Here is a 108083-nt window from a genome sequence, read left to right on the forward strand (position 1 = left end):
CTAGGTACATACAAGGGGCTCAAAAGTTACACTAGTCAAGACTTTTGTGAATAAATGAAACACTTGGTTGTATGATTATACTTCTATCACTTTTCCATATATATATATATATATATATATATATATATATATATATATATATATTGTGTGTATATATATATATATATATATACTGTATATATACACACATATCACCAGTTTTTAAAATTCTGTTTCAATTTACGATATATTGTCATGTGGTAATGAAAACACTCGCTGGCTTTATGCGCTTTTTAAAAAGGATTGAAAAAACTTTTTTTTTGTACAATTGTATTAAACTGATGAACCTCTAACAGATATCGACTGTTGAGATCTCTCTAACAAAGTTTGAAGATTATCTATTAAAATGTTTATGTCAGGAAGGGTTTCATGAGCCTGAAATAAGTCTGCAGAGGCAAGGACATATAACATGTATTTTGTCTGTTTCTCCTCCGACAGGCGCCGACACTGATCTGCAACAACAAGGCCAATCCCATCACTGCCGTCCAAAACTCTATCTCTCGCACTATGAAAACCTAACTGGTTTGTAGGCCTGCGGAAGGAACCACGCAGCCTCCTTCTATACGATGTGGTCGGCCTTGTAGGTGTAGACTGGTGTTCTCTTGTACATTCGGACTGTACCGATCCTGTTGTTGCTGCCTCTTCCAGCAGTGCATCTTCTATTAAATGATTTGCCGTTGGTTCCTCAGGGATCTCTGGCCGTTCAGGTAATTTGTCTTCTGTTCTAAAGGTAAGAAGGAGGATTAGTTCCTTTAAGTCTCAGACATATTCGTTTGCTCTTATTAAGTCTGGGGGGTGGAAGGTACTGAGCAAGCTGTGATCTTGCTGTGATGCTTAGCAGCCACAAAGCATGCACTTCATGCACTCTTAGCTAATATGCTTAACGCCTTTTTTACATCTATGCCGGTAATCCGCATGAGGACCCCCCAAATGGACTACTGAATGCATTTGCAAGTGGTGTGCAGTAAAAGCACATGGATCCCCATAGACTATAATGGGGTCCGTGTGTTCTCCGCCCCCTGCCCGCACGAATCATGCAGACAGGAAAGTACTTTACAATCTACTTTTCTATCCGCATGACTCCTGCGGAGATCTTGCGGCAAGCACATGGACCCCATTATAGTCTATAGGTCACTGCACAGCGCTTGCAAATGCGTTCGGTAGTCCGTTCATGGAAACAAGAAGTGTCAGACTATACTGACAGTTTCAGAAGTAGAACAGAATGGAGAACGCAGCCTACATTCAGTTAATATTTCATTCAGTCAGAAATGAGTGATACGGTACTTACTGCTGGGGTTGTGCATTAGCAATGGATTTGCTTTCTTCATCACACGCCACTTTTTGGTTGGAGACATCTGTGAAAGCTTTAAATGCAATATTAGGAAAATATGAGCAAAGTCTTACAGTACAGTAGTACTCCCACAAACTTTATTTGCTGGTCCAGTACAATATATTATGTACATTTTAGTGCAGGTAACCTTCTTATCCTCTCCTTTCTGGTCCTCAGCCATGGCGTATGACTAAGCCTGACACACTAGGACAGATATAGGGTGTAGGGTCCATGAGCATGACTGTTTAAGGGAGCCTTCACACGGAGTTTACGCTCGCTCATTCTGAACATAAAACTCGTTCAGAGTGAGCGGCGTAAAAAACAGATCCCATTGACTTGAATGAGTGCCGGCATATGCAATGGGAGGCTTTTTTACCTATTGCTTTCAATGTGATACGCGTGTATGACAGCACCCATTCAAGTCAATGGGATCTGTTTTTTACGCCGCTCACTCTGAACGAGTTTTACGTTCAGAATGAGCGAGCGTAAACTCCATGTGAAGGCTCCCTAAGTCATCTTAGTACCTTCCTTATATATATTTTTTTAATGGATGGCATTTGGATAGCATTACAATCAATGCTTTCCTATCGACTCATGTACAAGTCATTGGCATCTCTAATCAATGTATCTGTCCCATAATATATATATATATATATATATATATATATATATATATTTTTTTTTTAAAGCATGGTCTATTCAGGCCCCTTTTTACTGACCCAAGTTGCCCGTTGAAGTCTATGGGTCGGTGAAAAAAAAGCAACAGCACTCCAAATGCCATTCATTTACCACTGTTCCATTTACCTCTGTGCCAAGAGATGGATCTGAAGAAATGTGCATCAGTGAAGATCATGAGCCCTTATTATACAACAGTGATCTGTCCAAGAAACATGATCCATGTGCCAGCCGCATTTCCCGGACCGACCACCGCCATGTAGGGGGAGCTCACTGCATTACAAAGTGCAGAAAGTGTCTAAACAGTTAATGTGGTGTAAAACAGGTGTGACAGTTTTTGGTGCAAATCGCATCACAATTCTGGCACATTTTCAAGAGTAAATCTGTCCCAGTATGTTATGTGTGGCCAGGCATTCAGGTTTACTGTTTATTCCTAATAGATTCACATCAAGGCTCTTATAGGAATAAAAAGAGTAAGTGACTTCCAGTTCATACATAAGATGCGGTAATAAGAGTCTTATTGCTAGTCATGTGACACTGTTGAGGACCAGAAGGGAGTGAATAACTCACAAGCACAGCAACCACCAGGGAGAATACAAATTGTTGTAGGAGCGCTACATGAAACAAGCTATCCTTATTTTACTCCAATAGTGTTTTCACATTAAAAGGGTTGTCGAGGAATTAGACAAATCCCAGAGGCAGCTGTGTAAGGGTTGGTTCACACTAGCGCTTATATTACATCCAGAAGGAGTCCGCATGGAGACCCCCCCAGACGGAATACAATTGCAATTGCAAGTGTTTCTGCTCTCAAAGCACACGGACCCCATAGACTATAATGGGTTCTGTGTGCTTGCTGCATACTGCCAGCATGAATGATTTGTGTGTGCAGTGCGCACCAAGCATATGGAGCCCATTATAATCTATGGGGTCCATGTGCTTTGACAGCACAAACGCTTGCAATTGCAATTGTATTCTGTCCGGGGGATGCGGACTCCTTCCGGACAGAATACAAGCACTAGTGTGAACCAACCGTAAAATGTAACATAAAAAAATTAATCATACATGTCTCTAGTTATTCGGTGTCCTCCACCACTGTCTGTTTGGGCGCACACTGTGCCTTCACCACTTGAAGTTCTGCACCGCATGTATACACTGAGATTAATCAGTGCCTCAGCAGTGGCTGGAAAGGACCCAGTGATGTCACTCAAATATGTAACCAGGTCCCTTCCTGTGGCCACTGACTGGCCTTATTGGTCATGTACGGTGCAGGACTCCCAGCAATAAAGGCACGGTGTGAACCAGAATGGATTTTCTGCACAGATTCCCATGGAGCCCATATACACAGGTGGGCTGTCTTTGTTAAACTCTGCCTTGGGTGAACTTTATGATGTCATAAGATTGTTTTAGTTAGGTAGTAGTGAGCAGTGACCTCGCAACCATATTTCTGTCAAGTGTTCATCCAAATATTACAACTGGATTTTGGTCAGGTAAGCTATGAAAGCTAGGAAAGTTATGGTAAGACAACATTTAACACCACAAGAAGAAATTACCTGAACTTTCTTGATTTTGCAAATGTTCATGTGGATTATTCTCAACCTGAAAAAATAAAATAAGGTAGTCCATAAGTAAATCTTCTTGTAGGCTTAACAAATGTTCTCGGTACATGGAGAAATTATCTGGACTGTGTGTGCCAAAAAAAACCCAGTGCGATCATTTGTATATACAGTTTCCTTATAGTTGTAAGACAAGATGGGCTGATAAGCATGGCCTGACGATGTTCTGCTGGCAAACTTATTCCGCTCCTCTGCCGCCCCCCCCCCCCCCCTCTGGAATAGCAGCATCGCTCCTGCCGCTGCTGGCTTCATGCATGGCAGGAGCGTAGCGATGTCGCAGGATCTGGCACCTGTGCTGGCACCTAACCCTCCCCGGCATCCGCCTCTCTATTACAGCGGATGCCGGGTCTGTATTGGCGGACCCTTCCCCCCAAAGTGTAAACTACCCCTCCCGGGGCCAGTCCCCACCAGCCCCATACCTGTAAAGTTGCAGGCCGGCTCCTGAGTGGCGATATCGCAGGAGCCGACCTGTTCCGGTGACAGCCGGGAGCCTACTGAAGGCTCCCAGGCCTGTCATCACTATATTACTATTGCGGCTGGGTCTATGACCAGCCGCAATAGTAATATACAGAAAGTCCCATAGACGGCAATACAGTTGTATTGCCGTCTATGGGAATTGCAATCAAATGACTGCAGGTTCAAGCCCCCTGGGGGGGACTAATAAAATAGTTAAAAAAAAAAAATATATATATATATATATATATATATATATATATATATATATATATATATATAATAAAAAAATAAAATAAATAAAAGTTCTAAATCACCTTCTTTCCCTGGGAGAACAGAAGATGAGTTCAGAAATGAAAGCAGCTCCAGCACTCATTTCCCCCCTCCTTTATCTGATAACAGGACCTAGGTCACGTAGTGTAGACACAGGAATAGCTAGAAACACAGGCTCGCTCCCGTGCACTTAGCCCCTCCTCCCTCCCCCCTGAGAGCAGCAGATACATCACTTGACTTTTGAGCAAATAAGGCAAGGGCTGTGTTAACAATGAATTGAATAAAGTAAGATAGTGGACAAACAAAGCAGTTTTGCTGAAGCAATGTGTTTAGGAAAAGTCTTACATTCACATTAACAAGCAGTATAGATACGATCCTTGTGATGGGACAACCCCTTTTATCCCTCAGACGGTCCAATATGATCATGGCATTTGCACAGTCAATTTCAATTTTAAATAGGGGTGTTGAAGGAATTCCGCAAAGTGAAATCACAGGAGCCGTGATCAGTTGTACATCTATATGTTATTTCAGTCTGTTCATTTGTAACACTAGTGTATGGCTCAGATCTTCAAACTTAACTATTACGTTGATGGATAGCAATATGTGGCCACATTTTCTAGCACTTACTGGTTGATCTTCTGTACGGGGGTTAGTTGATCCTTCAGGAATGGCTTCATCTGCAAATGTACAGCAAATACAATATTAGCCAGCAGGGTACATCTACACATTCATTGCGGAATTTCTGGAACTGTCCCATTCATTTGAATGGAGCTTAAAGAAAACATGTACACACTGCAGAATTCATAATACATATATTTTTGCACTCGTTTGATCACTGAAATCATTTGGGGTCCTTTTAAAAGACCCACTCAATAGTTAAACAATAAAAAGAAGACACCAAAGTGGATCCCGCAACAGACTGAGTCTAATAAGATTTTATCAAACAAGAAAATAACATAAAGAAGGTATGACCACCAGAGCTCAAAACTCTAGGCATACCTGTCATTCATTGATCCTCACAACTATTTTTTAATTAAGTTGGTTTTCTTGATATACTAATTACTCTTCATGGAGCACTGGGGGTGTTATCCCTGTTCCCCAAGCACCCCTACGTCATCAGCCGCCTCTGTTTCTCACTGCCCCCTTCTTTACAGACGATCCCTCCTTCTACACCTCCTCACTGCTTCCTACAGAGCAGCTAGTCACGTACAGCGGGATTAAAATCTCGCACATGGGCTGCCTCTATGGACCAAAATATACTACTTCTTTGTAAGACATAAATGCAGTTTCTTCTTGTTTTTTTTTTGAAGATTTTGCTGAGTTTTTATGAGCCAAAGTGAAGAGTGGATTGAGCAGAAGGGAGAAGTGTAAGTATTCCTATATAGCTCCCATTGCTTTTGTAGCCATTCTCGACTTTGGCTCAAAAAAGGCAGCAAAATCTGCAACAAAAAAAGCTGCGTTTCCGCAATGTGAGGCCTAAGGCCAAGGCCCCACGGGCCGGAAACGCCGCGCTAAAGCGCTGCGGGAACAACCTCAAAGTGAACGCATTGCGGTTCTTCCCGCAGCGCTTTGAACAGAAAGTTCACAGTTTTCCTCCGCGGACTTTCTGTTACAATTATATCTATGGGAAATCCGCCAGCGTTTCTGTAGATATAATTGACATGCTATGATTTTCAAAACCGCAACAGTTTTGGAAATCGCAGCGTGTCCGCGCTGCGATTTTTTCTGCAAAGTGGGCATGGGATTCGCACGAATCCCATCCACTTTGCAAGTACTGTAAAACAACGCAATTTTTCACATGGCAGGCAAATCGCAGCATTTCTGGCCTGTGGGGCCCGGCTTAAGGGTGCATTGACACGGAGGAAAATGGTGAGGAATCCAAGACACCAATAATATTTAATACACACATATTATTTTTTAAAGCATGTTGTAAGATTTCTGTACTTATAGACGACCTCAGAATTATTTACCGTCTCTGCTTTGTTCTGCGTCCTCGGTTGGGTTTACAATTTTATCTTTTAGCTAAAAGATAAAACACCGGTGTTAACAAAAAAGGAACAAAACGATTTCCATAGCCGTAATATCAGCTACATCTATCAGATAACCGAATGTTTTTACTATGGTGGACTGGCAAAACTCAAAAAGACTATGAACACCTCTAGCAAAAAAAATCCTGATTTTTATGAATGCGGATGTCCTGCTAACCATATTCCAGTCCTGAAAAACTCCTTAACCCTTTCACTGCCAGGCACGTAGCTATACGTGCTCCCAAGGTGGCCCTTCAGTAGCCAAGGACATAGTTACTACGTCCTCCCTACTAATGCCGATGTCTCTGGACTGCATCAACATATTTTGATGCTTTAAAATGCATTTTAAAGAAGAGAATCTCATCTTTAAAATGATACCAGGAACTTGATGATTGAACTTACAGTTTTGGAGCAATTCACTGTTGAAAACGCTACTTGGCATTGAGATCCAACTGCAGATCTCAATTCCCGACAGCCTTTCAACAGTGAATCGCTCCAAAACTGTAAGTTCAATCATCAAGTTCTTGGTATCTGTCAGGATACGGAGTCGCCGTGGTCTCCTTGCTGCGCGGCGTCTCCCTGGGAGACGTGTTAGGAGTTCTATTGGGTGTGCTTAGGTCATTAAGGGTTAATCTTTTCCTTGCCTTCAGTCTCCATGTCATTAGCCATCAGGTGTGTTCTCTGCTGCTATTTAAACCCCACCCAAGCATGGATCCTTGCCAGCCATTCACTTTGGGCTTCCTGGTCCCCCTGTTTGTATTCATATGTTTCTTTGTTTTTTTTGACCCAGCTTGTATTTTTGACTATCCCTTGTCTTTTGATTCGGTACCTTTTATTATATCTCCTGGCTCGACCTCTTGCTCGTCTGACCTCGCCTTCTCTTCTGTGTCTTGCTGGGACTTGTGGTCCTCCCTGGTTCCATGCTGTTTAGTCTTTTGTTTTGCATTGCAGTTACACTGTGCTTTCTGTTTAGGTGTGACCCCTGTGACTCCAGTCCCTAGGACTTTCAGGGCCTCCTCTCCCCTTATCCTAGCCGCCGGGATAGAAGCGTAAGGAGTCGTGGTAGGCACACTTCAATTAGGAAGTGCATGGGTCTGCCTCATCTCAGATACTACAGCATAGTCATAGCCGCAGGGCCTACGACCCCTTTTGTCATTAGTTGCACAGTGTTGCTTTCCCAGCTGTGTCACTTTGCACTGCCTGACCCTGACTCCAATCCTTACAGTATCATTTTAAAGATGAGATTCTCCTCTTTAAAATGCAATTGAAAGCATCAAGAGTTGTTGATGCAGTCCAAAGATATAGAGCTCTAAAGCGCCCCCCCCTGTTTCATCAAGCAATTTGCGAACTGTAACAGGAAAGGGAGAGGGGCACAAGCAGCCCAGCAGACAGAGAGAGACATAGAAACTATCTGACTCTGTACATAACCTGTATGTGACACAAGGAGGGGGTGGCAAGGACTCTTCTGTCCCTATTAACCCTTCTCCTGCCAATCAGAGAGCATACTATACATTTGTCTCTGATTGTCACATACAGGTATAATGTAATTCCCCCCGAGCTTTACTAGTGTGGTATTCTTTTGTTATACCCCCTGAACATAACCAGGAAGTTTATTGGTGCTGTGACCCAGGCATTTCCCATTGTCCAGGTCGCAGCGCCTAAAAAAAAAAGTCGCACCAAACACTTACACAACATATACACAAAGTCGCAAATAAAGTTTACATTTCACCCAATCCCTGTCCTGTCTATACCTGAGCTTTCTACTGTAAGATACGTCTATAGTGAAGTCTGTTACACGCTAAAATAATAGTAATAACGATTATCATTAGAGATGAATGTATAGATTGCTAAAATTTTTATAGGGGGGTGGAAAATAACATTTTTATGTAAAGTCCTATTTAATTTGCATGCACAAAATGGGATGGCGCACTTCTGCGATTTTGGCGATTCTTTAACACCCGCCCCTGTAAATATATACATGTGTGGTATGTATGAACTCCTCACATATTGCAGTTTTATGGACAGTACATTATGTTTGCAGAAAGGGATTTCTTGAGCCGCACTTTAGTGGCAAATTAGAATTTTTGCGCAATTTTTGCTAGCAATCTCTGTTTGTGGCAAAGTTGAATGAAGGTGGTTGTATATATAAACTATTAAATTGTGTTTTTATATACGGTATGCTGTGTACTCTGAAAAAAGTTAGATTTTGGTATCACAGTTTGGTAGGTGCAGTATAAATTTTTAACATATTAGTGAATAACAGCAAAATCCTGCTTGTCTTCTGTATTCATGTTTTTGGGAGTCTGAGCTCTTGTTGTAGTTGATGTTTGCGGTACATATGGTATATATACACATTGTATACACCATAAGCTATTATTTTAAATGTATTTTGTATATGAATCTGAGATTGAACATGAGTTTTAGGTGCAAATATGTGTTTTAGCGTATTTTTTCAAAAAATTATTTGTGTTGGTCGCAAAGTTGCATGAAGGTGGATGTGGCTATCGATGACCCATTAAGACATTTGTAATCTTCAGGTTGTCTACTTTCAAAAAAAATATAGGGTTTAGGGGTTCACTTACTTTTCATGGTGTGTAATCCCTACATTTTATAGGATGATATTTTTGTAACATTTCCAGCTTCAAAGCAGATTTTTGTTCCTTCCAGTTGTAGCGATTTTCTGAAGTCATGTGCATGCGGGTGCAGGCCATAGTGATATGTATGAACTCTGCACATGTTGAACTCTTATTTTTAGGAGGTATGGTGCATTTATTTTTTTGTTTGGTTTCCGCTTTTAACAACTAATATACATTTATTTGAATTTTTTCATAAAACATTCACTTTAAATCAAAATTGCATGAAGGTGCCTGTTCGTATACAGTACCAAGTGGCATTCTGACAATGCTGCAGGTGTCTACTTTAGGAAAATATATAGGTATGGGGGGGGGTGCTTTTTTAATGTTGCAATTTAGGTTTGATTTGTCCATCTCAAAACTGTGAAAATTGCTCTGGCTACCGGAGGTACAAAATTTCCAGAGACCCTTGGCAGCGAAAAGGTTAAACAGCGTAATCCTTACCTTTTGGACAATAGGCTCAATCTTTTTAGAAGAAACCCCTTGAATAAAAGCAAATGCAAATTATGATTTTTTAAAAGAGATAACATTTCAATAAAGTGACAAATTTTTGCACAGTAAATATTCAGTATAAGAAAGCCATCATCTGGGACCCTGAATGGTGATACTGGTTGGGCATAATTTTTAGAAAGGCTAAGTTCATATCTGTGTTGGAGCCTCTGTAGGAATCCCCTGCAGAATCCCCCGAAAATCATCAGAAAGAAAATTCCTGCAGGGAGGAATGGGATCAATGGGAGCGTTTACGGCGCGCAAACTCTCACAGGCCGTATACGTGCCATATCACGCGGCACGTTACATCGTGTGAACTCATCCTCACGTGTTCATAGTTTTCAACAATCAACCGTATGCTTTTTGACGTATTGTTGTCCAATATATTTGGATATTACTTCCCCAATTTGAAAAAAAAAAAAATACATTTATCATGCAGTGTGCAATTTTTACAGTAGTTAATGAATGGTGTGAATATAAGCACACAGCGGCTGAAGTGGAAGTTGTCAGTATGTAGCCTCATCCCTAAACCTACTTTCACCAAAAAAGCAAAGGTAGAAAGAAACATTAAGAATACTCACTGGGAGAGGACACGTGATTCTCTCTTTGTATCAGTGTAGACTCAGTTTCTTTTGGACTTGATCCTAAGCTGGATGTAAAGCAATTGATATGATATTTGTCAATGTAACTATGTCATTATAGGATTTTGCTTTCCACAATATCAGGCGCACAAATACTATAATGGCTTTGCGAATTTCAGAAATGTAGCTTCTGTATTAGCTCAAGTGGCTGGACAATTATTTCTGCAATTTACATGCAGGGGTGGGATGCAGCCGGTTCTCCCAATCCGGTTGGTAAAAATTACAACTGGATCCCAGAACCTGGTACAGAAGTGGATCCCTGACCCAATTCTGATACTGGTAGAACATGGTTTCCTGCTCTACCACTCTTTGACATGTAGGCCTGTGGCTGCGTGGTATAAATGGACCCACTCACTCATCCTGCTCTCGGTGCACATGGCGTCACAGCAGGACACCCGGAGCAGGGAGACAGAGCAGACGGGTAAGTAATGAGCTAATACCGCTGTATGGGAGACCAGTGAAGGAACCATTGTATGGCCCCAAGTCGTCTTTTACATGGTTTTTTTTTTAAATCGTTTTATTGAAAAGTACATAACAGAGCAAATAATACAGGTAAAGAACATAGGATGGAAGCACAAAAACTTACTTTTGTCCAGATGTAGACGGGAGAATGTCCTATAAATATAAAACATAGGTTAATTTTTCCCTCAGAATTGAGTGATCCCATCATTTATTCCCTGTGTTTGTTCTAACTGTTACTGGCTGTTTTTAGTGTTTCTTAATAGAGATGAGCGAACACTAAAATGTTCGAGGTTCGAAATTCGATTCGAACAGCCGCTCACTGTTCGAGTGTTCGAATGGGTTTTGAACCCCATTATAGTCTATGGGGAACATATACTCGTTAAGGGGGAAACCCAAATCCGTGTCTGGAGGGTCACCAAGTCCACTATGACACCCCAGGAAATGATACCAACACCCTGGAATGACACTGGGACAGCAGGGGAAGCATGTCTGGGGGCATAAAAGTCACTTTATTTCATGGAAATCCCTGTCAGTTTGCGATTTTCGCAAGCTAACTTTTCCCCATAGAAATTCATTGGCCAGTGCTGATTGGACAGAGTACGGAACTCGACCAATCAGCGCTGGCTCTGCTGGAGGAGGCGGAGTCTAAGATCGCTCCACACCAGTCTCCATTCAGGTCCGACCTTAGACTCCGCCTCCTCCGGCAGAGCCAGCGCTGATTGGCCGAAGGCTGGCCAATGCATTCCTATGCGAATGCAGAGACTTAGCAGTGCTGAGCCAGTTCTGCTCAACTACACATCTGATGCACACTCGGCTCTGCTACATCTGATGATGCTGCTGCATCAGATGTAGCAGAGCCGAGGGTGCACTAGAACCCCTGTGCAAACTCAGTTCACGCTAATAGAATGCATTGGCCAGCGCTGATTGGCCAATGCATTCTATTAGCCCGATGAAGTAGAGCTGAATGTGTGTGCTAAGAACTAAAAGTTCAAATCACTCCACTTTCACTGCTTTACAAACTTAAAAAAAATATATTTTCTTCCATATGGTGAACGTCATAGCAGACAAAAAAAAAAATCAAAAGAGCCAAACTGCTGTTTTGCATCCAATAAAAAAAATTGCTAAAAAGTAATCAAAACAATAGATAGCCACCAAAATGATATACCGTATATACTCGAGTATAAGCCGAGTTTTTCAGCACAGTTTTTGTGCTGAAAAAGTCTGCCTCGGCTTATACTCGGGTCATTACAGTAATTCAGCAATATCATAGTTACAGACCCGGCATCCGGACCTGGCATACAGACACACAGGCGATGCTGTTCATTTCAAATGGCAAAAGTACTTACGGTACTTCTGTTAGCACGCCCGCAACCCCCCCCCAGTCTATCACACGCGGGGTGACATGGCCACGTAGGCTCAGGCCCGCACCCGGCGTGTATCTGTGTTCCGGGCCTGCAATTTGAAATGAACAGCACCGCCACGCTCCTGTCAGGAGCGTGGCGATGCTGCGGCCCGGCACCCGCCCTGGTGTCTGGATGCCGGGTCTGGAGCTATAATGGTGCCGCTCTGCTCCAGAGAGGTTGCCATGGCAACCACCACCTCTGCTGTAAGAGTTACAGCAGAGATGTCCTCCGCGGGTAGTAGTGGAAGCCTCCGAGGGGAACAGCTTTAGGGGAGGAGAGGAGGGGAACCGCTGGAGAGAGGAGGAGGTTTAAATATAAAAAAAAAACAAAAAAAAACCAACACACTCACCTGTCCCCAGCACCCTGCTGTCCTCCGTCTCTGACTGTTCGGTCTCATGGCAACACCTCATTTCTGGAAATCCTGTACCCAATTCCTCTTAGCGGTCACATGAGGTGCAGGACTCCCAGCAAGAAGGTGCCAGCACGAGACTGAATGGACACTGGCGGAGGACAACGGGGTGCTGAGGACAGGCGAGTATGCTTTTTTATTTTACACCTCCAGCCCGGCACATGAGTTGCTCCAATTCCTGGACAAGCACTTTAAAGGACTTATCAATGTTTCTAATATTGATGTCCTGTCCTTAGGATAACCATCAATATTACATCTGTGATGATACAACAGCCAGGACCTTGCAGATGAGTTTTTCTATTACAGTGCGGCTACAGGTAATGGTGACAATTCTAGGAGCCACGCTGCTCTCTTGCCATACAGGATGTAGCAGTGGGTTTAGGTAGTGCAGTGGTGCACATTGTATGGCAGGCGAGCAGCCGGCTCCTGATATGTTATTACCTTTAGCCACCCTGTCTCCGTACAGTTCATCTGCAGGGTCCTGGCGGTGGGCCCCTAAAAACAATTCCACTGGTGGGCCCTAGACACCCCAGTCCGACCCTGTGTACAGTATGCCAGTCTGAATAAACCTGCCCCAATGTCTGCACAATATAGCAATCTCCTTGGAAGGACTCTCCCATTGCTGTTTTAAGCCATGAACAAAATAATTATTTCTGTTCAAGGGTCCCCTGATCTTCAGCTTTCAGACTCAGACCTGGTTCTGCGTTCGGTATTCCGTTCGGGGAGTCCGCTTGAGATATTCTGTCCCCCTCCCAGACAGAATACCAAACGTATTAAAAAGTAGTGTTGAGCGAATAGTAGATACAAATACCTCGCTCCCATAGGAATGCATGTTAGCAGCCGGCAAATCTTCACAGTGCTTAACCCCTTGGAGCTCGACCGCTTACACGCATTCTTATGGGAGCGAGGTATTTGACAAATAGTTTCGAATACTATTCGCTCAACGCTATTAAAAAGCGGTGAGCAATGAAAGCACGCAGACCCCATAGACTATAATAGGGTGCGTGTGCTTTCATTTCTCACTGCTTTTTAATGCGTTCGGATGATTGGCGGATCTTGAGTTTCGACCCTCACATATCTAATATTTATGGCCTTTTCTAAGGATCAATCAGATAATCCCTTTGACTCTAACATACAAAAGCTCACTCATAAAATGACCGACCTCATTGTGGTCTACTTCAACAGTTAAATGAATGGGTAGAAGTAAGGTAACTTCTGAATGTGCATTCAGTTCTCCAGTCTCCATGTTGCCTGAATAATAGAAAATAGAACTAATTTAATGACATAGAAAGTGTTCTGAACACAGTAATATGCAGATTCTGGGTCTGGGCATAGACAGGAACATAACACTACACACTTGGTCATGAAGCCTAAGGCAATCCTATTAGAAACATGAAATCCTTCTTAGACTATAACTCACCATCAGAATACTGAGGTTCATCTCTTGCTTTCTTCCTATAAGATAACAGTCAGTTATTGTAGGAATTGTTATCACTTGTCAGAAACTTTATTCTATTCCCTTAACCTTTGAAAGCAGACAGTGGTTAAAGCACAGAAAATCAGATGTTTTCTTTCCATCCAAGCAAAAGTAACTCCCCATTCACACGACTGAGATTCAGCCGCAAAACTCGGTGTATGTGTCAAACAGTCTAACTGGTCTGAATAGGACGCCAGGAGGGGGATTGCCAATGACATACTGTCCCCTACCGATTAAAGTACAGGACAGTATGTTGCTGGGAGGCAGAGACTCCTAGTATCATAGATGACTACATTGCTATGAGTCCCTTTCCTGGCATACTGTTCAGGATGGTAAATCTGTTCATGGCTGAAACTCAGTCCTGTGAATGCGGGTTAAATCTCCTTTCACACAGCCTGATAGACAAGTGTCAATCAACAACATAACAGGAGAAGGACCGACCGACCGGATAGGACAAGGACAGCGCTCACCCAATTATTAGGAACCTTCTTTATTGAACAACATTCAAAGGGAATGGCACAACGCGTTTTGGACCCATAGGTCCTTTATCAAGTGCAAATGTACTTTGTTATGAATTTTATAGCAGATGCATTTTATATCACAATTTTTACATCACATGTATGTCTTTGTTTTTTTAAGTACATTTGCACTTGATAAAGGACTGAAACGCGTCGTGCCATTCCCTTTGAATGTTGTTCAATAAAGAAGGTTCCTAACAATTGGGTGAGCGCTGTCCTTGACCTGTCCGGTCAGTTGGTCCTTCTCCTGTTGCTACATGATATGTCCCTGTGACGTCCATCAGCTGCTGCCCTCCATCTGGTTTACCTTCCCAGGATCAGATATTGATTGCACTTTGGGTTGTTGTGACGCTCTCACAGCCCCGTCAGGTGAGCAGACAATTGTCTGTCTATAATATTTCACTCTCAGCCTGATTTACTACAAGAGTATCGGCTCAGTGTCCCCCTCTTTTGTCAATCAACAATATAAGACTTTGGTCTGCGCTTACTTGCATCAGTCTCTTTATATAGTGCAAAGTGTTGCTGATAAACAGTTACTTTGTGTCCACTGAAAGATGTGATCACCTGAAGAAGTGAACATTTGCTCATTTGTCCGGTGATCGCTGACATATTTGCATGGACAACTATTCAGTATTACTGTTCCTAGGAATGGTAGTCAGTGAGAATTGGTCTGTCAGCCAGGAAAATGGAGATGCAAGCCTCAGTACATAGTAGTGGACCATCTCACAAATACTCTCATACGTTTATTTTTGTGAATCTTTCCTTTATTTTCACAAAAAAAAAACAAAAACACATTTTTCCTAATATGCAAATTAGAATAAATTGCTTTTGGGGCAGAACAGAACCTTAGGCTGCTTCAGGTTCCAATCCAAAAACTGGGTAGCCGTGTCTGAAAGCCAACATCCAGCCGCACACTCCGCTCCGGATTAGACCCAATGAATGGGCCTAGACGGGAGTGTCTTCAAGCAAGGCGACTCGGCCTGAAGAATGAGCACCTCGTTTCTTTTTTCCGGGAGCCGGAAGAAACGGCTCCCGGAAAAAAGACCTGAGCGGCTCCCATTGATTTCAATGGGAGACATATTTTTGGTCAGGATTTTGAAGTGGATACTGCCTCAAAATCCTGACCAAAAAACCCCGTGTGAACTTACCCTTATAGGTTCTCTCCCCAAGGCACATTATCAAATGAATTTGGTTTAAAAAAAAAAAAAAAAAAAAGACAAATCAGATAATAATGGAAAATAAATTAACTTAATCATGAAATTTTACCTCGGTATTACTTTCATTCTCTGCTTTTTTCTTCTCTTTCTCTTCTTCTGGAAAAGAAAATAAAAAAAAAAATTAAGAGAAACTAAAGAACTGGAAACTGATATTAACATGCCATCCACATCCTTGGTATTGAGTGGTTACAAAATAAACCTTAAAGGGATTGTCGTTTTTTGTTTTTGTTTTTATACCAATGGTCTATTATTAAGTTAAGCCATGGGAAGAATTTGCAAATCTGTCTCCAAAGATGTAAACAGGGAGACAGTGCCTCTGTTATGCTGCCCTCTATGGGAAGCACCCTGAACATCATTTTCCCTTGCAGTGGAGCAACTATGGCTGTATAAGTCTCCACACACCTGAAAAGGTGGTCTCTCCTTAAGGAGTGACATTATCCCCATAATCTGGCCTCTCACTTCTACCAAATCAATTCTCTCTAGGCTGCGCTGATGAAGTCCAACCAGACAGAAACGGTGCCATCCGTAGCTGAGAAACTGATTTGGTTATAACCTCGCATCATGCAGCAAAGGCTTCTGGGAAAGTCAGGCATGTTGTTCAGGGTGCTTCCCATAGAGAGCAGCATAACAGAGGCACTGTCTCCCTGTTTACATCTTGGGAGACAGATTTGCATATTCTTCCCATGTTCCCTTGCAGTGGAGCGACTATGGCTGTATAAGTCTCCACACACCTGAATAGGTGGTCTCTCTTTAAGGAGTGGCATTATCCCCATAATCTAAATTAAGCCATTAATTTTGGACTAATGCTGTAATAATTTACCCCCTGCTTCACTATCACCACTTTGGCGATTTCAGTTGGTCTCTGTTCACTTTCCTGGACCTAAAACGTGCCATACACATGACCATTGTAGCCAATCCCCGACTTCAGTCGTGCCTCTAAGTGTAGCATTAGTCTAGAGCTATCTGGTGATTTTGAGCACAACTACTAGCGGCAACCAAAGACGGCCAGTTTTCCTGGCGGCTCTTTCATTAACAGTAGTGAATGGAGTTGCATTGAGACTCCAAGCGTGTTGTGACCGTGACTTCTAGACGCAAAAAAGTTGAGCGATTTTCAATTTGAAGTCGCAATAGCTACATACTAGGGGTTGCAATGCAACTCCTATTAAGTAACATTAGTGAAGGGGCCACAGGGTGACCCTGCAATCTTCGGTCACATGATGGGGTTCGTGGCTAAAATCACTGAATAGCTCTGGCTTTAGACCACCGACGCCAGTGATTGCTGCAGTGGTCACATGCATGTACTTTACTACAAGACAAGATCGGAAACACTGTATCACCACAGCTTCAAGAGGATTTATCAGGTGAGTTTTTGTAATTTTTAGATTTTATTGGATTCTTCGCTTTTAGTGATTTTCAACCACCCTAAACTTTAAATATCCAGCTTTGAACAGTTTTGCAAGAATTGATATATTCCATCCATTTCTGCTGAGCCGTCCTCTTTATGAATTTACTTTGTTATAGGAAATTACATACTGGCTTATATTTACGATAAGTTGTGTTTATGATTAATTGACCAATAATCCCGGGTAACTGTCCTTGTCCTAATTAATTTGGCTGAGTGCCAGGCAGTATAGACGTCACACTACTCGCGATGTTGGTATTAGTTCCGCTTGGTATTAGCCGAGAAGAAAACTTTAACGCACTTTTATTAAACCAACGTGGGGTTAAATAGCAGCAGAGAAAGGAAGAGAGATAACAACAATGTAAATTTTCATATTCATTCCTGATTGGTATGGTACATTACAATCAAACAGAAAGAGAAAGTTTAAGCAGTTCCATATATAGTCAGCTGCTCCCGGTCCTGCGCGCTGTCCCAAGGGAGCTGTCTTCTGGCAGCAAGCCAAGCATTTGTTTTTCTTGCACTCTGAAGTGCAGGTGCCATCTTGTCAACGTATCACTATATCTCAGTTTCAAGCATAAGCAACTATATCTAGCAATCAGCTTTTAAGGATAACAATGTTTTTCCTATGTAACATGATTATAACCTTCACATTTACATATCAGGCGATCCCTCTGCTAGATCATCAAAACAGATAAACCAGAACATAACAAACTTATAGCTAAGTACAGACGGCAGAATTAACCTATTTATGAAGTTTTTGGAAATCTACTTGGGGTCTAATTTTTATCATTTAGCAATTTAATTAAAAATGGCAACCTTTTATTCATCTAAAAAACCCAAATGTAAGTGTAGCTATGTTTGGGGCCGCTATACCGAGTGGAGTGTTAGGAAGAGTCGGAGGCTTTTCTAGACATCCATCCACGCATGCTTCTTTTCACCTCGAAAGCTTTTTTTTTTTTCCAAGCTGAAATGCCACATTTTTGCAGCCTCTCCAGGCTCATTTTTTAATGGCCTATCGTCAGGGTGAATATATGATCAATAGGGGGCGACATCTGTACAGAGCCAGAGAACAGGCCATAAAAAACAAAAAAAACAAAAACATTTTAATAATTGAAATGTCTGCCTCTTCACCTCTCCTACATCCATTTTTAGATATGGAACCCAAAATTGAATTCCATAATCTTGATGTGATTTTGCATGGGTTTTATAGAGCGTTAATATTACATTGGGATCTCCTAATGCTCCTAAAATTCTTAGTTGCTTTTGACACTAAGCACTGCTGCTTAGCTCACTTGTAACCCCCAAGTCCTTCCCTTCTATGGTTGTCTCCAATACTGTTTTACTTATGGTACATTCACATCTGATCCATCCATTGGAGGACCAAAAGAAAAATGGAAAAATGGACAAATCCTAACAAAGATGGACACAAATGGAGCCCGGATGACCCCACTGACTATAATACTATTTTTTTTTAAAGCAGGCTTGCTGCACTTTTTCGACCGGCCGTATTTGAGCATTTATCTGGACCAAAAAAAACCCCTTCTCCTCCACCAAACTCCTTGTGTGTGATCTTCACATAAATACAGTCCAAGTTACCTTTGAATGGGTGAGGTCGGCCACAGCTTTATTACATATATATATGGCATATGTATATATATATATATATATATATATATATATATATCTGACATAAGCAGTAACCCTGTTCCCCTCCTCCTCAGCGAACGTTGTGGTGTGTGCCCCCCCGGAGTGCCCCGCCTCCTCGTGGGCACGCGTTGGACTTGTTTCCGGTGGGGCACGTCGCTGGTACTCTTCATCGCTGAGAAAGGGGGCCATGGTCCTGCTACTATGCCACCGGATCTCGGTGTAAGTCTATAACGAGGTCCGACCCCCCCCCCAGCAGGAACAGCGCCCTCTCTATGCCACCTTGAATCCCCGAAAGAAAAAGTCCAACCCAATATCATTCAGGTGTACACCATCCTTTCGCAGTAGCATCCGATTGTCCCCTTCAAGCTGGTAGTGCCTGACCACTACTCCGCCCAGTGTCTGTATGTGGTGTGACATTACTCTGTTGAGGGCTTTCCTTGTTCTCTCAAGTGCGGGCGGACTAATAGCGCCGTGCCACTGTGATCTCGGAATCATCTCAGACCATACAGGGACTAGGGCTGGGAAAAGTGTTGGAAACCTGCAGAAATTCGCTCGCATCCTAGCAATCAGTTCTGGCCGCCGGATGGAGACCATGTCGTTGCCACCTGCATGGATTACTAACAACACCGGGACCTAGGTGGCTCTACTAGCGTTGAGGACCTCCAGGAAGACTTGTTCCCACTTCATGCCCCGTATGCTGAGCCACCGCACCTGGACGTCTCTGAAACCCAGCTGGAGGCCCATCGGCCGGACTGCTGCCCGCTCTGCGGCCCAAAAGACATAGGAGTTTTGACAGCTCTGTGCAGGATGGACACCTGGCACAGATGTGAATATAGCCTTAGTGTATATGCAGTAATACAAGTTCTGTAGCCTAGGAGCATTACTTTGAATATGCCAGATTTTTGCCCACAATGCCAGTTTATCAGGGTCTCTTTGTAATATACAATAATCTAGCTCAGTTTTAACAATTCTACAATGTTGATCAACTATAAGGTAAAATTGATATGGAAAAGATGACGGTGATATTACCTGCTGCCGCTGCTGTGTGCTAGTCCCAGGTGAGTCATGTGAATTACTACCTGTGTAAGTATAATGACATAAGACAAGAGGACGATTCACTAAAATACTTTTAGAGCTTAAAGGGAATCTGTCAGGTTGTTTTTCCACTCTATACTGGTGCCGGCATGTGCAGCGTAAAGTAATGGCCTTAGGCTGCATGCACACGCAGTTACGCCGGGCTTGTAAAAATACTCATTCACATCCGTACACGCGAGCGCTGCGGACAGCTCCCAAACACTTCCCATTCACTTCAATAGGAGGGCTCGTAACGCCAGCATTACGAGTGCTCCCATTGAAGTGAATGGGAAGTGTTCGGAAGCCGTCCGCAGCGTGTACGGCTGTGAAAGAGTATTTTTACAAGCCCGGCGTAACTCCGTGTGCATGCAGCCTTATGGTGCCTCTCACTAAGATTTCTTTTGCTTATAAGTCACGTTATAAGTTTTTAAAAACTTCTGTAAATTTGCCTTAACTAAAAACAGGGGCGGGGAGCAGCTTCATCTAGTTATGTAGTCACTGAGCTAAATCACAGCCTGTGCGGTATGACTGACATGTCCCTCACTGTCAGACATCAGCCTGATACCCTACCTAACAGCCCCCCTCACAGGGTGTGACGTGATGACCACGACGTGCTGAAGCTGCTCCCTGCATCCCAGGACGAGGTATGATGAATCTGTGTAAGGTTTAAAAAGTTTATAACATGAATTTTCAACCATGTGCAGTCTCTGGGTCAATAGAAACGACAGGGATGACACACAGTGTCCGTGTTCTGGATTGAAGAGAGAGTTGTTACAGCTAATAATAATTTTTTTGTGACTATCATGTTTAGTTCCTGTACAGGAGGGAAAAACCACCTGACAGGATCCCTTTAATATGATAAGAGAAATCCAAATAAGAAAAGTGAAACATTGGTCCATAGCAAACAATTAGATTCCCGAAGCAGGGTGTAGCAGAAGGGGGTGCAGAGGCAGCAGTGGCTACCAGGCCTTGGATGCCCCAAAGATTCCTGTGTCACATAAAATATACCAATATTCTACATGACACAAGCTGGTGGCCTATTATAAATTTTGCATTCAAGCTACACTTCTATTGAGAGGCCCTTTATAAATGAAAGCAGTAACTTGATTGATTGTTTTGTCCGTGTACTAAAAGTGATCCATGTCATCTGTCCTGACACCTCCCACTTGGCTATCTCCATAGACTGCCAGTATACATGTTGCACGCAGCCCGTGTGCTAACTGGCTGCTGTTATTACCATGGTCGTTCTTCCCTTTCATTTAATGAATAGGAGCCATGGAAGCAGGGCTGTAAAATCAGACAGGAATAGGACTTGTTCCATATTTTGCAGCCCAAACTGTCAGCCTGCACGTGTGACCTTGGTATTCATGGTTATGTGTACGGGCCCATAGAAATGAATGGGTCAGTGTGGTGTCCAGCAAAACTGTTGTTTGCAAGGGGGCTTAGGCCGGGTTCACACAGGGTTTTTTGGTCTGGAACCTGAGGCAGAGGCCGCCTCAGGTTCCGGACCAAAATATGGGTAGCTGTGATTGGATGCTGGTGCAATGCACCAGCATCCAGTCGCGCACTAAGCTCCGGATTAAGCCCAAATAAAAGGGGCTAGTCAGGAGAGAGTGTCTTCAAGCAGATCTGCCTGAAAGAATGAGCATGTCGCTTCTTTTTTCTGGGAGCCAGAACAAACCTACCTCCAACTGATAGGAGAACCTGTGGATATAGTCAGAGGGATATATGTTTTCTTACAGGGAAGCCTATGGACAACTTAAAGAGTATCTTTCATCACATCCACCAAGTCCAGCTCTTTGCATCCTCTAATACAGGAGTAGGGAACCTTTGGCTCTCCAGCTGCTGTGAAACTACAACTCCCAACATGCTCCACTCACTTCCATGTGAGTTCCAAGAACAGCAGAGCCAATATGCATGCTGGGAGTTGTAGTTTTGCAACAGCTGGAGAGCCGTACGTCCCTACCCCTCCTCTAATAGGTGCTATTCTGTAGCCTCCATCATTCCTGAGCATTAAAAGCTGTTAGTTTTGGTGCCTGATATCTTAATCTCTATACTTTCAGGTGGGCGGTGTCAGGTAGGAGAAGGCAAGAGGGTGTGACTCTGAGCTCTGGCCCTGGCTGCCTCTGCAGCTCTGAATCACACCCCCTGCCTGACACCACCCACCTGACAGTACAGAGTATCATATGAGGCAACAAAACTGACAGCTCTGATAGCTTGGGAACAGCAGAAACTAAGTGAAAAATTCCACATGAGTCTATTAACAGATGCTAAGAAATGGAGTTAAGAAATGGAGTTGGTGGCGGTGGTGGAAGGTCCTCTTTAAGGAACAACCTGGCATACAGTTACACATCTTAAGGGGTTATGTTCAGTGCATAGGTCAGTTTTTCCCAACCCACTGTAGGAGCTAAATGTAAATATTGTACATGATGTGAATACATTCTTATATTCAACTACCAGATACACAAAGAGACAATAGCACATAAGAAGAGAAATTGCAACAGAACATCTTACCATTATCAGGTTTGTGATCTTTACAATATACACTGTAAAAGAGATTTATAGAGTATCATTTAGTGCAATGTGAATGGACATCAGACAGTTTACTTTTAAAGGGATCCTATCATTCAGATGGAATTTTTTTTGACTAACACGTCGGAATAGCCTTAAGAAAGGCTATTTGTCTCCTACCTTTAGATGTCTTCTCCGCGTCGCCATTCCGTAGAAATCCCAGTTTTCGCCGGTATGCTAATGAGTTCTTTCACAGCACTGGGGGCAGGCCCCAGCACTCAAACAGCACTGGGGTGTTCCCAATGCTGCGGGAGAACTCTCCAGCGCCGCCTCCATCTTCTTCAGGAACGACCTCTTCCTGTGTCTTCCAGCGCAGGTGGTGAAATTTGTAGGTGTCGGGCCGAGCCTACTGTGCATGCCCGCGGCCACAAGAAAAATGGCCACTTACACAGTAAGTAAGCGGCCATTTTCTTGTGGCCTGTGGGCATGCGCAGTCAGCTGTGCCTGAGGCCTACAAGTTTCACCTCCTGCGCTGGAAGAAGACACAGGAAGAGGCCGTTCCTGAAAAAGATGGAGACATCGCTGGAGAGTTCTCTCGCAGCATTGGGGACACCCCCAGTGCTGTTTGAGTGCTGGGGCCTGCCCCCAGTGCTGCGAAAGAACTCATTTGCATACCGGCAAAAACTGGGATTTCTACGGAACGGCGGCGCGGAAAAGACATCTAAAGGTAGGAGATGAATAGCCTTTCTTAAGGTTATTCCAACGTGTTAGTCACAAAAAATTCCATCTGAATGATAGGATCCCTTTAAGAATTAAAACCTTGGTTATATAGATCGGTGTGTGTGGCTTTATAGACTTCTTGTATGTGGTAAAACCATGTACACAAGCCTTGGGTAGTAGGGCTGAGTAGGGTGCGCTCCACAGTACTCAAATGCTACAGAAATTTTGTATTTAATATTTAAGAAATTTCATCTATACATTGCAGAGAAAAAAAACATAAAATCTATGCAGATTTCTAGCAGAAGTCCTGCAGATATTCTGCTGCACAAAATCTGCAGCATTATAATCCTGTGGGAACAATGGGACAGGTTTATATCATATACCAGAAGTAATATACAAAAAGAAAGCCCTATGACTAAGAGCTCTCAAAAACAAAAGGGAATATAGACACCGAGCAGACCGTAGTGTAGTATTTTTTAAGAACGTTTAGAGCGTTAAACAGAGGAATGACGCTCACCTTGTAGGGTTGTGAGCCCAAGTCACAACTCTGAAATCGCAGTACAAGGAGACCGAAGGGTTAATCTTCGGGTTGAGGCAGCATGTTCCTAACACCACATGGGTGTATAAGCGTATACACAGAGGACCAATCTGGATAAATCCGGCAAAAAAGGAACTGCGCTCTTCTTATTGGCAAATACAGATTTATTGGCATCAAACTCACACACAACGCGTTTCGGGCGTATACCACGCCCTTCTTCAGGTGTAATAGTTTCTTCACCGCTGGGAGAGAGGAACCCTCTCTCCCAGCGGTGAAGAAACTATTACACCTGAAGAAGGGCGTGGTATACGCCCGAAACGCGTTGTGTGTGAGTTTGATGCCAATAAATCTGTATTTGCCAATAAGAAGAGCGCAGTTCCTTTTTTGCCGGATTTATCCGGATTGGTCCTATGACTAAGAGCTTCATTCGAAAGGCATAAGTGTCGTGGACACCGATTGTAGTGTTGTAGTGAGGATGTAGGTCTTCTGGAATCAGTCCACCATGCAATAGTTACTTTTGTAGATCAGAACACTTTATTCCATGCTTCCATCATGGCTCCCTGTCTAACAACTCCTCCCCCTAAGCTCAGCTCCTCCTCCATTACTACCTCACTGTTCCTAAGCAGACAAAACAAAATAAGTAATACTGGGTTCACACTTGCGCCCAATGTCTGTTCATGCAGGTTTCCTGCATAAAACTGAGCAGGAGACGGAAACCTGCAGGACTCTTTCATACTCATTCATTTGAATGGGTTAGAAAGATGTCCGGCTGTGAGCGCTGGTGAGCGTTTTATGCTCTCCGCGGCGAAACCGTTTTTTTTTTTAAAAAATCGGACACAGAGTCGGACATGCAATACTCTGTGTCTGGTTTTAAAAAAACGGTTTCGCGGCGGAGAGCATAAAACACTCACCGGCGCTCACGGCCGGACCCGGTCTGACAGTTTTCCGTCTTCTGCATGTAATTTTGTTAGTAGGGCTCTAATTATGTGCATATGGCCTTTACTGTACCTCCATACATCTCCAATTTCATATGGAGGCAGGGAGAATAGATTCATACATAGGACACCCTATAGGTGTAAATCTCCCTATATTATAAAAATGAATTTCTGTCTGTCTGTCTGTCTGTCTGTGCTCTAATGCGAACCAAACGACTGGACTGATCTTCACCAAATTTGGCACAGAGATACTTCAGGTATCCAGGAAGGTTTAAGACGACACTCCAACTCGCTCGGACGTACCGTTGCTGAGATACAGCATTCCAAACACAATGCCCCCCCCCCCTTAGCCAATACAAACCTGCAAGTCTTTCACTCATATTCCAACTGCAATACACAGTCACTCCACATATACAACCCAACACTGATATCCAAACTGAGATACATGCATCAGAGGATTAGATACACAGATCAGCACACAGTATCACACGGCAGAGGATTAGATACACGCGTCTGCACACAGTCCCAGAAACCAGAGGATTAAATACGCGCTTCTGCACACAGTTCCACATGCCGAAGGATTAGATACACGCGTCTGCACAAAGTACCACACGCCAGGGGATTGGATACATGCGTCTGCACACAGTACCACATGCCAAAGGATTGGATACACGCATCTGCACACAGTTCCACACACCAGAGCATAAGATATGCACATCTGCACACAGTACCACATGCCGTAGGATTAGATACGTGCATCTACACACAGTTCCACATGCCGTAGGATTAGATACTGCCCTCTTCACACAATACCATACAGGGGAGGATTAGATACTCGCATCTGCACACAGTACCACATGTCAGAGGATTAGATACGCGCGTCTGCACACAGTACCACATGCCGTAGGATTAGATATATGCCTCTTCACACAATACCACACAGGGGAGGATTAGATACATGTGTTTGCATACAGTACCACACTTTGGAGGATTAGATACATGCCTCTGCACACAGTACCACAAGCCAGAGAATTATATACACGTCTCAGCACACAGTACCACACAGAGAGGATTAGATACACGCGTCTGCACACAGTACCACATGCTGTAGGATTAGATACGCGCATCTACACACAGTTCCACATGCCGTAGGATTAGATACACACCTCTTTACACAGTACCACACAGGGGAGGATTAGATACGTGTGTCTGCATACAGTACCACACTTTGGAGGATTAGATACATGCCTCTGCACACAGTACCACAAGCCAGAGAATTAGATACGCGCATCAGCACACAGTACCACACAGGGAAGAATTAGATACACGCATCTGCACACAGTACCACACGCCAAAGGATTAGATACGTGCGTCTACACACAGTTCCACACGCCGTAGGATTAGATATGCGACTCTTCACACAATACCACACAGGGAAGGATTAGATACGTGTGTCTGCATACAGTACCACACTTTGGAGGATTAGATACAAGCCTCTGCACACAGTACCACAAGCCAGAGAATTAGATACGCGTCTCAATACACAGTACCACACACAAGAGGATTAGATACGCGCATCTGCACACAGTACCACATGCCGTAGGATTAGATACGCGCGTCTACACACAGTTCCACTCACCGTAGGATTAGATACACGTCTCATCACACAATACCACACAGGGGAGGATTAGATACGCGCCTCTGCACACAGTTCCACACACCAGAGGATTAGATAAGCATGTCTGCACACAGTACCACATGCCGTAGGATTAGATACGCGCATCTGATTACAGTTCCACATGTCAGACGATTAGATACGCACATCTTCACACAGTTGTACACGCCATTAGATTAGATACACGCGTCTGCATACAGTACCACATGCTGTAGGATTAGATACATGCGTCTACACACAGTTCCACATGCCGTAGGATTATATACGCGCCTCTTCACACAATACCACACAGGGGAGGATTAGATACGTGCGTCTGAACACAGTACCACACTTTGGAGGATTAGATACATGCCTCTGCACACAGTACCACATGCCAGATAATTAGATATGCGTCTCAGCACACAGTACCACACGAGGGAGGATTAGATACGTGCATCTGCACACAGTACCTCACACCAGAGGATTAGATACACCTGTCTGCACACAGTACCACACGCCAGAGGATTAGATACGCGCGTCTGCACATAGTACCACATGCCGTAAGATTAGATATGCACGTCTGCACACAGTTTCACTTACCGGATGATTAGATACGTGCCTCTTCACACAATGCCACACGGGGGAGGATTAGATACACACATCTGCACACAGTACCACACGCCGGAGGATTAGATATGTGCATCTGCACACAGTACCACACCAACAAGGATTAGATACTTGCGTCTAAACACAGTACTACACGGGGAAGGATTAGATACAGCTTTACTCCAGGTATCCATAACAACTGATCACAGGTTTTTCACTGATATCCAAAATGAGATACACATAATCACATGACACTTATGGACATACACACAAACCACATACAAAATACACCAGGGCAAAATTGGACATTTCTTATGGGGCCACTACACAAACATAAAATGTAATATACCCGTGCGAAGCCGGGTCCTCCCTCTAGTATATAAATAAATGTCATTTCAATATTATTTCCCACATGTTCAAAAATCATTCCTCCTCTTGCACACAATACAGTGTGAGAAGGTGCCAGGCAGAGTGCCGGAGTCTAGATATATCAGCCCGGGGTTTCTAACATATGTGTGGTCCAGGGTGGGTCTAGAGTAGGCCTCAGCTCCAGGTGTAGATCTTTGGCTCATTACTGGTCCAGAAAAAGGCTGCAGATCCATGGAGTGAGAAGAAGTGTATGGTTCTGTCCTGTAACCCTGAGTCCAGTGAGACTATATTGCTCCTGTTTTGTTCTTGTGGCTGGAAGTAAGCCACACGTATAGTTAGGTTATCCGTTCTGTTTAGTTAGTTGCTCAGACGAGCAGGTTTTTTTTTGCCTGAAGTTAAGGCTGTATTTTGTTTTGCTCATTTTGTGCCTGAAGTCAAGGTTTATTTATTTCCCTGTTTTTTTCTAAATAAACCAGTTTGCTGCACACTTTGTGTCCCTGTCTTGACTGTTTGGGTCCGCACCACTGCTTCTACTGAGCTAACTTCTCCACAATGTCTATTTCCATGTTAAGACGTTCCTATGCAATAATTGTAATTGGCCAAAGTGTAAGAATTATAGAAGTGTATAAAGCATCTTTAGTCTGCCATATTGTACATGCATCTGTTATTATTAGAGATGAGCGAGTAGTATTCGATCAAATACCTCGCCGCCATAGGTATGCGTGTAAGCGGCCGAACACCAAGGGGTTAAGCACCTAAAAATATCAGGATGGATGACCAAAAAATTACATAACCTGCTAAAAAGGAAAAAGGAAACATACAAAAAGTGGAAGATGGGAACTATACCTAAGGAAGAGTACACAGCAGTCTGCAGACTCTGCAAGACAAGCATCAAAGGAGCTAAGGCTGAACACGAATTGAAGCTTGCAAAAGAGGCAAAGAGTAAGGTAAAAGGATTTTGGGGATATGTTAAAAGCAAAAGAAAAGTGAAGGAGACCATTGGAGTCCTGAAGAATGACAAAGGAGAAACAGTTAACATGGTGGAACAGCAGGTGGAGTTACTAAATTCATATTTTGTATCCGTCTTCTCCCAAGAAACTAATGGAAATATCGACATTAATGGTGATGGAGATGAGGGGAAGGAGGACTCCAAGATGACTATAAGCAAAGGTCTGGTAAGAGAGCACTTAGCCAAGTTACAGGAAACCAAGTCCCCAGGACCAGATGATTTACACCCTAGAGTCCTGAAAGAGATAGCAGAGGAAATAACAGAACCCCTTGCTATAATCTTCGGTAAGTCATGGGAAACAGGAGTGGTCCCTTTAGATTGGAAAAGGGCAAATGTTGTCCCCATCTACAAAAAGGGGAAAAGGGACGATCCAGGAAATTACAGGCCGGTAAGTCTGACCTCGATAGCAGGAAAAATCTTTGAGCAAATTGTCAAGGAACATTTACTTCGGTACCTGGATGGGAAGGCATTATTTAACCAGAGCCAGCACGGCTTTATGACCAATAAATCTTGTCAGACTAACCTGATTTCCTTCTACAACAAAATCACTGAATGGTTGGACCAAGGGAATGCCGTGGACATAGTATATCTTGACTTCAGTAAGGCATTTGATAAAGTATCACATAACCTTCTTATTGAAAAAATGATTAAGTATGGCTTTGACAAAAAATCAGTTCGGTGGATTCACAACTGGCTTAATGATCGGGCACAACGAGTAATACTAAATGGCTACACATCGAACTGGAAGAAAGTCAAAAGCGGGGTGCCGCAGGGCTCTGTTCTGGGCCCAGTACTTTTTAATATCTTTATAAATGATCTGGACGATGGAATTATTGGGGAACTCATAAAATTTGCAGATGATACGAAGATAGGAGGAATAGCCAACACTAGAGAGGAGAGAGAGTGTATTCAAAAGGACTTAGACACACTGGAACAATGGGCTGAGGCGAACAAAATGGTATTTAACAGGGACAAATGCAAAGTTCTACATCTGGGTAACAGAAATGTAAAAAACATATATAGTATGGGAGGAATAGAACTAAGTGATAGCATAGGGGAAAAGGACTTGGGCATAATAGTAGATCACAAATTCAACATGAGCCAACAGTGCGGTGCTGCTGCAAAAAAGGCTAATAAAATTCTGGGATGTATTAAGACAAGCATTGAATCTAGATCAAGAGAGGTCATTATTCCGCTGTACTCTTCCCTGGTCAGACCACACCTGGAATACTGTGTACAGTTCTGGGCACCTCAATTCAAGAAAGACATCGATATATTGGAGCAAGTCCAGAGAAGAGCAACCAAAATGGTGGAAGGTCTGCAAACCATGTCCTATGAGGAGCGGCTAAAAGAACTGGGATTGTTTAGTTTGCAGAAGAGAAGGCTGAGGGGAGATTTAATAGCAGTCTACAAATATCTGAAAGGTAGTCACAGTGCAGAGGGATCTCCCCTATTCTCATTAGCACAAGGAAGTACAAGAAGCAATGGGATGAAACTAAAGGGAAAGAGATACAGATTAGACATTAGGAAAAACTTTCTGACAGTGAGGGTAGTGAGAGAGTGGAATAGGCTGCCACGGGAGGTGGTGGGCGCTCCATCAATGGAAATCTTCAAGCGGAATCTGGATAAACATATAGCTGGGATGATTTAGGAAAACCTGCACTCGCAGGGGGTTGGACCCGATGGCCCTTGAGGTCCCTTCCAACTCTACCATAAGAAGAAGAATAAGAATAAGTGCATCGAATATTCAATGCATTTAACCCTTGGTGTTCGGCCGCTTACACGCATACCTATGGCAGCGAGGTATTCGATAGAATACTACTCGCTCATCTCTAGACATTATGCTAACACAGTTGGAAAAAGGTAACTTACACATAATTTTTTGGATCAGGAAAACCCTTAGCTTTTACTAAACATGCATAGTGATAGGTTTTCGTGCAGGATTTAATGTCACAGCCGACTGTTGCTCCTCGTCTCTTACAAATACCGCATGACTGAAAACAAAAATTATATATATTTTTTAATAGAAGTTTTGATTACTGTAATTACAAAATTATGAAAAACTGAACACTTATGCATAAAAAGGTTTGACCCTATAATTCTCTTTTGAGTAAAAGCAGCCACAAGGTTGAAAGCATAAGGCCTGGATGCTACATGTGAATTGGGAGAGGAAGTGCATGTGCGGCCATTGTATAGGGCTGCCAGGACAGCGATTACATGGCGCACTCAAGGGAACTTTCACGCCCCTGTTCTCCCAATCACTGGGGGTCCAGTAGCACAATCTATTTAATACGTACATATTCACTTTAATGAGAGCGCCAGAGATAGCCAAAGTACAGAACTCAACTATCACCAGAGCTCCCATTGACAAGGATGCGTCCATTTCAGCAGAGATACACCTAAATTAAGCCTGGCTATGGTAAGGGGGTCTTAGGCCGGGTTCACACGGGGTATTTTGGACCGGAACCTGAGGCTTCGGATTAGACCCAAATGAATGGGCCTAGTCGGGAGGGAGTGTCTTCAGGCAGAGTTGTGAGGCAACTCCGCCTGAAGAATAAGTATGTCCGTTCTTTTTTCCGGTAGCCAGAACAAACAGCACCCGGAAAAAAGAACTGACCGACTCCCATTTATTTCAATGGGAGTCGTCTTTTGGTCAGGGTTTTGAGGCGGATACAGCTTCAAAATCCTGACCAAAATACCCCGCGTGAACTCAGCTTTAGCATTCAAACCGCTACTAATAAGCAATATATTCTCTATCCATATTATTGCTTCATTTTATTCTATAGTCTGATACATTTGAAGATGTCACTTATTGCAAGTCTTTAATGAACTTACCAGTTTTTTCCCTCTTTTTATTTCAGCTTTCAGATCTTTAATATCAAATTCAAATCCTTGTATACCAATTAGTGACTTCTTTGGTACTAACGAAGGGCAATACACCTGAAAAAAACAAAGGAAAATTACTCAAAATTAAACAATTATGTTGTATTATTTAGCAGGCCAACTCTGTTATCTAAGGACCTGGATACTAGCAGACCCGTTACATGGCCCGGAGGCGCACATAGCACATTATTTACACATAGCCACTCTAGAGAACCTACACTTATTTAGAAGGAGATTACTGCCCATTCTCAAACTGGGAAGACAGGTCTGGCAACAAGCTAAGCGAAAGACGGCTGACGCTAGTTTCACACATGCATTCGGGTTTCCTCTTGGGAAGTTCGGAACTATGTCTTTGGATGTTATCAGGGCACGTTCCGTTTTTTGATTCCCTGAGCAAACTATTCAATATTCCCCATGGAGGTGCGCATTTCTACCTATCGTTAGAGATGAGCGAACTGTTCGGATCAGCCGATCCGAACAGCAAGCTCCCATAGAAATGAATGGAAGCATTTCTATAGGAGCGTGCTGTGAGCATGCTGTTCGGAACGGCTGTTCCGAACAGTGTTCGCTCATCTCTACCTATCGTCTTATTGGTGTACTTAGGTCCCGATGTTCATGAGTAGAGATGAGTGAGTAGTATTCGATCAAATACCTCGCCGCCATAGGAATGTGTGTAAGCGGCCGAACACTAAGCGGTTAAGCGCATCAAATATTCGATGCGCTTAACCCCTTGGTGTTCGGCCGCTTACACTCATTCCTATGACGCCGCCTCCTTCTTCATCCGCTGCATCATCTTCAATGTCTTCCGGCACAGGCTCGTAACTTCTAGCAGAGCAGACTGTGCAGGCGCACAGGTCACGGGAAAATGACCGCTTGCACAGTATTGTTAGCAGCCATTTTCCCGTGGCCTGTGCGCCTGCGTAGTCTGCTCTGCTCTGCTAGGTTACGAGCCTGCGCCGGAAGAAGACATTGAACATGATGCAGCGGATGAAAAAGGAGGCGGCGCTTGGAGACACTTCTCTGGCAACAGAGGGGATGCCCCCTTTGCTCTGACAGAACTCATTTGCATACCGGTAAAAAACAGTATTTCTGAGGAATGGCGCGGCGGAGACCACGTCTAAAGGTAAGAGACGAATAGCCTTTCTAAAGGCTATTCTGAGGTCTTATCCACAAAAAAAAAAGTTTTAATGGTAGAATCCCTTTAAGAGTCCATTCACAAGGAGGAAAATGGTGCGGAATTTCAGCCCTGAAAAAAAGCATCCCATTGACTTCAATGGGTTCCTTTTTCTGTTTGTAAAGGTGACCACTGGTGTCCGTCTGCTGCCTGTCGGAGAGGAAATCATTTTTTTTAGGACACAAAGTCGGATATGCAGGACTCCTGAAATGCGTACTGTTGTTTTGCTAAATAAAGCCGTTACAAATTCTATTGTGGTGGAGGCGCAATTCCTGTGACTTGATTTTTTTATTGTCAGAAGGGCGTTTCTGACACTTAGCCAGGGACGCCCTTCTGCCCAGCAGTGCCTATCGCGCTGTACTGTGGAGCGGGGAGGAACACCCCCCTCCCCTCCTGAAAATACTCGTCTATGGACGAGCTGTGTGAGCAGAGGAAGGGGGCGTTCCTCCCCGCTCACACTGTACAGCGCAATAGGTGCTGCTGGGCAGAAGGGCGTCCCTGGCTAAGTGTCAGAAACGCCCTTCTGACACTAAAGCGCTACAGTCCCGGGACAGATAACGCTTTACACTGGGCACAGATCGGGAAAGCCGACAGTGCGCTGAATTCAGCGCACTGTCAGCTTTGCAGCAGTATATAGAACTGCCTGTGCCCAATCTGATGAAAGGTCCTCTTTAAATCACCACTGGAGTTTAGAATGACTACACTATTGGCCGCTCGGTGTTTTCTCTTGTTCTTTGAGTATGCAGGACTTTGTGTCCAGCTTAAAAAAAAACGGTTTCCCCGCGGACAGGCAGCAGGCGGACACCTTTACAAATCCATTCAAGTGAATGGTTTATAAGGTTCACCACCGGGTTTCCGTCCCCTGTCCAGTTTATCCGGGGTTAAAGATGGAATGCACACACCGGACAACAAGCACAAGTGTGAACGAACCCTGAACAGTAAAATGGCAGTGAATGGGAAATAAAACAAAAAAAAAAAAACCACGTTATGGCTTTTGGAATAGGAGTACAAGACAACTATGAAATGGATGAGATGGGAAGGGGTTAAAAGCACAGATAAGGGCTAGGCTAGGCTCCTGTTCACATGCCCTGGAGTTATCCATCCTACAATGGAGGCTTCAGTATGTCTGCCCCTGCTCATCCCTGTATGACAGTATAGCAAGGGAGTCTGTAACCCATAGCAAAAACTCATTCAACTGGAGCAACTGGAGAATTCACCAAAATCACCTGAATGAAGTATCTCCAGGCCTATCACTGGGCACAAGGAGGCGTCTACACATGGAACAGCCCTGCAAATCCTCTACCCCCTTCACACAGGTATGTCACATGACGTGCCCCCCCACAGAGGACCCAGTGACACCAGACCGCCATAGTCATGCGATTCCCAGCCCACAATGAGCCCTGTTCTCACCATGCAGTTGTAGTGCGCCACTATTTTCCCGTCAGGCGTTTTCTGCAGTTTCCCGGTCACTTCATTTTCCTCAGACTTTTTGCAGAAGACGCAGAAGTCCGGCGGAGACATGATGGAGGAAACGGCTCTGTCTCGGCGGCTCCTTCTGGACATGGCTGTACAGCCGAGGCTCCTTCTCATAGACCTGGCGGGGAAGTCCGGGCTCTTCACACTTTCGTTTCTCTGAGCTGCCGGTTACGCAATGTTGTTTAGTTGTTAGTTTTGGTTCCTATCCCTGGAGGAAGTACTGTGTGTACTGGTACCAATGTCTGCGTTATTCCTGCACTGTGTCCTCACTGCGCGTTATTTCTCTAACGTGACATCACTGTGTGTATTATCCCTGTACTGTGACATCACTGTGTGTATTATTCCTGTACTGTGACATCACTGTGTGTATTATCTCTGTACTGTGACATCACTGTGTGTATTATCCCCGTACTGTGACATCACTGTGTGTATTATTCCTGTACTGTGACATCACTGTGTGTATTATCTCTGTACTGTGACATCACTGTGTGTATTATCCCTGTACAATGACATCACTGTGTGTATTATCCCTGTACTGTGACATCACTGTGTGCAGTATCTCTGTATTGTGACATCACTGTGTGTATTATCTCTGTATTGTGACATCACTGTGTGTATTATTCCTGTACTGTGACATCACTGTGTGTATTATCCCTGTACTGTGACATCGCTGTGTGTATTATCCCTGGACTGTGATATCACTGTGTGTATTATCCTGTACTGTGACATCACTGTGTGTATTATCCTGTACTGTGACATCACTGTGTGTATTATCCCTGTACTGTGACATCACTGTGTGTATTATCCCTGTACTGTGACATCACTGTGTGTATTATCCCTATACTGTGACATCACTGTGTGTATTATCCCTGTACTGTGACATCACTGTGTGTTTTATCCCTGTACTGTGACATCACTGTGTGTATTATCCCTGTACTGTGACATCACTGTGTGTATTATCCCTGTACTGTGACATCACTGTGTGTATTATCTCTGTACTGTGATATCACTGTGTGTATTATCCCTGTACTGTGACATCACTGTGTGTATTATCTCTGTACTGTGACATCGCTGTGTATATTATCCCTGTACTGTGACATCACTGTGTGTATTATCTCTGTACTGTGATATCACTGTGTATTATCCCTGTACTGTGACATCACTGTGTGTATTATCTCTGTACTGTGACATCACTGTGTGTATTATCTCTGTACTGTGATATCACTGTGTGTATTATTCCTGTACTGTGACATCACTGTGTGTATTATCCCTGTACTGTGACATCACTGTGTGTATTATCTCTGTACTGTGATATCACTGTGTATTATCCCTGTACTGTGACATCACTGTGTGTATTATCCCTGTACTGTGACATCGCTGTGTGTATTATCTCTGTACTGTGATATCACTGTGTGTATTATTCCTGTACTGTGACATCACTGTGTGTATTATCCCTGTACTGTGACATCACTGTGTGTATTATCTCTGTACTGTGATATCACAGTGTGTATTATCCTGTACTGTGACATCACTGTGTGTATTATCCCTGTACTGTGACATCACTGTGTGTATTATCTCTGTACTGTGACATCACAGTGTGTATTATCCTGTACTGTGACATCACTGTGTGTATTATCCCTGTACTGTGACATCACTGTGTGTATTATCTCTGTACTGTGACATCACTGTGTGTATTATCCCTGTACTGTGACATCACTGTGTGTATTATCTCTGTACTGTGATATCACAGTGTGTATTATCCCTGTACTGTGACATCACTGTGTGTATTATTCCTGTGCTGTGACATCGCTGTGTGTATTATCCCTGTACTGTGACATCACTGTGTGTATTATCTCTGTACTGTGACATCACTGTGTGTATTATCTCTGTACTGTGACATCACTGTGTGTATTATCTCTGTACTGTGACATCACTGTGTGTATTATCCCTGTACTGTGACATCACTGTGTGTATTATCCCTATATTGTGACATCACTGTGTATTATTCCTGTGCTGTGATATCGCTGTGTGTATTATCCCTGTACTGTGACATCACTGTGTGTATAATCAATGCTATAACTCAATGCTGGACACTTCCCCGAAGACTGGAACAAAGGGCTCATAACCCCCATCTACAAGAATGGGGACCAATATGACCCCAACAACTATAGAGGGATCTGCGTCAGCAGAACGCTGGGGAAACTGTTCAACAGCATCATCTATAACAGAATCCTCACCTTCCTCACACAACACGGGGTCCTCAGCAAGAGCCAAGCAGGGTTCATGCCAAACCACCGCACCACAGACCATATCTACACCCTGCACAGCCTCATCAAGACGCACGTCCACAACACCAGAAGAGGCAAGATATTCGCCTGCTTCGTGGACTTTAAGAAGGCGTTCGACTCAGTATGGCACCCAGGCCTACTCCTAAAACTCCTAGAGAGTGGAATAGGAGGAAGAACGTACGACGTCATCAAGAGCTCCTAAACCAGTGCAGTGTGAAGGTGAATGGGAAAAGGACAACATACTTCCAACAGGCCCGAGGGGTCAGACAAGGCTGTAGCCTGAGCCCAACGCTCTTCAACATCTACATCAATGAACTGGCTACAGCCCTGGAGGCCTCACCAGCCCCAGGCCTCACCCTGAACGACCGGGAAGTGAAGTTCCTGCTGTATGCCGATGACCTCCTTCTCCTGGCCCCCACTGAGAAAGACCTCCAAGAAAGCCTGTCCGTGCTGGAAAAATTCAGCACCACATGGGCCCTACCCATCAACCAGAAGAAGACCAAAGTCATGGTATTTCAGAAGAAGGGCCACAATAAAGCCTCCACCACCCCACAATTCACACTGAACGGCTCCACACTGGAGAAAACCAGCAGCTACACCTACCTGGGGCTGGAGCTCAGCCAATCAGGAAGCTTCAAAGCAGCAATAGAAACCCTGAAAGCAAAAGCCTGCAGAACCTTCTACGCCATCAGAAGACAACTGTACCACCTCAAACCACCGGTGAGGGTCTGGATGAAGATATTTGACGCCGTCATCTCCCCGATCCTTCTCTATGGCAGTGAGGTTTGGGGCCCAGCCACCTACCCAGACCAGTCAAAGTGGGATTCCAGCCCAACAGAGAACTTCCACCTGGAGTTCTGCAAATACCTGCTCCATGTCCATCGCAACACCACCAACATGGCCTGCAGGGCAGAGCTAGGCAGACTCCCCCTATGGCTCACCATACAGAAGAGGGCGCTAGCTTTCCAGGCACACATCCAGGGGAGCAAGCCCGACTCCTACCACTACCAAACCTGGCTAAGCCACCCGAGCAAACTAGACATTCACCAACCAAACAACAGCCAACCACCAAACCAAAACCACCAACAGATGATAACCAAGGCCGAAATAAAGGCGGCCACAGAGGCAAACAGAGAGCGGTACATTGAAGAATGGAGAAACGAAATAAATAACTCCAAGAAACTCACCATGTACCAATCCCTACAAAGGGACTACACCATGGCCACCTACCTGGAGAGAATACCCCACCCCAAGCACAGACAGACCCTGAGCCGGTACAAACTGAGCGCCCACAACCTAGAGATAGAGACGGGGCGATACAGGCAGACGTACAAGCCACGGGAGAACAGACTGTGCCAGCACTGTGACCAGGGGGCCCTAGAAGACGAGACCCACTTCCTGCTACACTGCACCAAATACTCAGCTGTGAGGGCCGTCTACTACCAAAGACTCTCTGCCCACATCCCAGACTTCATATCTGCAGACGAGAAGAGGAAACTCTACATCCTACTGGGAGAAGAAGAGGCCACTGTGGAGATCGCTGCCCAATACGTGGCAAGCTGTCACCAAACAAGAGGAAGATCAGACTCCACGGACTATTATATTTATCCCAATACACCCGCCCCACCACACCCCACCCGCACCTCCAACCCCCCCATATAGCAGTCGCCAACGAAGAGGAAGATGAGACTCCATGGACTGTTATAACCCAAACCACCCCCCATACCCACCACCCACCCAACCCAACTCCCCCCGCCCACTTTACTAGCTTTGGCAATGCCAAATACCTATTCGGACGTGCCAATAAAGCATTTTTTGATTTGATTTGATCCCTGTACTGTGATATCACAGTGTGTATTATCCCTGTACTGTGACATCACTGTGTGTATTATCCCTGTACAATGACATCACTGTGTGCAGTATCTCTGTATTGTGATATCACTGTGTGTATTATCCCTGTACTGTGACATCACTGTGTTTATTATCCCTGTACTGTGACATCACTGTGTGTATTGTCCTGTACTGTGACATCACTGTGTGTATTATCCCTGTACTGTGACATCACTGTGTGTATTATCCCTGTACTGTGACATCACTGTGTGTATTATCCCTGTATTGTGACATCACTGTGTGTATTATCCCTGTACTGTGACATCACTGTGTGTATTATCCCTGTACAATGACATCACTGTGTGCAGTATCTCTGTATTGTGACATCACTGTGTTTATTATCCCTGTACTGTGACATCGCTGTGTTTATTATCCCTGTACTGTGACATCACTGTGTGTATTATCTCTGTACTGTGACATCACTGTGTTTATTATCCCTGTACTGTGACATCATTGTGTGTATTATCCTGTACTGTGACATCACTGTGTGTATTATCCCTGTACTGTGACATCACTGTGTTTATTATCCCTGTACTGTGACATCACTGTGTTTATTATCCCTGTACTGTGACATCACTGTGTGTATTATCTCTGTACTGTGACATCACTGTGTTTATTATCCCTGTACTGTGACATCACTGTGTGTATTGTCCTGTACTGTGACATCACTGTGTGTATTATCCCTGTACTGTGACATCACTGTGTGTATTATCCCTGTACTGTGACATCACTGTGTGTATTATTCCTGTACTGTGACATCACTGTGTGTATTATCTCTGTACTGTGACATCACTGTGTGTATTATCCCTGTACTGTGACATCACTGTGTGTATTATTCCTGTACTGTGACATCATTGTGTGTATTATCTTTGTACTGTGACATCACTGTGTGTATTATCCCTGTACTGTGACATCACTGTTTATTATCCCTGTACTGTGACATCACTTTATATATTATCCCTGTACTGTGACATCACTGTGTTTATTATCCCTGTACTGTGACATCACTGTGTTTATTATCCCTGTACTGTGACATCACTGTGTGTATTATCTCTGTACTGTGACATCATTGTGTGTATTATCTCTGTACTGTGACATCACTGTGTTTATTATCCCTGTACTGTGACATCACTGTGTTTATTATCCCTGTACTGTGACATCACTGTGTGTATTGTCCTGTACTGTGACATCACTGTGTGTATTATCCCTGTACTGTGACATCACTGTGTTTATTATCCCTGTACTGTGACATCACTGTGTGTATTGTCCTGTACTGTGACATCACTGTGTGTATTATCCCTGTACTGTGACATCACTGTGTGTATTATCCCTGTACTGTGACATCACTGTGTGTATTATCCCTGTACTGTGACATCACTGTGTGTATTATCCCTGTACTGTGACATTGCTGTGTGCATTATCCTGCACATTACACTGCATCAGTAGCAATTGCTACCAGGCCCTGGACCTTAAGGGTTCCCAAATGTCCCTCTGACATATAAAATATAGCACTATGGCACACGGTAGGTAAGGGCCCCATTACAAATTTTGCATTGGGACCCTGAAGCTTCATGTTATGCCTGTGGTACACAGTTATGTCACAGTACAGGAATAATGCACACAGAGATGTCATAGTACCAGGATAATGCACACAGCGGTGTCACCATATATAATAATAATAAACACAGTGATGTCACAAACTCAATACAGAGATATACTTAGTCATGTCACAGTGCAGGGATAAGGCAGACTATGACATCATAGCACAGGAATAATGCGCACACACAAAAACATCGCTGTGCTGTTACCTATGAATAGCAAAGTGTAGCGAATCCCATCTCCACACAGTGGTAATGCTTTGTTCACATAAGGGCACTTGCACACCTGCGCTCGTTGCCCAGTTTCCGTCTTCTGTCCCAGGAAACTGGACAGGAGATGGAAACCCTGCGGTCAGTTTTTAAACCCATCCCCTTGAAGTGAATGGGTTTTAAAACAAACCGTCTACAAACCGTTTTTCTGAAATTAACCACTTGCAGACCGCCCATAGAGTATATACGTCCGGATATTGGTTGCCTAGTTCTGACTGGACGTAATGGTACGTCCAGTCAGAACACAGCAGCTGCACGGAGATCGTGCAGCTGCTTTCACTGGGAGCCGGCTGTAACTTCAGCCGGAGCTCCCAGAGAGATGGCAGGGAAGATTTATTCCCTTCCCTGCCTTCTCGATCACTGTGTATACAGCGCTCAATGAGTGCTGTATACACGGCTATGGGCGCCGCCATGATGTGGCCGCCCTCTGACCCGGTGGTCACGTAATTCGCCGGGAGCCGCAACTTGCAAGAGCTGCTGGGTCCTACAGGACCCCAGATCAGCTCTGTATACTATACTACTATAGCATCTTACAGCTAAGGGGCCACATAGGGACCACAACAAAAGAGCGCTGCAGGAAATCCTTGGCGGACTTTCTGCATCAGTTATACCTATGGGGAAACTGCCAGCGTTTCTGTAGGTGTAATTGACATGTTGCGATTTACAAAAATGCAACGTTTTTGGAAACCGCAACAATTCTGCTGCAGATATTTTTCTGCAATGTGTGGATGGGATTTCCATCCATTTTGCAGGGACTATGTGGGGTCCCAGCCTACGTAGGCCTCATATACACATTTCAATATACATCCCAAATTACTCTGGTGTAGATCTTCGTGCACCTTTTCCTATTCTTGCACTTCCCTCCGCACTAGGACATTTCTTGGTGTCATGAACCTAAAATTGTTGCAACATATAAGAGTGGGAGGGAATATGTCGGGTTTGTCAGGGCCGGTTTAACCACAGGGCAAACTAGCCTAGCCCATCCCAACCTGCCTGTCTCACTAAGCAGGTATTTTTCCACTCTCACTGACTAGCGATCCCGCCCATTACTAGCCCCTCCCACTCTCCCCATCTCCCTAGCTAAGCTATTCTGCCCACTACTAGAGGACAGGAAGAGAAGGAGGCTTGGAAAGTATTGATGGGGATAGGGGAGGTGGAATAGTGATAGAGACGTTCCATTTCGGAAGTGGTGAAATGGAACGTCACCGGATTAGCAGAAAGTGTCCCTGGAATGGTCACATATGGGTAATTATAGATTTTTTTAATTGATGTAAATTAGAAGTTAAGTGGGAGAGGGAGTTTAATTTAGGTGCTAATTATCAGTTTATCTTGGACAATCCCTTTAAGGAGAGCAATTATAAGGGAGGAACTATTAATTATAAGGGGGCTATTATAATGAAGAAGTATTATAAATAAAAGCCCCCTTTATACTAGCCGCCCTTAAAAATAAAAGTTTTCCCCTTATAGACAATAGCTCCCCCTTAAAAAAGCCACTCTTAAAAATACACTATGTGATCAAAAGTATTCGGACACCTGGCTGAAAATGACTTACAAGTTGGTGGCACCCTCCATCGGTAATGCTGGATACAATATGGTGTTGGCCCCACCCTTAGCCTTGATGACGGCTTCCACTCTCGCAGGCAGACGTTCAATCAGGTGCTGGAAGGTTTCTTGGGGAATGGCAGCCCATTCTTCACGGAGTGCTGCACTGAGGAGAGGTATCAATGTAGGTCGGTGAGGCCTGGCACGAAGTCGGCGTTCCAAAACATCACAAAGGTGCTCTATAGGATTCACATCAGGACTCTGTGCAGGCCAGTCCATTACAGAGATGTTATTGTCATGTAACCACTCTTATAATATATATAATATAATGACCGCCTTATAAATATTATTGATGAGAGAGCAGTTACCTGTGAACAAGAACTATTTATACGGGGGACTACTATTCATAAGTGCAGGGGCATGGACACTTATATTGTATGAAATATATTCTGTGGGGGCCATTTTAATTTGAGTGAGTGGGATAAGTGTGTGGTGTCTGGTAGTAGTGACGGAGGGGGGCCATTTATGAAATATTTGCACTGGGCACACCAATGTGTTAAAACAGCCATGGGGTACTTCGGAGACTTTCCAGCTTTTCCGGGAATCCTCTGATCATTCCTCAGCGAGTTGGCATGTATTCGTCTTCTTTAAAGGGTGTGTATATATCAAGCTCAAGTATTGTGTTATTTAGACACACTTATGTGGAGCAGAGAAAGGCGCTGAAGGCTCCCCCTGCTGTAATTTCCAAAAAGCAGGTCCCTTGGTCTGCATTGGATTCAAATCTATCTTTCCTATACAATATCAGAATATAGCACTAGGTCAATTCACTAGAGCAGAGAAGCCACCGCTGTTCTTCAACAGAACAAAGACTTCTTTATATTCATACTGCCCTTATATCTGATAAATACAGACTTGGCCAACCAACTATTTGTGAACTCTTCAGTAGCTGCTCCTTGCCAGACTGGTTTCATGTCTGTAATATTGATGTTCTGCAATCTCAGGAGAACCTTCACAAACATTCAGTATAGGAAAGATTATGGGGATCTCCTGTCATAAGAGGGTGGAGCGAGGGATTTCTGAGGTGTGCTACAGATTTCAAAGACAGTTTCATTTTATGGAGTCTGTAACCAGGAAGCTCAATACCAAACCAGCCATAGTACATACAGTCCTATGAAAAAGTTTGGGCCCCCCTATTAATCTTAATCATTTTTAGTTCTAAATATTTTGGTATTTGCAACAGCCATTTCAGTTTGATATATCTAATAACTGATGGACACAGTAATATTTCAGGATTGAAATGAGGTTTATTGTACTAATAGAAAATGCGCAATATGCATTAAACCAAAATTTGACCGGTGCAAAAGTATGGGCACCTCAACAGAAAAGTGACATTAATATTTAGTAGATCCTCCTTTTGCAAAGATAACAGCCTCTAGTCGCTTCCTGTAGCTTTTAATCAGTTCCTGGATCCTGGATAAAGGTATTTTGGACAAACAATTCAAGTTCAGTTAAGTTAGATGGTCGCCGAGCATGGACAGCCCGCTTCAAATCATCCCACAGATGTTCAATGATATTCAGGTCTGGGGACTGGGATGGCCATTCCAGAACATTGTAATTGTTCCTCTGCATGAATGCCTGAGTTGATTTGGAGCAGTGTTTTGGATCATTGTCTTGCTGAAATATCCATCCCCGGCGTAACTTCAACTTCGTCACTGATTCTTGAACATTATTCTCAAGAATCTGCTGATACTGAGTGGAATCCATGCGACCCTCAACTTTAACAAGATTCCCGGTGCCGGCATTGGCCACACAGCCCCAAAGCATGATGGAACCTCCACCAAATTTTACAGTGGGTAGCATGTGTTTTTCTTGGAATGCTGTTTCTTTTTGGACGCCATGCATAACGCCTTTTTTTACAACCAAACAACTCAATCTTTGTTTCCAAAATGAAGTTGGCTTCTCCAAATGTGCTTTTGCATACCTCAGGCAACTCTATTTGTGGCGTACGTGCAGAAACGGCTTCTTTCTCATCACTCTCCCTGACAGCTTCTCCTTGTGCAAAGTGCGCTGTATTGTTACCGATGCACAGTGACACCATCTGCAGCAAGATGATGCTGCAGCTCTTTGGAGGTGGTCTGTGGATTGTCCTTGACTGTTCTCACCATTCTTCTTCTCTGCCTTTCTGATATTTTTCTTGGCCTGCCACTTCTGGGCTTATCAAGAACTGTCCCTGTGGTCTTCCATTTCCTTACTATGTTCCTCACAGTGGAAACTGACAGGTTAAATCTCTGAGACAACTTTTTGTATCCTTCCCCTGAACAACTATGTTGAACAATCTTTGTTTTCAGATCATTTGAGAGCGGGCTGTCCATGCTCGGCGACCATCAAACTTAACTGAACTTGAATTGTTTTGTAGAAAGAAATGGTCCAAAATACCTTCATCCAGGATCCAGGAACTGATTAAAAGCTACAGGAAGCAACTAGAGGCTGTTATCTCTGCAAAAGGAGGATCTACTAAATATTAATGTCACTTTTCTGTTGAGGTGCCCATACTTTTGCACCGGTCAAATTTTGGTTTAATGCATATTGCGCATTTTCTGCTAGTACAATAAACCTCATTTCAATCCTGAAATATTACTGTGTCCATCAGTTATTAGATATATCAAACTGAAATGGCTGTTGCAAATACCAAAATATTTAGAACTAAAAATGATTAAGATTAATAGGGGTGCCCAAACTTTTTCATAGGACTGTAATTCCGCTATACACTCTAGTTTAAACTGGCTTTGTTGCGAAAACATCTTATGACAGAATAAAAGAATATTTCAGGAACCAAAATGTGCTAATGTTTCTAATCGAGGCTACATCCTGTCAGCACTTTCTGGACATATTGTTAACCCTTACACCTATGGGGCCACATGAGAAATTGTAACGGTTCTAGAGGGCTATGCGCGCTGTGGCAAATTTAGCTCCACCCACTTATATGATGACTCCGCCCATTCTCAATCATCTTTCCATGTGCCCCCACAAAGTATAATCCTCCTACAGTTACCCTAACATTATACACCCCCACATTATAACGTTTCCCTCCAAATGCCCCACAGTATTAGGTCCCTCTCCTGGTGCCCCAGTATAAACCAGCAGAAACTACAGGGGACAATAAACTGGGGCAGCTGGAGAGGGACATTAAACAGTGGGGATAGTTGGAGGGGGACATTAAACTGGAGCAGCTGGAGGGGGACATTAAACTGGGGGCAACTAGAGGCAGACATGTCCCCCTCCAGCTATCCCCCATGGTTTAATATTCTCCTCCATCTGTCCCTTAGTTTAATGTCCCCCCTCCATGTGCATTCAGTTTAACTCCACCCCCTACATCTGCCCCTAGTTCCCCCCTCTTGCTCACACATGCTGTCTCTTCTCTCTTTATCATCCAGCAGGCCCCATTGCCGGCAGCTTGCAGTCCCGAGTGGCTCCGCCCACTAACGAGTCATAGCCTATCCTGGTGATAGGCTGTAATGACGTCATCACAGGTCCTTGAACAAACTTCCAAAAGCTATGCGGACCGGACAGAAGCAGTCAGAGGGTCGGATGTGGCCGTGCATTGCCCAGGTCTGCTTTAGATGGCTGAATAGATGCACCGTGTTCTTCAGAAATATGTTTTTATAAATATTTAAATGAGGCTTGAGTGCAATAGCTGAATACAGAGCTCTTAGGTCCGGTTCTGTGTTCAGTATTCCGCTCGGGGAGTCTTTATGGGGCCCCAACTGAACGGCATACCGAATGCATTGGCAAGTGGTAAGCTGTGAAAGCACACAGACTCCATAGATTATAATGGGGTCCGTGTGTTTTCCACACGAATTATGCAGAGAGAAAAGTGCTGCTTGCAGGATTTTTCTCTCCACAATTCATGCAAACATCGTGTGGAAAACACACGCTCCCCATTAGTATTAGTCTATGAGGTCCATGTGGTTTCTTAGCTCATCGCTTTTTAATGTTTTTGGTATTCTGTTCGGGGATCCCCAAGCAGACTCCCCAAACGGAATATCGAACGCAAATGTGAACTGGGCCTAACTGTACTTACTGGATATATTGTATACTAGCATCTTCCCGCGACTTTGTCTGCGGGTTGGTGTTGGCGCTGAGCCACTTATATTTAGCCAATTGCTGTTGTGGATGATCAGCCTGCTCCCGCGTCTCAGCTCTGCTACATTGCACCATATGCGCACCATACTCAGTTGTATGTACATCTCTGCATATTGAGAGCGTACTCAGCTGTGCCACAGCGCTTTCCTAAGCTCTGCTACATCTGGCCATTTGTATTAGAGGGGTCTTCTTATGTCAGTGTCTGAGCAGCTTCTGTGTTGGAAACGGATGTTGCAGAAATTTTCCACAGTTCGATCAGCCTGCTCTCACGTCTCGGCTCTGCTACATCGCTGCATATGCATAGGATATCCAGCTGTATGTACATATTTGCATATGGAGAGCCTATAGAGGTGTGCTACAACGCTGCCTAAACTCTGCCACATTGGGCAATTGTGATTACAGGGGTTTGGTTAAGTGACTGTCTGAGCAGCTTCTGTGTTACAAAGGGCTGAACGGACGTTGCTGAAAAGTTCTCCTCCATCCGAGGCAGAACACATTCCCTGTAGTACTCATTGAAACTCTACACCCAATATAGTCCTCTTGCCCACACACAGACTGCATGTTCTGTAGTCTCCTGATCTTCTATGAAACTCCATTTTCTTCAGCTTTCACACTGTCCACCTTAATCCTATAGAGCTCCGCCCACTGCCTAGCATGATCCTATCTGAGAATGGCTCAAGGACCTGTGATGACGTCATCACAGGTCCTTTAGTGTTGTGTTAACCTAAATTCTTTCACTGCAGTCGTGTAGTGACGTCATTTCCCGGGATAAAAAGTAGCCTATGTTTTAATCAGGGTTCCTGTCTATGTATGTGGCAAATTTCATGCAAATCCGTTCAGCCGTTTTTGCGTGATTGAGGAACAAACATCCAGGATAGTAGGATAGGATGACAAGAGACCTTTCCCAACAGAGCACTGACTCATTATTTACAATCTAATCTCTTTACTTTGTGTTTATTACAAGTTTGTTCTACTTGAAGCTTAATAAAAACTTAAAAATGCTTTATTTTGTAAATAAAAAATTATTACAAATGATTAGTATTTAGTACAGCAAAGAACACCTATATACATTGTATATGGCTGTAATTACACTTCTCCACAGAATATAATGATTACATATTATTTATGTCAGACAGTAAAGTCATTGAAAAATGCAACTTATCCTGCAAAACATGAGCCCTCATGAAGTCACTTGGGAACATTCAGCTATGTTGGCGCACAAAGGGGGAGGGCAGAGTCAAAAGGGCACAAAGGCAGGATTAGGGGCATGGCTCAATATAAATATTTTGGCTCACTAATTATCACTAATGACATACATGACTGTTCGGGTCTGTGAGAAAACTGCACGTGGATGACATCCATTTGTGGTCTGGGACCTTCATAGAGCCATACATTTCATTAACCCTTTGAAGACACAAGGTAGTTTGTATGTTAATGCACAGAAACATTTTTTCATATTTTCCTTCCAAAATTCACAACCTTTTTATTTTTCTGTTGGGAGGGCTTATTATTTACGTGACAAGATGTACTTTCATTTGGCACCATTTGGGTACATATAATGCTTCTACTAGCTTTGATGAATTTTTTAGGGGGTCCATGTGAGAGAAAAAAAACAAAAACAAAACACAATTCTATCATCTTATTTTTTAACCACATTCACCTTGCATTAAAAACGACATGGCAACTTTATTCAGCGGGTCATTACGATTTTGGCAATACCATATTTATATTGGTTTTATTATGTTTTACCACTTTTACAAGTAAAATGTTAAGTTTCAAAAAAGTGCCATAGGCAGTGTGTAATAGAAGTCAATGAAATGTATTATAAACTGCAATATATTAGTAGTGTATTGTAAGAGTGATCAAAACCACTAGGGGGTCTGAAAATAAAAGTAAAATAAAATACCGTATATACTCGAGTATAAGCCGACTTTTTCAGCACAGTTTTTATGCTGAAAAAACCCCCTCAGCTTATACACGAGTCAGGGTCCACAGAGAACTGAAGGACCTGCACAAATTAAACGAAGGGGGAGGTCCTTTAGTGCTACTGCTATGTGATTGGCTTGTCATGTAGGTCACATGACTGATGTCATCAAGGGTCCTGTAGCCACTAGAATGTAACATCTGCAGATAAGTCAGTGGCCATTATGTGCAGGATTCATTGTGTCTTATTGAAGATTAGCTTTTACCCGCGACTTCGTCTGCGGTGAGTTGAGTATTGGGCGTACACAGACGTGTGAAACTGTAAAAGTGCTTTAAAAAGTTTGGTGGGCTAGCAAATGTGATTTGATGTGTTATATTGTGTATGTTGTGATACAGACAATGTGATGTGTTATACAGCCTGTGTACAGGAGTATATATGTATCAGGCACTGTATATAGCAGTGATAGGTAATACATGTAATTATATAGTATATACAGCCTGTGTACAGGAGTATATATGTATCAGGCACTGTATATAGCAGTGATAGGTAATACATGTAATATATAGTATATACAGCCTGTGTACAGGAGTATATATGTATCAGGTACTGTATATAGCAGTGATAGGAGATACATGTAATTATATAGTATATACAGCCTGTGTACAGGAGTATATATGTATCAGGCACTGTATATAGCAGTGATAGGTAATATATGTAATTATATAGTATATACAGCCTGTGTACAGGAGTATATATGTATCAGGTACTGTATATAGCAGTGATAGGAGATACATGTAATTATATAGTATATACAGCCTGTGTACAGGAGTATATATGTATCAGGTACTGTATATAGCAGTGATAGGAGATACATGTAATTACAATGTGATGTGTTGTATTGTGTATGTATAGTGGAAAGCTATATGTAAATGTGAGTGAGTAGAGTGAGGGCTACTCCTGAGGTGACAGTAAGGAGTGTGCAGGCAGGTTGAGGCAGGAAATGCCAGGCAGTGTGTGTGAGTCTATAGCTGGGGCTAGGAGTCCTGCTTTTGTGAGCCTCCTGCTAGGAAGCCATGTTGTTTAGTGGCACCAAAAGTAGCCTGTGACTCAATCCTGAGGGAAAACTATGTTTGTGGAAAATTGCATGCAAATCCGTCCAGGCGTTTTAGCGTGATTGAGGAACAAACATCCAAACTCACAAACATCCAAACACACAAACTTTCACATTTATAATATTAGTAGGATGTCTGTCGTATTGAGGAGAGGAAGCTACAGTAACGTGACAGTAACACAGGTACCTGCTGGGGTTACTATTCCTAGTAATGTCAGGCATTTGGGGTTATTAATTTAGTTTCAGTAACTCCATATGCCTCACATTAATAACAGTTACCCCCATCATGTCCTTCATATTAACCCCTGTGGGCTCCATATAAGGTTACTAATATGTGAGACACATGAGGGTACTACTGAAGGACCTTAATTACAAATATACCTAATTATTACCTCCATATGTCCCACATATCAGTAACTCTTATGTGAGGCACACAGGGGCTTAATGTGAGAGACATGATGGGGTTAACTGCTATTACTATGAGGCACATAGAGTTACTAAGCTGCAATGCACATGACCAGACTTTTTATCTGCAATGGTGGAATCCCCCCCACCCCCACCCCGGCTTATACTCGAGTCAATACGTTTTCCCAGTTTTTTGTGGTAAAATTAGGGGCCTCGGCTTATATTTGGGTCGGCTTATACTCGAGTATATATGGTAAATAATTTTTCAAAGTATAAATAAAATTACATATATATTATTTAAAAAATCACCCCCCTATCCCTAGATCACATAAAAATAAATTAAAAGCAAACCCTTTAGGTATCCCCGTGCTCCAAAAAGCTTTAACTATTAAAATATTTGCGTACATATAATGCAAAACACTAAAAACGCTAAGTAAATTTGGTATCACCACGACCCACAGAATACAGGTGACTTTTTTAACACATTGTGAATGCCGTACAAATTAAACCCATAAGAAATTGGTGCAAATACTTTCCACCCCTCCTCCAATTTCACCTCATTCTGAATTTTTTTCCAGCTCCCAGTACATTGCAGAGGATATTGTAAGCTGCCATTACAAAGTACAATTTTTCTTTCGCAAACAATAAGCCATCATGTGACTGTGAACTGAAAAATAAAAATATTTTGTATAAAAAAATAAAATAAAAATGACGGTTTCTGAAACGTGGGGAGGGAAAAATGGAAATATAAAAACAAAAATTGGCTCGGTCCCGAATGGGTTAAACTGATGAACCATTACCGGGTGCTGACTGCTGAGATTTCTGTAACGTAGTCCGAAGGTTAGTTATTAAAGTTTCGAGTTCAGGAAGGGTTGCATGTGCATGAAATAAGTCTGCAGAGGCGAGGACATATGACATGTATTTGGCTTGTTTCTCCACCGAAAGGCGCCGACACTGTCCTGCAACTGCATGGCCAAACCCATTAATGCCGTCCAAACCTCCAAGTCCCTCATGTTGAAAATGTAGCTGGTTTGTAGGCCTGCGTAAGGAACCAAACAGCCGCCTCCTGGGCCGTGTGCTCAATCTTGAAGGTCCAGACTGGTGTTCTGTTGCACGTTTAGATTTTACGGATGCCGGTGTTGCTGCCTCTTCTAGCGGTGCATTTTCTCTACTATTATATTCCCTCGGGTCCTCGTTGATCATTGGCTGTTCGGGCAAGTTTTCTTCAGTCCTATAAAGGTAAAAATAGGATTAGTTAGGTAGATTGGTTTGCACTTTGTGCAAGGTGTTGTTGCACCCTCTGCTTGTGCATTGCAGCTGCATACGTTGCTTTCTTTGGATGTAATGTCTGTGTTTATTGCTCAGTTCTGAGATCAATTTAAATAAAACAGGTTAAATTGCCTCTCCCCTCCACTGTGCCTCTAGTGGCAGCCAAATGTATTGCAAGTCTTTTCTTACATAAGCCTTAAACTGGAAGAAATAAGAGTGCAATAAGTAGAGTTGTGCTAGCAGTAGAAGTAGTGGGTTTAAGCTGTTTCACAGAGCGGACAACCTGTAGCAATGCCCGTGTGTGGTAAAAAGACTGACCGTGCCGTTTAACCCCTGAGATGCTGCAGTCAATGGTTACAGTTGGTGCTGATGTGCTTTCATGGTGGCGAGGGCCCCACTTAGTATCTGAGGTTGAACAATTTTTCCAACACTTATTTCTAACAGAACACATTTCTCCTTATTGGGGACCCCAGCCATACTGTTTCATAATCCACCTGAACGGTGTTGTATGATGTCAAGTGAAAAAAGTAGAGCAGAATAGAAATCCTGCTTCGCTAAAAAATCTTGCCCACTAAAAGTTTCTAATGCAAGACTGGCAGTAAGTTTTTCAAAAGATACCAGTAGTATTTTGTTATAAAAGTGAATTTCTTCCAGAAAGAACTGTCCTTCTATGGGGTCTCTTTGCCATTTATAATGTGGAGGGGTCACGTACCATAACATCTTAAAAGCAGTAAGTAGCCAAATGCTAAGAGAACTCTCCCTAGACTAGGATTAGTGTAGGGGACAGACTAGGGCTTGTCCATGTTTTATGTTTTTATGCCTGTCCTTAGGACAGGCCACAAGTACCTGGCCCCCAAGCAGATCGGCTGTACGGTGCAGTTTCTATTCTCTGTCCTATACACACTGTCTTCTGTACAGTAGCCAGACACAGTCGCTTTAGCTCAGCTGCAGTGACAATGCCTGGTTGCTATACAGGGGATGGAGCTTTTTGCTCCCAAACCTGTATGGTGCATAGGATGGGCATGTCCAGACAGCTGATCCGTATGAGGTCCAGGTGCAAAGGACATAAAAACCTCAACAACCCCTTTAATAAAGGCACAGTATTGGTTTGCAACACTGAGGCAGCAGCTGACTTCCTAATTACATCATGGAAGACAGATTTGCATATTCTTCCCATGGTCCTTTGCGAAGTGGAGTGCTAAAGGCTTAATAAGTCTCCACACACCTATATGGTGGTCTCTCCCTAAGGAGTGACAATATCCCCTTAACCCTGTCTAAGCCTCCCACCTCTACCAGGTTATAGTCCTCTCTACATCGAGCTGATGAGATGCAAGTACATCGAAACGGCCATCCTTGATTGAGAGAATATACCTGGTAATAATCCCAGCATCATTGCAAAACAAAGGCCTCTTGGAAGGTCGAGCATGATGCAAAAGGGAGCAGCCTTTATTGGGTTATTTCACTGGAATTCTGTCTTCCCAACTACATCAGGGAAGACAGGCTTGCACATTCCAGTGAGCGCCCTCTATTGGTTTGCAACACTGAGGCAGCAGCTGACTTCCTAATTACATCATGGAAGACAGATTTGCATATTCTTCCCATGGTCCTTTGCGAAGTGGAGTGCTAAAGGCTTAATAAGTCTCCACACACCTATATGGTGGTCTCTCCCCAAGGAGTGACAATATCCCCTTAATAAAAGGCACAGTAGGGAGACAGCACCCAGGAAGACAACCTGGGCCGCAGTAAGGAAATCATGTCTAGGTCACTGACAAGTGTCAGACAATAGTGAGAGTTTTAGAAAGCTGGGTATTTTGTACAGAACAGAAGCAGAGGCGCGTACATTTTATTATTATTCAATCAATTGAAACCTTGGAAATGAGTGATACTGTACTTACTGCTGGAGCGGTGCATTTCCTAAGAGTTCCTGGAATAGCTTTTCCTTTGAGGCCATGGATTTGCTTTCTTCATCACACACCAGGTTACTTTTTTTGAAGGGATCATCTGTCAGAAAGTTACATGAAATATCAGGAAAGTAAGAAATCCCACAAGTTCTTAATTCCTTGGTCCAATAGAAAAAGTTATGTAAATTGTAGTTAAGGTGTCCTTACCGATGGCCGTAATTATGAGCTATCCACTCCCTTCTGGTCCTAAATGGTGTCATGTGACCAACCCTGAATCTCTAACACACTAGGGCATATTTAGAGCATAAGGTCCGTGCACATGACACTTTGCTATGGGCTCATCTACACATCAGGTTGGTAACTGATCATTGAATTTTCCCCCCCCCCCCAAGAGTAAATTTGTCCCAACGTCTTACATGTTGACAGGAATTCAGTTGTTCTATTCATTCTTATGAGATTGACATCAAGGGTCTTATAGGAATAAATGGAGAAAAGGACTTCCTGTCCATATATAAAGATGCTGTATTGGCTGTAGAGTCTTCTGACTGGTCATGTGACAATGCTGAGGACCGGAAGAGTGGATAAGGGCTCGTTCACATCTGCGCCCGGTCTCCGTTCTGCAGGTTTCCATTTCCTGCACAAAACAGAGGCAGGAGACGAAAACCTGCAGGACTCTCTCTCACCCATTCATTTGAATGGGTTTGAAAGATGTCCGGCCGTGGGCGGCGGTGAGCGTTTTATGCTCTCCGCTGCGAAACCGGTTTCGCGGTGGAGAGCATAAAACGCTCACAGCCGCTCACGGCCGGACCTGGTCTGTGGTTTCCGTCTTCTTGCATGCAGATGACGCAAACCACAGAACGGAGTGCCAAACGATAATGTGAACCTAGGGTTACTCACAAATACAACTTTAGTAAAGTTTACATCATGCAACTTCTAGGGCAGAGAATATAAACTTTGAGGTCATGTTACTTCGAACAAGCTTCATTTTTAATCTTATTACAATACAAAAGTGTTTCACACTAAGGGACACTGTTTAAATGGCCTCAGCATTGCAGTTGTTCATCGGGTGCTTTCAGTATGAACAGCGGTGGAAGATTTGCTGAACAGTCGAAAATCAAGAAGCTCATATAGAGGTCCCTGTCTTTTTTAACATCTTCCCCGATGTAAGCTGTAGTGATGTCACCAGACAGTTTTAGGGCGGGTTCACACCAGTGCCCGGTCTCCGCTTCAGCCAATGCGGCGGGTTTCCGTCTTCTGCCCGGAGAAACTGAACAGGGGACAGAAACTCGGCGGTCATTTTTCAAACCCATTCACTCGAGTGCATCTTCTGCCTCTCCGTGACGACACAGTTTGTTTTTGTTTTTTTAACCCGACACAAAGTCAGACATGCAGGATTGTGTCCAGTTTAAAATAAAAAAAATAAAAAAAATCGGTTTCGCCACAGACAGGCAGAGGACACACATGGGCGGTCACTTTGCAAATCCATTCAAGTGAATGGGTTTGAAAACTGACCATCGGGTTTCCGTCCCCTGTCCAGTTTCTCGAGGGCAGAAGTCAGAAACCCACCGGATTGGCTGAAGCGCAGACCGGGCGCAGGTGTGAACAGGTAAGTTACTATGAGCACATAACTGTGTTTCCGACAGGACGCATCACAACTGATGTTGTGACATCAGTCAGGTAACAGGTGCGACATCACAACTATTTTAGTCAAGTACACATGGTGACATCATATGTGGGTGTACTTCAGGTTAACTGTCGTGATGTCACAGAAATAAAGCTGTGATTTCACGAGTTGGTTTCAGACACAAAACTACTATATCACAAGACGTGTTCAGTCAGGTAACTTCTGTGACATCACAAGTGTTTCAGTCAGTGAAGATATGGAGACATCCCAAGTGGGTCTTAATCAGATAAATGAGCATGACATCACAGCTCAGTTTCTGTGGGGTAGGTGACATCAGTAGGTAAGTTACCGAAATATCACACTTGAGTTACAGAGAAGTACTGTACAGCTCTGACTTCATAACCGTCTCAGTCAAGTAAGCTATAGCAAGACAAAATTCTTCACAATAAATACCTGAACTTTCTTGATTTTGCAAATTTTCATGTGGATAATTCTCCACCTGAGAGCAGAATATAAGAAGGTGAGGAAGGAAATCTGATTATTGTAGGTTTATGCAGAACAGCAGCAGAAAATAGAATGTCCATTGGAGATTTTTTAGCTCCAGGTACATGGAGAAGCTTTTCGGAAAGAGTTGTGGGACTTATTTTAGGTGAAGACTGACTCAGAATCTTTTTTTACCTACACTGGCTTCAAAATAAAACAGTTATTTTAATTGCATTGTGCAATTTTTAATATTATATAATTAACACATTTGTCAGTATTGTATACTTACATGTACAGTTTGTTACCAGAGATGAGTGAACACTATTCGAAACTCCCGTTTCAAATAGCACGCACCCATAGGAATGAATGGACGTGGTCGGCCGCTGGCAAAGTCTGCGTGCCGGCTGCTTCCATTCATTCCAATGGGTGCTTACTGTTCGAAATGGGAGTTTCGAATAGTGTTCACTCATCTCTACTTGTTACATATTTACCTTCATGGAAATTCAATTAGGGTGGGTTCATGCCTGCACTCGGTCTCCGCTTTGCAGGTTTCCTGCCTGAGAAACTGGACAGGAAACAGAAACCGGCAGTCAGTTTTCAAACCCATTCACTTGAAGGGGTTTGCAAAGTGTCCGCCCGTGAGCGTCTTCTGCTCTCCGCGGCGAAACCAGTCGGATTTGCAGGACTTTGTGTCTGGTTAAAAAAAAAAAAAACGGTTTCGCCGCAGAGACCAGAAGACGCTCACGGGCGGACACTAACTGCTGGGTTTCCGTCTTCTGTGCAGTTTCTTGGGCAGAAGATGGAAACCCACAAAGCAGAGACCGGGCGCAGGTGTGAACCCGCCCATACTAGCATCTAATGAGTTTCTGGCTCTTTTCTGCTCCTGGTTGACCAGGACTGTCAGCCTTTTAATAGAGTCAGAATTGAAGTCGGAAATGTGGAAAAATAGAAGAGTCGTGGTCTGGCTACCGGGATGGTATGTGCCCCCCAAAAAATATAGTTAGTGATCATTCAAGCATACACCGTTATATTATTGCAGAAAGAGAATACAGCCGGTCAGCTGACAAAGTGTCTTGCTCTGCAGCTTCTCATAAAAAACACAGCAAAAAAACAAATGTATATAGTTTTATTTTCATTTTAAACCCTTAACAAAAATCCAACACTTTGCAAAAAAAAAAAAAATTCTGATACTCAACTTTTTTATATTTCTGTGTTTGGGGATGCAGAGGGAGTCTTTTTTTTTCTTCTGCAGGGCCAGGTGTACATTTTAGTTACTCCATCCAGCCTCAGCAATAATATTCCAATGACAGGCCTGGGAGCCTTCATAAGGCAACAGGATGGCTCCTATAATCTCATCACAGTAAAGGCACGGGGCCAGTATGGACCTTTTATTTATTTTACTTTGAGGGGCCCTGTCTTGTAATGCCTGCGATCAGAGTTAACTCTGATCTCGGGTATTAGCTCCAGGTCTCCACTCCACATTACAGCAGAGACACGGTAGCTATGGTGCCCACCATCTTTAAAGACCCGGCATCCACTGGACTATTACAACGGATGTCTGGAAGGGGTTAAAGAGGGCCTTTCGCCACTTCTACCAACTCCAGGTTTTTGTATCCTTTAACAGACGATGCTCAACGGATTCTGTCAGAATTTTTATTCTCCTCTCCATTTCTAAGCAATGAGGGCAGTTAGTTTTGGTGTCTGATAGGCTAATTAAAAGAGGAACTTTCACCGTCTGGGGCACATGCGGTTTTATATACTGCGAGAAAGACGACAGTGCGCTGAATTCAGCGCACTGTCTGCTTTCCCAATCTGTGCCTCAGGTGAAGAGTTATCAGTGCCTGTACCGTAGCTCTTTACAGTCAGAAGGGCGTTCCTGACAGTCTAATGGAAAGTACTTGTGCATCCAGGCAATAAGCACATAGTGGATGAGGTAATAGCACTGCTATATGGTGTACAAAACTGTGAGGCCACCAAGAAGAAATCGCCTATATTTAATAAGAGTTTCACTTACTTATAAGTGAAAGCACCAGCACCCCCAGACTGAAGTGCAGTGGCAATGCCCTTGATTAGAGACATCTTTGTAATATCTTAGACCCTCCCTGCTCCATTGACCTCTATGTGTGAGGTTGAAGATGGAGAGAGATATACTGTGAATAGGGTTAAGCCGATCTTGAGATTTCAGGATCGTTTTTAAAATCTGATTTTCGATCACTTTCTAGTCGATCCTGATCGCGATTGTGAAATTTGCTCGAACGCCGATCGGGATCCGATCTTTCCTGATTCCGATCGCTCAACCCCAACTGTAAAAAAGCCATCAGATGAAGATGAGGAGGAGGAGTACAGCTTAATAAGTGGTGAAGGAAACAGATATCCTTAATAAGACGTATTACAAAATTCTGCATATATAAATGCACGATTCATTTATGAAAACTTGTTTATAACTGGACGTACACTTTAAAACCCTCAGATGCCATGGTCAGAATAGGTCATGGCATTCGAGGAGTCACTTTCACTTTTAAACTGGGCTTTGAATAAGTCCCTTGAAGTGAGATCACGGGAGCCGTTCACTTGCACATCTATATGTTACTCGAGTCTGTTCATTTCCAACACTAGCGTGTGGCTCAGTTCTTCAAACCTAGCTAATGTACAGACAGGTAGAAATTTATGATGCCACAATTTCTATATGCGCTTACTTGAATTCCCCAACATCAGCAGCAAAATGGAAGGAGATGTTTAAAGAAGACCATTTAGTACACAGCATAGTCTTGAACTTACTGTCTGATCTTCTGTACAGGAGTCAGGTGATCCTTCAGCGATGGCTTTACCTGCAAATGTACAGTAAATACAGTATTATTCAGTAGGGTATATTCACACAATCACTGCAGAAACGCCTGTGACTGTCCCAGTCATTTGAGTGAAGGTTGAAGAAAACCCCTGTGCATGCTGGGTCCCACCACCTGTGACTATTGAGGCCAATTGGCAGCCTCAGTGAAGAATACGGGATTTCATTATCTGTGATGTCCCATTTCCTTTTCTTAAGCCACTGAATGGTCTCAGCTGTCATGTGACTGATGAGGCCAAGGAAATGGACACGAGACATCACAGCCGGCAAAAACTTCTGGCAAAAGAAGACAGCCACACAGAAGGACTGGACCACACTGGGCGGCACCAGAGCATCTGGGGACAGTAGAGTATGGTTTTGATTTTACCTTCCCTGGCCTAATTTAAAAAAGAAAAAAGGTTTTTTTTTCTTTTTTTTATCCTGGACAGCCTCTTTAAGGAATGGCGATGAGGACATAAATATGTTTTTCCCATGTTTACTTTTTGAACTGTTCTTCTTCTTTAAATTGTGCTGAATCATAGACTTATCATTCTCAATCTGTTGCAGTTGTTGGAGCCCGAAAGCCATCAAAAGGGGGTTCCCTACCCACACCCCTTCTTTTGCATGCGGCTGTATTTTGAAGATATGTTGCTGGTGTGTTACATTTTTTATTTTTTTTCCATTTTAAGTATGTCTTTGTAGAATGGGAGGAAATCCACACAAACTCCTTGCAGATGTTGCTCCTGGCGGGATTCGAACCCAGGACTCCAGTGCTGCAAGGCTGCAGTGCTAATCACTGAGCCACCATGTTGCCCCTGGTGTGTTACATTTTTTATCATTCTACATTTCTAACACACTGATGATATTTAATACAGCAATGTTATTTTTAAAGAAAGTCATAGGATTTCTATATTTGTGGTCATCTTCAAAATTACTTACCCTGTCCAATCTTTTCTTCATCCTTGGTTGTGTTTCTTTTTGGAGAATATATTGTATTTTGTAACTAAAAAAAAAAAAATGAAACACTGGTATTGGTTAAAAAAAAATCCATTCACAGAGCAGTAATATCACTTACATCTATTAGATAACTGCATATTACTACTATGGAGGATGGAGTGGTCAAACTCATAGGTTATGGACATCTTTGTCATAAAAAATGATTTTTTCATATGCTGGTGATTACCTTAAGGTAAGAAGTTGCACCAAGTCTTGATTTTTTTACTTTAGAGGTCATTCACATGGAGTAAAGTGGCGCTGATTCTGGCACGATAACTCGTGGCAGAATCAGCGCTGATCAAAAGACTCCCATTGACTTCAATGTGTTTTGCAAGGAAAACGGAACCCATTGAAGTCAATGGGAGTCTTTTTATCAGTGCTGATTCTGCCGCGAGTTATCGTGCCAGAATCAGCGCCACTTTACTCCGTGTGAATGCCCCCTTAATATAGGTTTTGCAACCTGCTCCTAGTTACAGACTTGGCTCCTAGTGTGGGCATATCCCTCCCATTACCAGATACTGGACATGTTCTGTGAAACCCGAATCTTTCTACTTGCACTAGCTGTCACATAGTAGCACAATGATCTCCTCTCTGCCAACACAGATAGTGAGTCTACCTGTGTGTGTTTTCTCTCCTCACCACTGCAGATTCTGTGGGTTCTCACCTCTCTACACCAGCACTCACATGTTTCATCTCTCCAGCCCTCTGTGCTCACCTTCCTTAGTAAGTTAACCTCCTTTCCTCCCTGCCAGTATGTCTGTCACTAAGTCACTGTGAGAGAATGGGATTGTTGGAACAGATTAGGTCTACCAGGAGAGGTTTTCTGTTATCTCAGAAATGGCCGTACAGTCAGCTATGTAAAGGATTAGTACAGACTCTTCAGCAGCAAAATGAAAGGAGATGTAGAAGACTATACAGAAAGTTGCTTATAAACAAATAAAAATAGGAAAAAAAATGCAAAAGTGTACATAATCTTTAAAAATAAAAATAGACGTTTCGGTCTCCATTGGGTGTTATGGGATGGCAAGCCTTTTTTCCCTTAATAGACTATACTCTCCTATACAGTGGAGCATGGAAACGTAAAATGTACTGTACATTATTTTTCTTTTTCCACTTTAGTCAAAGGCCAACATTTGCCACTTTACAGCTATGCAAGCAGCATATATCCTTAGGACAGACCATTAATATTTGATCTGTGGGCCTGTAACCCATAAGCCGCAACAATTGGTCTAATGAAGGCACCACAATTCCTGTGCCTATTTTAGATCAATGCCTTTTCAGTGTATGATCACCTCATTCATTATAAACCCCTGCACTGTATTCATCAGTAGGGGTCAGACCTCCGCATTGGAAGATTGAAGACCTATCCTTAGGCTAACAGTGTTCAAGTCCTGAAATTTTCCTTTGACTGTGTTATCCTTACCTTCTGAACAATAGGCTCTAACGTTTTTGAAAAAGCCCCTGAAATAAAAGCAAATGAAAAGAAAAAAAAAAATTATATATAAGGTATGACAAAACACAGATACAAAATCATATAAAACATATAATCGTACAGTCACATTTAACAGTGCACAGTAAACAGTTGAGTATGTTTGAGCGAATAGTATTTGTCGAATACCTCGCTCCCATAGGAATGCATGTTAGCAACCGTCAAATATACACTTCGCGTAACCCCATGGTTCGGCCGCATACACGCATTCCTATGGGAGCAAGGTATTCAACGAATATTATTCGTCGAATACCTCGCTGGCATAGGAATGCGTGTAATTGGCCGACCACCAAGGGGTTAAACGCTTTGAATATTCGATGCGTTTACCCCCTTGGTGTTCGGCCGATTACATGCATTCCTATGCCGGCGAGGTAGTCGACGAATACTATTTGCTCAACACTAGCAAGTATAAAAAAAGCCATCAATTACATGAGTCAAAGATCAGAACATTTTGAATCTGTGCACAGCAAACTCGGAATCTGTACAATAATGCTGATTGGGCATAATTTCTATGGCGCCCTTCCTCATTTAAAGAGGTCCCGGTCACAACTCCTGACCTGCCTGCATTGCGCCACTTCTCTAGTTACTCCTCCTGGTAATGTATGAATAAACTGTCAACTAGGCATTGCTGTTCTCCTGTCTGATACAGGAGAATACTAACTGACGCTAGGTTCACACTAGCGCCCGGACTCCGTTTTCAGGTTTCTGTCTTCTGCATGCAGAAGACGGAAAGCTGTCAGACCAGGTCCGGCCGTGAGCGCTGGTGAGCATTTTATGCTCTCCGCCGCGAAACCGTTTTTTTTTAAACCGACACAAAGTACTGCATGTCCGACTCTGTGTCCAGTTTAAAAAAAAAAAAAAAAACGGTTTCGCGGCGGAGCACATAAAACACTCACCGGCGCTCACGGCCGGACATCTTTCAAACCCATTCAAATGAATGGGTTTGAAAGAGTCCTGCAGCTTTCCGTCTCCTGCTCTGAAATTTATCGAGCAATGGATGCCATTTTTCACCCTTAGGATGGGACCTCCATGATGAAAAAAAAAAAAAAGTGGTCTGTGGCACTCCAATAGCCAAAAAACCTCATATATTATATGGATGGGCAGCTGGGCCTGGTGCTGTAACTCAGTCCCTTTCGATCAGTTGGAATTCTGTTGCAATACCAGGTCCAGCCACTCCTAGAGATGAGCCGATGTCTGTGTGTACAATGAATTGGACAGTATGGTGAAAGGGAATGAGCTCCATCACCAGCCTGTATGGAGAAGCCACTGTACGTTTTCAGAAAACGAATATGAAAATGGCAATGGCACCAATGTCTAACACTGACATCCAACCTGAGACAGTTCAAAATGAATGAATGAATGAATGAATGAACGAACGAACGAACACCGGTCTTGAATGTAGTCATAGGAATGAAACTTACAACTGGACCATCATGTTGCATACCTGTAGCGAGTTTTCTTGAGATAGCTGTTATCTGCTGTTGGCTGACAATATTACAGATACTTCCTTTGGTCTGCCCTTCTTCATCCTCCATTGTTACATTTCTACAATTTGCTGTAGGAAGGATTTGTCTATTGACTTCGGTAGACCCTTCTGCCTTGTTCCCTTCTTCCTTGGTGGTAAGTGGAGTGCCAACAGCTGATTCCGGTTCTGTCTCAGGACACCCTGCAGGCATCATCTCCGGAGTTCCTGGCGCTTCAAGGTCCTTATCTGGTTGTACATTAAGAATAATGTAAGGAACATCTTGCCGTTCTATCTTTTCCTTCAGATTTACTGACATCTGTACAATCTGGTTTTGTGGCCGACTACTATTATCTAACCAACCATAAAAAAAAAAAAAAGTCATTCATGGGAATAGCTCCGTGTAATGATTCTATTGCAGCTGTGAACAATGTTCATGTCAATGGCGCTATAATAGATTATATTTGCAACGTGGGCAGCCTAATATCATACTATTAGAAAATTCAGATGACTGCGCAATCCCATAAACTGTATCAAGTCTACTAAAGTGTGATCTTTCTTCAATGCTGCAGTCTAAAAAAAAAAAAAAACCTAGAAAACTACTGTTTTTTCATCTGTTGCTTGGTATTTCCTCATCGTCTGAGCTAACATGTTTATATTTTGTAGAGCATCTTTAGGGATTACCGAGGACAATGTCAGGCAGTCTCTCTGGAGTCTTGTCAGAAGTGTCTGAACATGTTGATGTATCAGAGACAACGCCATTCAGCACAAATTGTTTAGTCTTTATATCCTAAAAGAAAAAAAAAAAGCAACATGTGAGCCGGCCCCTTGACTAAAGCACTTAAGTACAGAAGTAGGTCTTACTGGGCAGCACGGTGGCTCAGTGGTTAGCATTGCAGCACTGGAGTCCCGGGTTTGAATCCTGCCAAGGACAACATCTGCAAGGAGTTTGTATGTTCTCCTCGTGTTTGTGTGGGATTCCTCCCACACAACATAGACATACTGATAGGGAATTTATATTGTGAGCCCTATATAGGACAGTGACTGAATGTGTGTAAAGCGCTGCGGAATATGATGGCGCTATACAAGTAAGCATAATAAATAAATAAATAAAATTACTGAATAAAAGAAAAACTATACGCGCACACACACAAAAAAAAAACAAAAAACCTCAACTTCACACTTCTATAAAAACTCATATCAAAGTGGACTGGGCCTGTGATACCCCACACCAACTATACCCCTAAATTAGTGAGACACAAAGCTCAAATTTTATTTTATTTTTTTGCACATATCAGGGCCAGATTTGCCTACAGACAGTTGCAAACGTTCTCATTCTGCTCTTGAATTGGATCCCAATGGTTCCCTTTTAGCTGTAGTTGATAGCCTCGGCCTGCATCACGGTCGTCTTCAGCCAAATCCGGTCCAATCCCTGATGCACTTACAAGTCAATTTCAGATTCACAAAAAGATAATTCTATTTAAATTACTTCATTGGTTTGAGACCACAAAGGTATGTTTCTGTTCCAATTAAAGGCCGCTACATGGCAGTAGAACTGTATGTTAAACGAAAAGATAAGACTGTCACCTTTCACATGACACCAAGATTGGAGATCGATCTTGCTTTCATATACACAGAGTCCTTGGTGTCATATGAAAGATGAGAATCTCGTGTTTCACATGACACCAAAAGCACAGTACTATGTTTTATAATGTCAAACATATAAATACAGCTTCTGTGAATTACTGTACACCTGTACTCCAGTAAGAAGCAGTGGTAGGAACAAGAGGGACAGGTCGCTGATAAACAAAATGTGTTGGTATATTGCAACATATATCAATGTCACAAATTCTGCCAAATATCAAAGGTTGTTTGAAAGCTTAGGTCCGCTTTAATGTTATGTTTGCTTTTGTAATTCATGAACCCACAAAACTTACATTTGTATTGTCCTGGACTTCAGCCATTTCTATAGTTAGGCTCTGCTGTGACCCTGAAATGAAAACAAAGGAGTTTGCAGAACGCTAAACATACTAAAAGGTCTGACATTTAATCTAGGCCACAAACCACAATATGGATTTCTCAATAAGTAAAGCAAGTAGTAAAGAAAGTATCCAGTCTGGGAAGCTGGAAAAAAAATTCTGTGGAAGACGTGGTCTCCGATGCGCCATTCCTTAGAAATACCGGTTTTTACCGGTATGCAAATGAGTTCTCTCACAGCGATGGGGGCAGACCCCAGAGCTCAAACAGCAATGAGGGTGTCCCCACCGCGGCCAGAGAAGGGTCTCCAGCGACGCCTCCTTCTTCGTCCGCAGCATCATCTTCAGCGTCTTTTTCCGGCACAGGCTCGTAACTTCTAGGCCTCAGGCCTTGAGCAGAGCAGACTGCGCAGGCGCACAGGCCACAGGAAAATGGCCGCTAACAATACTGTGCAAGCGGTATTTCTAAGGAACGGCGCAGCGGAGACCACGTCTAACGGTAAGAGACAAATAGCCTTTCTAAAGACTATTCCGACGTCTTATCCACAAAAAAAGGTTTTGATGGTAGAATCCCTTTAATATAAAATTAAAAAAGCCCTCACAGATCAGCTATCCTTGTATTCAGAAGTTGCTAGTGGAAGGGGAGCGCGTGCAGCACCTTCATCCATTGCTTTGATTAACAAAGATGCTTCAACCTATTATGATGGCTCAGAAACTTGTGAAACATTTTCATGTACATGGTTGAAAACTTTTGGGCAAATGTTTCTACTTACCGCCAAGCTCAGAATACATTTGCGATAAAGCTGCCTTGTCCTCTGATGAGAAAGTCTTGAGAACCTCATCAAGCTGTCATTACAAGAAGAGAAAACATTTGAGCAATTGTTCATTTGCATAAGGCTGCAAGTAAAATCAGTTTTCGGTACACTGGAAAATAGGAATTTCAGTACAGATTTACAAACTTACTTTTGATGTTTTCTGAACAGCATGATAGAAAAAGGAGGAAAAATATGAATTTGTTTCACAAATGTTTACCCCAAACTATAAGTAATAAATTATTTTTTTAATTATTTTTTATTTTCAAATCATCATTAATTCCATTGTGCTGTACATTTATGTCCTTAAAATGCCTCTCCTAAAAAGTAAACACAAAATTGTCATTTTTCAAAGACCTTAAAGGGGCTCGATCAGCAAAATTATACTAATAGAGCCCCACATATGCGTGAATAGCCTCTAATAAGGCTATTCAGGCACCATAAATGTTATATTAAACCCCGCTCCCGTTTTTAAATAAAAGCATTAAAACATAAAGAAGGGACATTATAGTTTGGGGGACAGTAAGGGACTGGGCAGAACCAAAAGGGGGATTAGAGGGGTGGCTAATTATAGGTAAATTTGCCACATCACACTCAGATGTCCCTCTTTCAGGCGTAGATATGGGTCATAGCATAAGCAATAACGTATTTTGAACCTACTTTGATGACTATGTTGCGCTGTTTAAAAACAAAATGCTGCAGTATTGTAGTAGAATAGAAATATTAATATAGTAATATAATAATTATCATCATCATCAAGCGCTAAAATAGTCATACCTTCTCATTAGGTTTTCTGCTTGAACTATATTTAGGTTTTCTTTTTGGAAATCCTCCTTTATTAAAGAAAAATATATATATTACATATAAAATGATGAACGTGCCATTTTCTGCAGGAGGTAACATAGTCCATGTATTGGGCGTCACGTGTAAAACCTAGCTCAGACCAGTAAAGCTGAATTCACGCAAGTAGATTTATTTTTGGTAAGTAGTGGCTAATGGTTTCTCCTTCTGGTGTAGGACATTTTAAGAGGGAAAAAAACCTGATGTACATACAGATTAGGCTCTATTCAGATCACGTTTTTCACATCAGCAAATTGATAGTGGTCCGTGTACATAAACCTCAATTTACAAAAAATAAATAAATTATATATATAAATATATATATATATATATATATATACACATACACACACACACACACACACCAACTTTCAAAGGACAGAAAGAGGGACAAAACATGAGGCCTGCGTAGCACGCTGTGACAAATTGAGCTCCACCTACTTCTACATTGACTCCACCCATTTCAATCCATTTCTCTTTATGATTCTCACACGATCACCCTAATACTATATGCCCCCACGTTATGATGTTCTCCTCAAATTGACCCCAATGTACAAAGTCTCTCTCCTGGTGCACCCACAGTTTAATGTCCCCCTCCGGCTGCCCCAGTTTAAACGGAGGGCAACTAAAGGGGGACATTAAACTGTGGGTTAGCTTGTGGGGGATATTAAATTGGGGTAAGCGGAGGGCGACATTAAACCATGGGGGCAAATGGAGGGGGGACGTTAAACTGGGGGAAACTAGAGGGTAGACATTAACGTCCCTTTCCAGCTACCCCAGTTTAATGTCCTCCTCCAGCTACCCACCTGGGTTTAAAGTCCCCCTCCAGTTGCCCACAGTTTAACCGTTCCCATTTCAGTATGTAGTCTCATCCCTACACCAAGTCTCACCAAAGCCACAAAATCTATCACCAGAAAACAAACATAAGAGAGAATACTCACTAAGCGAGAACGTCTGGGTCACTTTTGGATTCAGTATTGAATCACTCTCTTCTGAGCTTGATTCTGAATAGATCCTTGTTCCCCTACGGATCCTTGATCCTGAGCTGGACAGAAAGCAATTAATATGATATTTGTCAATATAACTATGTCATTATGGGATTTTTCTTTTCACAATATAAGACACACAAAGACTATAATGGCTTCTCTCAGCTCAGATTATTTAGCTGCTGTATTTGCTCAAGTGGCCGGTCACTTTTGGCCATTTTGGGCTGTATCAATTCACCGATGATTTACGCAAACAGACTACATGTAATATATGAGAAGTGTATGCAATGCCATAAGCCTTCAAGGACACAGGGTAGTTTAGGCAGAAAGGTTCGGCAAGGTTTCATATTATCCATCTCTGCATTCCAAAATTCATTCATATTTTTTTTTTTTTTTTTTTTTTTTTTTTTTTTAAACCTGGGGTCTCTTGATCCCCTTTACAAGGTCTTGCAATACTTCTGTACATTGCACATAGGTTTCCTATGTATTAAAGGGAAGGGCAGCCAGGAGGCCTTTAATTGACCTCTTGTCTACAATAGCAACCCCTCGGACCCTACAATGTGATTGTGGGGGAACTGATGGTTTGATAGGGGGTGGGCTTCCTTTATAGTTCCCATTTCTTTATAAGTCACTTGAGTTTGGCTCAAAAATCTGCAACCAAACAAAAAAAAAAAAACAAACCAAACAAACAACACAGCTTTTCCACAATGTGAGGTCTCAGCCGAAGAATATTCAACTGTTTACACAATTATCTTACACATTTGATGTATGTAGGACCTGCATAAACTTACATATTTCCAGATGTTGACGGGAGCACATCCTATAAATATAAGATATCTCATTGTTACATCCAGTTGTACGCACAGAATGGATTTACGAACATTTGCACTTTCCATACTGAGGTGTTCTGCACAGTCAGCAGTTTTTGCTCTATTTTTTTTTTTAAGCAAACAGTAGCAATGGATACTAAGGGAAGAATAATAATGTGCTCTGTTTGTATGCAAAATCAGTTTTGCAAAGCTGCAGTAAATAGTTTAAGGCTCCAAGCACGTAATTTTTTTTTTACCATTGGTTTAGCATATCCATTTAACAGATGCAAAAAAAAGACAAGAACACAAATAGATAGTATATACTCATCTCTATGTAAAGGGATGGATGTTTTGCAGCCATTACACAGATATAAAAATTGTGATGTCAAACCCTAAAGGAGTTGTCTATCTCTATATACCATGTTCAGGTGCCCATTATTTATTAGATAGCTCCAGGCCACTTGCAGTCACAATTGGGGAAGTGTAACGCAGAACTCACTTCTATGTCTGCATAGAGCAAATATCCAGGTATTATACCTATGGGGAAACCACCGGCGTTTCCGTAAATATAATTGACATGCTGCGATTTCCAAAACTGCATCGCTTTTGGAAATCGTGGCTTGTCCGCACGGCAGTTTTTACCACAAAGTGGGCATGGGATTCGCTAGAATCCCATCCACTTTGCCTGTACGGTAAAACACTGCAATTCTCCCCGTGGCATTTCCGTTGCGGGCAAATCACGTAGTTTCTGTCCCATGGGGCCAGCCCTGAGAAAGTGTTCTGTATTGGCAGGTGACCAGCACAGGGAGTGAGTGAAAGGGACTAGTGAACTTTCTCACTTCAATAGCTGAGGCCAATGCATAGACAGAAAAGAGCGTGGGCTTCGCTATTAGAAATAGTAGAGGTGTCAAGACCAGAGGGAAGAGTAAGAAATCCGTGGACCTTTGAGAAATTAAGTAGATTCGTAAGTCCAATCATTTAGAAGCAATGACACATGATTATTTTATTGTTACTGTTGGGTAGTCCCTTTAATGACATAACTGTTGTCTGTATTACAGAAGTCATCTGGTTGCCATTGAGAACAGACAATAACTCCAACATACTATATAATGACTGACCTCAATGCTGTCCACTGAAATAGTTGAATGAATGGGTAACATGAAGCTGGCTTCAGACTGGTCATTTGTTTTTCCATCCACTATGCCGCCTGAAAAACATTAAATAATAGTCTAATCATATACAAAGTTTTCTGTATTTATTAATATGGGGTTAGACAAACTCACTTAGGATATCCTAAGACAGTGGTTCTCATACGTGTACCAAAAGGGGTATATGCCACACCTTCTAGGGGTACACACTGTAAAGTGTTATACTGTATGTGGGGGCACTGAAGGAGCCATTATATTGGGCAATGAGGGGGCCATTATACTACAAGTGAGGGCACTATTATGGATTTTATTGTGGTGGACATCACACCCCAAACACCCTCCTTCCTCCACAGACCCCAGTGCCTAATATTGGAGTCTGGCGAAAATGGACCGGACAAACCGAGGATCACCGCGCTCAATCCGTTGTTCTCTTGAAAACTCACTTTATTTAGGAAAAGTACACACAACGCGTTTCGGGCTAACCGCCCTTTTTCAAGTGTATAGACTAAACGAAAAATAAGAACAATAGCCCCAAAAGAGGGGAAAAGCAGCAATAAGCAAACCAGTAAAACATAATAAAAAGTATATATACAAAACACCTCTGTGTCTAAAAAGGCATCCAAATGTGCTTTGCCCGAAAGATGTGTTACAAGGCGTATTGCTACTACAGTGTAGAGCTGACATGATATCAATCTACTACATTTGTACTAAAATCAGCATGTTGCCAAACCAAATAGTACATGTGAGGGATTCATATCAAACAAGATATTTGTGAAGGTAACTGACAGGTGCAAAGAGTCTTACAATAACCGGCTTCAGTTAAAGTATGGTCTATACAAGATAAAGTGCCAATAGAACAATTACTGGAAAAACAAAGGTCTTACCTTATGACTAGTGTCGAGCTGGATGCTTGATCCAGCCGACCAAGTCTAGCCCTTTAAATAACATTGGTGGCAGTGACTGTTTCGGCGCCTTTTTCGGGCGCATGCGTGGTCAGCCACACGTGTGAGCGGCGTCCAGCACTACAGAGAGCGCATGCGTCGGCCCAGCTTGCCGCACGCATGTGCACCCAGGCTCCGGGACACCGCGCGCCTGCTAATGTGCGCGCGAGTCGCCGGCCTTGGTAGTGATGAGTGCGCACGCGCCGGTCGTTGCCGTATCGTGCCTGCGCACCCACTGTTATTGGTGACAGTGTGTGCTGCCGCAATGAAGTACGGAGTCAGCGTCTGCAGGGATTGCAGGATCGCTGACCCTATGGCATACTTAGAGGCACAGCCACCCATTTGGTGAGCGTATGGCTGTGCCGAAAACAAAATACATTTGGATAATATTGGAGTCTGTCACAGTAGCATTGTGATGACCATCCCCTTGATGGTGAGACTAGTGCTTCATACTGTGCTATTCTTCCCATCCAATCTGACATAGCTGAATGACGGGCTACAAAAAGAGCCTAAAATTGGTAATATAATCACTACTTTGGAGGGGGTACCTCAGATCAAAAGGTTGAGAACCATTGTCCTAAGATATGCACTTAGCCTTTTCTTGGCTATATTTTACTTGAGACTCCTTGTATCCCTGTTATTTACATGCAGCGAACTTGTGAACAAACTACATTTCCCATAATGCATCTACCTGCTTCACTCTCTGTGTACCCCTCCCGTCCTCACTCTCCCCTGCAATGAAATCACAGGTAATAAATCAGTCCCACATTTGAGGTCACATGATGCTGTGGTTTTGTTGAAGCTCAGCCCCCTCCCACTCCCCCCCCCCCATTAGCAGCAAAAATCAGTTATACAAGGAGTTTCAAGTAAAATATAGCCAAGAAAAGGCTGCACAAGGAAACTGAGCATTTTATGTTGTATTTGCAGATCGTTTTTGGAAGCTGGACTGCACCAATGTGTCTACAAATACCTTATCCAGCAAGACTTCCATGTATTCTCATTATATGCCAAATGATACCTATACTGTATGACAGATCAGAGGTCAGAGAAAAACAGACAAGGTAGTACAGGACTAACATGAATGACATGCTGTGCAAGTATTCCAGCGTCAAAGTAACACATAGGTGCAAACCTTCACCACATTATGAAACTTGGGTACAAGTAAAGGGCAATTATTAGGGCTTCAAACCTAGATCTAGTAACCATATTGGATACAAAGCAGGCAAACGCACAGGATTTACACCTTTCCCTGACAAGGATGTCCATTGCCAACAATATATCTAATACATCCTTGCTACTTATGGTTTCATGGGCTACACTGTCACCAGATTTGCAATATTTTATAGCTAGTCAAAACAGATCTGAGTAAGTGTAGGGTGAAATGGGCAATGCACAGACTTGCATTTAGTATGGTTACCGTAGTATGTTAAATCAGGGAGAGGGGAAACATGAACTTTTGGTTATGTGATCACCTTTACCCCTTATGAATCAGACAGCAGCTACTTATCACATTATCCTTCCTGCATAGCTGGATAATTTATTGCCTCCTAGATCCTGATTTTGGGTGGCCACTATGGCGCAGATGTGAATGCAGCCTTACATCAAGGATGTTCATCAATGTTCATACAGGGAGGACAAGAAATTATATCCTACTAATATTATAAATATGAAAGTTATCCTGGTAAATGACATGGCCTCACGACTGTTATGAATTTATGTTCACATACTATATTACACTGCTCTTGCAGCAGCTTATCTCAGCTTCTGATAAAGCCAGGTCTGTTATCTCGCTATGTAAACACTCAGCTAACTCTCAGTCCATTGTGTACAAGCATTTGCATATTATCTGATCTGCTCCAGGAAACATGCTGACACACTGGATGGGAAAACACATTTAATCCAAATTGGCAGTTTGCTAATTTTAAACATGCCGGGAAAAAGAAAATCTAATTTGTCGCAAAATTCTAAAACAACAACAGCTATAAAGGTAGCCAGAAGTCACAGAGCTCTCCTCAAGCGGAGCTGAGGGAGATCACTGATGCCAACAACACGCTCATTATATGGCTTCCCTGCGAGCTGCTGAGATGTCGGAACAATCACAGGCATGGCGCGAGGAACAAGTTCAACAGCAGGACAGCTTGAGAGCTGCCGAAATGCTGGAACAGGCAAACCATCAACGGCAGCAATTTGCTGAACATAGGCAGATCATCTAAGCCAACAACACGCAGACAATGTCGCGGGCAGAGGCTAGTACATGTATAATCCCCATTTTGATTTGCATGCAAAATTTGTCTAGCACATTGCTTCAAGGGGTTGGCCAGGCTAAAATTTTATATATATTTCTTTTTAAATTAGGCCAGGGGAAATGAGGAAAAAAAACAAACAAACAAAACAATCATGGTCCATTCCTGCAGGTCCGTTGATTTCTCCTGGCGAAAGTCTGCGCTGCACGTGACCGCTGAGGCCAATCAGAGGCTCTACCTGTGGCGTCCTGTGTCCCTTCCTATGACTGCTGAGGCCAATCAGCAGCTTAAGTGGAAGGGACAAGGATTTCTCAACCGGTGAGGAATTCCACTGCAAGATGACAGCTAAGCAGCAGTCCCGGACCACAGTGGGAGGACATCGGAGAACCGGGGACAAGAGAATATGTTTGGGGTTTTTTTTGCCTCCTCCAGCCTTATTAAATAAAATGTAACTACCTTTAGAACGCACAGACACAACAGACACGACTTGCAGTTTTAGGCTGTATTCACACAGAGTAACGCCAGCCATTTTTTGTGTGCTTTTTGCACATAGCGCTGCGTTAACGCCGCGTATATGCCAGGCAACGCCACCGCTAAATAGCGCGGCGTTAACGCGGCGCTATGTGCAAAAAGCACACAAAAAACGGCTGGCGTTACTCTGTGTGAATACAGCCTTAGACAGTTTATTTTGGTTCCATAGGAAGAGATCTGCTGGAGAAAGTATTTTAGCTGCAAACTTTGATTCAATTTATGATCACTTTGTGTACTTTGATTAAAAGGTTGTATAACGTTATGTGTGTGTATAATTTACAGTATAAGTTGTGATTTTATACAGGGGATCCAGGATAGTTAGAGATAGCAGTAGTTTGCACGTGCATTATTTTAACATTGTTTTATGCAGCCTCTGCTTACATGTGAATTTTAGATGCAAATGTATATTAGAAAAACCATCCTATTTCTGATAAAATTACATAAATTATATCTACAACACAAAAAGTTCATTTCACTGGATTAGATCAAAGTAGCAGCCTATCTGCCTGAAAGAACATCATGTTTAGGGCGGGTTTACATCTGCGCCCGGGATCTCCGTTTTGCAGGTTTCTGTTTCCTGCCCACAACTGGACTGGAGACGGAAACACGCAGTCATTTTTCAAACCCGTTCATTTAAATGGGTTTGAAAAGTGTCCGGCCGTGAGCGCCAGTGAGTGTTTTGTGCTCTCCATGGCAAATCCGTTTTTTTTTAACCAGACACAAAGTCGGACATGCAGGACTTTAGGCGCTCACGGCCGGACACTGTCTGCCAGAAGATGGAAATCGGCGCTGATGGGAACCCACCCTTACTTGCAGGGCCGCCGATAGGCCAGTACTACTGCTACTGGCGTCAGGGGCCCGGCCAAATTTTAAAATGGGGGGGGCCCCGGCCCCCTGGCGCCGGCAGGAGTCATTGTATGTCCTGTTTCAACTCAGATCTGCGTCCAGAGGACGCAGATCTGAGTTGAGCACATACGCGGCTGAAGCGAGGAGCTGACACAGGTCAGCTCCTCGCTTTGCCGCTGCCACCTGTCTCGCTGACACATATGCGGCTGAAGCGAGGAGATGACCTGTGTCAGCTCCTCACTTCGCCGCTGCCGCCTCTCTCCGTGACACATATGCGGCTGAGCCGGAACCCGGCTCAGCCGCATATGTGTCAGCGAGAGAGGCGGCAGCGGCGAAGTGAGGAGCTGACACAGGTCAGCTCCTCGCTTCAGCCGCATATGTGTCAGCGAGACAGGTGGCAGCGGCAAAGCGAGGAGCTGACCTGTGTCAGCTCCTCGCTTCAGCCGCATGTGTCAGCGAGAGAGACGTGCAGAGAGCGGCGAGGGAGCGGAGGAGAAGGTAAGTTTAATGTGGAGGTGGAACGTGAATCTGGGGGCAGATGAAAGAGAGGACGGCATGACACTGTGGGGACATCATGAATCTGGGGGCAGATGAAAGAGAGGACGGAATGACACTGGGGCAGATGAAGGAGGGGACGGCATGACACTGTGGGGACATGAATCTGGGGGCAGAGATGGAGAGGACATGAATCTGGGGGCAGAGATGGAGGGACATGAATCTGGGGGCAGAGATGGAGGGGACATGAAACTGGGGGCAGAGATGTGGGGACATGAATCTAGGGGCAGAGATGGAAGGGGGACATGAAACTGGGGGCAGATGAAGGGTGTATATGAAACTGGGGGAGAGAGAGGGGGGACATATAATTTACGGGTGACTGTAGGAGGATTATACTGTGTGCGGGCACATGAAAAATTAACGAGTGGGTGGAGTCAATGCAAAAGTGGGCGGGGCTAAATTTGCTGCGGCGCGCTAAGCGTGCCACACATTTTGTCCCTCTTTTAGTTCTTCAAAAGTTGGGAGGTATGGAGATGGAGGGACATGAATCTGTGGGCAGAAATGTGGGGACATGAATCTGGGGGCAGAGATGGAGGGGACATGAATCTGGGGGCAGAGATGGAGGGGACATGAATCTGGGGGCAGATGAAGGGTGTATATGAAGCTAGGGGAGAGACGGAGGGGGACATATAATTTACGGGTGACTGTAGGAGGATTATACAGTGTGCGGGCAAATGGAAAATTAATGAGTGGGCGGAGTCAACATAACAGTGGGTGGGGCTAAATTTCCCGCGGCGCGCAAAGCAAAAATGGCAGGGGAGGGGGGGGGGCCCAGACACTTAGGCTGTATGGGGCCCCAAAATTCCTGATGGCGGCCCTGCTTACTTGTGAATAGAGATGAGCGAACACTGTTCGGATCAGCTGATCCGAACAGCACGCTCCCATAGAAATGAATGGAAGCACCTGTGACGCTGACTTTGCTGGCGGCCGGCCGGTGACACAAGTGTTTCCATTCATTTCTATCGCTCATCTCTACTTGTGAACTCTAAAATGGGGCTATCAGCTAAAATGTCCCTGTCTTAATCAAGCTTACCACTCAAGGACTAGATTGGCCCATCACCCCAATATTGATCTTAAGCGTCACCTTCCTACATGGTGTCCACTTAATGTCTCCTGCCCATTAGTCTGGACTGGAATAAAAATTTCCCCTGATTATACAATCACAGAGGTGCTCAGATTGGGGCCAAGGATTTATCAGCGTAATAAGCTTATGAGAGGCCGTTTATTGTTAACATTACAATCCCCCAATGGAATAAAAACAAATCATTAGAACACATCTCACCATTCTTATAGTGCGGCTTCTTTATATCATTCTTCCTGTAACATAATACAATCACTGTAACTAGATTTTACATTCAATGCGAACCATAAGGCCCTGTTCACACAATGTTATGTGAAAAAGTCTATCATCTTTGATTCCTCTCCAAATTCCAGCCCTGTGTAACTTGCAGCGGAAAGTTAAACTAAAGCTTTGGCTTTTCCACCACAGATTTACTTGCTGATTCACCTAAGACACAATGGCGATAATCAGCAGCAGTCTGGCGGGATCTGGGGCTGAATCAGCTTTGGAATCCATAACAAGATCAAGCAGTGTCCTGAAAAAAAGAAGTGCCCACCTCTGCTTCCCATTGAAAATACTGGGATGCAGAATCCGGCCAGATCTTGGGGACGATTTGGAGATAGAATTTGTCTCAAGATCAGCTGCAAATTCCTCCAAGTGAATATCGGTACAAGCAAAGAAATCTAAACATGACCAACAATTTAGGCCTTGTTCACATCTGTGTTTGTATTCCATCCAGGGGAGTCCACATGAGGACCCCCCGAATGGAATACCGAATGCAACTGCAAGCGGTGTGCCAGTGAGAGCACACGGACCCCATAGACTATAATGGGGTCCATGTGCTTGCCGCCAGATCGCCGCATGGATCATGCGGGCAGGAAAGTAGTTCACAATTTAATTTCCTGTCCGCATGATTCGTGCAGGCAGCGTGCGGCAAGCACACGGACCCCATTATAGTCTATTGGGTTCGTGTGCTTTCACAGCTCACCGCTTGCAGTTGTGTTCAGTAGTCCGTTCGGGGGGTCCTCATGCAGACTTCCCGAACGGAGATGTGAACAAAGGGTAGCAGGAAGGGGAAGCTAAGGGCTTTATAAGGTCTTTAGAACTGTGGAGGAAAACATTTTAGAAATAATTTCATCTAGGCTGCTCACTGTCCCAAGCCCCTAAAATAAGGGGTTTGAGGCAACAGTGGTTATCCTGGATTTCTACTGGGGAATAAATGTGTCATGCATATGTAAAATAAAACCTCTGGGACAATGTTGTGAGCACCATAAGGCATCAGTCGGTATTAAGCGGGCTAAACTGGCCCCAAACTGATTTTTCATACTGATGACCTGTGTGATTTATGTCGTCAAATACCCAGACCCCACACAGATCAGCATCTCTGAGTGCTAGAAGTCGTGAAAGGCACATGCAGAACTGATCTTATTTAAGTAATAGAAGCAGCACAACAGCCACGTCCACTGTATTGCGGCGGTCCCGGGAAACTGCAGACGCTCCTATTAGGGTTCGTTCACACGGGGCAAGAGGGGGTGGATTTTGGCGCTGAATCCACATCATAATCCGCCCCCTCACAATAGAGGTTTATATAGACCGCTAGCTTACTTTTTCCGTGAGTGGCATGTTGCCCTTTCTTCAGGCAGATTCTGCGGCTGATTCAGCCCCGGCATCCACCTCGCAGCAGCACCCTCCGGACTAGACCCATTCATTTCAGCCTACTATGAAGCGGGAAGCCGCGACTGTCGGAAGCTGCGACAGTTGTGGCAGGCGCATTTTGGCCCTATTCTGACCAAAATACGCCATACCACACCCCGTGTCAACGGGGCCTTAGTTGAAGAAGCACTTCATGAGCTCCCCATCCACTAGCAGTTTTGGGTACCTGGAGGCTGCTGGGACAGCTGATCTGTGCAGGGTTCAGGTCTAGGATCTCCACAGATCACAAACTACCGACCTATCCTGTGACTAGGTCATCAATATGAAAAATCAAATTGGGGCCGAAACTCCCCCTTTAATGATGTGGGTTAAGTTATTTTTCAGTATAGCCAGGCATTGTATCTGTCTTTTATCATCACAGGAAGAACTGGTGGATCTATAGAAGATTTACATAGCAGGTTCTCGAGAAATTATACAGCAAGGAGCTTTCTGTAGCTATAGGACAAATGTTGTGAACAGAGCCTTAGAAGTATTAAGAAATCCTTACAATCACACTTAAAGCATACTTCCAGTTATGTGACAACTTTTCATAAATGAATAGTACAGGTGAATATAAGAAACTTTGTAATATACCTTATTAGGCTCCGTTCCCACGGAGTAACACGCCACTGATTCTGACACGTAAACGCTCCCATAGAAATGAATGGAAGCACCTGGCACGCAGACTTTGCCGGCGGCCGCCGCTTAACCCCACGCGTGCCGGCCGCTTCCATTCATTTCTATGGGAGCGTGCTGTTCGCTCATCTCTAGTAAACACGTGTCAGAGTGAGTGCTGTAAAACAGAATCCCATTGACTTCAATGGGTGCCGTCTTACGCACGCTACACATTGAAATCAATGAATTAAAAAGCCTCCCATTGATTTCAATGTGTAGCGTGCATAAGACGGCACCCATTGAAATCAATGGGATTCTGTTTTACAGCGCTCACTCTGAAACGTGTTTACGTGTCAGAATGAGCGGCGCGTTACTCTGTGAGAACGGAGCCTTAAGGAACTTTGTTTCCACTTACTAGGCCGCTTTCTTTCTCCTTATCAATCTGACTACATAGAATTGTGCAGCTATTCTGCTCACACACAGGTCTCTATAGAGGAAGGGGGCCATTAATTGACGTATTGCCTTTATTCTTCCTCCCAACCGCGTGTCAGGCTGAGCGAAGATCACTCCGCACAGAGAACTAAATGATCCTGAAGTCTTTCTTTTTAAGTTGCTATGACTCTTTGCATCTTTTCTATCTGCTATTCTGAGCTTGTATGAGTTCTTTCTTGTAATATATTACTGTACTAGCATCTCCCCGCAACTTCATCTGCGGGTTGGCGGTGGTGCTGAGCCGCGTATAGTGAGCCAAGTGCTGTTGTGTCTGATCGGCGCTGTGCACCACCGCATTGTACACCTGTCCACCTACCACTTGCCCCCGGCCCCCCTTCTCCCCCTTGCCTCTGCCCTTTTCTGTCCACACCCCAGCCCTCCTTCGCCTAGGCCCCTTCCACTTCTCCCCGTGCGCCCCCGGCCTGCCTTGCCCATTCCCCCACCTACAGACCCCCTTCTTCATCGCGGGCCCACTATGCGTTCCCACTGGGCGCCCATTAAACAACATCTTGGGTCCTCTAGCGTACAAACAACATAATTTTGGGGCTCACGGTTTCTCCTCCTCCGTTCCCCATGGACTAATAAGTAAAAAGTAATTTAGCTTGATAAACGGAAAAGGAAACATTTCTTATATAAGATATATTACAAAGTGTATCATATTCACCATGACCATTCATTTCTGAACAGTCTGTACCTGGAGATATTCTATAACTAAACCGCAATATTACCTTGGATTACCAACCGATTTTAGCCACCTTTTTCTCTTCCTGCCTCTCTAATAAAGGGAAAAAAAAAAGTTGGGGATAATCACATTTGTATTAATAACAAATCCAACGCTCACAAATCTTCGTATCATTTTTGGGGGGTCACAAACTATTACTTTGTAAATAAAACACTTATATGCAAGAAAAACCCACAAACCAAGTCGTCTATAATGTAATAATTTATATATTAAATACTTTACCTTAAAGCCCTCAGAGCCTGCAAAAATATAAAAACATAACACAATGTTCAGGACATAATCAGGTACTATATGTGACAAAGGCCAAAGCCCAACATTAAAAAAAAACCAAAAAAAACCAAAACACTATTTTCAGAGGGGTTCAGACTTACAAAGGCTAGCGTTTTTTCTGCTTCCCATACATTTCAATGAGCATTGTAAGGCAGAATCCCTCTAAGATCGTTTGTGCTGCTTCCCCCCATATGTTTGTAACATATGTTGGGAGATATCAGTCAAAAATATTTCACATGGTCTGAAAAAACCCCTTATAACTAAAAAAATACACAAACGGACAGTAAACACATGAAAAAAAAATGCAACAAGAAACTTACCTTTATCAGCTTTCCTTTTTGTATGCTCAACACAATATACACTGCAAAACAAATGTATAGTCTGCTTTAGGACCATGTGCATTAGAGCTCTGGCAATATCAACCTGTGAAGAGACTTGCCCAGATTTGGAGCCTACACAGAGTTTCTGGGACATGTGCTGTAAGGGTAAGTTCACACAGGGTTTTTTGGTCTCCGCCTCAGGTTCCAGTCCAAAATACAGGTAGCAGTGACTACATACTGGTGCACTGCACCGCCATCCAGTCGCGCACTCTGCTCCGGATTAGGCCCAATGAATGAGCCTAGTCAGGAGGGAGTGTCTTCAGGCCAAATCGTGAGGTGCATCGGCCTGAAAAATGAGCATGTCGCTTCTTTTTACGGGAGCCGGAACAAACCGACTCCTGGAAAAAAGCCCTAACCGGCTCCCATTGATTTCAATAGGAGCCGTCTTTTTGGTCAGGATTTTGAGGCGGATACGGCCTCAAAAGCCGGTGGCAGTTTTATATGTGTCCAACTATATATGGAGTCAGGAAGTCTAGCTTTATTCATATTGAATCCTATAAACTTGTACAGCGGCATATGGTATGGTCCAAGTGCACTTAATACAGACTCTGTTGAATGGACTCTACTGTGTGTATGGGGCCTTAGACCAGGGGTGTTCACACTTTTTCAGCATGTGAGCTACTTTATAAACTGACCAAGGCACAAGATCTACTACCCACTTCTTGTGGGCGGGGCTTGGACAGGCCTTCTGTGGGCGGGGCCGGGCATGTGGGCGGTCATAGTTTTGAAACTTAAAGCGGTGGAGAAAAAAAAAAAAAAAAGTCCTTTGCGCAGTCTCGCTAAGTCTTCTTCCTTGCCCATACATTGGCTTTCTTGCCCATTGGCTCTAATGTAAATAACATGACGGACACAGTCTTCTGCCATGTTGGTTTACTTTTGTAATGGAAGAAAAACTCCTGCATGCAAGACTGTCAGAAAAACAACAAACATCAAGGAATAAGGTTCCACCATGTTTATTTTTTACAATAACGTAAGTGCAGACAGACGGGGAGGCTCCATCTGCATCTGTCATTTAATGTCAGTTGCACTCATGTGACGGATGAGAGCAATGGACATTAACAGTAGTGTGAATCTAACCTCAATTACTGGATAAGGAGATTCTGCTGCTAAACAGTCAAAGCTCATAACTACAAGTAAGAGACAGAGTCTTGTGCTGTCATAGACTTATCTTCAGTACAGGAGCTAGAGCGGTCAAGCGTAATGTGCACCATGCTAAAGACAAAGGCCTATAATGCTGAGCAAGATAAGAGTTCTTTGACATATATGGGCAGCTTTACTAACATAAAGAGGACCCTTTACATCCTATGGCATAGTCAGAAGGGTAGGGCTTACAGCCTAGTATCATGTGAGGAACAACCTTCTGACAGTGAAGGGATATTGGTGCCGAAACTAACGGCACCGATATCTGCAGCAGACGGATGCATACCAGCAAAGCTAAGAGATTGTTCACACGGAGTAAACGCGGCACGCAATGTGCCGCGTTTACGGGACGTTTGCGCCACGATTTTGACGGCACATGTTTGCGGTTGCGTTAACGCGCGTTTACGCGGCCGCAAACATGCACCGTCAAAATTGCGGCGTAAACGCGGCAAATTGCGTGCTGCGTTTACTCCGTGTGAACAAGCCCTAACAGGGTGCTAAATTCAACGCGCTGTCAGTTTTCTGGCGGTATTTGGTATTCCCCTGAACGGAATACCAAACGCAATTGCAAACGCTGTGCAGTAAAAGCACACGGACCCCATAGACTATAATGGGGTCCGTGTGTTTTCCGCGCGCTGCCCGCACGAATCATGCGGACAGGAAAGTAGATTGTGAACTATTTTCCTGTCCGCATGTTCAGTGCGGAGATCTCGCGGCAAGCACATGGGCCCCATTATAGTCTATGGGGTGCGTGTGCTTTTACTGCACAGCGTTTGCAATTGCGTTTGGTATTCCGTTCGGGGGAATACCAAATACCAAGAATTTTTATTTATTATTACTTTGGTCAGATTCAGGTTATTTCTGTGACCATTGTGGGTTTTTCTTTCATTAAACAAGGGGTACAAACAATTTTGTCCACGTGAGTATACGCAGATTGCGCTCACACGTATAAAGGAACCATTAACCCATGATATTGTATATGCATTTGGAGGAAGAAAAAAAAAGGTAACTTACACATATCTATCTTTAGGAACAGAGCCGTTCGCTTGTATTAAACATGGCAAATGGTATGTTCTTCTGCAAGACTTGACATCACAACCGGACGTCGCTCCCTGTTTCCTACAATAATTGCACCTCTGCAAATAAAAACAAGTGTTACATATGACAGAAGCAGTGGTATCTGATATATGGGAGTCTGACACCCTTACCCCACACAGAAACTGTTTCTGCAGCCCCTGAGAATCAAAAGCTGCTGCAGTAAATGGGAAAACACAGTTTTTGCATTTTGTTTTTTTTTCCTGCAATGTGTGGATGGGATTAGCCAGATTCCCATCCACTTTGCAGGGACTGTAGTACACAGAGATATTTGCCATGGCAGAAACAGTTTTTGCAACGTGGGGCTTCAGCCTTCAGGAGACTCTGCTGTGTTTTTCATTGCTTCAGTTTCTTCCAATACATCTGTAGAGGTCATTCATTGCAGTGAAATGTAAATGGACTCACCAGTTTTCGTCCTCTCTCGATTTCAGCCAGCACAGATTCAATATCAAATTCAAATCCTTCATCTTGTGATTCTCTCGATATTACCATAGGGGAATACAGCTGAAATAAAAAAAAAACAAAAAACACTTCAGTAATATGCAGATTATAGCACTGCAGAGACACTACACACTTGGTCCTTAAGCAGAGAGGGGATACACATGGCCAGAGTAAGGCGAACATGGGCCCTGGGATGTTCAGAAAGGTCGGGTCCCCCACTTTGCGCCAAAGTGCACAGAGGTCCAGTCACAGAGCAAAACCATAATGGCACATATATGAGGTTAAAGGGGTTCTCCCAGCTCAGTCTTTGACCGGTCTGCCTGCAGTGTCTTCTGCTCACTTCCTGTATTTCTCCTCCTCCCTCTTGCTAGACTGGCCAGAGAAGTCTCACAATACTTATACAGATCAGATAATATGCAGATGCTTGTACAGGATGGACTCTGTTATCTGTGTGTTTACATAGAGAGATAACAGACCGGGCATTATAAGCAAACTGTATTTAGCTGAAGTATTGTCCTGTCAGCAAGAGCAGCGAGTGACGTCACTTGTCCTATCTCACAGGTCCGTGGTTATAGCAACGCTGTGTAAATAATGGGAGGAATAAGTTCACATAGCAGGCAAACAAAGCAGAATTTCTAAAGCAATATATTTTGGAAAAGCCTTCATTTTACATAAGCTACCAGTATAGATAGGATCCTTGAGATGGGACAACCTCTTTAACCGAACGGGTTCTTGACATAAATTTTCTAAAACTTTCAGGTTCGACTGAACACAAAATTTTTGGCTTCACCATCCACAAACTACTTACGCAGGGGCTTGCCTCTGTGTCCTTATGTTGACAGGACTTATGTGACCACTGAGGCCAAATCACAAACCTCAGTGGTCCCTGATATCACCCAGGAAGCCAGAAAAGGCAAATAGAGGAGGTGCCGAAGCCCAGGGGAGGTGAGCAACACAGGTTGTTATCTTTGCTCACCTGCCTCTGCTTATTCTACTCTGTAGTATGAAGAGATCCCAGGGTATAATAATAGTAGTACCATTTTAGACACATCCGGTCCAATCCTGTCTTGTTAATTTCGCCTAACACTTACCTCCATTGAGTGCCAATACAGTTGAATACAAAGTCGGGTTCTAATGAGACAAATGTGCAGTTGCTGGTGGGCGCCCTTATAGAGCAACCAGATATTTCACACTTATTATAACTTAGTCTAGATGATATAACATGCATCAGTTTCTCAGAATGAAATGCAGTATAATCCAAAACGTATTTGCAGGCAACAATATGGTATTTTCATACTTTAAATGATGTGCATATTGTAAATCATAACATAAAGATCTGCAGCAGAAGTCCAAGAGGAGCATTTATTATACATTTGATCCGAAATTTGACACAAAAATTTGCAATTTTGTACACACTTTCTGAAAAGCAGGTATGCCAGGATGGATTCTAGGTCCTGTCCTGGTCGGTGGAACTTATTTCCTGGATTCAACTCATCTGCGTTCAGAGAGGACGCAGATGAGTTGAATACACTGCTGAGGCAGAAGCGGACAGCTCCACCTCACCACTGCGTCCCTGCGTGCGCCGGGAACTGGAGATGCAATGTCACTCTCATCACACCTGCAGCTCTCTGAATTTTCTAGCAGAAAAAAAAGCTAGCTGTTCACATAGGGCTCCATAAGGGAAAGAAGCGGAATCCGATGTCAAAATCAGCCTCTTTGCCCCCGTGTGAACTAGCCCTAAGACTGTGCTGAGAACTTCTTGCGACAACGACCATGAAACAAAATTATATAGACATTGTTTTGCAGATATAACACTCCTTATAAATTGTTGAGAATGTATCTATGTATCAAAATATTGGAGAGGATACGGCCAAGCTGTGACATTGTAACTAGAGATGAGCGAACACTAAAATGTTTGAGGTTCGAAATTCGATTCGAACAGCCGCTCACTGTTCGAGTGTTCGAATGGGTTTCGAACCCCATTATAGTCTATGGGGAACATAAACTCGTTAAGGGGGAAACCCAAATTCGTGTCTGGAGGGTCACCAAGTCCACTATGACACCCCAGGAAATGATACCAACACCCTGGAATGACACTGGGACAGCAGGGGAAGCATGTCTGGGGGCATAAAAGTCACTTTATTTCATGGAAATCCCTGTCAGTTTGCGATTTTCGCAAGCTAACTTTTCCCCATAGAAATGCATTGGCCAGTGCTGATTGGCCAGAGTACGGAACTCGACCAATCAGCGCTGGCTCTGCTGGAGGAGGCGGAGTCTAAGATCGCTCCACACCAGTCTCCATTCAGGTCCGACCTTAGACTCCGCCTCCTCCGGCAGAGCCAGCGCTGATTGGCCGAAGGCTGGCCAATGCATTCCTATGCGAATGCAGAGACTTAGCAGTGCTGAGTCAGTTTTGCTCAACTACACATCTGATGCACACTCGGCACTGCTACATCAGATGTAGCAATCTGATGTAGCAGAGCCGAGGGTGCACTAGAACCCCTGTGCAAACTCAGTTCACGCTAATAGAATGCATTGGCCAGCGCTGATTGGCCAATGCATTCTATTAGCCCGATGAAGTAGAGCTGAATGTGTGTGCTAAGCACACACATTCAGCACTGCTTCATCACGCCAATACAATGCATTAGCCAGTGCTGATTGGCCAGAGTACGGAATTCGGCCAATCAGCGCTGGCTCTGCTGGAGGAGGCGGAGTCTAAGGTCGGACCTGAATGGAGACTGGTGTGGAGCGATCTTAGACTCCGCCTCCTCCAGCAGAGCCAGCGCTGATTGGCCGAATTCCGTACTCTGGCCAATCAGCGCTGGCCAATGCATTCTATTAGCCCGATGAAGTAGAGCTGAATGTGTGTGCTTAGCACACACATTCAGCTCTACTTCATCGGGCTAATAGAATGCATTGGCCAATCAGCGCTGGCCAATGCATTCTATTAGCTTGATGAAGCAGAGTGTGCACAAGGGTTCAAGCGCACCCTCGGCTCTGATGTAGCAGAGCCGAGGGTGCACAAGGGTTCAAGCGCACCCTCGGCTCTGATGTAGCAGAGCCGAGGGTGCACAAGGGTTCAAGTGCACCCTCGGCTCTCCTACATCAGAGCCGAGGGTGCGCTTGAACCCTTGTGCAGCCTCGGCTCTGCTACATCAGAGCCGAGGGTGCGCTTGAACCCTTGTGCACACTCTGCTTCATCAAGCTAATAGAATGCATTGGCCAGCACTGATTGGCCAGAGTACGGAATTCGGCCAATCAGCGCTGGCCAATGCATCCCTATGGGAAAAAGTTTATCTCACAAAAATCACAATTACACACCCGATAGAGCCCCAAAAAGTTATTTTTAATAACATTCCCCCTAAATAAAGGTTATCCCTAGCTATCCCTGCCTGTACAGCTATCCCTGTCTCATAGTCACAAAGTTCACATTCTCATATGACCCGGATTTGAAATCCACTATTCGTCTAAAATGGAGGTCACCTGATTTCGGCAGCCAATGACTTTTTCCAATTTTTTTCAATGCCCCCAGTGTCGTAGTTCCTGTCCCACCTCCCCTGCGCTGTTATTGGTGCAAAAAAGGCGCCAGGGAAGGTGGGAGGGGAATCGAATTTTGGCGCACTTTACCACGCGGTGTTCGATTCGATTCGAACATGGCGAACACCCTGATATCCGATCGAACATGTGTTCGATAGAACACTGTTCGCTCATCTCTAATTGTAACATATCTTCTGGGAGTGTCCGCTTTTTACTCAATTTTGAAGATCTACTTATCTAAAACAATGGTGCGCTGAGGCAAGAGAGAATGATTTTTTTGTTGTTGTTTTTTAAGTTACCCCTTTCTGGGTCTCTTCTGTGACTTTTCCAATATCTAGACAACCTGTTTAATGAATTAGGTGCCTCTCCAGTTTGCACCCTGGAGGTCAAGACTGAAACACCAGTGCTGACAAGTCTACACCCAAATATCAGCCTTCATCCCATCAGTAGTCATGAGCCTCACAGTGGCTGGCGGGTCCACAATTGCACACAGTTACAGACCAGCAAAATATGGTCATACGAATGGGGCTTCTACTCCACAGTGGCCCCCACACAGTCCAATCTGCTCCGCAGTGGCCCCCACACACTACAATCTGCTCCACAGTGTCCCCCACACAATATATTCTGCTCCACAGATGGGTTCCCAAAGAAAGGGCTCTGAGTGCCACCTCTGGTACCTGTGCCATAAATTCGCCATCACGGCCCTAAGGGCTGTTTTTTTGGCAGCAGATTTTGACACGGAATCTGCCTCAAAATCTGCTGCCCAAAAGGGCTCTCACTGACTTCAATGGGAGTGCGCGCTTATTTTTTCTGGTAGCTAGTAGTGGAAAAAAGAAGCAAGATGACTCTTCTTGCCACTGATTCGGTGGCGGACTCTGTGGATCGAGTCTCCCTCCTGATTAGCCCATTATTTGGTCCTAATCCGGAGCGGTATGCACGGCACTGCAGCGGCATCAGAATGCAAATCGCGCCGTGTGAACATACCCTAAGATTGCTAGCACAGTTCTCAGTCTTCTATGGCGTGACGCTACACTTACTGAACATAACCTTCATGTAGAGACACTGAGGCTCCTGGGCAGAGAGCTGACATCTTATAAGAAAGTGCATGTTCTACTGAGTGTCATCGGCTATGAGGTAATGGTGTGGATACCTAATGTATATGGCAGAATAGCAGATATGTGACATGTCCTACTGAGTGTCATCAGCTATAGGGTAATGGTGTGGATCCCTGTGTATATGGCAGAACAGCAGATATGTGACATGTCCTACTGAGTGTCATCAGCTATAGGGTAATGATGTGGATCCCTGTGTATATGGAAGAACAGCAGATATGTGACATGTCCTACTGAGTGTCATCAGCTATAGGGTAATGGTGTGTATACCTAATGTATATGGCAGAATAGCAGATATGTGACATGTCCTACTGAGTGTAATCAGCTATAGGGTAATGGTGTGTATACCTAATGTATATGGCAGAATAGCAGATATGTGACATGACACCACACAGCTGTGCAGAGCCCCCTCCCCCCGGTCTCACCATGCAGTTGTAGTGCGCCACTACGCTCCGGTCCGGCGTCTGCAGCATTTCCCCGGTGATTCCATTGGTTTCTTCCGATTTGCAGAGAGCGCATATGTCCGGCGGAGACATAATGGAGAAGGAGAGCTCTATGGCGGCAGCCGCTTCTACCAGGAGTCCTCTATAGGGCGGCAGCCGCTCCCCAGCCTGGAGGGGACGTCCCCGGCACAATACACTTTCGTTTCTCCCTCCTGAAATTTCTATAGAGGTTGGTTCATGGAGGAAGCCGATGTGACGTCACGCACGGTCCTAGCGCCGTCTCTGTACGCACTGCCCTCTAGTGGGCGAGTTATGAAGCTGCATCTCCTCACATACACTATCATGTCACATCGTGTAGGAAATGGGGTTCTGGATTCACTACCTGGAAATACAGTTTGTGTGAACGTAGCCATATCCTTAAAGGGGCTCTATCAGCAAAATTATGCTGTATGAGGTCCACATATGCGTGAATAGCCTTTAATAAGGCTATTCAGTCACCGCTAAAGTTATATTAAACTACACCACCGTTTTAAAATAAAACCCTAAAAAAGAATGTGTTAATGTTATCTATTGTGCACAGTGGGCACGGTTTATTCCAGCGATGTCCTCGGGTCCCGTCTTCCTCCGGCGCTTGCAAACTGCCATTTATAAAAAATGGCGCAGGTGCATGCGCAGTAGTAGTAGCAGCATGCTACTGCGCATGCACTCGAGCCATTTTTTATGAATGGCAGTTCGCATGCTCCGGAGGAAGACGGGACCCGAGGACATCGCTGGAAGAGGAGGCGTGGCTGAAGATGACGTCGGACCCTGAATGCCCGCCCACCGTGCACAATAGATAAGATTAACATATTCTTTTTTAGGGTTTTATTTTGAAACAGTGGTCTAGTTTAATATAACTTTAGTGGTGCCTGAATAGCCTTTGTAAAGGCTATTCACGCATATGTGGGGCTCATACAGCATCATTTTGCTGATAGAGCCCCTTTAAGATAGGGATTTCCCCAGAAATAAGTAAATACAAACAGAATCACCCTTTGGTTGAAGCTGCACGTTGTGGAAACACAGTTTTGTTTTGTTGTAGATTTTGCTGCATTTTTTTTTTAGAGCCAAAGCCATAAATGGCTACAAAAGTGAATGGGAAACATATAGTAAGTAGAGATGAGCAAACACTGTTCGGAACAGCCGTTCCGAACAGCACGCTCCCATAGAAATGAATGGAAGCGGCCGGCACATGGGGGGTTAAGCGGCCAGCCGCCGGCAAAGTCAGCGTCACAGGTGCTTCCATTCATTTCTATGGGAGCGTGCTGTTCGGAACGGCTGATCCAAACAGTGTTCGCTCATCTCTAATAGTAAGCTCTTAGGCCCATTCACATCTGCGTTCGAGGAGTCCGCTTGGTGACACCTCAAATGGAAAATTATACGCATTAACAAGCGGTTACCTGAGAAACGCGCGGACCTCATAGACTATAATGGAGTCCGTGTGATTTCCACACGAAACATGTGGATAGAAAAGTGCTGCTTGCAGGACTTTTCTCTCCACATGTTTTGTTTGGAAACTGAGCGAAAACCACACGGATACCATTATAGTCTATGGGGTCTGCAGGTTTCCCAGGTAACTACTTTTTAATACATATAGGTTTCCATTCAGGGGGGTCCCCAAGCAGACGCAGATGTGAATGGGGCCTTATACTTCTCCTTTCTGCTCAATCCACTTCTGGCTTTGGCTCTGGAAACCGCAGTAAGGATGCATTCACACTACATATACTGAAGCTTATTCTGAACGTAAAACACGTTCAGAATAAGCGGCGTATAAAGCAGCTCCATTCATTTCTATGGGAGCCGGCATACGAGCGCTCCCCATAGAAATGAATGGGCTGCTTCTTTCACTATGAGCAGTCCCATTGAAGTGAATGGGAAGTGCCGGCGTGTACGGCTCGGAATGAGCAGAGCTAGCCTTACAGGAGGGAGTGTCTTCAGGCCAAATCGTGAGGTGACTCGGCCTGAAGAATGAGCATCTCGCGCCTGAATGGCTTTTTGGTTAGGATTTTGAGGTGGATACAGTATCTCTGTGTGTGAACTTACCCTAAGCCTCGCCTTAATAATGTATGCTGTTAATAAGACATTGAGCATTAATAAGGCAGTAATAAAGTATTTAAAAAAAATAATAATAATCTCCACACAACTTTTTATTTTATTTAAAAAAAAAATAATAAGAAAAAAAAGATGATCATTGATGGAGTCTAACAAATTCAAGTTTCCAGCAAAGACAAATAGAAGAAAAAAAATATACTCCCCACATATACTTACATCAGATCTTCTAAATTGGCTCAACATTTAATTCTCCAAACCTGTGTAATGTAAAATATATTTACTGTGCATATTATTCTATAATAAATAATCTCTCATGGTAAAGGAAATGCCTATATCTACTGAAGTAACTCAAAGTGTTATGTCCTTCAAACAGTCAAAGATCTCAATCAGTCAATGGAGTAGTCAGGCAGGGAGTGCGGAGTTGGCAGAGGTGGGAGTTACCGGGAGACCGTTCTTTTGTCTCTTACTCTGTGCACTGACTACCCAGGATTTGACACCTTGCTGGCTGTTGTCACACACAGAGCTGGTGAAAGATAATACCTGCGTGTGATTCTTCACCATTTTGCTCACCATTTTTCTTTCCTATGTAGACGAATGAGGAAGAAACATTTATCACTTGAGACGTTCTGACAAGCGTCGTGTGTTTAAGCAAATTGGTGTGCTTCAATAAGGATTGTGTTTTTAAATTGAATTTAGTGCAGTGCCTTTTTTGTGAATCCCCACCCATTTGGAAGGGATTCTTTTTGGTCATTTGGACGCTTCCAATGTGATGTCCGCTGCTGACTGCCTCAATTCACCTCAGTCAAGGGCTTTTAAAGATCCTGAATTCTTCTGCCAGATTGCTGCCGGCCACCAAATTGCACCTCAGCTGTCTTTGTGCTGCTTCCACAAGGATCAGGGTTTTTTCTTAGCAACAGCCATTCTTAGAGATAAATTTAGCAGAGGCAAATAATGAATCCCCACTGGGGGAGGGAAAAATTTAACTCAACAACTGTATCCTGGCTCCCCATGTGGCCCCTGTTGCCCTTTCCATTTATTTCTGTGACTACATACACACGCTTGTATATTATCATGGGCAAGTGTATGAGGCAGTGAGCACGGGGCAAAATTCAGGACAGGTCCAATACCTGTCCATTTTGATGTCATATCGTATAACTACAGACCGCTTATATGCCTCTGCCCTTGCTTGCTGGTCATAAATGCCAAGAAGTGCCAAGTACTAGTGCGCCTGCATGTAATAAAATGTAGATTTCTGTAAAATTATAGCAGAATGAGTAATGTCTTATTAGGGAGAGATGGTACAGGGACTTATTAGACCATATATGTCCTGGTAAGAATGGAATACCAAACGCATTAAAAAGCGGTCAGCAAAGAAAGCACATGGACCCCATAGGCTATAATGCATTCCGTGTTTTTTCCATGTAGTGTCCGCATGAATCATACAGAGAGAAAAGTACTGCAAGAAATACTTTTCTCTCCACATGATATGTGCAGACACCAAGCAGAAAACAAAACTCGAATATAACCTTAATTTTTCAGCACAGTTTTTGTGCTGAAAAAGCCCCCCTTGGCCTATACTCCAGTCAAGCAAAAAAAAATGTTTATGTTTTATTTTTATTTTTTTATTTTTTTATTTTTTTTTGGGGGGGGGTCTATGACCAGCCACAATAGTAATGTATAGAATCTCCCATAAAATAGTGAAAAAAAGAAGCTTTAAAAATATATATAATAAAAAAATAAAATAAATAAACGTTGTAAATCCCTCCTTTCCCTAGAATATATGTAAAAGTAGAAAATGACTGTGAAACATAAACACATTAGGTATCCCGGTGTCTGACAGTGCCCGGTCTACTGAATATAGGGGATCTGCAGTGCTCCTGTTCCGTCAGGAAGGGGTTAATAGGAGCACTGCAGATACCCTATATACAGCCAGGCTGAATTCCACGTGGGGGAAAAAAAACTCAGTCCTCAAGCTCAGGGAAGGGGCAGACAGACAACCAAAACACCCCCTCCCCTTCCCCAGCACCCAGCAACTACTGCACCCAAAAACCATTTTAATTTTTGAAATTTTCCAGTAGCTGCTGCATTTCCCCTCCCCCCCCCCCTCTCGGCTTATACTCGAGTCAATAAGTTTTCCCAGTTTTTTGCGGTAAAATTAGGGGCCTCGACTTATATTCGGGTCGGCTTATACTCGAGTATATACGGTAAGCAAATAAGACCTCCTTGGTGAAAAAGAGGAATTTGCTCATAATTTGTCTATATTAAGACCTGGTTTTACAATCTAAGGGCATTCTCTAGGAATAATAGACAAGGCAGTATAACTCCTCCCATAGACAGACATTACAGACACAAATAAAGGACATAAAGCTGAAATCAGAAAGGGAAACATAACAGAGGCGGCAACAAGTTTCCTTTACATAGAAGTAGATTGAGAGCAGAGCACAGGACAGGTGGTGGTTAGTGGTCCCTGGAGAGATGTACAGGGCAGCGAGCAGCTGAGGACCATGAATGAATGCTCTGTTATGATCTCAACCACTCACTATGACCAGCTTATTTACTTTCCACCTATATATAGAGACCTTCTGTCCTCCTTCCTCCAATGTAAACATAAGCAGGAGATCCGATTAATGGCAGTCTAGGTTACAAGGCTGCCAGGAGGTTTTGGCTTGGTCTGGATCTAGTAGGTGGTACTTCCTTGACTCCAAATACATTAGCTGTTTGGTCTTGTAGGCTGCGCTCACCAGCCCATCATGGCTACTGGTTGAGTCCAGAATGAAGTGGATTAAATCCTGTGTGCCAGGATCCAGTAGATGGCATTAACTCAACTTTGGGAGTTTTATCTGTGCAGTCTGGTAGGCTCTCCCTGCCAGCCCATGACGGCTAAGGGAGCGTTCACACTACCGTCGGTGTCCGACATGTAGTGTCCGCTCCTAGTGTCCGTGACAGATTTTGAGCGGGTGCATGCAGGGTTTTTCTGTCCGCTTGAGAAGTCGGACATCTTCTCTTGCGGACAGGGAAGGACGGGCACGGAGTGCAAAAGAACGCACCCGATGCCCATTCAAGTGAATGACAGGTGTCATGGACACATCTAGTGTCCGCTCCTAGTGTCCGTGACAGATTTTGAGCGGACACTAGTGCGACCACCCCGGGAGAACCGTGCAGGAGGCTGGACTGTCACGGTGACCTTATAGGCACCAGAACTCCCAGGAGTGGTGCACAGGGAAATAGGCAGAGTCAGTTAGATGTGACGCCAGTTGGAGTATTGAGACACCCGCTGGTCCCTGGGCTGAGATGGTGATGTGGGTGCCAGTGCTCTACTCCAACAAAGAGCATTTGCCCAGGGCTTAGCTGCAAGGAAGGCAATGTCCAGGCCAGGATCAGTAGAAGTGCTCACTGCTTTATTGTAACTGGCATCTGCTGGTTACTTGTCCTGTAGCAGTGAGCTGTGGCACAGTGGCTTGTAGCTGGCTGACACCTTCCCCTGTATTAGCAGAGAGTCTAAGATGGCTGCAGATCCAGCTTCTGGTCTACTGCAGGGGCTCAGTTACCTAGTAGAGGTCGGTGCAGGCTGCCAGGGTTATAGCTCTGCTTAGCCTGATATAAGCCTGTCCTCTTACTGATGGTGATGCAGGGCTCTGTCACACAGCTTCTCTGTCCTGCTACTGCTGTGGCAATCCTCACAGCACAGTGTCTGAAACACAAGATGGCCACTGCCACACTTCTCCTTGCTTCTCCTTCCCTGGCTCTTACAGAATACTACTTCCTCTCTCTGCTATGACTATTTCCTGTTCCAGCTACAGATCCACTCACCATAGTGTGTGTTGCTATGGAGACCACAGCTCACTAGGACAAGTGAAACCAGAGAACAATAGCTTAACAACATTACACAAATGAATACAGAATAAACATGACAACACATACAATCCATCATAACATGTAAGGCACTTCTATGGCCAAATAACCATTAGTAACTCCTGTGAGGGGGTTACATCCCTCCCTTCTTGAATGTAGCACGTCCTCGGGCTACCAATAACACAGAAAACAGTCAATGGCTTAAATATCCCATAGTACAAAGTAAATGGAATAAACGTTAAATGGGTTAGGAACAAATAATAAACATAGAGGTAGAACTTTGGGCAGTCCAAGCATGGTGTCGCCACTATGGCACCAGGTATATGGCTTATTTGTTGAAGTGAAGATAAACAAAAGTTTCCAAGGCAGATGATCAGCTGAAATGCACAGTCTACTAGGGCTGATCTTGGCATGCTCCTTTAAGGGCTGTAGCGAACTGAGGGTTTACCCTTGTTTACCCTTTGGGATCTCCTTTGAGAAATTGTTTCAGGCTCTGAGGCCTCCTCTCTGTCAACAGGGAGTACCTGAGTATCCGGAGTCTCTGATACAAAGTCCTCTAAGGAAATGGAGTCACTTGTTTCCCTTGACACAGAAGGAGTCTCTCTTTGCAATGGTGTAACCGTAGGTCTCACAAAGAAGTATAAGTTAGGGGAAGCCAGAGCAAGTCCTAATTCTGTACCATGTTGGCCAGGAATGGGTATACAGGGTAATTTCCGTCTTGGTTGTGACAGAGCATGTGGAGTAGCTGGTAACCGACGGGTCACTCTTGGACTTGTATAAGAGGAGGGACAGACTTTGAGATCATCTCGAGACACTAACTGCGATGGACCTTCTCCATCCTCTGGAACAATTTTACACACTTTAGGGTTATCATGTGGTGCCTCTTGGACAACATAGGCGTTGTCTTCCCAACGATCCTCTAACTTATGATGCCTAACATGTCGCCTTTTTAGGACCTTATCTCCAGGTTGCAAGGGTTGAGCATTTGCTCCTTTGTCATACTGGAGAGCCTGTTTGTGTCTAGCCTGGTCCAGAGATTTACACACAAGTTCCTGAAGTTCTCTACTAACCCTTAGTCTTTCTGCTACCCAAGTGTCATTTGGTAAAGGTGGGGACCTAACCTCTGTAATCACTCCCATTTGGTGATCAGCGGGGAGCTGCCCTATCTGTCCTCTAAGGAGGTATGCAGGAGTGTACCCTGTGGAATCCTGTCTGGTGTTATTATAGATCTCAGTGATCTCTGGCAATAGCTCTGGCCACTCAGATCGTTTTTCACGGGAAACTGTTCTCAGCATGTTGATAATGATTTGATTGGCTTTTTCACAAAGACCATTACCCTGGGGATGGTAGGCTGTAGTGCGGATCTTTTGACACCCATAGAGATTACAGAACTCTTGAAAAAGCTCTGACTCAAATGCAGGACCTTGATCAGTAAGGATCTTTTCAGGATAACCGTAGGGTCGCCCAAAATGTCTTTGGAATTCCCGAGCTGCTGTTTTACCAGTGAGATCTTTTACTGGGACTACAACCATGAATTTTGAAAAATGATCAATCATTGTTAGTGCATAAGTGTAACCTGACCGACTTGGTGTCAACTTGATGTGGTCAAGTGCTACCAACTCTAGTGGTCTGACTGTGACAATGCCCTGTAGAGGGGCCCGTTGGTTAGATCCTCTCCGCAAAGCACATTGTGCACAATCCCGGCACCACTGTTCAATTTGAGGGCGCATTCCCACCCAGTAGAAACGATCCTTAATGGTTCGTTCTGTCTTTTGGGCATTGAAATGTCCTGACTGATTATGATACGCATCCAAGATCAAAGGAGCGTCTTGTCTTGGTATCACAATCTGAAACACTCGCTCATGGGTACGAGGATTTACATAACGGCGGACCAGTTTTCCTTGCAGATAGGTTAAACGACCGCGCTCTCGCCAAAGATTTTGAAGTTCAGGGCTTGCATTGTTATCTGGACCTATTGAATTAGAATCTTTTAAAAGGTCTTTTAATCTTTGCAATGTTGGATCTTGTTTTTGGACTTGTTCCCAATCCATATGATGGAGGGACTCAACTCGCACGGTCTGAAGGGTACAATATTTAGTCCGGACATTTTGATTAACACGTTGAGTGACTTTGTCATAGAAGTCAGGGAGTTCAATTTCTTCCCATATGTCAGGGTCATCTAGGTCATTAATTGACTCTTGGGGTAACCGAGATAAAATGTCAGCATTAACATTCTCCCTCCCTGCACGGAATTTTAAGGTAAACTGATAATTGGCAAGACGTGAAGCCCAACGCTGCTCAATTGCTCCCAATTTGGCAGTGCTAAGATGGGTCAGAGGATTATTATCTGTGTATGCAACAAAAGGAGTGGCGGTGAGATAATGATGGAATTTTTCGGTAACCGCCCAAACCAAGGCCAGAAACTCCAACTTAAAGGAGCTGTAGTTAGAGTCATTACGTTCAGTCGCCCGAAGCGATCGACTGGCAAATGCAATGGGTCTAATCAAACCTTCTTGTTTCTGGGACAGGACAGCACCAAGTCCAGTTTTACTTGCATCTGTTTGCAGAATGAACGGTTTACTGTAATCAGGGTAAGCAAGGACATTCGGACCGACTAAGGCCGCTTTTAACTCATCAAATGCTTTTTGCATTTCAGGGGTCCATTGGATAGTTGGACTCTTACCAGATCGGGTGGTAGACTGACCTATCAGTACAGCCTGTAAGGGTGCAGCAATCCGGGCAAAGTTTTTTACAAATCGGCGGTAATAACCGGCGAACCCAAGGAATCTACGGATGTCTTTTACCGTTTCAGGAGTTGGCCAGTCGCGTATCCGTTCAGTGTACTGAGGATCTGGCGACACCCCATCAGCGCTCACAATGTGTCCCAGGTATTGGATTTCAGATTTTAGGAGATGGCATTTGGAAGGTTTGAGTTTCAGACCATAGCGATCCAAAGACTCAAACACTCTCGCAAGGTGATCCAAATGCTCTGCATATGTCCTGGAGTAAACAATTATATCATCCAGATATAACAGGACAGACTCAAAGTTTAGATGACCTAAACAGAACTCCATGAGCCGTTGGAATGTGGCAGGCGCATTGCACAACCCAAATGGCATCCGGTCAAATTCAAACAGACCCATTGGTGTTGTGAAGGCAGTTTTTTCAGCATCAGCTGGGGACATAGGGACCTGCCAGTATCCACTGGTAAGGTCCAGAACAGAGAAGTAGGCTGCAGACTGAAGAGCTGCAAGGGACTCCTCTATCCGGGGCAGTGGATACGCATCCTTGTGGGTGATATCATTCAATTTGCGGTAATCCACGCAAAGGCGAATGGTACCGTCCTTCTTTTTGACGAGTACTAAGGGAGCAGCCCAAGGGCTTCGGCTGTCCCTTATGACACCGGAATCCTTCATGTTTTGGAGTAAGCCTTTTACTTGTTGGTATTGTGCTGGGGGAATGGGCCTATGTCTTTGCTTGATGGGAGGATGATCACCAGTTTGAATTGTGTGTTCTACTGCAGTGACATGCCCAAAGTCCATAGGGGACTTGCTGAAAATGTGTTCGTATTCGTGAACTACCCGCAATACCCCTTCCAGCTGAGATGAAGGCGTCTCAGGGGTTCCAAGGTGAATCTCTTGCCACCATTCTTTTTGCTCCCCAGTGGGGTTACATGTGGGTTGTGAATTGGTGGTCTGAGCTTCACAATGGACTCTCTGGAGGCAATCAGCATCCTGAACTCTGGATAATTTGGCAACCACTGTATACCGAGGTAGTGTAACTTCAGAATCCCCAAAATTCAACAATTGTATAGGGACTCGTCCATGGGTCACCTTAGCCAAACTACGGGCAGCAATAACTGTACGATCCGTAGGCATTGACTCGATGAGCACGGAGTAATCCCTGCCTTTGACACCAAACCTGGCCCGGCACCAGACCATCATCACATGACCAGGTGGTAAGATGATGGGTCTAGCGTCAGTCACCCTAGCTTTTCCGATCTCACCTTGGGAAAGTTGTACCTGTTGTTGTTGTACCAAAACCTTAATGGCCTTATGGTAGATGTGTCTCTCTTTTGGAGCGGCTATTTGAAGAGTGTCAGACAAGGCAGCAATGGCTTCATCAAAACAATTAACTAAGACATTGGTCCCAATGATGATGGAGGGAGTGTCTCTGTCTTTGGCAACGTCCACAATGACAATCCCTTGATCCTTCAGTTCGGTTTTGCCAATCTTAAGGGTGGCTAGGAAGTATCCTACCTGTTTAAGTTCTTGTCCATTGCTGGCAATTAGAGTCACCTGCTCATGAGGATTGCGTGGTTGTAGCTGATCTTGAGACCAATATTTTTCAAACTGGGCAAGGGGCATGGTGGTCGTCTGTGATCCCGTATCCAAGAGAGCAGTCAGTGGGATGTTGTTCATATTGATGGAAAGGATAGGACGGTCTCCAATGAAACGTCGGCCCCATTCAGGTGATAGTGGACCATGGTGGTGGTTGTCTCCTGGGGGTAGGTCCTCTGCCCCAGGACGGCCTAGTTTAAAGACTGGCATTCTCGTTCAACATGTCCTGGTAAATGACAACTTCGACAGATGGGCCTTCCGGATGAATCAAACTGGTCCGTGACCCTGCGACCGGGTCGGAATAACGGTCTGCGTGAATACTGACGTGGCGAAGGTCGCTGCCAGTGCCGGGATGAGGGAGACCTCGGTGGTGTCAGCTGAAGGTCATCCACTTTTTTGCAAAGCTTAATTAGATTCTTTGAAAGTTCAGCGATTTGTCCTTGGAGTTCAAGGTTGGAGTCAGAAGGTTGGATCTGTGCGCACTGAGAAATGGGTTGTTGGATTACACAGGGCGGAGGTGCTGTAGAAGCTGAGGGCACATTATGCTGCTCCTCTGGCATTGTGTCCACTTTAAGGATTTGGATGGCTGTCTCTTTAAATAGGTTGAAGGGTCGGTCAGGGTCTTGAGAGTTAAGCATACGTAGTTGCATTTTAACTGCATCAGGTGTAGCACCCTCGATGAATTGCTCCTTCAGCGTGCAATCATAATTGTGAAGCTCATGAGGATCTAGCTGCGCAACCTGGCGGAGAGCTTCATCCAAGCTCAGAGCATAGTCTCTAAGACTTTCACCTGCGTTCTGCTTGCGGCTAAAGAACCGAGCTTTTAGTTCTGACAGAGTCTTAGTTTCAAATATGGCGCGCAGTTTATCAAATATTTGCTTAACAGTTTGTTTCTCCTTAACATCCCAGGACTTAACTTCACGGAGGGCTAGTCCTCCCATCTGACCCATTAACATAGCAACATTCTGCTCAGCAGTGAGGGGATAAACTTTGAAAGTTGCTTGCATCTTTTCTTTAAAGTCCTTTAGGGTATTTGGCTCGCCTACATAGAGCGGCAGCCATGGCACACCTGGGTAATAAGGCATTGTGATTGGCATTACTGCAGCTGTGGGGGCTGAAACACTACACCTCTCTTCCTCATCCTCACTACTGGACCCTTGGTGTTTAAAACTGACAAAATCCCTTTTTTCTTTGTTCCTAAACATACTGGCAGTACGTGGCTCACCTGCTTTTGCCGGTGCTGTAGATTCAGGTATAGCGTGCGATGCAGGGCCAAGATGGCGATACTGCACAGTGTCGCAGTCACTGATCCTTTTTCCTGCCGGCAGCTCAAGTGCCTCCCTTTTTTTTTTCAATGGCACAGCAATCCTGTTCGTGACGCCAACTGCGACCACCCCGGGAGAACCGTGCAGGAGGCTGGACTGTCACGGTGACCTTATAGGCACCAGAACTCCCAGGAGTGGTGCACAGGGAAATAGGCAGAGTCAGTTAGATGTGACGCCAGTTGGAGTATTGAGACACCCGCTGGTCCCTGGGCTGAGATGGTGATGTGGGTGCCAGTGCTCTACTCCAACAAAGAGCATTTGCCCAGGGCTTAGCTGCAAGGAAGGCAATGTCCAGGCCAGGATCAGTAGAAGTGCTCACTGCTTTATTGTAACTGGCATCTGCTGGTTACTTGTCCTGTAGCAGTGAGCTGTGGCACAGTGGCTTGTAGCTGGATGACACCTTCCCATGTATTAGCAGAGAGTCTAAGATGGCTGCAGATCCAGCTTCTGGTCTACTGCAGGGGCTCAGTTACCTAGTAGAGGTCGGTGCAGGCTGCCAGGGTTATAGCTCTGCTTAGCCTGATATAAGCCTGTCCTCTTACTGATGGTGATGCAGGGCTCTGTCACACAGCTTCTCTGTCCTGCTACTGCTGTGGCAATCCTCACAGCACAGTGTCTGAAACACAAGATGGCCACTGCCACACTTCTCCTTGCTTCTCCTTCCCTGGCTCTTACAGAATACTACTTCCTCTCTCTGCTATGACTATTTCCTGTTCCAGCTACAGATCCACTCACCATAGTGTGTGTTGCTATGGAGACCACAGCTCACTAGGACAAGTGAAACCAGAGAACAATAGCTTAACAACATTACACAAATGAATACAGAATAAACATAACAACACATACAATCCATCATAACATGTAAGGCACTTCTATGGCCAAATAACCATTAGTAACTCCTGTGAGGGGGTTACACTAGGAGCGGACACTACATGTCGGACACCGACGGTAGTGTGAACGCCCCCTAACACACCCGGAACATCAGCATTTTTTGGTGTTGCGTTATTGAAGTACAGGCCAACTATGTTTTCCCTATATGCAAGCCTAAGGCTCAGTACTCATCTGCGATCGGTATTCCGTTTGATGAGTCTGCTTGGGGACTCCCTGAACGGAATACCAAATGCATTAAAAAGTGGTGAGCAGAGAAAGCACATGGACTGCTGGCGCTGTGGCCTGGAGGAGGGGACAATTTTGCATGTGTTCTGGGACTGTGCTGCACTCAGGGAGTGCTGGACTGGAGTCCATAGAGTTCTGTGTCAGGTCTTCCACTCCTCTCTACCTTTCACCTCGGCCTTCTTTTTGCTTCACTTGTCGGACCTTCCTCTGCGCTCCTACCGCAAATCCTGTTTTGAGGCGCACACAGGGGTGGTACCTAATACTAACAGTCACAGGAGGCCGCGTGGAGACTGGGGTAGTGCCAAAACCTTTCTTGATGCCCACACCTTGTAGGAACTGCCAAGTGATGACTGAGCCATGTCCCATCATTGCCTCCTACTAACTGCACTGCCGCTGCTCCATCTCCGAGTCCGCACAGTTTTACTTTTGGCTGCGGTGGGGTGGAGAAGAACAATAGACACACACTGAGTAACTAGACATGAAGCATTTGGTCCTTGCATTGCTTGCCTGCTTCTTCTATTGGACTGTAGTAGTGCTGGCGCAAGGAACTTAGGATGCTTAGAGAAAAGTCTGAACAGGACATTTAGAGGTTGTATGCGAACTATACTCAGTGGGAGAGCAGGTGACGGGGCCAAAAACACTGGAGACTTCTGGTATTTCTAAGTGCAGTAACAAGTGGACAAACACTCAGGCCAAAAATAATACTGTGTCAAAGTAATCTGATCATCCTGGGAAAACTGAGTTCTGTATGGCGCTCCGCACAGATTCACTGGGATTATCCATGGATTGAACAGTGATTCATTGTGGCTAAAACAACACGTTTCAGTTTATTTTAGCAATATATCTGTTCTTTGGATTAGCGGTTTAATCAATATCTGTTAACCTGCCGTCTGTGTAATATTAGGTCTGTATATTATGGCGGTATGTTGTTGTTCTGGACAAGGGAATAACTTACTTGAAGTCAGAGGTGTGACTTAAAGCTCCTTGCCCAATCTGTAATTGCGCCCCCACTTACCAAATACTAGCTATAATATTGGTATTATCTTATGCTGTTGGAGATCCCTTGGGCCCCATAGTGATCGCTACCTCTGCACCCCTATACCTGTGTTATGTCCTGCATTCTCCATTACTGCCGCTCAGCGCTGGCTCATGGTAGCTTTCCGAATACCCTTCTGTGCTATGCTGGTTATAAGTCCTCTAGTGCCAACTAGTGGATATTTGTTGGTAGCACATGTACCATAAAGATATATACTACAGGCAATGATTGTTCTGCTCCTGTTTCTGGTCTGTACTTGGTAATGGTGACTCACAAACCTGAATGACATTGTATAACGTAATATTTCACATTCAGCATCTGCGCTAGAACCTCCATCACTGGTTCTTTGAGAAACACTGCAGTGCGCCATGTTCTTTGTGGACTTATATTTCAGGAGATAAATTTATGTCATTGATTATAAATCTGTATTATGGCTTCTGTTTTTGGTCATTCCTATAATCACGTTAAAACTGTGCTCTTCTGTCCACTCCACCATGTGCAACTTTACCATGGCATTCACCTGTTTCTATCTCCCATCCTATTGTACAAGTCACGTTATGTCACTACCAGCTGTGGTAAGAACGTAACCCATGAGGCCTATAGAAAATAATGTTACACAGGGTAAGGTGACGTAGAGCCAGTTACAGTCCTATGAAAAAGTTTGGGCACCCCTATTAATCTTAATCATTTTTAGTTCTAAATATTTTGGTGTTTATAACAGCCATTTCAGTTTGATATATCTAATAACTGATGGACACAGTAATATTTCAGGATTGAAATGAGGTTTATTGTACTAACAGAAAATGCGCAATATGCATTAAACCAAAATTTGACCGGTGCAAAAGTATGGGCACCTCAACAGAAAAGTGCCATTAATATTTAGTACATCCTCCTTTTGCAAAGATAACAGCCTCTAGTTGCTTCCTGTAGCTTTTAATCAGTTCCTGGATCCTGGATAAAGGTATTTTGGACAAACAATTCAAGTTCAGTTAAGTTAGATGGTCGCCGAGCATGGACAGCCCGCTTCAAATCATCCCACAGATGTTCAATGACATTCAGGTCTGGGGACTGGGATGGCCATTCCAGAACATTGTAATTGTTCCTCTGCATGAATGCCTGAGGATTTGGAGCGGTGTTTTGGATCATTGTCTTGCTGAAATATCCATCCCCGGCGTAACTTCAACTTCGTCACTGATTCTTGAACATTATTCTCAAGAATCTGCTGATACTGAGTGGAATCCATGCGACTCTCAACTTTAACAAGATTCCCGATGCCGGCATTGGCCACACAGCCCCAAAGCATGATGGAAACTGCACCAAATTTTACAGTGGGTAGCATGTGTTTTTCTTGGAATGCTGTTTCTTTTTGGACGCCATGCATAACGCCTTTTTTTTATAACCAAACAACTCCATTTTTGTTTCCAAAATGAAGCTGCCTTGTCCAAATGTGCTTTTTCATACCTCAGGCGACTCTATTTGTGGCGTACGTGCAGAAACGGCTTCTTTCTCATCACTCTCCCATACAGCTTCTATTTGTGCAAAGTGCGCTGTATAGTTGACCGATGCACAGTGACACCATCTGCAGCAAGATGATGCTGCAGCTCTTTGGAGGTGGTCTGTGGATTGTCCTTGACTGTTCTCACCATTCTTCTTCTCTGCCTTTCTGATATTTTTCTTGGCCTGCCACTTCTGGGCTTAACAAGAACTGTCCCTGTGGTCTTCCATTTCCTTACTATGTTCCTCACAGTGGAAACTGACAGGTTAAATCTCTGAGACAGCTTTTTGTATCCTTCCGCTGAACAACTATGTTGAACAATCTTTGTTTTCAGATCATTTGAGAGTTGTTTTGAGTAGCCCATGATGCCACTCTTCAGAGGAGATTCAAATAGTAGAACAACTTGCAATTGGCCACCTTAAATACCTTTTCTCATGATTGGATACACCTGGCTATGAAGTTCAAAGCTCACTGAGGTTACAAAACCAATTTTGTGCTTCAGTAAGTCAGTAAAAAGTAGTTAGGAGTATTCAAATCAATAAAATGATAAGGGTGCCCATACTTTTGCACCGGTCAAATTTTGGTTTAATGCATATTGCGCATTTTCTGTTAGTACAATAAACCTCATTTCAATCCTGAAATATTACTGTGTCCATCAGTTATTAGATATATCAAACTGAAATGGCTGTTGCAAACACCAAAATATTTAGAACTAAAAATGATTAAGATTAATAGGGGTGCCCAAACTTTTTCATTGGACTGTATGTGGGTATAAGATATGGGATAGGGGTCAGGGTGATTACCAGGCAGATGTCTGATTACGGTGATGTGACTGTAACGGGCGGCACCTGTGTGCTCATCACATGACCATGGACTGTATATCACATGACCATGGACTGCACATCACATGACCATGGACTGTATATCACATGACCATGGACTGCACATCACATGACCATGGACTGCACATCACATGACCACGGACTGTACATCACATGACCATGGTGAAGAGTTTTATCTCCTAGAAGTAACAGAATGAATGACAGTAAGCAGAGATCTAGAAAACCGTGAGGAATTGATACAGAAAGTATATTGGAAAATTTGTCCAACTTTTTATTATACAAACCATAACATTTGTCTCTCAATATTCATCTGAAAGTGGGCAACCCCTTTGACTACCCAATAAAGGGTAACAAACGGAGGCCACCCCATCTCCAAAAACCACATAAGTACAACTTTATGGATAATGTGGTGGTAGGCCACAGTTTTTTGTTTTTTTTTTCTCAATACCACATAGGATTAGCCTTAAGAAAACCTATTCTTCTCCTACCTTTAGATGTCTTCTCTGCGCCACTGTTCAGTAGAAATTCTGGTTTTCGTCTGTATGCAAATGAGTTCTCTCGCAGCACTGGGGGTGTCCCCAATGCTGCGAGAGAAATCTCCAGCGCTGCCTCCATCTTATTCAGGAACGGCCTCTCCCTGTGTCTTCTTTCATCCTGGGTTTTAATCTTCTAGGCATGCACAGTCGGCTCTGCCTTCGGGCCTTGAGAAGAGCCAACTGCACATGCCCAGCAGCCACAAGAAAATGGTTGATTACACAGTAAGCTATATAAGTGGCCATTTTCTTGTGGCCGCTTACACAGTAAGCTGATGTAAGCGGCCATTTTCTTGTGGCTGCTGGGCATGCGCAGTTGGCTCTTTCTGGTCCCTAAAGAGAACCAACAGCTCTCTCCATGATTCTGGTCCAAAACCCCTTGCTGATGGTGCAGCATTATTGGGACATGGTAGTCATCCACAACCATCTATTACTTCATCCATCTGGACCAGCCAGGGTTGTACGGCACTCAGCAGTAAATAAGACTTGTTTCAAAATTAGTCTTCATATATTTCTGGCCTCACTGCAACCGCTTTTGCTTGTGAGCATTGTTTATACACAACTGCAAGCCTCTGGAGGATCCTATACTTGTGGTTCGTAGGACTCCAGGGGCACCAGAAGCTTCAAATACCTGTTCGCAGCTTCTAAAATACCATTACAAACCAGTACGCTTAATCCGATAAATTTGCCCGGCAGAGGCAAACCGAAACCGTTCGTGCTCTGAATAATCCACAGATCTCTTCACAGTACAATGATCATACTTAAGTTATCATGAAATTTGTTTTCATACCTTGTCCAATCTATTTGATGCTTTTCAGAAGCAGAGATACTTTTTCTTTTCCATATTGCGTGAAACCTGTGGCCTGAATAATACGGAATGTCTTTCTCAGGGCAGGGCCTAAAATCTCAGGTAAGGTGACAAAATGTGGAAAAAGTTCAAGGGATATGAATACTTTGCAAGTCACTGTAAGATTCCTTGAAAGTAGCAACACAAATACAAATTATTTAAGAATATATTTTTTTCTTTATAACTGGTGATTGCTGTAATAGGAATGGCCTTCCAAATAGTTACCATGTAGTTACCACTGCTCTGTGAACACCATTTACCATTTCATCCGGGTTGGTAATCCGTTCAGGGGATTCCGCATGGGGACCCCCCAAACGCACTGGGCAAGCGGTGTGCAGTGAAAGCACACAGACCCCATAGACTATAATGAGTCTGTGTGCTTTCCGCACGTTCTCCACATGGAACATGTGGACAGAAAAGTAGTTCACTATCTACTCTCCTGTCCGCATGACCCGTGTAGAAAGCACATGGACTCCATTATAGTCTATGGGGTCTGTTCGGTAATCAGTTCGGGGGTCCCCATGCGGACTCCCCCAATGGATTACCAACACAGATGTGAACGAGGACTCAGTAACTTGCAGCTGACCATCACTAGTGCAGTCAGTTGTGCTACAGAAAGGTTCAGCCCTGGTGTAAAGCTGGCCATACACACTAGATTTTAGACCGCCATTTCTCATCTGAGGTTGGTTGGTGGTTCAGCAAACTATGCCAAACACATCAACAACCACGACCCTTCCAACAAGTGTTTGACTAAACCAAACCCTTGAGAAATTAATAGGTGAAAATCATTCAATGCTAATGAAGTACTGAATAAAGGAAATGACTGACACTAATAGAACAAATACATGGCCACAATACAAAAATTGCCCACAAATTTGTCAGTCTAGCCCAGGGGTATGGAACGTACGGCTCTCCAGCTATTGCAAAACTACAACTCCCAGCATGCATACTTGCTCTGCTCTTCTTGAAACGCCCATGGAAGTGACTGGAGCACGATGGGAGTTGTAGTTTCACAGCAGCTGGAGAGCCGAAGGTTCCCTACCCCTGGTCTAGCCTATTCGCCAGAAATTGTGGTAGAAAAAAATCCAACAGAGCAGATTTTGGTTCTGACCAACTTTGGATGGTTGCTTAAGCTGTATGGGACAGACTGTCCTAGGTTTATATATGACCAACCAGTCAATTTCAGTACAATGTCGGCCTTTTCAGTAGTGTGTATGGCCAGATCTAGGCTTTTACAGCATAAGATAAGAGAAAAAAAAAAAAAAAATCGGAAATCGCCACCTCTTAAAGTCCAAAAGACACCCTTTCTGTAAGATGTTTGCATGAATTCTTCCATCGCCTTACATTAGTCCAGGTTCAAGTGGCCATAATATGGTTGCATAGCAAGGTCTATAACACCCCGATCACATGCGTCTATACTGAGAGCAACATGGACAGCCATAACCTTCTAAGCTGAATTACGGTATATAGGGGCCACAATGAGGCCATGTTATAGGCTACTAAAACTAAGAGGCGTAGATTCAGTATTGACCTATACAGAGCTTCAGTACGGTGTACTACAGCACCAGCAAGGTGGACAAGATATCACAGATCTGATGCATACACTTTAGTGCAGATTTTTAACATCAATTCGTACGCTATGAATTCCATGTCAAGAGAGCGACATCTGGGCAAAAAGCTGCTGCACATCAAGGGCCTCGGCTTATACTCGAGTATATACGGTAGTAAAAGATAATAAAAGCGCAATGTATTATATCCATTACAGGGCGCAAGGAGGATAAGGGTTACACTTTATCACCCATTTACAGGTGAGAACAGGGTTCAGTGTCTTCTGAGAACGTGTGCTGTCACTACATGTATCTCCGCAGCAGTCCCTTAGTGATATACGGACTGGCAGCACGTGTGCTTGACCTGCCTGCCCATCTCCTCTATCCTGTGAATTGCGTGTGCACAAGGTAAGGTCACGAGGGTAGGTTACTCAATCTACTCTAAAAGTCCAAGGTGCAACACACGCCTCAGGCACCGCCATAATATTTGCAAAGCTTTATTGCAGAGAACAAAAGCTCATAGTAATTGTGTACAGGCGAGAAACTGAAAACTTTGTAGGACCACTATAGGAAGAGTCTCCTTCAGTGTACGAGTTCTGCCAGGGGTGTTCCTTTATAAAATCACATCAAATTATTTAAAGGGAACCTGTCAGGGCAAATTGGGACACTAAACCACCCCCACGTTCTTATGGACAAGGGTTTGTGTGTCCCAAATCTCCCTCTGTAATAAAGCCATCCATGCCTTCAATAAAAATAGAGAAAGCTTTCTATTCGCTCTGCCTCTAATCTCCACACCAGCGCAATTCTCCGCTACACCAGGACTCCAGGGCGCATGTCCTGTACGTCTTTGGCTTCAGTGAAATACTGCGCAAATGTTGAGAGCACCAGAAACAAATCAGATTAAAGGGTTTTTTTGGTCTTAAATTGGAGCTATGGATGTATTCATAACAGGGGCAATTTGGTGCACTATAGCCTACGTCTAGAAAGACCTGTGGGTGATTTAGTGTTCCAAATCGACCCAACAGGATCAGATTATTACCTGTGTTGACACCTGACGTCACGGTTAGTAAAGTGTTAAAAAAAAATGGCAGTAAAAGGTCTAAATGATAGAGCTGTATTTAGACAAATTGTATATTTAGGGACAAATCTAGCTTTCCCCTTACACCAGAAAACGGAGCGCAGGAACGCAGATGTAAACCAGGCCTAACAAAAGTCTAAAGAGCGGGCTGAACTTTTCAATATCCCCTCCATTTTACTGTAATATAATAACATAGGACTCCTCTCTGTATACTACACAGTCCAGTCCTATTAATGTGAACACCGCCTACTTTTGACATCAATGTTAAATAACCAATGGCAGAAGGTACGTGTCATCAGCCATCTGGGTGCACTCATCATTGTGGAAGCACGATGGATCAACACATGTATGCATCTCTCCTTGCAGACCATGTTCACCCCTACATGTGAATTGTTTTTCCTCAGGATGATGGCATCTACCAGCAGGACAATGCGACGTGTCATAAAGCTCGCAGTACGTGCGTGGTTGGAGGAGCACCAGGATGAGTTTACCGTACTCCCTTGGCCTGCAAATTCCCCAGACTTGAACCCAATCGAGAATCTGTAGGACCACCTCGATCGGGTTATTCGCGCCATGGATTCTCAACCGCATAACCTAGCGCAGCTGGCCACGGCACTGGAGTCGGCATGGCTCAACATCCCATTGAACATCATCACAACATCCCCTCTCTTCCTGCACGTCTTGCAGTGGTCCGCTCTGCCAAAGGGGGTTATTCTGGATTTTGACAGGTGGTCACATTAATGTAACTGGACTGTGTATGCGAGTATCAAGTCCGAGTATGCATGTCCACCTAAGCACATATACTGAGGTGGACACAGAAAATGCTCATCACAGAAACAGCAGGTGGCGCTATATTTGAGTAGTTCTACCCAGATATTCCAGGAACAACTAACAAATATGTTAAAAAAATAATGATTTAGAGCTTGATTTAACCTTACATAATATTTTTTGCAGAATCCACTCCTTTAACCATTCCTTATACTGCCGACCAGCTCTCTCATGCTTCTGAATGACCAGTGTACAAGATACAGTCCTATGAAAAAGTTTGGGCACCCCTATTAATCTTAATCATTTTTAGTTCTAAATATTTTGGTGTTTGCAACAGCCATTTCAGTTTGATATATCTAATAACTGATGGACACAGTAATATTTCAGGATTGAAATGAGGTTTATTGTACTAACAGAAAATGCGCAATATGCATTAAACCAAAATTTGACCGGTGCAAAAGTATGGGCACCCTTATCATTTTATTGATTTGAATACTCCTAACTACTTTTTACTGACTTACTGAAGCACAAAATTGGTTTTGTAACCTCAGTGAGCTTTGAACTTCATAGCCAGGTGTATCCAATCATGAGAAAAGGTATTTAAGGTGGCCAATTGCAAGTTGTTCTACTATTTGAATCTCCTCTGAAGAGTGGCATCATGGGCTACTCAAAACAACTCTCAAATGATCTGAAAACAAAGATTGTTCAACATAGTTGTTCAGCGGAAGGATACAAAAAGCTGTCTCAGAGATTTAACCTGTCAGTTTCCACTGTGAGGAACATAGTAAGGAAATGGAAGACCACAGGGACAGTTCTTGTTAAGCCCAGAAGTGGCAGGCCAAGAAAAATATCAGAAAGGCAGAGAAGAAGAATGGTGAGAACAGTCAAGAACAATCCACAGACCACCTCCAAAGAGCTGCAGCATCATCTTGCTGCAGATGGTGTCACTGTGCATCGGTCAACTATACAGCGCACTTTGCACAAATAGAAGCTGTATGGGAGAGTGATGAGAAAGAAGCCGTTTCTGCACGTACGCCACAAATAGAGTTGCCTGAGGTATGAAAAAGCACATTTGGACAAGGCAGCTTCATTTTGGAAACAAAAATTGAGTTGTTTGGTTATAAAAAAAGGCGTTATGCATGGCGTCCAAAAAGAAACAGCATTCCAAGAAAAACACATGCTACCCACTGTAAAATTTGGTGGAGTTTCCATCATGCTTTGGGGCTGTGTGGCCAATGCCGGCATCGGGAATCTTGTTAAAGTTGAGGGTCGCATGGATTCCACTCAGTATCAGCAGATTCTTGAGAATAATGTTCAAGAATCAGTGACGAAGTTGAAGTTACGCCGGGGATGGATATTTCAGCAAGACAATGATCCAAAACACCGCTCCAAATCCTCAGGCATTCATGCAGAGGAACAATTACAATGTTCTGGAATGGCCATCCCAGTCCCCAGACCTGAATATCATTGAACATCTGTGGGATGATTTGAAGCGGGCTGTCCATGCTCGGCGACCATCTAACTTAACTGAACTTGAATTGTTTGTCCAAAATACCTTTATCCAGGATCCAGGAACTGATTAAAAGCTACAGGAAGCGACTAGAGGCTGTTATCTTTGCAAAAGGAGGATCTAC

General features: G+C 43.8%; 2 protein-coding genes across 2 annotated transcripts; both read right to left on the reverse strand.

Annotated features, from left to right (window-relative positions):
- Nucleotides 1-312: 312 nt before the first annotated feature.
- LOC142194130 (uncharacterized) lies at nt 313-33744 on the reverse strand. Its single transcript, XM_075263148.1, has 16 exons — nt 33592-33744; nt 30960-31064; nt 29997-30118; nt 22297-22328; nt 19738-19787; nt 15709-15755; nt 13868-13902; nt 13610-13698; nt 10760-10788; nt 10114-10181; nt 9488-9525; nt 6354-6405; nt 5011-5060; nt 3595-3640; nt 1328-1403; nt 313-763 (listed from the first exon to the last, which is right to left on the reverse strand). The coding sequence occupies exons 1-16, from the start codon at nt 33742-33744 to the stop codon at nt 313-315; spliced, it is 1443 nt and encodes a 480-aa protein (XP_075119249.1).
- A 15306-nt stretch (nt 33745-49050) lies between these two features.
- LOC142195906 (uncharacterized) lies at nt 49051-85736 on the reverse strand. Its single transcript, XM_075266010.1, has 21 exons — nt 85565-85736; nt 80455-80553; nt 79969-80090; nt 77755-77795; nt 77387-77403; nt 77151-77197; nt 73846-73880; nt 67418-67506; nt 66282-66310; nt 65446-65549; nt 64442-64497; nt 63626-63698; nt 62814-62866; nt 61561-61666; nt 60859-61125; nt 59349-59386; nt 57869-57932; nt 56884-56933; nt 54076-54121; nt 51993-52098; nt 49051-50059 (listed from the first exon to the last, which is right to left on the reverse strand). Exons 1-21 carry the CDS (start codon nt 85673-85675, stop codon nt 49609-49611), a joined length of 2004 nt encoding a protein of 667 aa, XP_075122111.1. The 5' UTR covers nt 85676-85736; the 3' UTR covers nt 49051-49608.
- Between the last annotated feature and the right edge of the window lie 22347 nt (nt 85737-108083).

The sequence above is a fragment of the Leptodactylus fuscus genome, chromosome 2, assembly GCF_031893055.1.
Source record: "Leptodactylus fuscus isolate aLepFus1 chromosome 2, aLepFus1.hap2, whole genome shotgun sequence".
In the NCBI taxonomy this organism is placed as follows: domain Eukaryota; kingdom Metazoa; phylum Chordata; class Amphibia; order Anura; family Leptodactylidae; genus Leptodactylus; species Leptodactylus fuscus.

What these genes read in the sequence shown, in the direction of transcription:
- LOC142194130 (XM_075263148.1), bottom strand. Translation starts at nt 33,744, where the DNA reads ATGTCCAGAAGGAGCCGCCGAGACAGAGCCGTTTCCTCCATCATGTCT. An exon ending in TGAACCTCAGTATTCTGATG is followed by an intron (nt 13,699 to 13,867) that starts GTGAGTTATAGT and finishes TCTATTATTCAG; the next exon opens with GCAACATGGAGACTGGAGAA. An exon ending in GCAAAATCAAGAAAGTTCAG is followed by an intron (nt 1,404 to 3,594) that starts GTAATTTCTTCT and finishes TTGCATTTAAAG; the next exon opens with CTTTCACAGATGTCTCCAAC.
- LOC142195906 (XM_075266010.1), bottom strand. Translation starts at nt 85,675, where the DNA reads ATGTCTCCGCCGGACATATGCGCTCTCTGCAAATCGGAAGAAACCAAT. An exon ending in AATGTATTCTGAGCTTGGCG is followed by an intron (nt 62,867 to 63,625) that starts GTAAGTAGAAAC and finishes TTTTCATTTCAG; the next exon opens with GGTCACAGCAGAGCCTAACT. An exon ending in AAGTCCAGGACAATACAAAT is followed by an intron (nt 61,667 to 62,813) that starts GTAAGTTTTGTG and finishes TTTTTCTTTTAG; the next exon opens with GATATAAAGACTAAACAATT.